This window comes from Manis pentadactyla, chromosome 2 (genome assembly GCF_030020395.1).
Source record: "Manis pentadactyla isolate mManPen7 chromosome 2, mManPen7.hap1, whole genome shotgun sequence".
Classification (NCBI taxonomy): domain Eukaryota; kingdom Metazoa; phylum Chordata; class Mammalia; order Pholidota; family Manidae; genus Manis; species Manis pentadactyla.
The window spans coordinates 197,253,406-197,397,584 of NC_080020.1; the positions used below are offsets into that span (position 1 = coordinate 197,253,406).

Here is a 144,179-nt window from a genome sequence, read left to right on the forward strand (position 1 = left end):
CGGAAGCTAGTCTTTCTTTGCTCTGAGGCCGGGCCTCAGTATCCCTTGGACAATCAATCTCGCTGGCCCCGAGGGAACTTTTGATTTTAGCCTTCTCACCAACTTATCTAATTATTGCCACTAGAGCAGAGAGTGGAGTGAAATCCCATATGTGCAGGCTTTTTGGACTTTGCATTCCCACCCAAACCTTTATGTTAAATGTTCAATAACTCAAGTTCTCCTTGCCCGATCTCCAGTTAAATATTGTCAGCCTCTTACTCTGCCTAGTCCTTCCTTTTCAGATCCGCCAGAAAACCTCAGTCACCCACCTCCCTCAGCTCGCAATCCCCTCCCCCTCTCTCCACCACCATCTTTAAGTTCTTTGTCCTCCCTCGTGTTGCTGCCATCTTAAAGTCCTACATTCTCAATCATGCCGTTGTCCTGCTCTCCTCTTCCGGTGGCTGCACCACCCCCTCCACCTCTCCTTCCGCCTTCACCACCCTCTTCCCCCACAAGAACATGCTCCTCCCACCCTCTGGCTCCAGAAGCCACAAACAAGAAGCTGAAGAGAAACAAAGCAATTAGATGTCAGTAACTCGCCTTTATATCAGTTTGTCTGTGTATATGTTCTTGTGTAAAAAGTGTTGCTGACTGTAGTCGTTGTGTCTCAGTTTGTATGTTTGTGTATTTAGGTGTGTAAATGAAAAATATTTTTCTACCTCCGGATAGTATTAATAAAAATTGATTTAAAAACAAGCCCTTGTGAAAATTAGGCATTCTAAAACTTCCAGAAAATCTGATTTAAAAAATGTTAAGCATTAATGCTAATTTGGGTTTGGCTGAGGCGGGCATGTCCTTATTGTTATCAGCTACCTAAGTTTACCTAATGTCATTTAAGTTGATGTTATCTGCTAAATCTCTTAAGAATAAATGCTTGAAGGCTTGGCTTTGTCTAATATTCAGTAAAGGTCTTGTAAATAACCTAGCATAGTTAAAAATAAGTAAACTAAATAATTGTAGCAAATAAATCTCAGTATCAAGTACACAGCAAAATTAGAATTTTGTTTTCAGTTAAAAAGACAAAGTTTTCTTAACTGTTAATCTGCTCTTAATATTAAAAGATTGCAGTGAGTTCTCTAATTGTTTTATCAAAGCAGTTTCTCATGCTTAAAGTCTCAATGAGTTGTCAGAGTATTTAAGAAAATGAGATCTTAATATTAAAAGGACTAAAAGCTTAAGTTTGCTAACAACTGTGTAACCTTCTTTATTTGCCTTTGAGGTATTTTATTGTCATTCTGGTTAAATAGATAAGTATTGATTCATAGCAACCTATAATCCTATTTAAGCAAGTGCCTTAAAACTTTTAACAGCTTCCCAAAATCAAATTCAAAAAGGTGCTTTTTACTGCTAGTTCACTCTGATATTTTCCAAAGGGCCCCTAGAACATGTCAGAAAAATTTTTTCTCATTGATGAAAATATTTGGCTAATTTGGCTTATTTACCTGCTTAATTACCTAGAAGGCACTGTCACAGGGAATAATGCTAAACTTTGTTACTGAATGTTTTGTGTTACAGAAATATCCAAATTTCCTTATGGCAACTGTCTTATAGTAAGCTCTCATCAGATCTTTAACCATTGTCATTTGTCTTTTATCATCTAAACTCACTGTTTTATTACTCCTAAACTAGTAAAAAAAACTAGATTTCAGCAGAACAGATATTAGTTACATAGAATTAAGTAAACTAAGGAAAATGATTTTGTGACTTCTTGTTTCAAATTTTGTTGATAAAGTATTTTAAGCTTTTTCTCTTAAGCTGACAATAGTTTAGTAAATGACTGCCTTTATAAGCAGAATTGAAACTTTATCTTTCTCTCTACCTGATCCCTCCAGAATTTAAAAACTCTCAGTGACTATTTTTATATTTCATGGCAGTATGTTTATTTGCACAAGTTCAATAAGAATCTGCTTTCCTTGTAAGAGGACCAATTAAAAACACTAGTTATATTACCAAGGCTTTGACTGGAACGTCATACCTGAGAGACACGTGTGTAAACTCAGATATGAACAGACAGCTTTAAGGAACTAAGATTGACTTTATAAAGCCAACAAAGCCCCTTAGAAGAACTGGCCTAGTACCTTGTTTACAGAGTTTCCAGCAGCCTTACCAGGTGAGTAAAGAAGGTCACTTCCTGGCAGGTGCAGGAACCTCAGGAATGTCTTGGGAACCTCGAGAAGAGAAGAATTAACCCAAATCTACAGGTACTGCAGGCACAACCTGATGGCAAGTCTAGCTTGGCTGTCTGGCCTCAAGAGGCCTTTAAAAGTTCAATCTGAAATTCCTTACAAAAAGTTCCAGCAAAGCACATTTAAAAGAGCCTATGTAATCAATTGCTTTTCTTGCTGCACTTATGCAAATAATTAAGCCAAGTGTTAATTATTTTCTTAACCTGGTTACTTCTAATAAAAATAAGGGTAATTTTAGAGAAAAGTATTGTTTCAATAATGCAGTCTTATCTATACTAAATTCTAATACTAGTCATTGAGATGTAAACTCGATCCAGAATTTTAGTTTCCCCATAATACCTGGCTATGATTCTCAATTAGACTCTTCATATTTCTAGTTCTCATATTCAGCCATGCATCCTTAATCTCATCAAGTTTGTCCTTCCAGAATAGAAGCGCCTACCTTCTGAAGCCCTCTCAACTGACCAGTGATAAAAACCTAGCTGCACCCTTTACTGCACCCCTTCTCAGCATGAAGCAGCCAGAGCAGTCATCGCCCCTTTTCCCTGGCAGCAGCTAAAGCCTCTATCTATAGAAGAGAAAATGAGACAGGGACCATGAGCTTAGACAGAGTAGAGTAGGAGCCTCTAGAAAAGGCAAGGCAAGATATTTGCAGTCAGAGCAATGTAACTACATGCTACGAAACCCCCCCCAATGCCCCTTGTCAGCCAGAAGTAGCCAGATCAAGTCGTTGCCCATTATGACCAAAAGGCTGAAATGTAAGGTTGAAGGCACTGGGGGGAGGGGGGAGCACATCAGACACTGATGACATGCCAAAGTCCCCGGCTGCTGCCCCCTCCCAACCTGAAAAATGTGTCTTAGGCTAGCCAATCGTTGCGTCACTGTAAATCTAAGCTCTGCTTCCCCCTACTTTCTTTAAAAACTCACTACCTGTCTACTTTTGCGTGACTTCCCCAGCCTGTGATAGCCAGACCACAGAACCTCGCCCGGGGGCATTCAAATAAATTACCTGGCCCTTTGTTGCTTCTCGTTGCCTGCTTATTTCGGCTAGAATTTATCTTACACTCTTTGTCTATCCCTTTTTATTACCTCTGGTGACAGCTGTTTAACCTTAGGAATGCTTCCATCTATAGCAGTCTCTCCAAAATATACTGTACAGAAGGTTTGTGGGAGGTAAATTCTCTCAGGTTTTGCTTATCTGGAAATTGTTTAATCCCTCCTTCAAATTTACATGATAATCTTATCGGATATAGTATTCTTGGTTCAAGGCCCTTCTGCTTCATTGCATTAAATATATCATGCCACTCCCTTCTGGCCTATAAGGTTTCTGCTTAGAAGTCTGATGATAGCCTGATGGGTTTTCCTTTGTATGTGATCTTTTTTCTCTCTCTGGCTGCTTTTAATTGTCCTTATCCTTAATCTTTGCCATTTTAATTACTATATGTCTTGGTGTTGTCCTCCTTGGTCACTTGTGTTGGGAGATCTGTGTACCTCCATTGCCTGAGAGACTATCTCCTTCCCAAGATTGGGGAATTTTTCAGCAATTACTTCCTCAAAGATACTTTCTATCCCTTTTTCTCTCTTCTTCTTCTTCTGGTACCCCTATAATACAAATAATGTTCCATTTTGACTGGTCACACAGTTCTCTCAGTATTCTTTCATTCCTAGAGATCCTTTTTTCTCTCTGTGTCTCAGCTTATTTGTAATTCTCTTCTCTAACTTCTATTTCATTTATCGTCTCCTCCACTGTATCTAATCTGCTTTTAAAACCCTCCATTGCATTCCCCAAAGGTAGGATACCCATCCTAAATTCGTTCCTGAGTTCTTGAATATTTTTCTGTACCTCCAGGAGCATGTTTATGATTTTTATTTTGAAATCTCTTTCAGGAAGATTGATTAGTTCAGTCTCACTTGATCCTTTTTCTGGTTTTGTTGAGATTTTGCTTTGAACCAGGTTCCTTTGACGTTTCATCTTTTTTTATGTGTTGCCCTCTAGTGCCCAGAAGCTCTACTCTCTGGAGCTCCTCAGCCCCTGGAGCGATGTTGGGCATCACAGGGGAGTGGTATTGGTGCCTGGGGGAGAAAAGAGCTGTTCCTGCTTCCCGGCTGCTATGTCTGTCTCCGCTGCCAGAACCAGTGGGCCGAGCACACAGGTGTAAGCCTTTATGTTTTGTGTTTGTTGCTGCTGTAGGTGGGGCTTCCCTCTGGCTGGCCTGTCACCAGGGCAGGGTTTGTTGGTTTGCGAGCCAGGTGCAGGCTGGCCAGGAGGCAGGCATAGCAGGCTGCATATCACAATGGGGGGCCTTGGAGCTACATAGGTACCCAGGAGGATATAGTACCTGAAGATCGTGAAAGTTCCCAACCTGCTGGGCAGAGTGCACCTGGACAATTTTGTCTACCTGTCCTTTCTTCTGAGCAGTAGGCTCTATGCAATCCTTGCCCCTTTAGCAGCCCCCTTGCTTTTAGGAAGTCTCTCAGACTGCCCACCCAGATCAGCCGGATATGAATCCCCATTTTCCACAAGCAGCTGGAATCTCTGTCTCTCCAGGTATTCCGCCTGTCTTAGCTTTCCGACCCCACTAATCACTAGAGTACCATGCAATGTAGGTTCATGCTCCAAGACCAGATCTCCAGGGCTGGGTGTTCAGCAGTCCCAGGCCTCCACTCCCTCCCCCCTCCATTTCTCTTCCCCCAACTGGTGAGCTTGGGTGGGGAATGGGCTTGGGTCCTGCCAGTTCAAGGCTTTAGTATGTTACCCTGTTCCATGAGGTCTGTTGTTTTCTCCAGATGTATGTAGTCTGGCGCAGCCTTTTTTCCTGTTGCTTTCAGGATTAGTTGTATTAATTCTATTTTCATATTATATGTGGCTTTAGGAGTAGGTGTCTGTCTTACCTCATGCCGCCATCTTTAATCCCCTCCATCCATGTATTTATATAACATCATTTATTGAACACCTTCTATGTACAAGCTACTGCATGTTGTCCACTGAAGTAGATAAACATACAATCTAGATAGAAAAATTAAATATTAAGGTAAGTATATAAATAATTTGGCAAAAACTGAAAAGTGTCATAAGGGAGGTACAGAGAAAGTATTAGAAGATTAAACACTCCCAGGCCTCTCTTCAAGCTCCAGTGGAATGCAATTGCAAAGATTATATTTTATTTGATAAAATAAAATTTCTCTTTCTGTAATGGAGACCAACAGGACCTTTTTCTCCTTTTACACAAGGAAGAAGCTTCAAATTCTCATTATCCTAACCTGGGTAATGGCTTTGTCTCGCCTTTCATTTTACTGTATTCAGCTCTTAGTTGCTCCACTGAGGGCAATGTATGCAGCCTAGATTCCTTCCAAGATTTTAATTGGACTGTCCATGAGGGATTCTGAACCAGCAAAATGAACTAAATGAGGAGATGATGAAACATTTAAGACAGTTGCCTTGGGCCAGACATTCCCCACAAACAGGTGAGCTAGTAAAGTGAGGGCTTTGCAGAGTCAGCAGCCAACCTCTAGCCCCTTAAAGACCTCTCCCACTACCTGAGTCCTGTCCACACTTAAGTCAACCCCAGGAAGAATTAGGGAAAAACTACCTATGAAAGTGCCTGATAAACATTGTCAAGCTGCATTTGCCAGCCCATGAAAGAGAAAAATCTCACAAGTTTTGTTGCTATACTGAAAAACAAGGACCCACTACCATGAGAAAACATGGTGAAATGAAATACTTCATAGTCTCTGCAGGCCACTACTCAGCCCTACAGGAGGAATTTGCGTAATTACTACAAAAATCCTGCCAATACTGCCAGTTGTTTGGTGTGTAGAGGTAGAGACAGAAGATCTAGCTCAGCCACTTACCAGTTGTGTGAGTTTGAGCAAGGCCCTTTGACTCTCTGAATCTCCATTTACTAGTTAGGAAGTGGGGACATCAGCCATGTAGACTACCTTAGCCAGACTGAACTGAGAGTACTCTGTGAGCCACTTCACAGGAGGCAGGAGGCACACAGCATTGTGGGAAGTGAGACCTTCCATCACTCCTTAGTTCAGTGACATCAGGCAAGTAAATTGCCTTTCAGAGCCTCCATTTCCACATGGGTAGATTACAGGTTTGTGTGCAGATTACATGAGATTACATGTGCAGGGAACACACATAAACTAGGTGTTCACTGATTTTTGTGCTCTTCCCCTAGACCTTTGCTGTCCATGTTTAGGAGAGTGCCCCTCTGCCTAGGACAGGAGGCACAGGGTCTCTCTAGATCCCCAGGCAAAAGCCAATCCACTATCATTTGGTGCCCACCTCATTGACTTACAACTCTACTGCCTGAGGCTGATTTCCACTTGGAAACCCAACCAGACTGAGGAGTTGCTGACTCCTAGAAAATGATTTTCCAAAACCCTCATTTCACTACACTACCAGCTACAAATTCATGCTCCAATTCAGCATTCCTTTACAAACTATAGAATCACTTTCCCAACTCTGGCCTTTGTGAGTTCAGGGATTTTAGTTCTTTGCCTCAGCATAAAGAGATCCTCTTTTTAGAGGTCTTCGCTAGCTCACACAGGAAGTAGAACTAGGCATCTTTCTAAGCAAAGCACAGGCTAGGACATGCAGTGGAGGAAGGCTGGAGTGTAGCCCTGGCCACTAGCTGGCTACCCTCATGCAAACCGCAAAACACCCACATTCATGCCCCTGTTCGTTCCACTTTCTCTTCCTCCTCCTCCCCACCACCACCATCACAGCAGCAGACACTTAGGGATTGCTACAGATGCTGTGCTCAGCTTTCACCATGGCATAACCTCCTAGTCCTCACAGTTCTTCTGTAAGGAAGTGTGTGGACATGCAGTTTCCCTCAGCCGGGCACTCTTTCAATTTGGATTGTGGTACTCCCCACTTCCTGCAGAGAGACTCTCCCATGTTCCAAATGCTTCTGGCAGGGCTGCCCGGTGGTCTCTGACTCAGGTCAAGGTGATTGGAATCCTTCCTGGGACTTTATTCATGGACCCTAAAGAGAGAGGCCCTCTTCCCTCTCAACTGAGAGCTGAATGGGTTTGACCCTGTTGCTGTGTCAGTGGCCATGTCCCCCATCACATGAAGGAACCCAAGGACAAACTGGACAACAGGCCACGGTGAGAGAGGGCGAGAGGGAGGGCAAGGCCACACCCCCACTGCTTCAGTTTCTGGACCCAGCTGGGCCTGAGATCAGCAGCCCCTACCCAGAGGGTTCTTCTTGTGTAAGTTAGTATTGGTTGGCTTTCTCTTACCTGAAAGCAAAAAAGTTCAGATTATTAGTCTATAGGTAGGTAAATTAGATAGATTTGATTATTATCCTCATTTTACAGCTGTGGAAAAAGGGGTTAAGTATCTGAGGCCCAGAGGCAGAACAGAGACTGCTGCATGAATGTATTTCATTCTACTTGAGTGCTCAGTGTGGGCATATGCTGGACACTATAAAAATTTAACAGTGTAGAAGAGGCTGTTCTTCTCTTAGAAGTAACAATCTAGGAAGGAGGTGCAGTCACATGTAACTGCATGTAACACCATTTTAGTCAACTCCACGTATGCCAAGTCATATGTATGGTCTGCATGATGTTGAAAAATCACGTCAGAGTTGCCTTAAATAGTGGATGTCCTTAGAGCATTTGGAATCTGAGTAATTCAAGGAAGCATGAATCATCTAGGTACCCGTTGGTCACAAGCACCAAAAATTGCCGAGTAGTTCAGTCAAAGGGAATTGATTGGCTTAGTGACTCAGAAACACCAGGGTCTCCAACAACCTTTCCCCCGTCAACATCCCATAGCTCTCCTCTCTCTGCATGTTGCTCGCTGTGACGGCTGCATGGGGCGAGGAAAGATAAAGCAATCTGAGGGACATCCCCATAGACAGTTCCAGGCAAGAAACATCCCAATTTAACATTCTTTGAAAGAGCTTCTCATTCCTAAAATCTGTGTATAAACTCTGGTGGCAAAGATTGGCTCACTGGCCCACCTCTGTAGCCAGGAAAATGGGCCCTGTGACTGGCAGCTCCTTCAGAACTGCATAGAGGAGCTTCAAAGGGCTTCAACGAGAAAGGTTGGGAGGGGATGGTGAATACACAAAACATCAGGTAACCCCTGTCAAAGCAGATTACAGTTCGCAGGAGGCTTAGTGGAGGTCAGCCAGCGAGCCTCCCCCAGACACCCAGGGATAGGGGCACATAGGCACCTACCATCTCCATTTCTGGCAATTCCACTTACACCACGTGTGTGGCCTTGGTCCTTGGTTTCCTTGTACCTAAATCAAGTGTTTGAACTTGATGGAGCTGTCTGAATACTTTCCCAGCTATGATTATCCAAGGACTGTTGTAACTACATGACATGAAGACCTTTTGGGGAGAGTACTCTGTAGGGAAAATGGAAGTTCCTATGGTCAGGATCCTAACCTGACCCTCAACACTTGATGATGTAATTGGCCTACAGCAAGGCTAATGCTCCCACACCCATTAGCAATGAGCTATTATTGACTGAGTCACTATATAAAGAGCTCTGCCCAGTGATCTGGGTGGAGGGAGAGAGGGAAGTGGATTAGGGACCTGCAGACTGCTGGCTGTGGATGTGATCCTAGCAATTGACCTATTGCCATGAGAATAAAGCCAGGTATAAAACCTTTCACCCCAAGAACATTCTGTTGCAATTTCCCGGTTTCAGCAAATCCATAGTGAACTTGTCCAGGGCTGAAACCCTCAGGCAAGACAGACCCCTGCCACAGCCTGAGCCCTAGCCTGTGAGGAGCTGATGCTAAAAGTGGCTGAAGTGGGGGCTGGCCAAAGACAGGCTGGGGAAAGGGCTAAGCGAGGAGATAGGAGGAGCCAGCCCAAGCTGAGCCAAGATCTGGAAGCACTTAGGCCTGGGCATAATTGGAAGATCAAATTGCTTGTGGGTGATAACTGGCAATCAGACTATTTGAAGTAGTAAGAGTGCTCCAGAAACTCTGTCCTTTCAGCTTCCTGGACTACTAGGAGAATGTGGGGCCAGGAAGCTCCAAGAAGGCAAAAGCTATATGTGGAGTGGAAGCAACTCAGCCCCAGGCCAAGGAGGCTGGGATTGTCATTACTTGGCTATTGGGCTGTAAGGCCCAAGGAAAATGTGCAAGAGAACATTTTAAAACTAGTTAAGAGGCTGAGACCCCAGGACTCCCCAGGGATGGTGCTCTGTCACCTGGGCCCTCTGATGACCACAGAGTCTGGGCAGAAGTCACCATGGGACTGGTTCCAGGGGAGACTGTGATGCCTCCACCAGCTCACAAAGTGCTAGCCATATAGGTGGAATTGCTCACTAACCACAGAGACACTCAGAGGAAGGGCGGCCTTTGAAACCCCTGAGGCCAGCTGAGGACAAGTAGCAGCATTTTATTTCCTTGCTTGCACATAGGAGGCACCAAGAGACAGACATGGATTGATTTCAAGGAGTCTGAGAAATAATGTTATTAAGACAACCACAAATACCTATTGAGAAAAGTCAGAAGAAAACCCTGAGGCCTCTGTAAGCAAGATGCTGGGAAGGCAGGAATTTGGCCAATGACTGTTTAAGTCCTGAACTGGCCATTCTTCCCCTGGAGTTTGCTCTCCAGCCAGGTGTCCTTGAAGCACATTTCTTCCCCAAGGGGAGTACAGTATTTACTTCAGAAATATGCCACAACTCCTAGGAAAAAAACTATTCTTTCTTCCAGCTCATTTTATTTCCTTGCTTGCCAGTTCTCACACCAAGGGAAAAACTCATGGGAGAGTAGTGGAGAGAAAAGGATCATCTTAGGTACTATGGGCTTCCGAAAGTCTATAAACGAGGTACAAGGACAATAATTACCACTTAGGTCTGGTGCTCAAAAAATCAGTTCAGGTTCATTGTTTCTGGCTAAATTAATCCCAAGAGGAGGGGAGGAGAGATAATTTCTGAATACATAAAAATTTATAATCTATTCCTTTTTACTAAATAACCCTGTGTGATAAGGCTCTGCTAGGAAATCAGTGTCTGAGAAGCTCTGTAGTCAGTGGAGGTATCTGATACACCACACACACACACACACACACACACACACACACACACACACACACACACACACACACACACTCTCTCTCTCTCTCTCTCTCTCTCTCTCTCTCTCTCTCTAGTATCAACACTACCAGTCTGTTCTGTGAAATACCAAAATTCAAGTGCACCACTGCCCTTCATGACAGCCCAGATATATAAGTATATACATTGGGGGATATCAGAGTCCCTGCTCAAGGTGCCAACACACACACACACACACACACACACACCCCAGATATATAAGTATATACATTGGGGGATATCAGAGTCCCTGCTCAAGGTGCCAACACACACACACACACACCCCAGATATATAAGTATATACATTGGGGGATATCAGAGTCCCTGCTCACCTTCACACACACACACACACACACCAGATATATAAGTATATACATTGGGGGATATCAGAGTCCCTGCTCACCTTCACACACACACACACACACACACACACACACCAGATATATAAGTATATACATTGGGGGATATCAGAGTCCCTGCTCACCTTCACACACACACACACACACACACACACACACACACACACACCAGAATATATAAGTATATACATTGGGGGATATCAGAGTCCCTGCACACACACACACACACACACACACACACACACACATTCTAGCATCAACACTACCAGTCTGTTCTGTGAAATACCAAAATTCAAGTGCACCACTGCCCTTCATGACAGCCCAGATATATAAGTATATGCATTGGGGGATATCAGAGTCCCTGCTCAAGGTGCCAATAATCCAGGTCCTCCAGAGAACTCACACTGGAGTGCCCAAGTGTTTCCTGAGAACCTATTCCATGCCTACTGTGCTCAACTGTGGGAAAGACAGACAAGGTCCTGAGTATTTTGCTTAGTTAGACTTAGTGGAAAGTGACTACACAACAGTGGAGTCCAAAGAAGTTGTTATGTGGGAAAGTGAAGGAAAGAAGCCAAATAATGTTTTGCAGGGAAATAAATATTAAAGACAAGGTGGTGCTTTGAAGATGGTGGGCAGAAGAGAAAAGTCATCCCAAAGCCTTTACTAAGCCCCAAATTAAAAATCCTTTGGCATTCCCAAAATGCACTTTCAAAATGAGTTTGGGTCAACTGTCCCTTGGAGTAGGGAAGACAGTTAAGCCTCAAATTCCTGGCTCCCTCAGTGTGGACATCTGACTCAATTTTGGCCAAGAAAATGAAAGTGGAAACAATGCGTACAACTTCCATGTTTCCTTAAAGCTAGGAAGAGCATGCTTACACATTCCTCCTTTCTGCTGCCTGACATGTGTGCACACTAGTTCAAGTCCCAGCAGTCATCTGGGCCATGAGGAGCTGTGGACAGTGGAGTAACAAGATCAAAGAAACAAGGGGCCCTGATGCTCATGGAGCCACCTTACCTTGACTTCCTACTTCCAGATTTCTTTTACATGAAAGAAAAATAACCTCTACTCATGTATGATGATCTCAGGCAAGTCACTTTTCTGCTCTACATCCCAGTTTCCTCATTTGTAAAATGGAATTAATAGTATTTACCTAATAGGTTGTTGAAAAAAAACTGAGTGCCAGACACATAGTGCTATGAAAGTGTTGGCGATTATTACATCTTACTTAAACTGCTTTCTAAGTTTTACTGATATACTTTACATACTATATAGTTTGCACAGTTAAAGTGTACAATTCAGTGGTTTCTAGAATATTTAGTTTTGCAATTATCACCATGATCTAATTCTAGGACATGTTTAGAAATGTTTTCCAAAGAAACTTTGTAGCCATCAGCAGTCACTCCCCACTTCCCGAGCCTTTTTTTAAAATAGTAAATTATCTTTAATCACAATTTTAAGGTGTGTGAAGATAGTTTGTGGTAGTAGACACTGCTTGATTTAAGACAGATTTTTCCTGTCAATTTAGATTGTCCTCAAGGGAAGGACCTTACCTTATAAGGCAATTTATTTGGGGTGAGTATAAAGCTGTTTGTTAATTTTTTTCAAGGTGTCCACATGCAAAATGATTATCACTACTGAAATATACTGTTCTTATTATTCACTCTCAATTTAATATTTTCATCAAAACAAAGCTTTCAAAAAATCAAATTATAGTATCATGAGGTTTATAGTAACATTAGCAGTTCCCTTCTCAGCACTGCCCTGCTCACCGCCCAGAGGTAGCCACTTTCAGCTCTTAGAATCTCTAGCATTTACCTCCATATTTTAAATAACATGCTTATATTCCTATCTTGTTTTCCAATTTTAGACTTAATCTTACAGAAAGAGGGCAGATTCACTGTTTCCCCCATCCCCAATATAGCTGTTTTTACAATTTTTTTCTTAAATCACTTGGTTTTATTTAAATTATGGCTAAATGAGTGTAATATTCACAGCTGAGATGGGCAAATATATTATGGTATTTGCTTTTATTCACAACAAAATTTTGATGTTCCTGGAATTAATAATCCCACCCTTTTCCTACCCATTGCTTTTTCTTTGTAGCTGTTATTAATTCAGCACCATCTCCTCTCACTATACCTGCATACAGCAGCTCCACCACACTTCCAAGCATTCCTGTCCTCCCCCTGGTTGCTGTCTAGGTTTGCTTCAAGCTACTATTTTTCAATTGAAAGTTACTTTAGTCATAACCAATCCTGAAGGATATAGCCTGACTCTCCCTAAAACCTAGACTTAAGCTCAAAGAGCTGAAAAATGCTTGGAAATACTGCTTTAATCTAAACACGTTGCCTTTCCATTCGGAGACAACATGAGGTCCTTCGTTCTACCTGCTTGGAATTCACTGGGTCTTTTCTTTCCATGTCTGATTCTAGTGAAGGGGCCACCAAAGGGTTTCAGGAGAAAGCATTATCAGTGAGTATTCCTAAGCCTCAACATACTTGGATGTGAAGATAACAGCTAATAGTGAAAAAATAAAGCAGCAAAGTTTCTGTTCCTGATTAGATAATTTTAAGTTAGATTAGAAACATAGCACTTGAAGGGGGAAGGATGAAGGCCTGGACCACCTTGGAGTGTCTAATAGGATGCTGACACAGGGGGTGGCTAATAGGATGCTGACACAGACTAAATGAAATTCTCTTTTTGCACATATGTTAAAGTTATTTCCATATAATCATGAAATTAGAGACCATTCCAGAGAGTATAAACTGGTCCCCTTGGACAAAAGTACACCTGAGATAAAAATATCTTCTGGCCCAGCACTGTTGTTACACTTACCAATATTTTAGGTTAGGGCATTCACCTTAATACCACTGTTCTCATACCCCACTCCTGCCCAGCCCTGAAGGTACAGCACTTGAGAACTCTTGATAATCTAATCCCCTTACATACAGAAAAGGGAAAATCCAAGAAGGAGCAGTTTCAATCACACAGCTAAGGGCTGAAGCAAGGACAACCCAACTCAAAACAGCCTTCCAGATATATACCACATTGCCGCTCACTTTAATTCAACTGTGTGTCCTGGCCTGTGAAGGCTGTGTCATCAGCTTACTCCCTGAGCACATATTCAGAGCAAAGTGATGGAGAGAACCTCCAGGGTTATTCCCCACATTAACCTCCAAGTCAAAGTAGAGAACATCTGGGTGAAACAGCTGCAGTATCTTGCTCCAAACACTGCTGACATGTAATTCCATCTACCCACTTTCCAAGCTTCTTACCAATCATCTCTCTTCTCATCTAAACATAAATCCTTTCTCCAAACAGGGTACAATGCAATCATTTGATTGGTGACCGGTGAACTTTTGAAAGAATGCAGCCTTTAGCTGCTGAGTTTCCTTTGGGTTAACATGCCTCGGAGAGTGGCTTTATTAACAGCCATGAACCAGGTAGGCAGCAAGGCTCCAGGTGGATGCCTCTTGCTGTGTCCACTGCAGCCAAGAGAGAAGCCTTCCACAGCAGTGCCAGCCTCCACAACAGAATTAGAAACATTTTTTAGTATCTGTACTACACCTCCATTTTCCTTAACTCCTATTGCATTGCCTACACCATTAATTTTGACACTAAATCTCAGATTCCTAACTGTATTTTAAGCCTCTAAATGGAAAGGAAAAAGCAAAAGCACGAATTTCAGATTCAAATCCCAGCTTTGCCACTTACTGATTATGTGAGCTGAGCAAGTTACTGAACCTTTTAGCACTATTTAAGAAGAGCTTTTTGAGGGGCCCAGCAGAGTACCTACCTTTTTCTTCTCAGATACAAAGTATTTAATGTTGCCAAATTGTTCACCCTGTGAACAAACTGAATTAAGGATTCAAGGTGGAAAGTCATTTTCACCGAACCAATTTTTAGCAATAAAACGTCACATTAGCATTGGGTAATACGAAGCCCTGATCATTATGTGAAGAAAACATACATAAAATACATCTTGCTGGATGGACAATGCATATTAAAATTTCACATCAATACATCTTGCTGGATGGACAATGCATATTAAAATTTCACATCAGTGGCTGAACTGAAAATAATTGCATCATCCTAATTAGATTTAACTATACTTAATTTGGTTTTAAGCTTTCTCCTTTTAAGATTATTCATAAAATTAAATTGAATTATAACTAGTGTCAACAAAATTCTAGGAGACAGCAGTAAGTGTGATAATACAGGTTGCTATGGTTGTGTTCACTGGTTGGTTTCTCAACACCAAGGAATTCATTGCCATTGTTCTTTTGTCAGAACTAATAAATTACCCACTGACGAAATTTTCCTTCCCTCTAAATTTAACCATTTAAGGTAGTTTATAGTTTCTCTTTACTTCTTTGAGGTGAAACAATGGCAATAGCAGTGTGGTTTTCTATTCAGCAAGTCTAGAAATAAGATCAAGATGATCCAGTGAGTGCAGCCCAACATCCCATACTTTTCACACCACTGAATTTCCCACATAGCTGGATGAAAGGTGTGTGGGCACTTGTGTTGGGACCAAGCCACATGCCAAAGCGAGAATCTGCTAACACACATTGAATTTGGACCATGTTTTGAATGTTGTCTGACAGCATCAACACTATGCTTCCAGGGAGGTAGGGAAGCTGCTGTGTCAAAGGAAAGAAGAGGGCTCCCCATTTCCCTCCTGGGAAAACAGGAGACACTGTTACCAGCAGTGAGACATTGTCTACAAGGGACTATTTCTAGCAGAAATTATTAAGTTGGGCTCCACTTTCAGATCTAGTCTAAAAATAATGTATCATTCTGGGCATTTTCATCATCTTCCCTGGCCACACCCTATCTTCTTAACCAAAACACAGAGCCTAGGAAGGCAATAAAGGTTTCCTTTGTACATGAAAATACTCTACTCATTTGCTCTTCTCCTCATAAGCTGATTAACCATTGTTTATTTCAGACCAGGAACTGGTTTTTCTTCTGTTCTGCATACCATTTTAATCAACAGAATGTAACTAACAAGCTTAAAGAGTCACTCAATACTGAATCAGCAGCTCATACCATATGCTGTGGGTAAAAACATACTTCCCAAAAAAGCTAAATGCAGAAAGACCAAGGATAGAAGACGCATTTAATACTTAAGAAGTCTAACAGGATGTGCTTAGTATATGGAACATTGAGATTTTAAGAGGAAAAAGTTATTCTTTAAATATAAATCTATCCCAAAACATCTTTCTTCTGTTCTGTTACAATTTTTACCCTGAAGAGTATTTTAGGAAAATAACCAAATTAACTATAAAAACAATTGCATCTTGGATGGAGTCTTGGTGCTAACTTTTAAAAAAGTGCAAAAAAATCATGTATTTCCTCAGAAACATGGTTATGTGGCCAGCAGATTTCATGATAACAGTAGGGTTGAGTTCTAAATCTTGGATATTTATATATGTCCAAGTTCATGTTTGAGTGGAGAAGAAAAACCAAATCGCATTGAAACTAAAATTTTTAAATGTTAACTATCTTTTGTTTTACACCTACCATTACAAATAGAAGACTCTAACCGAAGGCCTGGTTGATTCCTTAGCATATTCATGTAATAAGCACAGCTAAGTCTGAAACATCTTAAACAGATGATATGTTTCTTATTTTCAAAAACATCTTAGAACTAAACACTAAGTCTCTTTTAGAGAAATGAAAGCAGCCTGATTTATAAGAGCTTGATAGACGGTATTTTTTTGGAATCACCCCCTCCCCATTTCTTGTAGCCCTAACTAAAACCATGCTGATTTCCATTTTATACATGCTTTTGTGCAGCAATCTAAAAACACTCTTGCACAGCTAACTAGGGAATAAAATATTTCATTAGAATTTTAGAATTGCTTTTGAATTATTTAATTCTTCCACTATAAGTGACTAAATGATTTTGTGAATAAAAATTGCCATATTTTAATCATTCCTCTTAAGTTTGCCTTCTACCCAAGCTTTTGGTATCCAGAAAAGAAAAACTCATTAACTCACTCTAAATTATCAATGATGATGAAAAAGAGCCTGATAATTTTAAGATGAACATTTGTTTAAAGGGCTCACTGGTCTAAATTCTCATTTGTTCTTATACCAAACTTTAAGTGCTTTAAACAACTGCACAGTTTAACAATAAAGCAAGCACCTGCACCACCAGCACACCAGTCATAAACCAGAATGCTGTGACACTCTACAAGGCCCCCATCAGCACCCCCACACCCCTGTAAAGACACAACCACTCATATATTCACGTTTCTTTGAAATCTCACTCCCTATGAATTACCACTAAACAGTATTTTACCTTTCAACTTGATATAAATGGGAAAAACTGTATTATTCCTTATATTTTGCTTACTGTTTCAAGATCCCATCTATGTTACTTTGTGTAGCTGTAGTTCATTTTCATAGCTGGGTGTTTCCAGTTTAGGTCTATCACAAACATTCTTGTATATGCACCATGTCTACAAGCATCTCTAGAGTATGCACCTAGGAGCAGAATATGCCTATTTTAAACCTTACTAGATAATTATTCCCACCAGCAGTGTTGCCCCACACCCTCACCAACAGCTGGCATTGTCACACATTGTAAGTGATTATCAACCTTGGGGAGGGTAGAGTTGGAGGGGTAACCTGGCATGGTTTCATTTTCATTTTTCTCACTGGTGATTGAAAACCTTTTCAAGTATATGGATGGACCATTTACATTTCCTTTTGGGTAAAGTTTCTCAAAACTGTTTTAAAAACGAGTTTTACTGAGATATAATGCATCCATTTGAGGTAGATCCGATGGTTTTTAGTGTATTCACAGATAAGTGCAATCACCACCAGTCAATTTTAGAACATTTTCATCTCAAAAAGAAACAGCAGCAGACTCACAGAACCCAAGAATGGACTAACAGTTGCCACAGGGAAAGGGACTGGGGGTGGGTGGGTGGGAAGGGAGGAAGAAGGGGAATAAGGGGCATTAGGAATAGCACACATAATGTAGCGGGGAGGCACAGGGAAGGCAGTATAGCACAGAGAAGACTAGTGATTCTATAGCATCTTACTATGCTGATGGACAGTGACTGTAATGGGATATGTGGTGGGGACTTGTTAATGGGGGGAATATAGTAACCACAATGTTGCTCATGTAAGTGTATATTAATGATACCAAAATAAAATAAAATAATAAAATAAACTGAAACCAGGTACCCTTTAGCTATCACCTGCCAAGTCACTCCCTGCCCACCAGCCCTATGCAATTGCCAATCTAGTTAGTTTCTGTAGCTTTCCCTATTCTGGTACACAGGGTGGTGGAGATCACACTAGGACTCTGGATGTACGCTGAGTTCCTAGACTAATGCGTTTGTATACAGCCACTCTGGCTCCTGCAACAAATGGGACATTCTGGGGAATCCCTGGAAATGATTCCATGGTTCCTCCTAGCTTTAAGATACTTTACTTTTACAAAGTCTCTAGTCTACTTGTTTCTTCCATACCATTTGGGAATAAATATGTGTAGAAGCCCCAAAATAAACCAACATAACATATCAAATTCCATGAACTACATGATTTTATTTGTAAAATTCAACATGTTGCCTACTTTTTCCATGTCCATTTAAATATTCATCAGTTACAGTTCTCATTTTTCAAATTAAAGATCTTTGACAATGTATTCAGGTAGAGCAAAATATTACTAAATATTTTATTAAGTTGATATGATATGGGCATCAATAGCTAACACTATGGAAAAGGGATTAATATAAAACAATACAAAAGTGTTACAGTAATAACAATACTATCTTTATTCCATGGGTGGGACTGTCTCATGTAGTAACTTTTATTCGTGAAATGATTTCATTTACAAAACTATTATTCTTTGCTATTACCTCAGCTTTCAGCTGTTTTAACTTTATTATGATGTTTTCTTCTGACATTTCAGTAAAGGGCACTTGCTTCACCTTGGATAAAAAGTCTTCAATAATTTTTTCACCTTGCTGAAAAACATGTGAACATTCCATTAGTCTTTAAAATGTCTTTTCCAAAAGTTAAATAGTATGAATTACTTCATTAAATTCAATCTAAACACACCACCCAATATTTAAAGAATATTCTTTAAAATGTTAAGTGGACAATGTCTAGAATACATAGAAAACCCTTGATTGGCCATACTTCTTGATAGAAAGTCATTAAGAGGATATTTATAAATATGTTTTCAGCTACTAATGACAAAGGGGCTGAATATTTTAGTAGTTCCCAAATCCTTCAGCTTCTTTAACTGATATGTAAATTTAGTCTTGAGAATAAGAGAATTCAAGATTTACAAATACTGAAAGGCATAAACATTCACCAAAAATTAAATAATCACACACATGCAGGATTTCTATTTTGTAGTTTATTTTATTGCCCAGTTATTGTCATTCTAAAGAATGTGGTTATTATTTGCCATGTGACCTGTAGGCAAATTCCCTAACCACAGTCCTCCACCATAAAACAAGGATGATAATATTACCAACCTCACAGGGCTGCTGTGAGAATTAAAGTCACTATGTGTAAATTGCTTAGGACAGTGCCTAACAAAGGGTAAGCATTATGTAAATGTTTATTATTATATATGAAATGGAACTAAGTCTGCTTTTTCACACAGGGAGCTGATTGGTAGTAAGTACCTTAAGGATGAAAAGTAGATAGCCAAATGATAAGATAAAGAAATACTTCTCTATTAAATAACAAGAGCACCTTTTCTAAAGATAAAATCTAGACTGACTAACAATAGTTATATCTTGTCTCCCTTAGCTTAAAGTTGTTTCAAAATACACCATAACCATGTTATCAAAAGTACATGGCTTCTGTTCTAACTGGAAACGAGGGATTACATATAAGAGCCTACCTACTTGTAGATGATAGCTGTGGTGATAATACCAAGAGCATCTTAAATCAGGATGGCAAACCTTCCATACTTAAAACTATAAAGTTATACTTCTCATACTTGTATAGGTACAACAGATAGAACCATGTTTTTTAAGTTCAAAAACCATGCACATCCTCTATTGTTGTAATAAGCATCTGTCCTTCAGAGCAAGAAAAACAAAATTCACTGAGTAAAAGCTAAAAACAGCACAGTATGTTGTCACAATGCATAACCAGAGTAAATGTTGCCAGGGCCCAGCAGCAAATCAAGATTATTTTGCATTATTGCAGAAAACTAATAATCTTTTAATTAAAAAAAAATACATTGGGCCTATGTTGTACCTTTCTGTGTGAACATCTTAATTTCACCCGTCACTCAGAGAAGGTGTAAGTTAAAACACATTTCTCCTGAGAATGGAAACATCCTGCCCACAGAGAGCTTTTCTGAGTAAACATTTGTCATATACCACTTTATTCACTATGACATATTCATCGTTCTTATCTCCCCAAGTAGATGCTAAACAACTGGAGGGCAGGAACTATGTTTACTGCTTTGGTATCATCTTAACGAAGCACTGAGTAAATATGCAATTTAACAGTCTTTGAGCTATTTTTTATGAAGTAATCAAAGATGTGCTTGGACATATGTAACTCCTTTGAATTACTTATTTGACCTAGACTAATATTCCTATCCCCCTACTTTTTAATACATCTGATGCCTGAAATGCTTTTGATCATGTATAGATAGATGTTGTGGAGAAATCTAAATGATAAAGACAAAATATTTGCCATACAAAGAAATGTAAGTGAAAGCCAACAATGAATGATCAGTAAGTAAACATTAGAGTCACATAGAGAAAAACTTATCATGGTGACCTGATATATGTAATACAGAGATTAAATAACTACAGAAACAATCTGACAAACCTCTCTTTCCAGAAAGCACCTTTTTGCTACTGGTTCCATTTCATCATATCTTTGTGATTCTCCAATATTCTGAAACTCCTCTAGTTCCAGGGCTTTTTGTTTAGCACACTCTATGACATGCTTAGGGAAATTAGCAAGCTCTGCAACGTGAATCCCAAAACTCTGATCACAGACACCTATAAGAAATTTGGAAATATGAGGGGCAGGTTAGGAAGAGAAAGCAATTTAAGTAAACAGAACTTATCCTTCTGACCTTGTCATTAGGAAAGTTAATTTTGTATTATTTCAAATACATTAGACAAACGTTTCAGAGTCACTTAGATAAAGGAATTTTAATCAAGCTTTCAATGGGAAGTGATTATGACCTGGCACACAGTGCTATCTTATTCTTGGCAAATGTAGTATGAAAAACCGAGAAAAGGCATAATAGATAAGTCTCAAATAACTGAATCTGAAGAAAAATTAATATATGAGGTTTTATCATTTTATAAGGAACTAAAGTACTAAAAAAAAATGAGATAAATGTAAAACACTCACTAATTAGGAGCATTTAATCCAATATATACTGATTTATTAGTTAATGGTCTATCCTCTGGATCTGCCTACATCATTTTCTAGAGATGGTGGCTCCAGAAACTTAGCTGGTAAAATATATTTAAATATTTACAATACTTTTCTTAGAAAAATTACTTACCATTCTTACATAATCTTATTCTGATTCTCAACTACAGCAAACAAAAGACAATGGAATTATTTTATGTAAATCACTAGTTAAATTATAGACTATGTAGCTTATCTTCATCCCCATTTGCAGAAGATAAACAGACTTAAGACATTCCTTCCAAACACTCAATACAAATTATGGTCAGTACTTCCACAATTATAATATTGTAATGTAATTATATAATGTAATTATATTACAGAACTTCCATTTTTTGCTCCAATAATGCATCAACTGTAAATTTTTTTTGGCTTAGTTATATATCCCATGCATTCTGGAGCTGGACACTTTGCAAAACTAAGAGAAACAAAAACAGAAGCAAATGTTTGATAAACATCCACAGTGAAGGGTGAATTGGTTCCTATCTTCTTGTCCTTAATCCGGTCTTTTTTAACATTCTGAACCCATTTATATATCACATACAACACAAAAAGGAAAATCTTAACTTCACGTTAAATGGGAGGCCCAATTAAAAGTATATTCTATATCAATAATAACAATGCAAATACATAACTCAAGAGGATTCCCACTGAAGAGTAAGTATCAAAGGATAAAAGAACCAAACATAATACCTCATTTATGTGCAACCAACTGCTGCAGCAAAATGTGTTCATGGAAAATGAGAAAGCCACCTACAAGTTATTTTGATGACAGGTGAAACAAAAACTTTACAGTAAATTAATCTCATCAACTCTGCAATGTGATTAGCTCCCAGACCCCAAAATGACAAATTTTTCTGAAAGGATGAAATGATAACAAGTCATTCGTTATATGAGAACTAGAAAAATTGTTAGTATGTTGCAATATGAGTTGCAATGTTTCCAGGATTTCTGGAAACCCCAGCTTTAAATGAACCTGTTTATGTAACATATCCTTAAAAATACAATCAGGGAAATATATTGTTTATTGAATGGTAACAGCTAAAGCCTTGGAACTTGAATGCTTGTTGCTACTACCTGGTACCTAATTTGACAAGAAAAACACTGCCATGGGAGGTAGTACAAAATCCCTCGGTGATGATGTTCATGAGTAAAGATTATTCTTTCTGCAATTGTTTTAGAATGAGAGGTCCTACTGTAAGGCACAGAAATACAGATGATGTACCAGGTCCCAGCTCCCAGGCTGTGAATTACGAGATAAATGTGCTCTGTATACTAACTTAGAATGAGGCAGTTACTGATGACTTTGAGGGTCACACTGTGACTTTACAGCACACCAGAGGTACACACTCACCTTTCTTCACCTGATAGAGCATAGTTAGGGTCTCTTCAGTGGTTAGTGCTGTGACATGTAGATTATTAACAGTAGGTATCTGGTTGGCCAAAGCAGTAAGTTCATGAAAATGGGTTGCAAACAAGCAAAAAGCACCAATCTTTGTTGCAATGTACTCTGATATAGCCCATGCTAACCCAAATCCATCATAGGTAGAGGTTCCTCTTCCCAACTCATCTATGATTACTAAGGAATCTTTGGTTGCAGATCTGAAACACATTAATTACATGAAAAATTTCCATGATACGATACATAGTAATGCAAAATATAAAATTAATACAATGGAAAAGATATGCCACAAACATCTTAATAATTAAAAAATTCAAAAAAATCAATAAAAGGCACTAAAACTTCAGTGGAAAAGTGGGCATGGGCATGAACAAACAATTGATATAAGAGGAAACATGATGAATAAATGTTTTCAAAACTACCAGTCTCACTAGTAGTAATCAAATAATTTCCAAATGAAGCATCATTCATTTCTTGCCAATCAAATCAGCCAAGATTTTCAAAAAATACCACATGAAGATTGGACAAGGACGTGAATGACACCCTTGAGTACATGTTGGCAGTCATGTAAATCTGTGTGCCTACAATAGCCCTACCAATATGAGATATTAGCATTCTTTCTTATCTTTAACCAAACTTGAGAGGGAAAAAATGTTTTAGAGAATATGAAGTGCTTTATGTGCTTATTGGTCATTTATTTATTTTTCTTTGAATTGTCATTGATCTACTATACACAAAGTACTTTAGAAGACACCAAGAAATAGACAGCATAGCCTCTCTCTGCTTTCAAAGAAGCTTCTAAAAAATGAAATAAAAACAGACTTCAGTAACCTCTAAAATAAAAACCTAACAGATTACAGGCATGCCAAACAATTCAGAGAAGAAATACCCATGACCTAGGACTCATGCGACAAGGAGTCTTTGGAGAAGTAGATTTTACCTCTGGCTTTTAAAGACTGGGAAAGACTTGGGTAAAGGGCAAGGAAGGACCACTCCAAGTAGTGTGAACAGTTGTAAGCAGAAGCATAGTAGTAGGGTAGATTCATAAGGTGAGCAACTACCAGAAACCTTAAGAAGCCAGCTTAAAGTATCACCCATCACCCTTTTAAGATAAGATAAAGTGTATAAAGTTCACAGGCAAATTATTAAACTAGATAAAAGTACTCAGATATTTTAAAGATGAATCTGCAAATGTACTTCTCCTAAGACAGGGGCATTCACTCCATTCATTCATTTCCAGGGAAAAAATGCACTCACCTGAGAATAGAAGCAGTTTCTAACATTTCAGCCATGAATGTGGAGATTCCTTTCAATTGACTGTCACCAGCCCCTACTCGGGCCAAGATGCAGTCGACAATGGACACTTCTGCTGACTCACATGGCACAAAACACCCAATTTGGGCCATGAGGACTATAACTCCAGTTTGGCGAATATATGTTGATTTACCTCCCATATTAGGGCCTATAAGACAAGTATCAAAAAGTTTATTTATTCATTTCTGCTACTAATATATTGTTAGTCCCAAACTGCCCACTGGTGACTAATCACGACTAGGTCATATGACATGGCATACAAAAAGCAGAACCACAGGCTGCCAAAAGACATGGACAAATAAAGTTACACCCACATTACTCCCAGAAGTAATGCTGTTTTCTCTCAGACAAACCTACACAGCACCCTTCATCAAGAAAACCCATGAAAAATATACTTTATATACCTTTCCTACTATCATCTGACTACAGTCTAGAAAGTCCATACGGTCTAGAAAGAGTATTTTCCCATAGCTCACAGAGCTACCCATAGGGTAATTTTATGACATCCCAAAAAGTAGCACAGGTCTAATTGGCTAATTAATTAAACACTGTAAGTCACTAATAAAAGGAGACTATTGATGAATAGATCAGTATGGTCAAATCCTTCCTATCATTTGAACTTCACACGGAAGCCCTAAGACATGACACTACACAAACCCTGCACACATTTAGAAAATGTGCAATTTACTTGTCTGGGTTAGATTAGATGGACAAACTGAAAATCACTGCTTCCCAAATATATTTGCCCAAAGACTCCCACCTTCCCCCCTATTTTTGTTTTCTAGAATCTGATTACCCCACCTTCCCCCATTTTTGTTTTCTAGAATCTGATTAAGATCTCTCAAAAACACTCTGATGAGAAAGGGATATAATTTTTAAGTGCACTGAACCCCTGGAACAGAAGTTTCATATAAACACAATATTTTCTCATAAGCCTCCCCCCACTTTCCAAATCTTCCCGATAATCCAAATGTGAATATATTACTAACTAGTATGTTCTTTTTCTAACATCAAGATCTAGGGTTTTCTTCATCAATTTTAAATATTTCCACTCCAACATAAAAAAAAAACATTAACCAGGATATTTTACCAGTAATGATGTGGAACATCTGTTTATCTTTTTCAAAGTGAACATCATTAGGAATAAATGCAACTTCATCTTGAACTTCAACACAAGCATGTCTGGATGCTTTCAATGTAATTCTTCCTTGTCCTTTCTCCAAAATGACAGGTCGTACATATGGAACAGGTGCTCCATTTGACACATGAGCAAAGCTGACAACAGCATCTAGCTGAGCTAACACATCATTGAGTGTCTGCATTGGTTCCACGTAGCCTGTAAAAAAACAGAAAATGTACACACAGGAATATTGAATAATAAACAATACATATAAGCAGCTATTAGAATAAACTTAACTCCCTCATTTGGGAATTCAAACTCCATTTCCTAATATCAATACTTTAAAAAAATTAACAGAAATTTGCAGTAACTAAACTCAAAAGGAACACCTAAAACTCAACATGAGGTTAAGATGTGTTGCTGTATCTTCCCCCACTATGAACAGATTTTCAAAAATAGAGCATTATGGCTTCCTTTACCAAAATCCATTAAAATGTAAAAGCACACAGCTGTTTATAAAGAAATGAGGCAGAGGTTAAAAAAATAAAGATTTCATAATATACGGAGATAAAGTAGGAAACGCAGGTGCAGAGATAATCTGAGGCACACTAGCAATTTTAAGACATACCTTTTTCTAAATTTTGAGAGTCTGAAACCAGGATGGCATTTCACAAAATCATAAGAAACATTTAAACACCAGAGAGTAAGACATAATTTGACTGTCAGAGGCTTGTACATGTATAAAACTGACTGTTAAGACTGTTGTTTGAGCTTTTTTTCCCCATCAGTACCATATGCAGTTGAATTTTAGCATAATTTAGATCCGTAATTGTTACTTAAAATGCTTTCAACAAGATTTTACTCTGCCACAGCATTAAAACTAAAAGCTATTATGCACTTAAAAAGTCTCTGCCATAGACTAGGCAAAGCATGTTTAGGCAATAAAAATAGTCAAAACTCTCAGAATGGATTCTAAAATAGAATATTTTATAGTCTACATAAGAATGCTTAATATTCCAATTAATATTTAATAGGTTGGAGGGTTTAACAGACCCATGCATTATACAGAACTATAACACGGACATCAATGAGTCAAAAGCTTCAAGGAACATTAAGAGAATAGGGTTCAATTTTAGGAAAAGACAAAATTATGAGTTTAATCAAATGGCAGAAAATTTGACTCATCTTTTATTCCCTTGTTCCCCATAAAATTGTTCTGGAAATAAAAATTAACTTATGAATAACGACACACAAATAGTTCTCCTACTGTTTCACCACTGCATTTTTCCTGTTTTACCTAATATTAAAAAAAAAAAAAAAAAGGGTTCACACTACCCTATCATGTAGCAACAGGAACCCTTGAAAATTAAATATTAATAGTTGAGTACTTACCATAATTACTTTAAAACTCATAAAATTTCTACCATATGAACAAGAATTGGTTTTATTATAAAGAAGAAAACAATAAGCCTTTTAATTAAGTCTATACTTGGTATCTCATCATCTGGTTCTGAACAGCATCACCTTTTCTGGTTTAATAGCACAATGAAAAACTACAAAATTGATCCATTATACTTTTAGATAGTTTATAATGTACACATTAGATCAAGATAAGGTTTTGTTTAAATTCAAGATGACTCCAAATGCAAAATCTTCCATTCAAATTTTAAACCTAGCAGCTTTAACAATTAGGTGCTTAATGAATATTAGTTAATATTTTTTTGACTTTGAAATTACAGTATTTATAAGGTCTTTAAAAATGCAATCTAGGCTTAGGAACATAATTCAATTAGAAAATTATCCAAGCTACAGTTACCCAGTAACACCAAGCAAAAATGTGATCTTCACAATTCATCTTAACAGCAATATATAAAGTCTATTAAAACCCTTTTTTATGTTGCTTTCTGATTTCCTATGAAAATTCGTAAATAGTAAAACAATTTACAGATTTAAACATGCAGTTTTTAACTGACCCCTAAACATTTCAGAATGCATATCCTAAGAACAAAGACATTCTCCTGCTTAAACATAAAACAAAAAACATAAAACATAAAACAGTTAAACCAAGAAATGTGACACTGACACTGTATTACCTCATATTAAACCTTGCCAATTTGTCCCAATTAGTGTCCTTTATAGCCATTTCCCAACTCCAATCCCTAGTCCTGGATCCAATCAAGGATCATGTATTGCATTTGACTGTCCTATCTCTTTAAATCTCCTGTAGTCTAGAACAGATCCTGACCATGTCTTTTCTGCTTAACTGACATTTTTAGAGTACAGCCCTTAAAAAGACTGTCCTACCATCTAAATTTATCAGATTCTTTTTCTTCTTCTTAATAATCAGACTAAGCATTTCTGTCAAGAATACTACATTGTGTTCTTCCCTCTGCACCACATCAGCAAGCATACACACACACACACACACACACACACACACACACACACATCCCACTATTTGGTGATGCTAACTTTGATGACTTGGTTAAAGCAGTTCTTTGGTCTATTTTTTTAAAGGTACAACAAAAGTTACAGTCAATAAATACACACACAATGATAGGCAAAGCCTTCCAAGCTTAATACATCACCCCTACCCTGTCTAAATATACATTCATTTCATGTTAAGGGTAATACCATAGTGCCAAGTCATGGTGTTCCTTTTATTATCATACAATCATGTTAAATGGTGCTTTTTAGCATGGACTCTGGAAAATCTGTAACATGACACACAGAGCTCAAAAAGTCTTGCCTCGTGTGATTTCTATCTGCTTTTCAGTGGTATTTATTTCCATAACCTAGAGCCCATAGATAACCTCAGATATTAGTGCCTTATAGGTTGGTGTTTTCCTTTTTACAGCTCCAGCAAGATTTGTGCTTTTCTGCACACCTTTGTTAGGGTACTCTGACTCCTTAGCCTACACTAGCTTATCTTTCCAAGTACACAAGTAATTTCAGCTACTTTTCCTGTGACAATACCACCTGCTTTATTTCATAGGTAGCCTAACATAAAAATAGTCACAGTATGTAACAGATAAAAAAAAAACTCTTCAAACTTCCTGATGTTTTGTTTATTACAAAAACTATTCTTTGGTATCACCAAAATATTACCAAATATTCAGAACATTTAATGTATTGGTTCTGTTAAGTTTACCTGAAGAAATATTAACAATTTCTTTCACAATGGCATCCTGGGCTTCCTCATACTCGGTTTTATTTTTGGTATACTCTTCATTGAGAGAAGTCAATTTACTGCAAATCAAGATAATGATATTATTAAAAACATTAAAACATCTACTGGAGAAAACATGTACTACATAAAGTATATCCAGAGTAACTGTTCTATGAAGCATCAAAAGAATTAAAATGGAAAGAACAGCTCACTGGTACAATTCTTCCATAACAATTATTCCCTCGAGTAAACTTCTGACCTGTGATCTTTTCTAAAATTATTTAAGTGGATAAATCTTCATCTTTACTTAGGATAGGTAGGGGCCATTCCCTCCTCACTTTTAAAATACACACACACACACCCCAACCACACCTTTTATGGCTTTTCTCATTACTGTAGTTTAACAGTCTTTTGATAATACAAGTTGTCAAAGTAAGGAAAATGCTTTGAAAACTAAACCTTATTGAAAATTAGAGGTTGAAATGAAAAATGCTATAGTTGGCAATCTACTGTTTTTGGAATCACTGTGGTCATTCAGTTCTATCTCATACATACATGTTATAACCAATCAATGGATGATCCAAAGATGATTTTAATATCTCAAAAGTTTTTTCACATCTAAACCAAAATACACATACATATCTTGAATCAAGGATATAGTGTGCTAGTAAAACAACTAGTACTAAACCTGGACACAGAAGACATAGGTTTGAGTATCTAACATTACTAGTTATCTAACCCTGAGAAACTAGAGTTTCAGCTTTATCTAAAAAAAATCAAGAGAAATATATCTGTCCAATTTATTTCAGAGAGTTGTTATGGGAAACAAACTAACCAGACTATTTCATTACTGCTGTCTGAACACCTAGAATAATGTCTGCACATAATAGGCACTTGAAATACTTGTTAAATAAATGGATAAAAGGGAACCATATATGCACAAGCTATCTATAAAGTATTGTGAATATTCAGGAGGGGTGGGAGAAAAGCCGGCCTTTTAAATTCTACTACAGTACAGAAGAAGAAAGGATAAATGCTCCCTGCTCCGGGTCACAGAAGAATTTTAAAGTAATTCTTTCACCTATGAATAATCTGCCTTAAGAACTCCCTAACATCAGTGAGAGAAAAGGCAGAAATAACTGGTAAGATTTTTTTCAACATGAAACATGATTTTTTAAAAAGCTGTAATTTAGTGAGTGGCATCATTAAGGCTGACAGACATATCCATAAATTAATTTATACATCCAATTGATATACCAGAAGAATTTTTGTACCTGATAAATGACAGCAAAGTTTTTTAAGGAAAAAATTACTAAAGCAGAGATATGAGGGGGAACTAACTCTAATAAATATGGAAATGTAACATAAACCTAATACAATCTATTTAATATTTACAAAAGAACGGTAAGACAGACATGTAAAAATATGTTCTTAAAAACAAACCCATAATGCCTCATTCATACAATGAGAAAGAGATGATTTACTGAAGAAGTGATGTTAGGACAACTGACTAGCCTTTTGTAAGAAAATACAGCTTTAATCTTATCTATTTTATATCAATAGTAAATAAAACTTCCTTGTCATACAAGATTCACATTTCATCAGAGAATAATTTACCTCCACAGCTTAAATATGTAATACAGGCTTACAAACCTGTTGGTAAATTTAACACCATTCTTCTGGATATCTACTGTATTAAAGTTTTTATTGTTACGAAGGACTTTTTCTTCCTTACATGTTACACGAAAGTAATATCCGAACTGTGCACTAGAATCCAGTTTGATCTGTTTGCCAGGTTCCAAGCCTTCACAAACAGGAAAAAAAAAGAGAAAGTATGTCATAGATATCTACAGCCATTTTTAATGCCAATGTTTAAAATAATTAAATATAAATAGTGAGAAACATACTTTTATTACATAGCAGCATACTGGAAATTATTATTATCTAACTGCCAAAGACTAAAATTCTACTTCACTTACTTCACTCAAAAACTACATGAATTAAGGATATCTATAAAATCCTTAAACCCCTTATTCATGTTAGCACCTAATGTGAAAACACTTTCTGGGTGAACCCAACCAAGGCTACAGAGCACCAGTGGTGAGCAGCACACACTGTTCTAGGTGCTGTGGGCATGAGGATGGGAAAGACATGGCCCCTGCCCTTGAGGAGTTCTGAGGAGGGTTCTTTAACATAGCATTTCTATGGAAGTAATATAGAGAAGTGAACAAATAAACTTTCCACACAAAAACATGAGACTCTTGATGATGAAATTCCAGAAAAACTAGGCCATATATTTTCTGTTAAGTGTAGGAAGTTTCACAAAACAAGCAATGATCAATCAGCTAGACTTTACTCACCTAAGATTTAAGTCTGTCCTCTCCTCAAAATCTCATTCATCCATGTTATCTTTAGACCACAAACTAACAGATACTACCTACAAATTTATTTGCTAAAGCATGGCTATCAAATATCAGAAACAGTAAATAACCAAAGACAGACCTCACTTGACCAAAGAGGAAAGGGCCCACAGAGAACACAGATCTATGAAACAAGGAAGATGAATTTCAGTACCCTTCAAGGCAAATATGCTTAATAGAATCTACATGGATTCTCCACGGGAAGTATTTGCAAAATATTTTGTATATGTAGATATGGTCATATTTCTGAGAAGAGGATCCGTAACTTTCACCAGGTACTCCAAAAGTTTAAGATTACTTCTCTGAAGGGTATTATAATATGCTAACTTAAATTTATCATTCAATACATGTGAGAGATACAACAAACAGGTTTACAAATTCACAACAAAATGGTGTGAACAGTGTAAAACTAATTAGGGAATTGACAATCTAGTATGGAAGGCAGATTTTTTTTAAGTTGATATTAATAAATTGCTCAGGAACAATAATACCTTAATAAAAAAATAAAATAAAGTGCTTCAGGAATCCCAAAGCCAAACCAGTGAACTGTTCCTAGTAAAATCAGGCCTACAGAGGAAGTGATATTTAAAAGATGATGCAATGGCCTATTGGTTGATTTGTTGGCAGGAATGTGGAGTTCCTGGGGCTGAGGTAGCTAGTAAAGATGAGTCTGGAAGCAGAGGCAAGGCTGCAAATGTAAAGTACACTGTAGGTCAACTTTAAATGTTTTTAATTTTACTCTGCAGAGAAAGGGATTGACACTTTCAACCAGAAGTGATATGAGCAACTCTGTCTTCTAGAAAAGCAGTTCCAGCACCAGTGTGGACACTATGTAAACCAAAGAATTATTCTTACTCTTTCAATGACCCATTCTTACCTAGATCTCTAGCAGCACTTACTAATGTTGACTGCATTTTCTTTTCTAAGTCATCCATTATTTCTCTTAATTCACTCAAATTAGGATCAAATGAAGGTTTTACAAGGAATTCATGGTTTTCCACCTATGGACAGAACAAAGAGTAGCTATATTTTAAAAACCATAAAGATGGAAATAATGAAGCAATTATTTCCTTTAATTCAAACTTCACTAATATTTTGAATTAAATATGCACTATATATGTTACTCAGTCACAACTATAGAGTTTCTACTTATTAAAAGATGTAAAGTTTTCTATAATGCTGGATGTCACTAATATTTTCATTATTTTTCTTTATATTTTCCCCTAAACATGCTCAAAACATTTTTCCTAAACATTACTAAAGAATGTTCATTTTCAAAGCCTGTAACAGAATGTGTAATTTTTGCCCAAACCACGGATCCATCTTAGGAATTTCAACAAGTTAGCTCTAATAAAAACTATGTAATTTATTTATTCCAACTGAGAATTTATCAAAACCTCTCTTAGGTACTTTGTTTACCTAAATTCCTACCAGTAATAACCAGCAAAAATCTAATGAATAACAGATTATACTTATAATGGCAAAAATATAAATAAAATATTTCTTTAGAAACAAAGTCTTAATTACATAGGATTTTCATAAAGATAATTGATTACTGGAAGATTTAAAAGAACTGGTAAGTGAAGAGGCCAACTATGAAAAGAGAAAACTAAATCAAATATTAAGATCTACTCATTCCTAGTGACTATCCCATAGGAATCCCTTTTTGAAACAAAATGACTGTAATTTAAACAGACAAAATTATGAAAGAATATATATTTAACACAGAATGAAGTCTATCCTTATAGACATTTAGAACTACTAAAAACACTTATATATAAAAAAGTCATTATTCTAAAATAAGATTTTTTAAAACTCTCTAAATGGAATTGATATAAATTCCTCCCAGTTACTATCCTCTTAATCAAATACCAAAAGTGAACACCACAAAAATAAAGAAAATCAAGTTACAGAAAGCTAGCAAAAAATGAGAACATTAAATAGTTTTATCCATTTAAATCAATAAAAGGAATTTAATATATAATCAAAGTTTAAATTTTGAATAAGCCTAATTTTTAAAGATGAAAAGATTTGTAAAAGTAGATTTGAAAAATGTAAAAATAGAAATGTTAATATTTTCTTTTATGAAGGCACTTGTTTGCATGTCAGAAAAATATCAAGGTCTTTAAATGGGTAAATATAAAAAAACACAACTCACAGATGAGAAAATAAGTAGTGAACTAACCCAGAGGAAAATGATAAAGTGCCATAATGATAAAAGATGAATATTTAAGCAATCTTAAGATATTATTCTACAGTTATTTCTTTTTTAAAGAGAAAGCAACCATCTCCAAATACTAATGAGGCCACAGTGAAATTAGTATACTTATTAATTTTTGGTGAGAATCTAAGCCATTAAAAAGGAAAAAAGCAATATGCAACAATACTCAGATATTTGTTATATCCTTTGACACAGTAATTCTAAGAATTCAATCTAAGGAAATAATACAACAAAAGCAAAATAACACAGGGATGAATAAAATCTCTGCAAGTGCTATGTTATAGCAAAACCAGGAAATAAAATATTTGCCTGATGGTACATCAATAGAACATTATACAACTGTTTAAACAGACAATGAAGATGATCTAGAAATAAGGACCAAAAATTACGATAATTCTGGGGGGAAAACCATGTCTCAACGGTGGACTGACAGGCTGTAGAACTCGCCTCTTCAATGAACTTTAAAGAAGTAAGGCAGAGTCCGGCCAGTTCCTGTCCTCACCCTGACTCCTTCCAGAAACCCATCGGTGAGTCAACAAAACCCTGAGAATTCCCTCTATTTTATCCCAAATATGGAGAGAAGAAAGCTGAATGGGAATCCTTACATTTTCCTTCCTAGATGGAGGAATACTCTTTGATAAGCTCTGCTGGGGAGACCCATGTGAAACATAGGCAAGGGAATGACTGGGTTCTAACTTTCTAAACAAATACTCTACCGGCCACACACCAAATTGGGTATCCTTCAGCACTACATCACTCCTCCCCAGTGATCTGGAGTAATGAAATACACCACCCAACTGAGTATTCCAACCTAGAACTGAGGTACTCAAACAAACACATGACCTTTACAATACTGTCTTTCCAACATTACCCACCAGCACCAGAAACTGTATCAGACTGCACAAAGGAGACAGAACAAACCCATGCTTGAACTCCAAAATGGGATGATGAAATCAAGAAACAAAATAAAAAGAATGAGAAAGGGAAGTTAGGTCCTAATAATACCATTAACACCTGAGTACAACATAGCAAAAGGAGAAAAGCTCAAATTATCTGTATTAACACAGTAAGACTTGATATACTGAGAATTCACATGAAAAATACAGAATAATGTAATTAGAGAGGAAAAAATAAATACAGAAGACACTAGGTATCTTTAAAGAAAAATTCAACTATATCATAAATATTAGATAAAATATTAGAATCATTTTTTCCAAATAAATGTATAACTGAGTTACAGAAAATCAGAAGTCTGAGCTCCTGTAAAGCAAAGAGTCCCCAACATAAAGCCAGGCAGGGCAGAGTAACCATTTCAAAAACCCCACCTCATGATACATGGCAATAGAGAAACCTGCCTCCAACAGCCTGGGCCCTGTGAAAGGGAAGGTGGGGTCAGAATCTCCTCCCTGATAGTGTGTGGCTAAAAAGCTTGCCTTCACAGTACCACACACAGAAGACAAGTAGTGATTCTACAGCATCTTACGACGCTGATGGACAGTGATTACAATGGGGTGTGGTGGGAAAATTGACAATATGGGTGAATGTAGTAACCACAATGCTGCTCATGTAAAACCTTCATAAGATTGTATATCAATGATACCTTAATAAAAAAGCTTGCCTTCACTGGGACTTCAAATGTGTTATTCGTGTTGGAAGTGAAAGAGAATGCTGGTTGTTGACCACTTCTATTATCCCCTCCTTCTACAGTAATTGAACTGACAATTTTTTTCGGGACACATAAGCACTAAAAACAAAGAATACAATACATCTTCCTTTGTAAGGGAAACAATACAGTTTCCCTTGCTGGGTGTGACTAAATTATTAAAATCACCATTATTTATTTGGGGTTTCTTTTTTAGCAGCTATATCTTCACCCTAGGAAACCTAGAAAGCTCCAGGCTGAGAAATTAATTTAAAACTTCCGGGATTAATTATAATTTTCCAGTCTATATCTATCTAATGCACTGCTTATCTTCTTAAAATCCACGCTCTTCCCAACACTTATGAAATCTTTTATAACACTAATCCCATAGCATCATTCAAGAATCAACACGACTATTTCATAATCACAGTAAATTCTGGCTTAACAGTTATGTTTCAAGTAGTTCAGATCAAAGTAAAAATCCTTAACCAAAGTAAGAAAAGGTTAGCGTAACAGAGGAAGCACACCAGCCTAGCCTGTCAACACTGTTCATCTGAAAAGAGGGCATGGGAAATATCAAAGATGGTCACGTTCATCTCTATATGCCTTTGTACCATTTGTTTCACTTGTTCTAATACTATTACATTTGTCAGTAGAAAAATCATCAAATAAAGAAACACACTTTAAAAACTTTTATTCTGGCACTTAAAATATCATTTTGAATAAACCACTCACAGGCCCTCTAAGAGAAAACTACAAACAGAAGGCCATTAAATCACTAATGGTACATCATCCTTTGTGCGGGACTGTTCTGACTTATTTGCTATCAAGAAGATATATATCCCAAGGGCTGATCTATACAGTCAACCCAGGAAGGATGGATGAGAGGCAGAGGGTGGGAAGAAGGAAATCAAAAGGTATAATAACATAAACTAAAAGTATCCAAGACTTTATCATTCTGCTTTCTTGTGTAATTATCATAGTAGTAGCTAATATCCTACATATAATGAAAACAAACTGCCTATTTCAGGAAGACAGCTTTTACTCTTCAAGTGGGGGAGGGGGAGAGGAAGAGGGTGGTCTTGAAAGGCAAAGCCTCTGCACCTGCTGGGCAAGCTGTGAATGTGTGAATGAGATGGCCCAGATAAAAAAAGACAGTTGCAGGGGACTCTTAAAGAGAGAATCTATACATTGATAGAGGAGCTAAAAATTTTAAAGAAACTCTTAAACATTCTCAACTATACAAATCAATCTTTAGCTAGATTATGCCCAGTAATTTGCTCAAGAGTACAACATTTTAGGCAGGCTACAAATTGGAGGGAAGAAATCACATGCTTATCTTACTTTGTGGTATGACTACATTCCTCATTGATTAAGCAAGTAGTTCTCAAAGTGTGGTCCCAGACAAGCAGCATCATTGGGGCACCTATCAGAAACGCAAATTCTCCAGCCCCATCCCAGGACCTAAAGAACCTGATTCTGGGGATGTAGCCCAACAATCTGTTTCAACAAGCCCAAGTGATTGTGTACATGCTTAAGTTTGAGATCCACAATATTAAAAAGTGGAGAGAGCAACGTAGAAGAATAAATGTGGCCACAAAGGGCAAAATCAATTGAAGCATTTCAGCAAAGATTTACCTGGCCTCTGGGTTCCTTCAGGTGTGTACAGCTGTGGTGACACTGCAACACTCAATTCTTGCCTTCCCATCCCCTATTTCAGTCAAGAGTTTTTGTTAACTACCAAGAACTACACCTTTACATGTTTTCATTTAAAGGAACTTTTACATATACCCAACTCTGCTCAATTACAGTTAAAGACTATATCCTCAGTTGCAGGGGGTAGTGGTGGTGTCAGAATCCAAATGTGTATGAACAGTATTTCTGCCTCCTGTTGATCTACACTCAGAAACATGCTCATGGAGCTACAGAAAAATATTCAAGATGTCAGGAAGGACTTTAAGAAGAGACAGAAACTGAAAAATACAGTATCTGAAATGAATCATACAATGGAGGATGTTAAAGCAGATCAGATGAGGCAGAGGAGACAGTAAATGAAACAGAAATTAGAGAACACGAATATAAAGAAGCTGAGGCACAGAGAAAAAATGATCTCTAGGAATGAGAGACTAATGAGACTGTGCTGACCAATCCAAACAGAACAACATTCAGATTATAGGGGTACCAGAACAAGAAAGAAAAAAAGGGAAAGTGTCTTTGAGGAAATAATGCTTCTGCAATCTGGAGAAGGAAATAGTTTCTCAGGCCATGGAAGTGCACAGATCTCCCAACATAAGAGATCCAAGGAAGACAACACCAAGACATATAATAATTAAAATGGCAAAGATCAAGGACAAAGACAGAGTATTAAAAGCAACCAGGAGAAAAAAGATGACATACAAAGGAAAGCCCATCAGGCTATCATCAGACTTCTCAGCAGAAACCTTACAGGCCAGAAGGGAGTGGCATGACATATAATGCAATGAAGCAGAAGGGCCAGGCCTCCAATCAAGAATACTCTACCCAGCAAGATTATCATTTAAATTTGAAGGAGGGATTAAATAATTTCCAGTTAAGGAAAAATTGAGGGAATTTACCTCCCACAAACCATCTCTACAGTGTATTTTAAAGGGACTGCTATAGATGGAACTGCTCCTAAGGCTAAATAGCTGTCACCAGAGAAAATAAAACCACTGTAAAGGAAGAAGAACAATTAATTACTAACCAAATGGAAAATTAAATCAACTAGCTACAAAATCAGTAAACGGAGAAAGAAAGCCTACAGAATATGACACCTAATATATAGAGTGGAGGAGGAAGAAAAAGGGAGAAAAAAAAAGGAACCTTTATTTGGGTTTGAAATAGCATAATAAGGTAGTTAAGTTAGACTGTTAGATAGTAAAGAAGCTGCCCTTGAAACTGTGGTAACCACAAATCTAAAGCCTGAAATGGCAATAAGTACATACCTATCAATAATCACCCTAAATGTAAATGGACTGAAAGCACCAATCAAAAGACAAAGAGTTACAGAATGTATAAAAAACAAGACCCATCTATATGCTGCCTACAAGAGACTAACTTCAAACCCAAAGACATACATATAATAAAAATAAAGGGATGGAAAAAGGTATTTCATGCAAATAAAACGGAGAAAAAATTAGGAGTTGCAGTACTTATATCAGAAAAAATAAATTTCAAAAGAAAAAGTAAGAAGACACAAAGGACATTACATAATGTAAAGGGTCAGTCCAACAAGAGGATATAACCATTATAAATATCGAAGTAACTAATATAGGAGCACCTAAATATCTGAAACAAATAATAACAGAATTAAAGGGGGAAATAGAATGCAATGCATTCATTTTAGCAGAATTCAACATCACTCACTCGAAAGGACAGATCAACAAGACAGAAAATAAGGAGACAGAGGCACTGAACAACACATTAGAATAGATGGACCAAACAGACATCTACACAACACCCCACACAAAAGCAGCAGCATACACATTCTTCTCAAGTGCACATGGAACATTTTCCAGAAAAGATCACATATGAAGTCACAAAAAGAGCCTCAATAAATTTAAAAAGTTGGAGATTGTGCCAACCAGTTTATGAGACCACAAAGGCATGAAATTAGAAATAAATTATACAAAGAAAACAAAAAAGCCCACAAACACATGGAAGCTTAACAACATGCTCCTAAATGATGACAAAATAAAAACAGAGATCAAGCAATATATGGAGACAAATGAAACTAGAAAAAGAAGAACAAATGAGGCCCAAAGTCAGTAGAAATAGGGAAATAATAAAGATCAGAGCAGAAATACATAATATTGAGAAGAATAGAAGGAATCAGTGTAACCATGAGCTTGTTTCTTTGATAAAACAAACAAAACAGATAAACCCCTAGCCAGAATTATCAAGAAAAAAAGAGAGTCTTCACACATAAACAGAATTAGAAATGAGAAAGGAAAAATTACAAGAGGAGAATACTATAAAATATTATATGCTAACAAACTGGATAACCTAGAAAAAATGGACAACTTTCTAGAAAAATACAACCTTCCAAGGCTGACCCAGAAAGAAACAGAAAATCTGAACAAACCAATTACCAGCAACAAAACTGAATTGGTAATCAAAAACTACCTAAGAACAAAATCCCTGGGCCAGATGGCTTCACCATTGAATTTTATCAAACATTTAGTGAAGACCTAATATCCAACCTCAAAGTTTTCCAAAAAGTAGAAAAGAAGGGAATACTTCCAAACTCATTCTATGAGGCCAGCATCACTCTAATACCAAAACCAGGCAAAGACAACCACAGAAAAAGAAAATTACAGACCAATATCCCTGATGAAAATAGATGCAAAAATCCTCAACAAAATATTAGCAAGCCGAATTCAAAAATACAGAAAAAAGATCATCCGTCATGATCAAGTGGGGATGCAAGGATAGTACAATTAGAAAATCCATCAACATCATACACTACACCAACAAAAAGGACAAAAACCACATGACCACCTCAACAGATGCTGAAAAAGCATTTGACAAAATTCAACATTCATTCATGATAAAAATTCTCAACAAAAAGGGTATAGAGGGCAAGTACTTCAGCATAATAAAGGCCATATATGACAAACCCACAGCCAACATTATACTTAATAGTGAGAAGCTTTCAGCTTTTTCCTCTAAGATTGGGAACAAGACAAGGATGCCCACCCTCTTTAATTCAACACAGTACTGGAGGTCCTAGCCACGGCAATCAGACAACACAAAGAAATAAAAGGCATCCAGACTGGCAAGAAGAAGTTAAACTATCACTGTTTGCAGATGATGATATTGTACATGATAAAAAACCCTAAACAATCCACCCAAAAGCTACTAGAACTAATAACTGAACTGAGCAAAGTTGCAGGATACAAAATCAACAAACAAAAATCTGTTGCGTTCCTATACACTAACAATGAACTAGCAGAAAGAGAAATCAGAAAAACAATTCCATTCACAACTGCATCAAAAAGAATAAAATACCTGGGAATAATCCTAACCAAGGAGGTGAAAGTCCGATACCCTGAAAACTACAAGACACTGCTGAGAGAAATTAAGGAAGACACCAATAAATGGAAATACATTCCGTGCTCATGGATAAGAAGAATTAATATTGCCAAAATGGCCATCCTGCCTAAGCAATCTACAGATTCAATGCAATCCCTATCAAAATATCAACAGCATTTTTCAAAGAACTAGAACATAAGTTCTAAAATTCATATGGAACCACAAAGATCCCAAATAGCCAAAGCAATCCTGAAAAGGAAGAACAAAGCTGGGGGAATTACCCCCTACAACTTCAAGCTCTACTACACAGCCACAGTAATCAAGACAATTTGGTACTGGCACAAGAACAGACCCATAAATCAGTGGAACAGAATAGAGAGCCCAGATATAAACCCACACATATACGGCCAATTACTATATGATAAAGGAGTCATGGATATACAATGGGGAAATGACAGCCTCTTTAACAACTTGGTGTCGGCAAAACTGGACAGCTATGTGTAAGAGAATGAAATTATTGTCTAACGACATAAAAAAAGTAAACTCTAAATGGATCAAACACCTGAATGTCAGTCATAAAACCATAAAACTCTTGGAAGAAAACACAAACAAAAATCTCTTGAATATGAACATGAGCAACTTTTTTCAGAACACATCTCCTTGGGCAAGGGAAACAAAAGCAAAAATGAACAAATGGGACACATCAAACTAAAAAGCTTTTGTACAGCAAAGCACACCATTAGTAGAACAAAAAGGCATCCTACAGTATGGGAGAATATATTCATAAATGACATCCGATAAGGGGTTAACATCCAAAATACATCAAGAATTCACATGCCTCAACACCCAAAAAGCAAATAACCTGATTAAAAAATGGGCAGAGGATCTGAAGAGACACTTCAAAGAAGAAATATGAAAAGATGCTCCACATCGCTAATTATCACAGAAATGCAAATTAAAACCACAATGAGGTATCACCTCACACCAGTTAGAATGGCCAACATCCAAAAGACAAGGTACAACAAATGCTGGAGAGGATGCAGAGAAAGGGGAACCCTCCTACACTGCTGGTGGGAATGTAAACTAGTTGAACCATTGTGGAAACTAATATGGAGGTTCCTCAAAAAACTAAAAATAGAAATACTTTTTGACCCAGTCATTCCACTCCTAGGCACTTATCCAAAGAAAACAAGATTCCTGATTCAAAAAGACATATGTACCCCTATGTTTATCACAGCACTATTTACAATAGCCAAGATATAGAAGCAACCTAAATGTCCATCAGTAGATGAACGGAGATATGGTATATAGGCACAATGGAATATTATTCAGTCATAAGAAAACAAATCCTACCATTTGCAACAACATGCATGGATCTTGAGGGTATTTTGCTCAGTGAAATAAGTCAGGTAGAGAAATACAAGTACCAAATGATTTCACTCATTTGTGGAATGTAACAACAAAGCAAAACTGAAGAACAAAACAGCAGCAGACTCACAGACTCCAAGAAAGGGACTAGAGGTAAAAGGGAAGGGGTTGGGGAGGGTGGATGTGGGGAGGGAGGGAGAAGGAGATAAAGGGGTATTATGTTTAGTACACATCATGTAGGGTGGTCACAGGGAAGGCAATGTAGCGCAGAGAAGACAAATAGTGACTCTATAGCATCTTACTATGCTGATGGACAGTGATTTCAATGGGGTATGGAGGGAATTTGATAATATGGGTGAATGTTGTAACCACAATGTTGCTCATATGAAACCTTCCTAAGATTGTATATCAATGATACCTTAATAATAATAATAATAAAGAACTTTTCCCATCAATGAATCTTCTATGTGCTGTCTGAAAGGTGCCTGACCAAGTGCCAAAATCAAATACTAAAAAGAGAAGTCTGAAAAGTTTTCTGATGTGCCTTTGCTTTTCAGAAATATTCTGCTGTTTGAATTAAAGAGTATAGTGCACACCTGATCCATATCTAAAGTTGTTTCTATCATTTCCTGAAACTTGGAGAAATCAGAACGAAGATCAATAAGAGGAGTCACAAAAACTGCCAACAACAATCGCTGGTGTTTTCCTAAAACAAAGCAAAAAGAAAAATAAATAAGCAAAAAGTTCCTATCCTAATAAATACAAGACTATACAGATCACAAAAATTCGACTGAGATAATAAGCATCATTTGATCCAGAAGCACAAACAGTGCAGCAGGTATCCAAAATTACTGGTTACTCAGGTATTTTAATTCAAATGTTTTTCAATATTGAATTTATTTTATAAAAAGGGAGATGACCTGGCACTCAAAACCTTCTTATTAATAAAACATTGCCTCCCCTACCTGTCTGTAATCCTTGGTAAGTACTACTAGGGAATGTAGAAATGTGACATTAATTACAACTAAATGAATTGCAGTTCTTTGTAGATTTAATAATTGAAAGTCAAAGTCATTAAAGTACCTCTAACTTACCTTATATCCCTAATTTCCATTAACAATACAGTGCTCCAATTAACAGAGGTTAAATTAAGTCAAGTATTTACAATGGAACTTTGCCTGATGCTATTTATGAAAACATGATGGGGAATTATGTGAAAAGGATTAAGTTAAGCAAAAAAATCTGTAATACAAAAGACACGAGACCTGGATGCCAATCCCAACTCTGCTACCTACTGGCTTTGTGATCTGGAACATGTTACTATAGACCCCCCTTTCTCTTTTCTATTAAAACATGAGTAACAGTATTAGCTACCCAGACGGTGAGTAAATGAGGTATCTACACATAACACTTAGAATAGTGCTTGACAATTAGGAAAAGCTCAGCCAACAGTTACCAGGTATTATTGGTTATTTTTGGTCTCCAAAAAATTCCCTTAGAATAATTCTGTAAGTGATCTCTAGCACACTGCATTTTACTACTTCCCCAATAGTTATCAACCTTTCCCAGAAATATCAGTAGCTCTGGATTGAGAAAATGATGAAAATTTAATTATGAACTCAGCAAAATTGTTATAAGGATTCATGTTTTATTACTAATCACAGCACCATCTACACATATTTAGAAAATAGTACATATGTGCGAAACATTATTTAGACAGTCTATAAACAACACTTTGCCCACATAATGTCTGTTGTGCTACAATGCCTGGTTCATTTTTCGAATCAGCTCACATGCTATTGGTAAAAAGGGGATGATGGAAGCAAAATGCAGAGGTAGCACTGGCTCGTGAATGATTTTGTTCCCCCAGCCCATTAATGTTTTGGAACAATCAAGGGCAAGCTTTCACTAAGCTTAAAATAGTAATTTCTAAAAATGATTTAAGGACTGTAATGCACTTTGATATATGAAGGTAATATGACTATTCCTAATTCAGTAATTAGTTTTTATAGAAACAAAATTAGCTTTCAGAAAAATATGATGAGTAAATTATTTTTTTAAAGAAACACACAGGTAAAGTTCAGGCAGTTTAATTCATATTGATTCACCCACTCCAGTAAACTCAAAACAAATGCAATTAAAAAATAAAAGACTAAGCTTAGCAATATATGAAGACGTAAGAGTAGAAGGTTTAATGGCCACTATACTTTTCACTATGTTAATTTATGTGGAAAAAGTAAGTGAGTACAACAAAGGGTACAAAAACACTTGCCAGTGTTTAAAATTTTTTTTTTTACTGAATTCTATGCCTGGTTCATATTTTTTACTTAGATAAAAATGACCTCTATTAGAAGCAAATGCCCTTAAAGGGCATCTCAGGGGAGGAAATAAGAGCCCCAGACATTAAAGCTGTAAGGAGCTGCCTGATGCTGGTGCTGGATACAAATGCAACGGAGATTTATGTGGGCTACTATTTCAATTAAAGTGTGGTAATGCTGTTGTTAGATCATTTAAATTTTTTCGTGTATTTTCGAGGTCTACCACACTCTACGTTTTTCCATAAGTTGTTGTTTGTTAGCAAAACACTTTGAAGATAGAAGGCTTTCCAAAAATATGCACATGAAGTTATACAGAAATACCTGTATAAACTTCACAATCTGTCATCTTCAACATGTCCTCCAGCCCTTCAAATACATAGGCCCATCTTCCTACAGCTCTTCTCAGAGTCAATAAGGCCCCCTCTGAGCTCATCTGGTCTCTTAATCTGCAAGCTTTCACTAGCATCTTGAATTCCTTCGCCTATTTGTAATTTGTACTGAGCCCCATTTGTCAATTTCCAACTAGGCTTCCTTTAAGTGGTTATGGTTTTTTGAAATAAAATTTTAAAAAGCCTGAGAGGTAATTCACATACCATACAATTCTCCAATTTAAAGCATACAACTCATTGGTTTTAGTATATTCACAGATTTGTGCAACTATCTCAAAATAATCAATTTTCAATGTCGCTAACCACCATAGAAACAAGGAACCCTGTAACCACTGGCAGTAACTTACTTACCATACCCCTCCCAACACCTGCTCTAAGTCTAGGTAATCACTAATCCACTTTCTGTATCTAGAGATTTACCTATTCTGGACTGCCTCTTTTCACTTAGCATAATGCTTTCAAGGTTCATCCACGTTGTACCATGTAGTAACACTTCATTCCTTTTTACTGATGAATAATATTCATTATATGGATATGCCACATTTATTTATCCATTCACCAATTGACAGGCACCAATTGGGTTTTTAACTCCATTCTCCACCTTCCATAAATTCAGTTATCACAGCCTAGAAAGCCCTCTACCATCTATTCCAGGGTTCTTAACCTAATGACCAAAGAATCTTGAATTTAAGGTACTACATAAACATTAAAGAGAAGTAAATTTCATGTTCATTTTCTCTAACATCTACCTTGAATCTAGCATTTCCTTCCATCATTAAACATAGGCAAAAAACCAAAGTAGTATTATCCAGGACCTATGTCTTTGTCATTAACCAAAATCCCAGGTATATTTTCATCATATTATACAGTTTTTGGAAATAACCTGAAGCATCACCTAAACTTATTATTAGTTCAAAATTAAAGTAGTAGAACTTCACTCAGATCATGTTATTTAATATATTAAGGACATAGTTCTTTAGTAAGAATTTATGTTTTGATAAGTACATTTCAAAATAATTGGTTTTCTTTGTAACTCCGTTGTATTCTGTGCATTTAAAAACCCTCTTCTGACAGAAGGCAAACAATAACTATCTCTTGAATGGATGACTTAATGAAAGAAGGGAGCAAGGGACTGATGAAGTAATCAATCACTGATTCTTAGTTTTAATACATACAACACTCATCCAGCAAGGATACCAAGGATCATGTGAAGAAATAATTGTTAGTTTCTTAAATAATTCAAAATGTGAAATGTCCAAGTAATCAAATCAGTCAATAATTTCAATAAGAACTACAGATACACTGTCAGCCCCTAAAGATTTATTTACAGATCCTTGAAGATTTCATTTTCAAGAACGCTGAATATTCAATGGAGTATTCAGTCTTTTAAATTGACGCTTTACATGTGAAAGAATGAAACCAGACCCTTATCTTATACCACTGACAAAAAATTAACTTGAAATGAAATATTGACAAACATAAGACCTAAAAACATTAAACTCCAAGAAATAAAACAGTTGAATCCTTGACATGGGTGTTGGAAATGATTTTTTGGATATGACACCTAAACACAAGCAACAAAATAAAAAATAAACAAGTAGGACTACATCAAACTAAAAGGCTTCTGCAGAGCAAATGACATCAAAAACTGAAAAGACAACCCATGGAATGAGAGAAAATATTTGTAAATCATTTATCTGATAAGGAATTAATATCCAGAATTTATAAAGGGCTCATACAATTCAGTAGAAAAAAAAAACCACTAAAAAAATAAACAGACATTTCTCCAAAGACGACTCATAAAAGGCCAAGAGGTATGTGAAAAGATGCTGAACATCACTAGTCATTAGAGAAATGCAAATCAAAACCATGAAATATCACCTCATACCTACTACAAAAACTGTATCAAGAAAAAAGACAAGAGATAACAAATGCCGGTCAGGATGTGGAGAAAAGGAACCCTTGTGCACTGACGGTGGAACTGACCTGGTATAGCTACTATAGAAAACAGCATGGAGGAGCCTCAAAGTATTAAAAATAGAACTATCACATGATTTAGCAATTCCACTGCTGGAAATTTATCCAAAGGACACAAAAACACTAACTTGAAATGATATCTGCACCCCATGTTCACAGCAGTCTTATTTACAACCACCAACACATGGAAACAACCTAAATGCTCATCGATGGTTGCTGAACGGATAAAGAAAATGTGGGATAACAAGAGGACTAAAGATAGCGGCACGAGAGGTGAGACAGAGGCTTCCTCCTAAAACCGCATATAATACGAAAATATAATTAATACAACTAGTCCTGAAAGAGCAACAGGAAAGAGGCCTGCAAACTGCATACACCTAGAGAAAAGAATAAACCTCACAGAACAGGGTAACGTACCAAAGCCGTGGCCTGGCAGGACCCAAGCCCTTCCCCCACCCAGGCTCACCGGCAGGAGGAAGAGAAATGGAGCGGTGAGGGAATGGAGGCCTGGGACTGCTGAATACCTAACTCCGGAGACCTGCTCTGGGAGCACAAACCTACATTTCATAGTGCTTGCATGGTACTCTCATGATTAGGGGGTTGGAAAGCTAAGACAGGCAGAATTCCTGGAGAGACTGAGATTCCAGCCGCTTGTGGAAAGCAGGGATCCATATCCAGCTGCTCTGGGACAAAAGAAAGGCGGGCAGTCTGAGAGACTCCCTAACAGCAAGAGGGCTGCTAAAGGGGAAAGGACTGCACAGAGCTTACTATCAGGAGAAAGGACAGGCAGACAAAATTGTCCGCATGCATTCTGCCCAGCAGGTTGGGAGCTTTCACAATCTTCAGGTGCTCCAGCTCCCTGGGCAGCTACAAAGCCCCAAAGACCCCTTTGTGAAAAGCAGCCTATTACGCCCTTCTCCCGGCCATCTCCACCTGGCTCGCAAACCAGCAAACCCTACCCTGGTGTTAGGGTGGCCAGAGGGAAGATATGTCTACAGCAACTACAAACGCAAAGCATAGAGGCTTATACCTGTGTGCTTGGCCCACTGGTTCAGGCAGTGGAGACAGGCACAGCAGCCGGAAAGCAGGAAACAGCTCTTTCCTCCCCCCAGGCACCAATACCACTCCCCTGGGAACCTCGACATTGCGTCAGGGGCTGAGTAGCTCCAGAGAGTAGCGCTTCTGGACACTAGAGGGCACCATATACAAATATGAAACGCCAAAGGAACCTGGTTCAAAGTAAAATTATTAACACAACTCCTAAGAAAGATTTAAATGACATCAACCTCATGAATCTTCCTGAAAGTGATTTCAAAATAAAAATCACTAACATGCTCATGGAGGTACAGAAAGATATTCAAAACTCAGGAGTGAATTCCAGTCAGAGATCCAATTGTTGAAGAGCACAATGGAGGGCATTAAGAGCAGATTAGATACGGTGGAGGAGACAATAAATGAAATAGAAACTAGAGAAGAGGAATACAAAGAAGCTGAGGCACAGACAGAAAAAAGGATCTCTAAGAATGAAAGAATATTGAGAGAACTGTGTGACCAATCCAAACGGAACAATATTAGCATTATAGGGGTACCAGAAGAGGAAGAGGAAAAAAAGGGATAGAAAGTGTTTCTGAGGAGGTAATTGCTGAAAACTTCCCCAATCTGGGGAAGGAGATGGTTTCTCAGGCCATGGAGTGCACAGATCTCCCAACACAAAGAACCCAAGGAAGACAACACCAAGACATATGGTAATTAAAATGGCAAAGATGAAGGATAAGGACACACTATTATAAACAGCCAGAGAGAGAAATAAGATCACATACAAAGGAAAGCCTATCAGGCTATCATCACACTTCTCAGCAGAAACCTTACAGGCCAGAAGGGAGTGGCAAGATGTATTTAATGCAATGAAGCAGAAGGGCCTGGAACCAAGATTACTTTATCCAGCAAGATTATCATTTAAATTTGAAGGAGGGATTATACAATTTCCAGATAAACAAAAGCTGAGAGAATTTACCTGCCACAAACCATCTCTACAGTCTATTTTGGAGGGACTGTTACAGATGGAAGTGTTCCTAAGGTTTAATAGCTGTCACCAGAGGTAATAAAACCACAGCAAAGAAAGTACAATAGCTAATTACTAAGCAAATGTAAAATTAAATTAACTACCCCCAAAGTCAATCAAGGGATAAACAAAGAGTACAAAATATGATACCTAATATATAAAGAATGCAGGAGGAAGAAAAAGGAGGAGAAAAAAAAGAACCTTTAGATTGCGTTTGTAACAGCATATTAAGTGAGTTAAGTTAGACTCTTAGATAGTAAGGAAGTTAACCTTGAACAATTGGTAACCACAAATCTAAAGCCTGAAATGGCAATAAGTACATACCTATCGATAGTCTCCGTAAAGGTAAATGGACTGAATGCACCAATCAAAAGACGTAGAGTCACTGAATGGATAAAAAAACAAGACCCATCTATATGCTGCCTACAAGAGACTCACTTTAAACCCAAAGACATACACAGACTAAAAGCGAAGGGATGGAAAAAAATATTTCATGCAACTAATAAGGAGAAAAAGCAGGAGTTGCAGTACTAGTATCAGACAAAATAGACTTCAAAACAAAGAAAGTAATAAGAGACAAAGAAGGACATTACATAATGATAAAAGGGTCAATCCACCAAGAAGATATAACCATTATGAATATATATGCACCCACCACAGGAGTACCTACATATGTGAGACAAATACTAACAGAATTAAAAAGGGAAATAGAATGCAATGCATTCATTCTAGGAGACTACAACACTCCACTCACTCTGAAGGACAGATCAACCAGACAGAAAATAAGTAAGGAGACAGAGGCACTGAACAACAGATTAGAACAGATAGACCTAACAGACATCTACAGAACTCTACACCCAAAAGCAGAATACACATTCTTCTCAAGTGCACATGGAACACTTTCAAGAATAGATCATACACTAGGCCACAAAAAGAGCTTCAGTAAATACAAAAAGATTGAAATTGTACCAACCAGTTTCTCAGACCACAAACATACAAAACTAGAAATAAATAATGCAAAGAAAATGAAAAATCCCATAAACACATGGAGGCTTCACAACATGCTCCTAAATAACCAATGGATCAATGACAGAATAAAAACAGAGATGAAGCAATATGTGGAGCCAAATGACAATAATTCCACAGTGCAAAATCTGTGGGACGCAGTGAAGACTGTGCTGAAAGTATATTGCAATACAGACCTACCTCAAGAAAGAAGAACAATCCCATATGAGCAGTATAAACTCACAATTAACAAAACTAGAAAAAGAAGAACAAATGAGGACCAAAGTCAGTAGAAAGAGGGACATAATAAAGATTAGAGCAGAAATAAATAAAATGAAGAATAAAACAATAGAATCAATGAAAGAGCTAGCGCATAAAGGAAATAAACAAAATAGATAAACCACTAGCCAGAATTATCAAGAAAAAAAGAGTCAACACATATAAAGAGAATCAGAAATGAGAATGGAAAAATCAGTATGGACACCACAGAAATACGAAGAATTATTAGAGAATACTATGAAAAATTATATGCTAACAAACTGGATAACCTAGAAGAAATGGACAACTTTCTAGAAAAATACAACCTTCCAAGGCTGACCCAGAAAGAAACAGAAAATCTGAACACACCAATTACCAGCAACAAAATTGAACTGGTAATCAAAAAACTACGTGAGAACAAAACCCCTGGATCGGATGGCTTCATTGCTGCATTTTATCAAATATTTTGTGAAGACCTTATACCCATCCTCCTTGAAGTTTTCCAAAGAGTAGAGGAAGAGGGAATATTTCCAAACTCTTTCTATGAGGCCAGCATCGCTCTAATACCAAAACTAGGCAAAGAGACCACAAAAAAAGAAAGTTACAGAACAGTAACCCTGATGAACATAGATGCAAAAATACACAACAAAATATTACCAAACCGAATTCAAAAATATATCAAAAAGATCATCCATCATGATCAAGTAGGATTTATTCCAAGGATGCAAGGATGGTACAACATTCGAAAATCCATCAACATCATCCACCACATCAACAAACAAAAAGAAGGACAAAAACCACATGATCATCTCCATACATGCTGAAAAAGCATTTGACAAAATTCAACATCCATTCATGATAAAAACTCTCAACAAAATGGATACAGAGGGCAAGTACCTCAACATAATAAAGGCCATATATGACAAACACACAGCCAACATTATACTTAACAGCGAGAAGCTGAATGCTTTTCCTTTAAGATCAGGAACAAGACAAGGATGACCACTCTCCCCACTTCTATTCAACATAGTACTGGAGGTCCTAGCCATGGCTATCAGACAACACAAAGAAATAAAAGGCATCCAGATTGGCAAGGAAGAAGTTAAATTGTCCCTGTTTGCAGATGACATGATATTGTACATAAAAAACCTAAAGAATCCACTCCAAACCTACTAGACCTAATATCTGAATTCAGCAAAGTTGCAGGATACAAAATTAATACGCAGAAATCTGTGGCATTCCTATACACTAACAGTGAACTAGCAGAAAGAGAAATCAGGAAAACAATTCCTGAAGGACCCTCACCAGTAAGATGGCAATCTTCCGGCTTCTCTTCCAGGTCCTCAGTTCCCGACAGCGCCACCTAAAGACCTATCACCTCTCTCCCCACTCCCACTCCCCAGCACCTAGCCAATAGCCACCAGCCCCGCAGAAGTAACACCACAATCACCCCATGCCCCTTCCTATATAACCCAGCACCTTTCCCCAATAAAGCGGAATTCTCCGGTGAATTGCTGCTGTGTGTCGCTCCCTTCCTTTCATTGGTGCCGAAACCCGGGAGACGGGACACCCCAACTGGGCCCCGTCTTCCCCCCAACACCAGCAGCAGCTTGCCCTCGTCCTCTTTTTCCGGCGCTGGCTCCTCACACTCACCACTCCTCTTTGGCCTTTAAGTAAGTTTTCCCCCAAAGTGGGCCACTCTTCCCCGAGCTATCACAGTGCCATTGACTGTGATCGTCCGGCAAGACCCTGATGCTTGGGGACGAAGAAGGAACTCTTCCCGCCTCCGGCCTTCATGGCTGCAGCAGACCCTCAGGCCCCCCTCCAACAGCCATAAACCCCGCCTCAGGCCTTCACAGCTGTGACAGACCCTCAGGCCCCTCCTCCAACAGTAATAAACAAGGTGACTCCTTTGTGGATGAGAACGCTCCCTTTTCCACTCCTTCCTTCTGTTTTACCTGCCGAAATCCGTTCCGTCCGCCGAAAACTCCTAGTACTAGGTACCTCGGACTCCGGCACTCTGCCTTCTTAGAGAAGTCCGGGTGACGACCCACACTTCCTAAGAAACTGACTCGTATACGAGTTTCCGCAGACCACCAAGGATCATCGGAGAGGCCCTTTGTCTCCTTGCGGTCTGCTCCCAGTCCGAGGATCTCCGTTCGTCTTCCCCTGTTTGTCTCCTTCTCTGTCCTTTAGCCATGGGAGCCTCCTCATCCCTCCCTGGAAGTTCACCTCTTGAATGCCTGCTCAAGCATCTAGCCACCCTCTCCCTGACGCCTGATATAAAACCAAAACTTCTCCGCAAATACTGCTCCCAAGATTGGCCGACATAGCCCCTAAACAATAACAACCAATAGCCTGCAAGGGAAACTCTTGATCCTAACATCACTCGCAATCTCTTTAACTACTGCCAGCGCCTGAAAAACTGCAAGGAGATTCCCTATACTGAAGCTTTCTGCCTCCTCCCCCGCCTCCCCCCAAGTTCTCCTAGCCAGCAAGCCACCCCCCCCCCCGCAGAAGCCTCCTGTTCACTCCCTTCCCCCTCCTCTCCTACAACAGCCCCTCCCCCTTCCTCCACCACCATCTCCTCCCCCACCTCACCCCCCTGCAGATCAAGCCTGAGCCTTTCAGCCCCCCTCTAACTAAGTTCCAAAAGCCTCCTCTCTTTGCCCCCATCACCTGTTTCTCCCCCACAGACTGAGCCCGAACCCTTCAGTCCTCCTCAGACTCAGTCCCAAGGGCCTCCCAAAATTATCGCCCCTCCTCCGAGAAGTAGCAAGATCCGAAGGCATCGTGCGCGTTCACGTCCCTTTCTCCTTAAGAGATTTAGCCCAACTTGAGAAACGCCTAAGTTCCTTTTCCACTGATCCCACAACATATATCAGAGAGTTTCAATAGACCCTCCAGTCATACAGCCTCACACATCATGACATTTTCATGCTCCTGGCCAATACCCTCCTTCCTGAAGAGCATAGATGAGTTTGAGACTTCGCCCAAACGCACGCCACCTAAACCCACAGGACTGACCCCACCTATCCCTCTGGCCCCACCGCTGTCCCCGAACAAGACCCACACTGAGATTATAACACCACTGTGAGTCTCCGCTCTCGAGATATCTTCGTCTGCTGCTTAATAGCAAGTCTGAAAAAAACAGCTCGTAAATAATCAATTTTCAAAAGCTCCCTCCGAGTTCTTAGACAGACTCACTCAAGCCCTATTACAGTATACCAGCCTGGATCCAGAAACGCCTGACGGGAGACATGTCCTTATGACATACTTCCTAGCTCAAAGCTACCCTGACATTAAAGCTAAACTCAGCAAGTTAGAACAGGGCCCCACTACCCCACAGACTGAGATCTTAACAGTGGCCTTTAAAGTCTTCCATAACCGGGAAGAGAAGAAGGAACGCTGTAAACAAAAGGCTGATCAGGCCAATTTCCAAATGTTAACCCAGCTGATAAAACCACAACCTGGGCACTCTTCTACAAACAAGCCCCCCACAGGAGCTTGTTTCAAGTGCGGACAAGAAAGACACTGGTCAAGTGCATGTCCCTACCCCAATTCTCCTACCACCCCATGCCCCAGATGCCACAAAAAGGGCCACTGGAGGTCTGATTGCCCAGCCACCCGAAGGGGAGGCTGGACGAACAACCCCCATCCTAAGCCCGCCGTAGTGGGGCTGGCAGAAGAAGATTGACGGGGCCTGGGAGCTTCTCGCCCAACCATTTCCATCACCAAACAGGAGCCCAGGGTTACTTCAGTAATAGATGGTCGCCCCATCTCCTTCCTCCTAGATACAGGAGCCACCTTCTCAGTCTTGCAGGAATACCAGGGCCCTACCACGCCTGCCATTACTCCTGTAGTCGGGGTAGGAGGTAAACAGATTTTCCCATTAAACCCCCCCCCTTTTATGCACAATCCAAGACAATCCCATACCTTTCTCCCACTCCTTCCTGGTTATGCCCCAGTGTCCCATCCCTTTACTAGGACGGGACATCCTTTCTCTCCTCCATGTTTCCATAACTATATCCACTCCCACAGCCCCCAGTACTCCCTTTCTGATGGCTCTCATAGCCGACGACCCCCCTCTACCCAATGAAAGCTCCAGTTCCACCCTCATACATCCTCTAAGTCCCAAAGTTTGGGACATTACAAGCCCCTCCGTGGCTCTATGTCCTCTTGCCTCTATCAAACTACGTGACCCCTCTCAGTATATCTGTCACGCCCAATACCCCCTAACCACTTCAGCCCTCATAGGCCTCCAACCCATCATCCAAAATCTCTTAAACAAAAATTACCTCAGACCCACTCACTCCCTGTTTAATACCCCCATATTAGCTGTTAAAAAAACCAACGGATCTTTCCGCCTCATCCAAGACCTTCACCTCATCAACATGGCCGTTGTCCCTATCCATCCCTTAGTTCCAAATCCATACACCCTTTTATCGCAGATCCCTGCCTCAGCCTCCCACTTCTCAGTCCTAGATCTCAAGGACGCATTTTTTTCTATCCCTCTGGACCCCTCCTCCCAAGATTTCTTCGCCTTCACCTGGACGGACCCATACACAAGACATTCTGAACAACTCACTTAGACAGTTTTGCCACAAAGCCCACTTCTCAGTCCTAGATCTCAAGGATGCATTTTTTTCTATCCCTCTGGACCCCTCCTCCCAAGATTTCTTCGCCTTCACCTGGACAGACCCATACACAAGACATTCTGAACAACTCACTTACAGTTTTGCCACAAAGCTTCCGAGTCCACCTTATTACAATACGTGGACGATCTTCTACTCTGCAGTCCCTCGTGGGAACAGTCTCAACTTGACACTGCCTCCCTACTTAACCTTCTAGCTTCCAGAAATTACCGAGTATCCCCTGTCAAAGCTCAAATCTCTTCCCCTTCTGTCACTTACCTCCGATTTCTTCTATCTCAACAAAGAAAGTCCATTACCTTAGACAGAAAACAGCTCCTCTCTGACCTGCCCGTTCCCAAAACCAAGACAGAAATCCTTTCCTTTCTAGGCCTGGCTAAGTATTTTAGAGCGTGGATCCCTAACTTCTCCCTGTTGGCAAGACCCCTATACGACCTCACCAAGGGCCCCCCTGAAGAACCGTTATCCTCCTCACCCCGACACTCCTTCATTAAGCTCCGTTGAGCCCTTGTGGAAGCCCCAGCTCTACATCTTCCTGATTTGTCGAAGCCCTTCTCATTATACATTCATGAGAAGTCCAGTCAAGCTCTAGGAGTCCTAGGCCAATATTATAGCCCATCCTTTGCCCCAGTAGCTTATCTTTCCAAGCAATTAGACCCCACAGTTCGGGGATGAGCCCCCTGCCTACGGGCATTAGCCGCTGGACAGCTCTTGCAGAAGGAAGCTCATAAACTGACATTCGGGGCGCCCCTTAACATTCTGTCCCCACATCACCTAAAAGATCTCTTAACCCACAAAAGTTTACAGACTTTCCCTCCCTCCAGACTCCTGACCTTACTGTCCTCTTTCCTCCAAAATCCTGTTCACCCCCTTTGCCATCCTTACCCAAATCAGGACTTTTTCCTCCTTTACCACTCTCTTGCTTTTTCTCCTCATTCCTATTGTCTTCCCCGCCACCCCAGCCTCCTTTGTATGGCGATTCAAAGTAAGACAGACTTACACACAGCATCAAACAAAAGTTACTGCCCTCATTGCCACATCAGACTGCCCTCTGAAAAGCTGCTCTGAGCCTTTATACCTCCACTTTCCTCCCTCCACTGAAGTGTTCACTAGCAGCTACCTTTATTCTCCCTACCTCTGCTTCCTCTATGACCAAAGACAAGCCTATTGCAGGCGATAGCAAGACACCTACGGGGGATGTCCCTACTGGTCTTGTGCCATTCACTACATGAGTAACTCCCAGTACCCACAGTATTACTCCTCCAACCGTTTCATGGAATACCCCAACGGCTCATTCTCCTTATCAATCCCAGATCCCTGGGACTCTCGATGGGCCGCCGGAGTCACAGCCTCAGTTTACTATGAGGAGTCCTATCAACCCTTTCCCCCCAATCCTCAAGCCCTCACTCCCTTCTCCGCCCCCATTCAGCAGGAAGCAGTCAGAAAGAAAGCAACGTCCACAACCCCATAGAGGAGAAAGGGGGGAATGAAGGGCCCCCACCAGTAAGATGGCAAACTTCCGGCTTCTCTTCCAGGTCCTCAGTTCCCGACAGCGCCACCTAAAGACCTATCACCTCTCTCCCCACTCCCACTCCCAGCACCTAGCCAATAGCCACCAGCCCCGTAGAAGTAACACCACAATCACCCCATGCCCCTTCCTATATAACCCAGCACCTTTCCCCAATAAAGCGGAATTCTCCAGTGAATTGCTGCTGTGTGTCGCTCCCTTCCTTTCAATTCCATTCACAGTTGCACCAAAAAGAATAAAATACCTAGGAATAAACCTAACCAAGGAAGTGAAAGACTATACTCTGAAAACTACAAGACACTCATTGAGAGAAATTAAAGAAGATACCAGTAAATGGAAACACATCCCGTGCTCATGGATAGGAAGAATTAACATTATCAAAATGGCCATCCTGCCTAAATCAATGTACAGATTCAATGCAATTCCCATCAAAATACCAACAGCATTCTTCAAAGAACTAGAGAAAATAGTTCTAAAATTCATATGGAACCACAAAAGACCCCGAATAGCCAAAGCAATCCTGAGAAGGAAGAATAAAGCAGGCAGAGTATGCTCCCCAACTTCAAGCTCTACTACAAAGCCACAGTAATCAAGACCATTTGGTACTGGTACAAGAACAGACCCATAGATCAGTGGAATCAACTAGAGAGTCCTGATATAAACCCAACCATATATGGTCAATTAATATATGATAAAGGAGCCATGGACATACAATGGGGAAATGACAGCCTCTTCAACAGCTGGTGTTGGCAAAACTGGACGGCTACATGCAAGAGAATGAAACTGGATTATTGTTTAACCCCATACACAAAAGTAAACTCAAAATGGATCAAAGACCTGAATGTAAGTCATGAAACCATAAAACTCTTAGAAGACAACATAAGGCAAAAATCTCCTGAATATGAGCATGAGCAACTTCTTCCTGCATGCATCTCCTATAGCAAGGGAAACAAAAGCAAAAATGAACTCCTGGGACTACATCAAACTGAAAAGTTTCTGTACTGCAAATGACACCATCAACAGAACAAAAGGCATCCTACAGTATGGGAGAATATATTTGTAAATGACACATCCGACAAAGGGTTAACATCCAAAATATATAAAGAAACTCACATGCTTCAACACCCAAAAAGCAAATAACCTAATTAAAAAATGGGCAGAGGGTATGAAGAGACAGTTCTCCAAAGAAGAAATTCAGGTGGCCAACAGACACATGAAAAGATGCTCCACATCACTAATCATAAGGGAAATGCAAATTAAAACCACAATGAGATATCACCTCACACCAGTAAGGATGGCCAGCATGGAAAAGACTAAGAACAACAAATGCTGGAGAGGATGTGGAGAAAGGGGAACCCTCCTACACTGCTGGTGGGGATGTAAGCTAGTTCAACCATTGTGGAAAGCAATACAGAGGTTCCTCAAAAAACTAAAATAGAAATACCATTTGACCCAGGAATCCCACTCCTTGGAATTTACCCAAAGAATACAACTTCTCAGATTCAAAAAGACATATGCACCCCTATGTTTATTGCAGCACTATTTACAATAGCCAAGAAATGGAAGCAACCTAAGTGTCCATCAGTAGATGAATGGATAAAGAAGATGTGGTACATATACACAATGGAATACTATTCAGCCATAAGAAAGAAACAAATCCTACCACTTGCAACAACATGGATGGAGCTGGAGGATATTATGCTCAGTGAAATAAGCCAGGTGGAGAAAGACAAGTGCCAAATGATTTCCCTCATTTGTGGAGTATAACAAAGCAAAACTGAAGGAACAAAATAACAGCAGACTCAGAGATTCCAAGAAGGGACTAGTTGTTACCAAGGGAGAGGGGTGTGGGAGTGCGGGTGGGAAGGGAGGGAGAAGGGGATTGAGGGGTATTATGTTTAGAATACATGGTGTGGGGGATTACGGGGAAAACAGTGTAGCACAGAGAAGGCAAATAGTGAATCTATGGCATCTTACTACACTGATGGACAGTGACTGCATTGGGGTATGGGTGAAGACTTGATAATATGGGTAATCATTGTTTTTTCAGATGAAACCTTCATAAAAGTGTGTATCAATAATACCTTAATTAAAAAAAATTTTTTAAAGAAAAAAGAAAATGTGGTATACATATATGTAATCATATAATTCAGCCATTAAAAAAAAAAGGAAATCCTGCTGTTCACAACAACATAAATGGACATTGAGGGCATTATGCTGACTGAAACAGAGAAAGACAAATACTACATGATCTCATTTATATGTGGAATCTTAACAAAAAACTTGGAAAAAGTGGTTGCCAGAATCTGTGATTGCCAGAGACAGGAGTAGGGAAGGGGAACTGGAAAAACACAGTCAAACTCCCACTGACATGATAAATAAGCACTAGGAATGTAATGCACAGCATGATGACTCTAACGCTTGTCATGATATATATGAAAACTGTTGAGAATAAATCATAGAGGTTCTCACAAGGAAAAAAACTGATGCTGTGTGTCTCAAAAACTGCTGCAATGTTTAGGTCAATAAACATGAGTACTTACATTTTTATGACAATCTAAAGCACAATTTAATCACTGCCGAAGTTTCATCATTTACTATTAAAAAAATTTTAACAAATTTCAGGATAAATTTAAAACTTAAGTGGTTCATTAAGATATACTCCTGAAATGATGCCCCAGACCAGCCTCTAAATCTAAACCTTAACTGGTGAATCAGCATGAATTCTGGGTCTTAATTTCTCTATCTCACCTATGTCTGTGCCATTTATTCAGACTGAGAGAAATGCTAGGTGAATTTAGAAAAGTTAGTTTTCAAGTGGCAGAAACACCAATGAAACTATTTTGTCATGTATATTACCAAAAAAATAAAATGTTGCACTTCCATGATATACCACTTTAGAATTTCCTTTTTATGACATGTATCAAAAACTGTATTTTTGTGTGATTACTTATCTAATGTCTGTTTCCCTCACACACTTTAAGGGCAAAGACAAGACTGTTTTTATACCCTTGAAATAGCCTCAGTAGCAAGCAGTGTCAGCCACATGGTGATTACTCCAAGCGTTTGCTGAACCTTGTTGCTATTTCCTCTTCTCTTTCCCTATCTGGATACAAGTCCTTTGTAAAAGCCTCTGGATACAAGTCCGTTGTTATGACATAAGCAATAAATTAATCAATTTCTGCTAATGTATTTTATCAGTACAGAGACTAAAGTAAAATAAAGAACACTGTAAGCTTTCAAGATCTCTTAAATAACAATGACAAAACAAAGCATCTTGAACTACTGGCACAACCATTCATCATTGGTTTCCCATTCTTATACTGCTTAATTTTCAGTTTCCCCTCTAGCATGTTCACTCTCAAGTATTCACTCTCCCTCTTACATTAAGTGGTATCTTCTTTCTTCCAGAAGTTCCTACCACATGTTAGAGACTGGGCTGAAATATTCATTCCCCACACACAAGCTGTACACTCTTGGGGGAGGTGGGCTGGGGAGAGATGACACAGCCATAAAACAACTAATTACAAAGAAGAGTAGTCAACTATAATGATACAGAAATATAGGCTGCTTTGGAAACACAACAAGGGCAGTAGCATACCCAAATATATGGGGACAAGGCAGGCTTTCCCAAATAAATTACTTTTAAGGTGAAATCCAAAGATGAGGAGAACAAAGCCAGGTGAGACAGTGTAAATTTGAGTCTAAAGGAACAGCACATACAAAGGCCTGGAAATACACATACAAATTGCCTTATATGAGATCTGGGGATGTTCAAGTTCACTTGGACCAATGCAAATTTGTTTTTTTCAAATTGCAGACCTTCTGCCATCATGAAATTTAGTAAATCTTAGCATTTCTAATGAAGTAAAACAGAAAATGTCAAAGTACAGAGCAATGTTGAGTTTCACATATTGTTATACCAATTTACTATAAAATTATTTGTTTTTATATAACCAGTGTGTATGTGCTGTAAAAAATGAAACAGGCCCAAAATGGAGTCACTTATGCTAGACCCAGTCACCAAACCTAGATTGATCTTAATTACAGTTTTGGCTCTCTCAGATGTAGAACCTTAAACCAGTCCATCAGGAATATGTGACCAGTACCAGTTAGGTAGTATGCCTATTAGACCACTGCCATCCCCTAAAGGAAAGTAACCTTGCAATAAACAAACAACTGGCTTCTTTTTGCCTAGTATATAACTTCTGTGTTCCTGCTCTCTTCTGCCTAGGAAAGTCTTTCATTTTATACAGCTCCTGGGAGAGCTTTTCTATCTGCTAGACTGGATGCTATATCCATGAATCACTGAATAAAGTAAAAAAGAACTTTAAAATTTACTCAGCTAAATTTTGTTTTTTTAACATGTTTACACACACCCAAGGGTATGCATTGAGTCACAATGAAAATGTTTATCCTACTGTGATTCATGGTCAAAAACGTCCCACACACACTGGTAAATGAGTAGTAGTAGTAGTAGGGAAAGGACAGACAGATAGGCAGAGGCAACAATTTATAAGTAGCTTTTTAAACCAGTTTAAACTTTAACCCTAGTTAGTGAAAAACCCCTGAAGGATAACACATCTACACTTATGTTTGAGAAAGACAGTTGGCTGAAGCAAAGAGAATGGATTAGAATGACTCACAGAGGAAGACAGGTGGAATGCTGAAATTTCCTTTCCAGTCCGAACTTCATAGATGACGTTTTTCCTTCCTCTCACTTCTCATCTTATCTTTTGATAGATAGTAATTCCAATGTCTCTTCCTCTCTTCCCATTTCTACTTAAATCATTACCTTCACTATCTTGAATCTTATATTCAATGATAAAAGCTTTCACTTTATTACTATATTCTTGGGCCAAGAGTCCTATCCCTGCCTCTGTCCCTCCATTCAAATGACCTTGCACTAAACATTTCCGAAGAAACACACAAACTAACTGCTGTAATAAAAAACAATTGGTGTTGGTGAGAATGCAAAGAAATTTTCTTATAAACCTTATGACTGGAACTGTAAATCAGAACCATCCTAGAAAATTTGTCAACAGTTATTTGTCATTAAAATGAAGATTAGGAGAAAAGTCTAGAAGGATTTTAAAAATTAAGTTGTTCCTCTTCTAGAGCTAAACTGGGTCACTGACATATAAAAAATAGTAACATTTATATTATTTTTTTTATTAGTAAATGAAAAAAATGCATAGCCTGGCCCCAAAATTCTAGGAATTCACTAACAGAAAAAAAACAAAATCAAACCACCAGAGAGGTATACAGACCTTTATAGTTTCTGCATAATAATTTCCTGGAACTTGAAAATAACAACAGATGTTAGCTGAAAGATTAATTTTTAAATTATAATGATAAATTTTTACTACTTAAAGTGTCACACAACAGAGGTTATTAACTTACTGCAACTGACAATTAGTACTGTATACATTTTTATCCCACCAATATACTGTTACATTTTTGCATACAGCCACTTCTGTTATAGTGCAACAAATCCATCCCTAAAAATCACAGTACTATGCAAAAATGTACAATAAAAAGTTTATAAAGAAAAATGGGGTTAGGGCACAAAACTCAGAAACCTCATCAGTGATACATTTTAAAATAGGAACCTAATAAAAACTTGCATGTTTACACATTCAATTGTTAAAAAATACATAAATACTATAATGCGACATACTTTACCTTGCAGAAGACCCAAGGTTTGCTTGTGGAGGTTGACTACCAGAAGGCTGCAGCTTGTGAATTACTGTGAAATGGTGAGAGTTGTCTGAAATGGGTACAAAGCAGTAACCCCAGGTGTGAGTAAGTGTGGCTCATAACACACACAAGGAACTGAGATCAGCAGCAGATGTTTGAGGTACATGTGTCTGTTGTGTCTTTGTACATTTTGTGTATTCCTACATTGCTCGGTTCAGCTGGATGTAATTTTCTGCATTCACCCAGTGTTTACCATGGACAAAACTGCACATAAGCAACACAAAATTCACACTCTGCTCAAACTGTTGCCTAGCATATGAACCACACTAGAACAAACCTATGTTGTCAAAGCAAGTGTTACTGCTGAACATAATTTTGTTTTAAAGATTGAAACAATATATACCAAAACATAATAGTGATTATTTCTGGATGGTAGAATAATTACCTACAAAGAATTTGTGCTGTTTTTATAAACTGACAAGGATGAAATTTAAAGAAAATACATTCACAGGCAGAGAAAGACAAATACCATATGATTTCACTTAGTTGTGGACTATAACAACAATGCAAAACAAAAGGAACAAAACATTAACTCATAGACACTGAGAAGTGACTAGCTGTTACCAAGGGCAAGGGAAGGTGGTGGGGGCAGGAGGAAGAGGGGAAGGGGAAGGGGATAAAAGGGCACAGTAATTCTCAGTCACAATATAAGTTATCATGGGGACTGTTGAACCACTGTGATGTACATCTGAAAGCAACATAAGATTGTATATTAATGATACTTTAGTAAAAAAATAAAAAATAAAAAAAGGAAAGACTGGGATAACTGATAAAACTGGACTGGACTAGAAAACTGGGTCAGTATTAAAATGTTCTGATTTTGATCATTTAAAAAATAAGTAAGTAAGTAACTTCAAAATACAAAATCCAACCAATTCTCTAAATAGTAGCTTTATGGGTTAAAGTTTAAAAAGTGTTCAATCAGTAAGCAGACTCATTTCCATAAATGCCAAATAAAATGCTTTTCTATTCTTATCTTCCATTTAGAAGGAAACCAAGCAATGAAGTGATTATGTATTAGATTAATATGCCATGTTATTTAGGGGTTAAAAGCAATGGAGATAAGCACAAGGTGCTACAAAAACCAGAGAAAGAAACCTCTAACTCTGCATGAGAAGGCCAGAGAAGGATGGCTTCACAGAAAGGGTAACATTTCAGCTCATCTTGGAAGTAACAGTAGGGGTTCATCATGTGGACGAGGTAGCAAATAATACTTAAGACAGAAAAAACATGCACAAAAGCATAAACAGGATATAGCATGTCTGAAGACGAACTAGTGCGCGGAGGCCAAGACCTTAAGAGAGGGAGTATGGGGAGGCTGAACAGGGAAGCTGTGGCCAGGCTGTGTGAAGGAATGGGGCTTCTTCCTGTAAGTTACAGGAAGCAATTAATGTGTTCTGAATGAAGGGGAAGAAATTACATCATTAGATGAGCTAACAAAGATTACTATGGTCCATTGAGGACAATGCACAGACCAGGGAAAGGAAAAGAACAAATGGAAGGTTATTAAGAAGTACATTAGAGACACAGATGATTAAACTACACAGGAGGAAAAGGAAGGGTTATGTACCTTATCATGATAGCTGTTACAATAAAATAATATGGACATTTTAGAGTTGTTTCAACCACTGTGAGGAATTTGCCCTAAATGTAGAACACCATTGTTTTAGGTTCTGCCTCAACTTTTTAATTTTAAAAGAAATGAGGAATAAGGGAGGCCAAGCATATTTTTCAAATAGCTGTTTATTACAGGAGAAAGATGATATAGAGGAGAGTGCTTATCCTTCAAGGCACATCTACTTTATACTTCACTGTTGCTGCCCTCTGCTGTCTCTGGATTACTTAATTTTCATTTTTTTCAGGAATAACATTAAAATAAACACTAAATCTAGAGTTAATCAAAAACTGAAAAGATCACAAGATAGCATGAAAACATAATCTCTAGCAATACACTGATGTATTTTTAAGTCATGGTTTTGTTTTGAAAGACTATATTTGGTTTATTTTCTTCATAAGCAGCTTCAGTTTTGGCTTTCTCCATGAAATCAGTAGCTAAAGAGATAGGTTGAACTCTTCAAAGTGCCATTCTGCTGTTTTTTAAAAAATTTAGAAAGGTCAATTAGGTTCCCAATGCTGAGGGTACACCTAGGGTCTCCAATGTTCCATGTTATAGAAAAAAATGAACATATAGCTCTTAGCACAACACCTGGAACAGTACTCCTCCTCTGATATTTTCTAGGATGGTGACTTCAAATACTTTTAACTAGACATCAGTTGCCAAACTGACAATGTGAAGCATTTGATTTAGATAATATTATAATCTCTCACAGGTCTATATAACTTAAGTGCAACAGCAAAGAAAGCACAGAATTATTGACTTGTTGCAAAACTCTCCTCAAGCACATTAGGCCACACATATGTAGGAAGTTGAGAAAGAAAGCCAAGCTACTCTTAAGCTCAATTCCTAACTTTCATGCTTTTCCTAGGGAAGGAGAAAGACTCTCCGGATAATGTGCACGGCAATATTTTTTACCTTTCTGAGGGTCTAAGGAAGGTGGTTTACATGTGCTTTTGAGTATCTGATGAAAGTTATAGATCCTTTCCCCCAAAAAAATACATATACACAAAACTTTGCATAAAATTTCAGGATCATCTCAAGAACTCATTCAAGAATCCCAGCTTTAAAGTTCCTAGTATTGAGTATAAAGCAGGTCAAAAACAGATCTTAGAGAGTGGGAGGGGAAACTTAACAGAAAGGCAAAAAAATAGAAGGATCCACAAATTCCACTTCTGGGTATATATCCAAAAAAATGAAATTATTTCAAAAAGATACCTACACACCATATTCACTGAGGCATTATTTACAATAGCCAAGACATGAAAACAACCTAAGTGTCCACCAACAGATGAATGGATGAAGAATATGCTACATACACACACACACACACACACACACACACGTGCACGTCCTTTTTATTCAACCGTAAAAAAGGAAACCCTGCTATCTGCAACAACATAGTTGGACCTTGAGGGCATTATGCTAAAAGAAGTATCAGAGATAGTCAAATACTGTGTGTTCAACCTATATGTGGAGTCTAACACAATCAAACTCATAAGAACAGAACAGACTGGTGGTTGCCAAAGGTGGGAGGGAGGGGGAAAGGTGAGAAGAAGTCAACAGGTACAAACTTCTAGTTAAAAGATTTAAGTTCTAAGGACATAATATACAGCGTGGTGACTATAGTCAACAATATTGTATCATGTATTTGAAAGCTGCTAAGAGATTAGATCTTAAAAGTTCTCAACACAAAGAAATAAAATATGTAACTGTGTGAGGTGATGGATGTTAGCTATACTCATCGTGGTAATCATTTCATAGTATATACATACATCAAATTGTTATGTTGAATATCTAAACTTATACAATGTTATATGTCAATTACATCTCAATAAAACTAGAAGAAAAAAAGATTGTCAAACTCAAATGTGAAACCTGGTAAGATTAAGGACTGGACCATGTTCAGTGGATTTAGTAATGAGTAAGTTATTTAGTAAATGTCATTTCAGTACTGTGGTCAGGGCTGGAAGCCAGTTGAGTGAATGAAAGATGGAAATGTAGGCTTTCAGAAACTTGGCTGGGAATGGAAAGGAGGAGAAAGATACAGGTATAAGGATAAGGATGCCTTTTTTTATTATGTGAGGGAAGAGATGCATAAGCAAAAAAACGGTTCAAAACAGCTGATCGAAGTAGTAAGAGTGAATTATTTAGAGAGCCTATCACCATGACTAGACCCTGATTATACCCAATACTGGTCAACCCCCTTGTGCTTCCAGTTGAACCTATTGGAATGGAGCCATAGGATACGGAATCAGAAAAGTATACCAATAGAAAAGAGTTTATGTATAGGATGAGAAAATATAGGTACATGGGTAAATGTGGCTGCCTGAGCCACACTAAAGAAATCAGGAAACAAAAAATTTAAAGACCCATTTTCTTTAATTCTGCTTTGGTGAAACTAAACGTAGTCACAGAGCCTGACTAGAATGAGAAAACTTTTCACACTGTGGTACTTCGAGAATATAAGCATTTAGTTGTCTTACACATTGCTAGATAAATAAGGGAAAGGTTACCATAAAACTGAAATTAAATCTATAGTTATTTTGTACCCTGTCATTATAAAGTTGAGTTTTATTAAGTCTATCCGCAAGAGAATAAAGCTTTCTCATACATTGAGAAGTTTGATTTAATACTTAAGAAATGCTGACTTTTAACTTAAAATGCTCTATGTATTAGACATGAAACTTTGTAATTATTAAAATGTTTGCTGTAGAAATGTGTTCACTTAAGGTTAGAAACTATGCTTGTAAGAGCAAGTTAATTTGATCCACCCATACTGTATTAACTAACATGTGACTTTGTGAACTTTATCCTGGTAACTTCACTGTGACTTCAACTGTTAGAAAGCACCAAGATCCTTTGTCTTAACCTTCTTCATAGGCATGCTGGAAAGCGTAATTCCAGCAGGCCTGGAATTAGCCTGCAGTTTTCTTCAGTCCCTGCACAGCAATAACCCTCAGTCAAGGCACAAAACATACTCAATGTATATGTTTTGTAGTCATGGCTCCAATATTCAGGTGGTTTGTTCAGTTTGTCAGCATTGTTTGTGAGTGATATGGTCTCAGGGAGCGCCCAAATTGCCCCCAAGAGTTCTGTTACAGAAGCTAGTTATGGAACAGGAGTATCCCGACACAAGCAAAATATAAAAAAGCCAGCAAGACTCCATTTTAGGCAACCTGATTTTAAGGTGTTCTGCATACACTGGTGGTCCCTGATCTGAGCAAGCACAACTCACCAAGGACCTTTCAAAAGGAGTGAAAACAGGAACCTGTACCTGACCTCCCTGGCCACCTCACTGTGGCAGCCTTTTGGCTAATGCATTATTCTTACTTTAGTACTGCTGCTGGAGTGTATCCTTTCCCTGGAATAAACCATACACTTTTAAGCACTGTCATTTGGGTATGCTGAGTCCTCCCCTTAGCCACTAAATCCTGTCCAAATGCCACTGTTAGTGCAACAGGCCTATTAATAAACCCAGTAGCCCTAACATGCATTTCTAAAAAGCAAAAATGTTAGTTGTCTCATGATTTCAAGCTTCTGCAATACAGGCCTATTATTAGAAAAACTTAAGAGTCAACAGAACCAACTTGGTAAGGAGAGTTCACTTGCCAAGTATACTGAAAGTGAAGAAAACAAAATCAGAATCATTTTTGTTACCTTCATATTTTTCCAAAGCCTGAATAACATTAGGGAGTTGGTTTATACCCTGATAGATTCGGTAACAATCTTGTAGGTTTGCTGCTTGTCTTTGAAATTTCTTGGCAAGTCGGTTAAGATCTGGGAATCGACGAAGTAAATCTTCTTGTAAACTCTGCCTCAATTCTGCATCTTCTACAAAAGCTTCCACTAAATTTAACCTGAAACAAATTACACTGGAATTAATCTGAAATATTTTAGTATAAAATTAAAATTTGTCAAATAAGTACATAAGAATTCTAAATGAATTCAAAAATTCCATATGAGAAGTTTTAACCTTTTCTGAAATAGCTTTATATAGAGGATGGAAAGCTCCACAACACTATGATGTAAGCAGTTTCTGATTGGTTAATAACCAAATTAATGTTTAGCTAAGTACTAACGTAAGATACTGAAATATACCCAATTTTGCTTATCTTTCATTAAATTGGCATTTCCTAAAATTTTTTGTTATTGGGACACTGTTGTTACTGACACATTATTGAACAGTAAACAATGATCTTTAATGAAACAAAATTATAAGAATGCTGCCAAATCCAATACTTATTCTATCGGGTCTTATAAATTTTCAGAATGCATTCTAAAATTACCTCATGACAGTATAAACCAAAATTTCTAATTAAAAAACTAAAATAAGTTTATTACTTCCTAAAATCAATAATTAAAAGCTTATTAGAATCAGTGGCTTTCCATTTTTTCCCCTATAATCCACAGCAAGAAATATGCTTTTACATTATGATCCAGCACATGCATGCATAGATATTATAGGAGGCAGAATATGTCACCTCAAAACATGCTACTTTAGTGTCTGTAAGGACTATTTTGGGCTGAAGACAACTAAGAAGAAGCAAAAAGAAAAGCTCTCTGTCTTTTTCCTATTGCCTAAAAGCAGAATAAATTAACAGAAGTAACCCCTTTTCCTTCTTTACCAAGGACAAAGTTAAGCACAACTTTAGACCCTCACCAGCCTGGAACTGGCAACAGAGGAATCTACACAACAAACTAGGCTTTCTCCACCATCAGTCTCCCATACATTTGCCTTCCCACAATTTTCAGCCCTGGGAATTAAAAATCCTTTTCCTTTGTCTTGTCATTTCTCTGAAAATGTATTGTTCCTTTGCTAAGACCACTATTACATAAGCCTAAATTCTAAGCAACCCTGGAGTTACTTATCTCTGAGTGCTCCCATGTATAAACAAACTTCTTTTGTTTTTCTCTCGTTAATCTGTCTTTTGGACAGATGCACCCCTATGTTTATTGCTGCACTATTTACAATAGCCAAGATATGGAAGCAACCTAAATGTCCATCAGTAGATGAATGGATAAAGAAGATGTGATACATATACACAATGGAATATTACTCAGCCATAAGAAAAAAACTGATCCTACCATTCGCAACAACATGGATGGAGCTAGAGGGTATTATGCTCAGTGAAATAAGCCAGGCAGAGAAAGACAAGTACCAAATGATTTCACTCATATGTGGAGTATAAGAACAAAGGAAAACTGAAGGAACAGAACAGCAGCAGAATCACAGAACCCAAGAATGGACTAACAGTTACCAAAGAGAAAGGGACTGGGGAGGACGGGTGGGAAGGGAGGGAGAAGCGGGGGGAAGAAGAAAGGGGGCCTCACGATTAGCATGTATAGTGCGTGGGGGGCATGGGGAGGGCTGTGCAACACAGAGCAGACAAGTAGTGATTTTACAGCATCTTACTACGCAGATGGACAGTGACTGTGAAGGGGTATGTGGGGGGGACTTGGTGAAGGGGGGAGCCTAGTAAACATAATGTTCTTCATGTAATTGTAGATTAATGATACCAAAATAAAAATAAAAATAAAAATAAAATAAAATAAATAAAAACCTGTCTTTTGTCAGTATAATTAATTTATAGTGCCTCAGCCAAAGAACCCAGGAGGGTAGTAGGAAAAAGAAATTTTTCTCCTCTACAACAGGCTTATATAATTAAAACAGGTTTCACAAAACAAGTTACTCTTATTATATGTGTGGCATTGTATTATTTTTCTATCATATTTAACTTTTCAAAAATCCTAGTTATCACCCACTAGACTAAAATCACAACCCGCCTGGGTCACAACTTGCAGTATGAAAAACTGTGTTGTAGATGTTATTGAAGTAATAGGTACAAAGGAAATTTTAACAATCAAAGGAAGGGAATATGGCCATGGGCACAGCAGATGATCCTAGGTTCAAAGTATCAGGTGATCACCATTTTCTGTGTATTTGTAACGAATGTGAGCAGAAAATTAACCTCAAATTACGTAGGGATAGAGAATGGAAACAAATCAGCTTTCTAAATCTCGTAACTATTTACTGATGTCTTCATCAGCATTTATAATTCCTGCATCATCAAAATGTTCATCTAGCTTATTTCATGATGGGAAAAATATGCTGCCCCCAGAGTAATCACGTAATAACCACATATATTTAAAGCAAGATTTTCCAACCTTGGCAATGTTGACACTCAGGCTAGATCATTCTTTGTTTTAAGGGGCTTTTCTGTTCTGTTTAAACAGCATCCCTGAATTCACCCACTACACTCTCTCCAGAGTGACAACCCAAAAAGTCTACAAACACTGCCAAATGCCCCTGTGGGGGAAAACTGCACCAGCTTGAGAACCACTGGTTTAAAGGAACTTGAATAAAAAAACTCACCTTATAAAAGAAGAAAGTAACAAAAACTCTACAGAATGTCAAGATAATACCTAGGAAGCAGGCAGCAGATACATATGTTCTGGCAAATGCCAAATTAGTGGGGGAATAATCAGCTACCAAACTTGTATAATCAACCAGTACATACAGAGGGGCTATACACAAACTTCAAGAAGAATTCAGGTACTTACTACTCCAGAAAAGATTTGTATGGCCTACACTCTAGATTTGACAAAACTGGGCAACAAATGAACCAAGTCACACCATCCAATAAAGCCCATCTGGGCCTTCCCAGCTAAGCCTCGGGCTCTAATTCGGCTTCTCTAAGTTTGGCCCAAGATCACCAGCATCAAAATTACTTGGAGGCGGGTAAGAGAATCCCAGGGTGTGGGGCCCCAGCTGTGCAACTTCAACAGATTCTCAAGTGATTGTTATGCACACAACAGTCTGAGAAAAGTCTGAGTCTTAACAATCTCAAGAAATCCCTGAGTTATGATAAAGTGGGGGAGAAGTGCAAGGGGATGAGAAAAAGACAAAAGAAACCTGATGCTAGGTGGCCTACGCCCTCATCTTTCTTTTTCTCCTTTTCCTAAAACTCCTGTGTACTTAGGCCACCCTCAGATAAATGTTAAGAATCTATAAAGGAGGTATTTCTGACCAGGGATCCTACTATGCCTTATCCTTGTTCCAAGTACCTTATTACTGTTTCTCTCAAACTGACCAGAGAATGAATCATAGGAATCAGTACTGTTAAGAGCATAAAGTTCCACTAAGAATATCATAAAAAAGCAAGAAAATGAAAAAGTTTCTAAAACACAAAGCAATATACACAGCCCCCTCAGTCTGGTCCAGATATCATCACAAGCCTAAGAAATTGTTAGTTTTTACAAGTCTATTCAGTACACCATGTCAGAAATAACTAGTGTCAGTTTATGTTCTGGCTAACAAAAAGTTTTTTAAAAAAGACTGCTCTGCGGTTTCCATGACAATGCTTCTTTTAAGTCACAATTTTAGAAGTACTAAAGTTCTGTTGGCATAACATAGTATACCTGTCAATCCTACTGAATAAAGTAACTTAGCTATACACAATTTGATACATTAATTTGCAAAATGACTGGAATACTAGATAATTTTTTAGGGTCAGTTACTCACTAAAATGCCAACTGAATAAATCAAGAAATTAGTAATGAAGTTTCTGGTATTTTAAAATCAGCATTCTGTCCTTTCTTTAAAACTAGCATTCTGATCTCTCACTGTTAAGAACAGTTAACTGGAATTCTGTAATAGCCTATATATATATGGCTAAGAACAGCTCTAGTACCTAAAGAACAATTACAATTTTTTGAGTCTCTTTTTCATCTGCTGTTCACATTGTTTAATGCAGTCAGAACCATTCATTTGATACATGAAATAGCAGATATTCTGCTAGGCCTGAGAAAATTAAAAAAGAAAAAATGACTACGGCAAAATACAAAAGAGAAGAACATGCTTTCAAGGAATATCCAATTTAGTGGAAGGAAATGTTCCATCTTAGTGCTGAGATAAAAAATGAAATATGACATGGTTAAGAAAGCAAGGAACTCCTATGGGAGTTGGGAAACTTCATTTTAAGGTATTTCATTTGCCTATATTCTGTATAGGTGGCATTCACAGAGACAAGATTTGGGGGAGAACCCTTGGGAGAGAAGGAGGGGAGACAACAGCAGAGACTTGAAAAAGAAAAGTACAAGATGGAAGAAAACTGAAGCAGAGCAGAAACAGGAAAAAACTATAACCAGACGTAAAACGGAAAGGTAGGCTTGGGGAAGGAAAAAGTGTTATTTCTTCTTCTGATAAAGAACCAAGAAGTTAAAAGACTGAAAATACAGATGTGTATTGAGATTGTAAGGATTAAGGAGGAGATATCTCTTTAGAATCAAGAGGCAGCTAGAGGTTTTCAGGAGAAGTAAAAACTTTTGGACAGGTCATGGTAATGAATCATGTAATAAAAGTAATACCAGGTAGCAATGAATGCTAGATAGCTTGAAAATACAACAGATCTATTCGGCATTGTGTGTCCTTCTCCAACAACTTCTAATTGAGAAAGCAAGCTAAGAAGAGAGAGGCCAGTGTGGCAAAGGACCAGTGGAGCAAGAAATTCTATGGTCCCCAAAAAAGCACTGGAAAAAGTTGCCTTTGTAGTGTAGGCTGGGTAACAAGGCAAATGATATTCAAAGGGGCTAGCAGATCAACCTAGAAACCAGAATAAGGGAGTTTCAACTAGACTTGATTTAGAAGCTGAGAAAACAGTGGGAAAGCAGTGCAGTGGAAGTACTCCTGTTCTTCCTCAGAGGTTAGAGGAATGCTTCACTGTTTTAAACAAACTGCATTTACTCCAGACCTGTTTCCACAGAATATGGACTACTAACTAAAGATATCCTTGCACAAAAGGATAATATCACCTGGAAATAAATCTAGAGACCCTAGGAGTACACTGCCTCAAGAAGCATGATATACTATCTGTCACATAAGCATTACTACTATTTCTAAATATATAGGTACTATACTTTTATTTAGAGACTTATGTTTCTACCAAGACTGCAACATTAACCATATTAAATTATATATAAAAATATTCAATTTTAATACTGCTATATTAGCCATATTAAATTATATATAAAAATATTCAAATTTAATACAAGACAATAAGAATACCAAATTCAACCTATGCAAATTACTCATCAGCAATCTCATAAGAATGAACTATTTAATTCTAACTTTGAAAAAATGTGGAAAAATTACCAAGGCTTCAGATAAATCTATGAAAAGATCTTAAAAAAAAAAACCTGAAAGATTAAAAACAACAGTCCTGGTAACATGGGGACTCTTGGGATCTAATAGAAAATAAGTGAAAAAATAGTAATAAGGACAGTGTTCTAATTATAAATTCTAATCTGACAGTGAGATAAAGTACAAAAAGGAAGAAATACCTAGAAGAAATTCACTCCTAAAAGGTAGTAACATATCATGCTCATTGAAGATAAAAGAATTTAAGTCACTAGCTAAAAAGTATTTGTGGTCTTTAAACAACCAGTTTTTAGCGAATGTAATGGTGAGCATTACAACAGATAAAATGATTCCATGGATATAACTTAAATAAATGCCAAAATAATATGTCTCATTTCTGATGTTAAAATCTGATTTTGATCAAATTAAATACAACTGATAGAAGCAATAAATACAGCACAGAAACTGAGGAAATGGGCTCCTGAGTCAAGCCCGCCTGGCTTTAAATCCAGCCTACATCACATTACAGCTGATGAACATGAGGTACATAGTAAAGTGACAGGCAAAAAACAGAGAGCAGTTTTCTCCTCTTTTTCCTCCTAATAGCTTGACAGGAATTTAAAAGTAATCCCATTTTCATCATTATTCCTGAACCTATCATTGGGTTATGGTCCTTGACAGTATGTATGCACCAAACTCGACTAATCATACCTGTCCCTATATCTGCTCTAATGAAAACAGAAGAGAACTCCTTGCTTTCCTTAACAGAATTCACCCCACAGTCACATACGTTTAACTCCTCACTTACAGTTTTAAGTAGATGGAGTAAAGAGATTTCTAGTACCTTCTCTTCTGGAAAGTACCCCAAAACAATGACAGTAAGAAACAGAAATACTTCATCTGATGTGTAACCCTGAAGATCAATCCTAAATGCTAAGAAAGGGAGATAACATATCTGCGCTGAGAACCCTAAGGAGGTGTAAACTAGGAAACAGGAGGTATCACAGCAGGCAGAGTTGAGAATGGATGATAAAAACAAGGAGACTTTCCACACAAAAGCCTGTATAAGGAATATAACTTTTTCTTCCTACTCTGTGGGATTTCAGCTTTTGACCTTGAAAACCACAGGCCTTCCTACCTGCTGCTAAGCAAAAGTTCTCACCTAGATAAAAAGGAGAAAACATTTCCTCTTTTTATATCTTAAAGGTGCATAAAAACATTGTATTCTGACTCATAACGCCATCCTCAAAAACGGTATTTCTAATCAGCTATTCTTCTAAAACCACCAGATTTTGGAAATTAATGCTACGTTACTATCCTATGAAAGTAACCTTTATTTACTCTCTCTAAAAAAAAAATCTAATTTGGTATCTTGCCATCTAATTTCTTACTCTAGTAATAATATGTAATTGACATCTCAGGTTTCTGAAGGATCTAAATACAAGCATGCTCTAGTTATTACTCCAGAAGGGGTCTGCTGACACTTGTTCTGTTCCCACAAGGCCAAAGTTAGAACCAACGACCTAGCTTGAGTTATTTAAATTACCTAATATTCTTTAAAAATGAAAAACAAAAAACTGAAAGATGAGAGAGAACACATAAATGTTTGCTTGTTTAGGCAAAGACTTTCCATTGAAGGATACTCAAGAAACTGGTGAGGCTGACTGCTCCCAAGACAGTCATGGCAATCACAGAGTATGGTGTGTCCCTGGAGCTACACAGCACAGACCCTGAGGAAAGGGTTCCAGGGAACTGCAGGGCGAGTAGGAGACTGATCACATATATCCTTCTGTTGTGGTTGAATTTCAACACATATAAATGTAATGACTTATTCACAAATAATTAAAATAAAAAATTATAAACTGTTTTAATTACTTGCAAATATCTAAGCCTTCCTATTTCTTAAATTACTAAATCCCACTCTTCTTCTCTAACAAACCTGACTTCAGAAAGTCACGTTAGCATTTCACGTTTAGTACTCTCAATAAAATGTCAGGATACCCACATAATGCTAACCTCATGAGGTACTTTTATTGTAAGGCTCTTTAGAATTCACAGGATTAACACTTAGCTTGAAAATTATTTGCAGGGTATCTTATGATACTGATCAACTATTTTGTTTGCCTTGCCTCTTTGCAAAAGTCAAGAGATCATTATGCTTTTGTATACCATTAGTATTCAGTAGATATTCAACAAATTCTTAAATGACTTAACATCAAAGCTATAAAAATACTAAATTGCTTTTTTCATTCTGACAATGTATCTTAAATTGTCAAATGGAAAACATTAGGTACACAATAAGGTCTTTAGAAATAACCTAATTATTGAGAAAAGCAAGGTAAGGTATATCCAGTCAATAAAATACTACATATTTATTAAAAATGCTGGAAACACTATCCATAGCATCTAATAAAATTTTACTTTACTGTGAAAAAAACATACTTAATAAGTTAATCAATCTAAATCACTACTACTCTATTACCATGCAGCTCTCTGTGCAGTTAGATTCTAAAATATAAGCACAAATTTGCATATTAGGGTAAGTGATATAATCATATGAACTAATTAGAAATTACTCAAAGCTTACAAAGTGTACACTAGTAATATACCTCTCTTCTATTCTGTTCTTATCCATGAGAGGCTGCTTAATCCACTGGTTAACTAGTCTTTGTCCTTGAGGGGTTTTGCATTTATTCAGCAGTGCAGCCAGAGACTGAGAGCCAGTGGTATCTTCAACAGAACCCTAGTAAGCAAAAAAACAAAATAGAATGGCATGCTTACTACTGAAAACCTTACAATGCCATGAAAAATAAATAATTTTGGAACAAGAACATTTAATATTCTTCAAATGTTAAATGAGAAATTCGCACAGAAGTTTGTCTTCCCAAAATTTTACTTTCAACTTGTTAATCTGTATTTTCTGCTGCATGTTTTCCCCCTAACCAAAACCACTTTATAATTACTGAAGTAATTTTTAAAAATTGCTGTTAATAAATAAAATTATTCATTAAGCCAGGACAAATACTATTTATACAGCATGCAACTAGAAAAATATAGTAATTCAAAGTATGAGTACAGTAATATTATAAAATACTTAAGCTCTTTAGTAAGATTCTTCAGTATATCGCAAAGGAAACATTTTTAACCATTGAGTACTTTTCATCCATTTTTTTATTTTTATTTTTTACCTGAAAAAGGTTAAGGGCTCTAACTGCTGCAATATCCAATTTCATGTATTGGCTGAAGTCAAAAGTAGTCAATTCAAACTGTCCAAAGTTTGAATCATCTGATAAGAGTTCTAAAAACTTGATTACTGCAGACAATGAAGAAACTGCAACCTAAGATTCAGAATTTAAATTAAAGATTACTATCAATAAAATTCTAGGGATTTTTTTTAAAAAGGTAAAATGAAAAATAAATTACAAATACTATCATTTTCCTTGATGTTCCTTCCCAATCCAACCCAAGAAAATCGAAGTGTAAATAAATCTCTCAAGATTAGAAAACAATTTTTAGGAAGCAAAAATTTACTATTATAGCAGCAATATTTGTAATAGCCAAAGATGGAAATTATTCAACTGCTTACCAAGAGTAAAATGGATGAAGTATGACATGTTCACACTACAAATACTACATAGCAATGGATTTAAGTAGAATCCACAATGACACACAACAATATGCACAAATCTGACACACAATACTGAACAAAAGAAACAAGACACAAAAGAGTATAAACTATACACTTCAACTTACATAAACTACAAAAATAGGCCAAACTAACCTACACTATCATAAAAATGAACCAGGGTTACCCGTGGTGATAGTAACGACTAGAAGAAAGCATAAAAAGGATCTTTAAAGGTAGTAGTATTTTGTTTCATGGACGTTGGTTATATAGGTATTTGCAGATTTATGAAAATGCAGTTACACATTTATGATATAATCACTTCCTTACATATTTAAATAGTAATTTTAAATAAACTGTCTATGTTATTACTATAACATAAGGAGTTCAGGACATCAAACTGATAGTCCATTGATTAATTCTACTTAATAAAATAGACTGGATTCATATTAGATACTAGATTCTTTGTGAATGTACATTTATTTCCTAGTTGATAACACAGTCATCTATCTGCCAAACTCTAACAAATGTATAAGGTTGTCACAAAAATCTCCTATGTCACCATTAGGCAAAGATAAAAACACTTTTTAGTAGCCCTAAAAGTTTCTTTGTATTTTTCAGAGATCAGTTGCTCTAGTATTGGGATTATTGCTCCTACATATTGGCTTTTGGTTATGTCACACACACACACAAAAATAAAAGAGAAAAACTAAAGTTTATAAGGATTGAACAATTAAGTGATAAGCAGTCACTGTAAAATCATGATAGTCATAATTGTCTCAGTTCATCCCAGTTTGAAATTTACTTTGAAAATAAGGAGTTATAAAGCTTGATCTGTCTTATTAATTATAAAATAGAATTTTTCATTTTACTTATAGGATTCCACAAATACCCTGTCAAGAGTTTCGAAAAACTACAGCATAGGGAATATGGTCAACTGCAGTAACTTTGTATAGTGACAGATGGTAACTACATTATCATGGTGAACACTTGATAATGTGTAGAATTGTCTAATCACTGTTGATACACCTGAAACCATATAACATTGTATATCAACTACACTTCAATTAAAAATAGGTTCCAATAGTTTATCATAAAAATATATCTCAAGCCACTGTCATGCACGATAAATTTCAACCACTGAAAAATCCCACAAAAAGCTACATTGTTTTTATATTCATTTCTACCACAGAACATATATAACTCTGCCAATTTTTGATCCAAATTATTTAAATGTAACATTTATGCAATTAGTATGTGCCACATATACTTTCACCCTTATTATATTCTATTATCCACAGCAATCCTTTAAGACAGTATTTTTAACCTAATTTAACAGATAATGAATCTGCCTCTCAGAACAGTGAAGTAATTTATTAAAGACCTAACAGCTTGTACATTATAAAGCTTCAATAGGTCTTTTTTCCCTTTCAACTGCATCCTTAAGTGACAGTAATAAGGCTCTTTTCACATGAAACCAATAAACTCTTCCTCACCACAGGGAAATATATTGTGTACATATAGTAAAATTGTGTTAAGGTTCTGTTTAAATTTTTCTAGCCATTTCCTTGAATTTTCATCATGAGCTTCATCCTAGTTAAAATATGAAATATATATGAGACTTTTGTAATTTAATAATAAATTCTCAGGTAATCCACATACCTGATTCTCCATTTCTGGCAAGACAGCACTATTCATCTGTTCACCCTTTTTGCCTTTCAACAACCGATTGAGGTCTTGATGAATATCTTTTGTAGAAAAGTCAGCTCTTTTTCTTTCTGTGATCAGAATTCCTCCTCTCTGAATAACCTAATTTGCAAGAAAAATTTAAAATTACTTTGAGAAGAACAATGAGAAAAGGAAAATTATATCAACTAATATAGTGACAACTGCTTAACAAATTATTAACCCACATTAAAACTTTATACAACACGCAAGACATTGGTAACATGTATTAATACACTTTCAAAATCTATAAACTAAATTTTCATAGAAACCTAAATTATTTTCACATAAAGCTTTCAAAAATAGTCCCCATAGTAAAATCTCGTAGCACAATACTGTGGGAAGTTTGTATTATCTATGCTAAAAATGTCCATCAGAGATTTACTATCTCTCAAGCAACTTATGGTATCTGGTAACCACACAAAAAGGATCCTTGAGGGATACACCCCTTAAATAACCTAAATAAACCATAAACAAATAGCACAATCAGAATTTTGCTTAAAAACTGGTGAAATAAGAGGCTCAAGTTCCACTTGAACTATCAAAAAATAATCCCAAAGAACTGTATCTTATTTATTTGATAAATGCATGCTAAATACAGCAATAGTTTTTTTTTTTCTAATAGCCCTAAATCACCTCTTTCCTCCCTGAACTGTGAAAGCATTTGCCTTATCAATTGCAATCCCTATAAGTTTGGCATTCTGTTACTCTTTTGGAGGGAGGAAGATAGGGAAGGAAGAAAGGAAGGAGGAAATAATCTTAGGTAGAGGTCTGAAACAATAGCTTGGTATGAAATCCTATTAAAGACACAAGATTTCTGTCAAAGATAAACATCAAAACATTTCTGGAAATAAAACATTATGATCAGATACAAATAAATTTGACTTTTAAGTAGTTTTTTCTTTAAATAAAACAGTATCATGTTAACCAGGGCCTTTTCTAAGCTTGGATTACCATCTGTCACAAGACTTGATTCCCTTACCTGCCTCAGTTTTCCCATGTCTCCAGAAGTCTCTCCTCCTGGTAAAACACATTCTTTTGGTCCAATCTGTATCAGAAGAGCCTCCAAATTTGAGAACTGATCATTATCAGGGAACTCACACAGCCCTAGTTTCCTCTGTATGGAGTCAACATACCCAACTCCGATCTGTCTTTGGCCATCAACAGTAGACATTCTAATGCCCACAACTCCAATGCAAGCTGACATATCATTGTTACCAAAGAGAATGTCTTCAAACTGAGAAAGATTACCTGGAGAAGCCTAAACAAAAATAAATATTTAAAGAAACCACTGAATATACTTTAAAATTTTTCTAGCAAACAAGAATTACCCCCAAGTTTGATGATTTCAACAAAATGTTTTCTTACAAAAAAATAATCACTTATAACCATATACTCCAATTATTATTATATTTTCTATAGAGTATCTTTCCCTACGTTCCTAATTATATTCAGAATACTTGAACATATCTAAAAATAACTGTATCAAGAGATTTCCAGTTTGAAATTTGGCAGCAAGATTCATACACACATAATCATTAAGGTACCAAAAGTGATAACCCTGTCCATGGCATGATTAAGTTTCTACATTCTACCAAACTACTTACTGGTTGCACATACCTCACTGTGTAGCTATGTCACATAGTTAAGCAGTATTATTAACTTAAATATTGACCTTGGAAAGTTACCTCTCTACAACAGTATATTTATCTGTAAAATGCAGAAACTGCTCTAACTCAGTTATTTCCAAATAAAGGGCCTTGGCCTATTTTTAGTATTTCAGAAAGATTAGAAATCTCTCTTTAAGACCGAACAAGCAACCTAAGTGTTCATCAATAGATGAATGAATAAAGAAAATGTGGCACATATATACAATGGAACATTATTCAGGCATAAAAAGAAAAGAAATCCTACCAGTCGTAATACCATGGATGGAGCTAGCAGGCAGTATGCTCAGTGAAATAAGCCAGGAAGAGAAAGACAAGTATCAAATGACTTCACTCATTTGTGGAGTATAAAAACAAAGCAAAACTGAAGGAACAAAATAGCAGCAGACTCACAGACTCCAAGAAGGGACTAGTGGTTACCAAAGGGAAGGGTTTGGGGAGAGTGGGGGTGGGAGGGAGAGGAGCTTTAAGGGGCACTATAATTAGCACTCACAATATAAGTAGGTCACAGAGAAGGCAGTACAACACCGAGAAGACAAGTAATGACTCTATAGCATCTTACTACACTGACGGACAGTGACTGCAATGAGGTGGTGGGGGTTGAGGGGACTTGATAATATGAGTGAATGTTGAAACCACAATGAGAAACCCTCAGAATATTGTTTATCAACGACACCTTAATTTAAAAAAAAATACTGAATAAGCTAACCAAAAGGTCAAGTTTTCTGCTTTTGGCTGGACCAGTGCCAACTCAGTGGGTGACACTACATATTCAATGTGATCAGAAGCTGATAGGTTGCTGTTAACATGAGACGTTTCTGGGGCAATAGATGGACCATGGTATGAAATGTGAGATAGTCACAAACAGTCCAAAAGAGCAGAGTGAAAAATTTAAGCAACCAGTAGCTATCAGTAGTTCTTGAATATTGTTAGCATCATAATCATGATAATAATTTATCTTTTCATAGTATGGTTCTGCATATCCTATATGGATTGTTGATTGAAAATGAAATGGAAAAATAGCATTATCTGACATTCAGATAAAAAAAAGTACTGACGCAACCAAAATGTAAACATCGTATTTTCACATACATGCTTTGGACTTACACACACAGGTTATACAGCACACCTTTAAAAACTATCAAAAGTGAACCCAGTACCTTATGATTAGCATGTATAATATGGGGGGGTGGGAGGGACCACTGGGAGGGCTGTGCAACAGAGAAGACAAGTAGTGATTTTACAGCGTCTTACTATGCTGATGACAGTGACTAATGGGGTATGTGGGGGGGACTTGGTGAAGGGGGGAGTCTAGTAAACATAATGTTCCTCATGTAATTGTAGATTAATGATAACAAACAAACAAAAAAAAAGTAGCTAATAACTTTAGGTTATTCAGGGCTGTTGAAAATGATGCCTGATAATCTATGAACTAGATGGTATCGTATCCATGGTCCTTTCCTGCTCTGAACATACTATTGAGAACATGGGAAAGAAAGCAATCATAGAGATCAACTACTTCAAATATCACTAATACTTTACAATAGAATCAACAAGCTAAAAATACAAAGATAAATCAGTTTTAGATCTGAACTTCTTATAACGTCACAAGGAAGATAACACATTTTCAACTTTGTAAAGATACATATTTGAAGACTTTTTTACCCGACATAAAAGCTCAAGGATTTAAAAAGAATTCATCTTGACGAATTCTGATAAGACATAAAAAAGTGAGGTGTGATAGGCTGATAATTATGGTAATCAACTGAACTTATGATTCCACATTTTGGTGTCACTAATTTAGCTCTGTGAAGAATGAATGAGACAGAAAACATCACTTTATGATACCTTCAGTTTTCTATTAAAATCTTTTAGACAGGCTAAAACCCAAAGTAAAAGTCCCACTTGTCTCAGTAAAGTAGTAGTGAAAATTCCCAGGAAACCCCATAAGGTAGAATGCTAAATTTTCCCAGATAAAGTCTTCGATAATGTCTATATTTATAAAGGTAGGGGGTAAGGGGGGGTTGCGAGGGACAATAGAGAAAAATTGAAAAATACTGTATTTACAGCAGCACCAACATCAAATGTTTAAATAGTATAAAACCTCACAAGAAAAAAAACTCACAAGACATTCAAGTTGGAAAGTTTCTTAGAAACCTTCTAATTTTACTGTTTATGGAGACAGGGAGCGGGCTGGGAAATTTGCCAAAGTCACCCAGAGGGACAAAGAAAAGAAATGAAATCTGCTGACAAGCTCAGAGCATTGTTCCCCCTTTCCATGCATTTATTCCCTTTCAAGAATGTATCTCACAATACCCACCAACATTTTAGCCATTAATTTATTCCAGTATTTAGGTTCTCACTAATCTGTGCATGTATTCTTTATGAATAAACAAAAACATGACTTTACAGACTAATAATGAAGACAGTCCTTAACTAAAACCAAATAGCACTACTATCTCCTTGAACGCATTAGAAGTATGAACGTCAATAGCCTTTCTAGGCACACAAAAGAATAGGATCACCTTAACTAAAGTTCCAAACTTACAAAAAAACACACAATCTAATAGAAACAGACACATAACAAAGTGTATGAATGAGGTATTTCAGATACTGTAAATTCGTGTTGATACTACTTCAAAAAAAGGAAAATCAAATCCTTGTTTAATGCTGGCATTTAACTTTATGTAAAGGCTATTTACTATGTAGGTTTCAGGGACTAATTAAGCTTAGAGTATTCATACCATAGTAAGGATTTACTAAATTTCTGAATGGCTATTAAGCTGTGATTTTAAAAACTACATGCTAGAGTAGTAAAGTTTCTCAAAGCATTCTATCACAACCTGGTTAAAATAAAGAACACAGAATTCTCTCATTTTTATTTTTTCTACTCTTAAAAAAATTAATTAAAAGGGAAAGGGACTGAGGAGGATGGGTGGGAAGGGATGGATAAGGGTGGGGAAAAAGAAAGGGGGCATTACGATTAGCATGTGTAATGGGGGGGCACAGGGAGGGCTGTGCAACACAGAGAAGACAAGTAGTGATTCTACAGCATCTTACTATGCTGATGGACAGTGACTGTAATGGGGTTTGTGGGGGGGACTTGGTGGAGGGGAGAGCCTAGTAAACATAATGTTCTTCAAGTAATTGTAGATTAATGATACCAAAATAAATAAATAAATAAATAATTAAAAAGGAAGATAATTACCTTAAATGCCAAATACCAATCATTCTCCTTGGAGGCCTTATTTCCAGCTCTATTCTTATAAACTTCAACTCTATACTGACGAACCAAAAGAAGGTCTTTTACAAAAGACTCAAAATTCATTTTACTAAGCACAACGCTCTCCAGAGTCTTTGCTCCTAAAGAAAAATATTTAAAAATATATGTTACAGATAGGAGGATTTGAAGTAATAAGTGTTCAAGTACCTAACACAATGCTTCCCTCAAGCTATGTTTTTCTCTCAGTAATTCATTCATTAAATAAACTATTTATCAAACACCTATTACATTTCTTAGGGACTTCGGGTATAAAAATGATGAAGAGATGTAGCACCCTGCTCTTGTGGAGCCTATGCATCAAAATAAAAAACTGAGAAGATAATATAAATATTTTATTTTAATGAGTAAAATAAAATCATTCTTTTAATGAGTAAATAACATATATAGCTAACCTTGTCTTATAATTTGTTCTCACACATCTGAATTAAAGTCTTATATGGTAACTATATAGTGTTTGTATAGAATTCAGTTTTTTTCAAGAGGTCCATATAAATGAATTCGTCATTATTCACTGCAAAATGTTCTAGGTAACATAGTTAACATAGTTTAAAATTCAATGGTTTGAAAAGGTACAGCAAAAAGGAGACTTCCCTCTCACCATTGTCCCCTACACATCAGTCATCACCCAAGCATTATCCGTTTACAGAATATATTTCCAGACACAGTCTATGCACATTACTTTTTTTCCTCTTTTACATAATATCTATATGAGCTATTTTGTATCTTGTTATTGTTTTTTTCAACATTAAAAATTTTGGAGATTGTGTCCTCAGAAATCAGCCTCTGTTTACAGCTGCAAACCTTCCAATGACTGGAGGATGTTTTACAATTTAAATTTAGTCTTGCTGATGGACATGTGGTTGTTTCCAAGTCTGCTACTGCATCAATGCTGCATGAATAGCCCTGAATGAATGCTTCATTCTCCAAACATGTGAATGTGTCTGTAAAAGTCCTAAAATCACATTTTACCAAAGGATTATGTGTGATTTTGATAAGTATTGCCAGACTATCCCTCTTGGTTGGCTGTGCCAATTACTACTACTATCCATAAAGCATAAGTACATCTACTCCCCCTATCCAGTCAATAGTCTTCAAACTTCCTAGTATTATCTTAGATCACTGGTTCTCAACTGGGTACAATCTTGCTTCTTCAGTGGACATTTGTCAATGTTGGGGGGGCATATCAGTTGTCACAACTGAGGAGAAGTACTAATGGAATCTAGTGGGGATGCTGTTAAATACACAGGATAGTCCCTCACGGCAGCAAATTAATTATTCAGTCCAAAATATAAATAGTGCCAAGGTTGAGAACCTGTCTTAGATGTGAAAGGTCTCACCTTAGTTTTAATTTGCAAATACCAAATTCTTTACAAAATAAAATCACCTGCACCATCAAATGAAATCAAAACTTACTCAATTGTCATAAACATAGACAATATCAATTATTCACTTAAACATAATTCAGAATATACTCTAGATAATTCAGACAATTCTGGAATGGTAGGCCCCCCCACTTAAATTACTTCCTGTTTTTGCCTAGCACATAGGGTAACCAATTCATTCCATTTGTCCAAGACTCCCAGTTTTAGTATTGAAAGTCGTGTCCCAGAAGCCCCCTTAGTACCAAGCAAACCAGAATGAGTGATCACCCTATCAACCCACCTAATTGAATTCCACATAAGTAACATTAAAGGATGAAAACATCATAAAAAAAAAAAACTTGCTCAAAGCACTGAATCGGAGTTAATACAAAATAAAACAGGAATTTCTCCCAGAGACTCTTATCAATGATCACTGTATCATCAGCAACTTCCAGTAAATTCACCAATGAGATTTAAAAACACTATTTTTGTATCATCTTTTCACTGGGAAAGGCAAAATATAAAGTCCAGCTCAACAAAAAATGATTTCAGGGTGAGGAAAAGACCACTGGTCAGGTATAATTCAGAAACAGCTCTATAACCATCAGTCCAGCAGGAAGTGCCAGAATCATCTGGCCAGGCCAGGGTTTTTAAAGCATTTGAATTTGAATGCTATGCTATGCTATCAAAGGATGAACAAGCACGCTCAGATCCACAAGCCCCACCAGCCCCTATTACTTACACTCAACTACTTTGCACATCAGTGTTATCTGCCTGGCCTTGTGTAGAAGGATCCAGAGCAATTATCAGTCTTTTTATTGACACATTTAACAGGAACACGGGGTCAAAATAGTGAGGACTTCTCAAGAGCAGGTGGTGTGAAGAGGCAAATGAGATAATTCTCCTCCCAGTACAGGCTTCCCTATCTCCATTAGTAACCTATAGATAGGTAGCCCAACCAACCAGGAAGGGTATCCTCCAAAGATAACCATTTCTTTCAAAGGTGTTTTGTGATGCACGTGTGTGGTAGTACATTTTAAATCTTACTTACTGATAGGCATCTGAATTACTTTTTGTCCCTGGTGAAGAGCTTGGCTGTATGCTATAAGTCTGACTAGCTGGGAAGTAAGACTAACTCCCTGGTGCGAAATTAAGGGATGGGGAAGAGAAAGCTACCCAGCCCCCACCTGAGGTACAGAAGGAATAACCTCAAATTGGCACAAGATTCTCCTCTTCAAGAATAATTTGGAGCCCCCATCCTCATGCAACTGACAATAACCATGAATCAGCTACATGTGGGTATGGTGACAGGGGTTGGAGGTCAGAGGCAGAGATTGATTGACATAGTTCCTGCCCTCCAGGACCTTTGAGTCTATGGGGCTATACAGACAAAAGAGCAGACTAAATGCTGTGTGTGGGGTAAGGAAAAGATCCTATGGTGGGAAACACATAAGCCTAACATTTAAAATATCCCTAGTTACATTTCACCTTAGACAATGAAAACTGCAAGACACCAGCTTTTGGGATCCAAAATACATTTTTGTTTTTCAGTCCCTCTCTTTTTCAGTTATTTCAGCCAATTTCCAGTAACAAATTACCCATCTTTTTATAGCTCTTATTATCCTACCCAAATACATATTAGGACAGTCTCCTACCTAAAATGTACTTTTGGCATAAATCTCTAATGTAAGAAATAGATCTTTAGGAGTAACTCACATTGACTTGCTAATATCTTCAAAAAGTTAAATTCACCTTTAAGCATTCTCAGTATGATTAAGATGAGGTGACTATCTAGGTTACTCTGTTCTTCAAAATGTCCCTAGTAAACACTCACATTTTAACCTTCAAGGACAAAAAAAGGCAAGAAATTTTTTTTTTAAGTCTACACTCCAATATAAAAAGTTCTTGACTCAAACCCAAAGACATGCACAGACTAAAAGTCAAGGGATGGAAAAAGATATTTCATGCAAACAACAGGGAGAAAAAAGCAGGTGTTGTAGTACTAGTATCAGACAAAATAGACTTCAAAACAAAGAAAGTAACAAGAAATAAAGGACATTAAATAATGATAAAGGGGTCAGTCCAACAAGAGGATATAACATTATAAATATATATGCACCCATTACAGGAGCACCAACATATGTGAAACAAATACTAACAGAATTAAAGGAGGAAATAGAATGCAATGCATTCATTTTAGGAGACTTCAACACACCACTCACTCCAAAGGATAGACTCACCAGATAGAAAATAAGTAAGGACACAGAGGCACTGAACAACACACTAGAACAGATGGACCTAATAGACATCTATAGAACTCTATATCCAAAAGCAACAGGATACAAATTCTTCTCAAGTGCACATGGAACATTCTCCAGAATAGACCACATACTGGGCCACAAAAAGAGCCTCAGTAAATTCAAAAAGATTGAAATTCTACCAACCAACTTTTCAAACCACAAAGGTATAAAACTAGAAATAAATTGTACAAAGAAAACAAAAAGGTTCACAAACACATGGAGGCTTAACAACATGCTCCTAAATAATCAATGGATCAACGAACAAATTAAAATAGAGATCAAGGAATACATGGAAACAAATAACAACAACACAAAGCCCCAACTTCTGGGGGATGCAGCAAAAGCAGTCTTAAGAGGAAAGTATATAGCAATCCAGGCATATTTACAGAAGGAAGAACAATCCTAAATGAATAGTCTAAAGTCAAAATTATCGAAATTGGAAAAAGAAGAACAAATGAGGCCTAAAGTCGGCAGAAGGAGGGACATAATAAAGATCAGGGAAGAAATAAATAAAATTGAAAAGAATAAAACAATAGAAAAAATCAATGCTTTAACTAATCTAAACGGTGTAACACAAAGATAAGAGTGCTAAGTGCACTAGCCTTGAATATCCAGTCATATAATTACTTTAAAACTGGAAAGCAATTTATACCATCATTTACTATGAAGCCATCCATAACTATGTTCTGTCTTAACTGGTCCCCAACACTTCCATTCTTGCCTCCACACTACAGCCAAAATTATCCTACACACCACTCTATCTTTACTTAAGTCTTCACACCTTCCACCACCTATAGTATAAAATTTTAACACCTCAGCACAACATAAAAAAAGCCTTTCATCATCTGACCCCACCCAACTGGGCCACTCTCCTCATTCACTTTCTGCTCCAGGAATACCAATCTTTTCAGGCCCCCTTAGTCCTTCAGGACTCAGGTGGAATGAGGCCTCTCACATAATGCCTCCTCTGATGTCTCCAATCTTTGGCAATCTTGCCTCTTTAACAATTTGTTATGCAACATACCTCCATAGTTCACCTTGAATTGTAACCCTTTCTGCCTTGCTCTCTAGTAGAGTGAGCTCCGTGAAGGCGGGATTTCCTCTTCTCTGGTGTGTATTCCTAGTGTCTATAATCCTGCCTAACACGGCAGCACTCAATAAACTTATAATGAATGAAACACCTGTTCTGACAACACTCATCTGCATGTGGCAGAGATGGGATTAGAACCCAGAGCTCTTTATCCTTCCTGGAATGCTCTTTCCATTATTACAACGGAGGGAGGAAAGAGATCAACAGAACATTCAGCTCACAAAGGCTAAGTTTGTAGCTTTCCAAGGGAAGATGATGCTGGAGAGACAGGACGCCTTACCGAGGGTACTGAATTCCTGAGCTGAAGCACGGTCCAGCCCAAGGTAAAGCAGTTGGTAAGGAAGACCTGAATCCAGGCAATACTGCTTATCAATAGTAGTCCCTCCGCTGAACCAGAGATACAAACAAAGCGTGGGCAAAATCACGGTAGTGACATCAAAAGGTCTCCGAAACACCCTTCTGTTTTAAATATTACTCCTGGACTGGCGTTTGTGATAAGGTCCACAGGGCCAAGGCGGCGCCGCGGAGCAGACACCCACGCGACTGCTGGCAAACCAACTAGAATAATACACTACAGCCCTCGCACGCCTGGCACGTAACGAACGCTCCCTACTTGTTCCTTATTCAGGTGTAGGGCAGGGGGCGGTGGCGCCCCACTCCGCCAGGCAGGGGCCGGGAAAGGGCAACTCCCACGCGGCCCGAAAAATCCCCGCCCCGCGCCTCCCGGCCAGACAGCCCGCTCGTCGCCCACATAGAGAAGGGAGCCCACGCCACAGAGTCCCTCCCCAGCCCGTTCCTCCCGGCCCTCACCTGCCGGCCCCATGTACTTAACCACCCCCTGGGTCTTGAACACCTCCCGGGCGGCCAGCAGCGCGTCCTCACGGTGCGCCGTGTAGAAGTCGCCGCGGTCGAAAAGGCGCACCGTGGTGGCCGGCTTCTCCGGCATGCCCTGGAAGAAGCGCACGAAGCCGACCTCGGCCGCGCTCTCCAGCTGCAGCATCTCCCTCGGCTGCACCGCCATTTCGCAAGCTCCTCAGCGCTCGCCAGAGGGAACTGCGCGACCCCGCGCCCACTAAGCCGCTTCCCGCCTCCCCTCCCTCAGCCCCTTGCGGCGTCCTGCCTGCGGAGAAGCCCAATTAGCACCCAGCGGCTCCGTTTCGGTGGGTGGGAGTCCACCGCGGCAGCCAATCATAAACGGACTCGGCCCAGCTTCCCGCGCACGAGGTAACTACCTACTGCGCATGCTTGAGCTTTTGTCGCGCCCAGACCCTGGCAGACGCCCAATCCTTTAAAGCCAAGATCTCCGGGTTTTCTCGGCTGCTGGGAAATGGAACGCGGTGGGGAGGGGTAGCTGGGGTCGGCTCCCAGGTGGCATGTTCCGGCAGCTTTTGAGTTTATTATGTACCCGGAAGCATGGGAGTGAAATCAAAAGGAACTTGAAAGCAAGGAAAAACTAGCCTTCCTTCCTAACCCAGTCTTTTTTTAAGTCTGCACCGTCTGCCTTACTGACTCCCTTTCCCATTTGAAGCAAACTGCCAACATGAAGATTTTCTTCTCTATAACTTCCGTACTAGCCAAACTTTCTCTCATTTCGTCCCCTCCTTGATAACTGAAAAACGTTTATATGGCCTACTCTGTGCCAGACTCTTGTAGGATGTGAGGATCTCTAATGAAGAGAAAAATGCTGCCTTTGTTCAGCTTACATAATTAATTCAAATAGGAAGTATAGTAACTAAATTAAAAGTAAGTAAATGTTAGAAGGAAAGTGTAGGTAAAAACGATGCAGGGATTGAATTTTTTTTATGTTGAACAAAGACCTGAAGGACGTCAAGATAGGTCCCTGCACAGTTACCTGCCTTAGAAAATGTATTGCACTCCCCTGTTTGGGTCACCCTTCACCCATGGAAGGGGGCCCCAAAACCTGAATTAGTTGCTGAACTATCCCGAGGCTTTTCATAAGTATTCCCTGACCCCACTCACATATAATGGGTTACAATTTCCGAAGGTGGGGTCTTGGGATCTTTTACAGTTTCCTGGGTATTCCTGACTCCCAGCTCAGTCTCGAAACCACTGGCCAGAATGTTAAAATTCAAATACCTTTGGACACAGAAAAAGTTTGAATAACCAGACTGCTGACTGCATCTTCTGCAGCCTCCTCTCCCCTGCTCTGTGATCTGGGTCAATAAACTTCCCTTTCCCTTTCAACACATGTGGCCCCAACACATACTTCTCCCTCTCACTGGAATGGCCCTTCCCCGCCCTCTGTGTAAAAAATTCCTAGTTATCCTTTGGTGCTCAGGCCCAAATGTCTCCTCTGCAAAACCTGCCCAGACTCCCCAGGTGTAGTTAGCTGCATTATCTTCTGGAGTACCACCTTATTCATATATATTATAGTATTTGCTGCATTGTTTTAGAAATATCTGTTCACATGTCTCTTTTAAAAAACACCTGGAAAGGACACAGATGAGTATTTATTTATAATTAATAATAATGGCTAATATTCAGCGTTTATTGATTGTCAGGGTATTTTTTATTTTTACATGTGTTTATTGTTTTAATCTTCACAACTCTGGGTGTTAGGAACCATTGTTATTCTTATTTTACAATGAAGAAACTAAATTTGGAGATGTGGAGTAACTTGCCCAGAGATAATAGTAAGTCCTAGAGCAAGAGTTAACTCGTGCTCCAGATTCTGTGCTCTTAACCATCTATCTGTGTGCCATAGGGTTAGCACATATTAAGAGCACAAGAAATATTTTTAAATGAATGAGCTGTACATCATGATCACCTGGCCTTGAGTGTCATCCCATCCCTCCCTTTTCCTGTTTCCCATTCTAAATAGTGAGTTCAGAGAGAAGCAGCCTGGTAATAATAATAATAGTAATATCTACCTCCACAGTTTATGTGAGGGTCAAATGAGTTAACAGCTTTGAAAATATTTTGTAGTATTTTATAAACATCCCTTATACTGTTGGTGTCTATCATTATAGTTCCCCATACCCAGATTATATCTATCTCCTGTTAACTGAATTATTTATCAGTTGAGTATTAATTATAAAAATAAAGAGAATTCACAAACTTGCCTTGATCTGCCTGGAGAGGTAGGACCTAGACACATACTATAATCTTTATGTTTAACATGCTCTGGTAGGGGCCAAGGGCAGACTGCCCCAAAGTATGCCACTTTGGCATATCAATTATTTTTAATTAAAAGTTATTTAACAAACAGCCAGTGCAAAATTGACACTCTGAACCCCTTTAGAAAGCAGGGAATAAATCTCCCATGTGAAAGTTACCAGGAGGTAAAGAGGCTTATATCCAAAATATATAAAGAAATCTTACAACACAATAGTAGAAAAATTAATAACTCAATTTAAAACTGGGCAAAGGATCTGAAGAAATCTTTGTTTTTTGAGAAAGTTCTTTGGATAGTTGATATGGGGAACAGACGCTCTGTGTAGTGAAGATTTTATTGTGAAAACAAGATGTGCTACTTCTCTTTAAAAATTGGATAAGAATGGAAGGAATAGGAATAGCAGCTTGTTAGGGAGGCAAGGTTAGTGGGAATTTTTAAAGGGATGGGGGGCATGTTTTAGGATGGTGGGAAAGAATTGTGAAATTATGTTGTTTCTACCAAAAGTGTTTGTGTTGAGGAGGAAAAACTTTTCCTCTACCCTCTTAGGTACAGTGACTGGGAGCTTGCAAATTAACTGACAAGATAGCTTAACAGGAGAAAAAGCCCACAATTTTTATTAGTATTTATGTGCTCAGGAGCTCACAAAAAAGTAAATCTCAAAGAAGCAGTTACACTCAGGGACTTATTTACCCTGTTAACAAAAGAAAGAGATGATAAACTGTAGGGAAATGACTAGGAAATATTATGGGAGAATTAATGGAATTGAATGGCTGTTTTAGTAAGGTCTGTTTATCTCAGTGTCCGTTCCATCTCTGTGATGAGTACAGGGGGAAACACCATCACAAAAGGAGATTTATGCCTGGGTTTTAAGTGGATAAGGGGAGGGCAGAAAGCTCTTCCTGCATCTGTTGATTCTCAATTTCCTTTAGTTCAAAATAACCCTTATACCAAAATGGTATATTTGGGGGTTGCTATCCCTATCCCTTTCATGTTGAAAGCAAAATCAGCTGATGCTAAAATGTTAACAAGGGCTTCATGGAAGATCTTCCGCTGGGCCTTGACTAAGTAGAGGGTATTCTAGGCATAAGAAAGAACATGAGCAAAGGCGTGATGAAATGACAGGAGAACATTTGAGGAGCACAAAGGGAAACCTTGAATGCAGCCAAATTTGACCTATTGGAGTATAGTGGGAAATAAAGTAGATTGTAATTAGATTATTTTAGTTGTTCTGGGAATAATATAAAGAAAGGACTAAGACTGAAGAGTTTGGTATTAGGGAAGCTAAAATTACATTACCCCAGACCAGCGGTAAAGTTCTGGTGCGCAGGGTACTGGCAATGGAAAGGAAGGAGCCAAGGGAGGGTAGGCAGAGCAACCCCTGCTTGGGGACACCACAGGGGCCCAGGGGCTGGGATGCCTCTCCCGGACACTCCTGTGGCTGCCGCTGGTCTCACCCCACTGCTGCCCATGAGTGTCTTCTCAATTGTTCTTCCTTCTTTTTATCGCAAGATTCCAAGTCCTAGGTGGGAGTGCCTGTGCCCTGGATGTTTAGAGCAGAGAGAGGATCTCTGCCCTCAAAACTTCTGGAGAGGCAGGTAGAGAACTGGCTCCCATCAAGACCACACACAGAATTCTCCCCAAATTGAAAAGGGGATGGAATGCTGGACAGCACAGAGGAGAAAGAGTACCCACCACAGGGCCAGACTGAAAGGCCTTGTATGCACCTCTGATAGGGGGGAGAGGCTGATTTGCATTGTATAAAATTGCTATGATCAACTTTCGACAAATCATTCTGGGAACAATATGGAGTTTGGGCTAGAGAGAGAATAGATTGATGTCAAAGAGATCAGTGAAAGTGTGTAAGAGACAGCAGATTTGAGGAGCATTTATTCCTGATAACTAAAGGGTGGAGAAGGTAAGAGACAGAAGAAAATTTAGGACTTGGTACACAATGATAATGCCATTAACTGATTCTGAGATTCAAGAAACGAACTAGGTTTGTAGAGAAAGATGAGATAGATCATCAAAGGCTAGTTAAGTGAAACATAGGAAGTTTAGTATAGAACTCTGGATGAAGGACAGAAATGGAGATGGTACTTCTGTTATTTATCTAGGTTTAGATGATAGCTAAGGCAAGGGAAAGATGGAATCCTCCAGGAAGAAAAAGAGAAGAAAAATAGACGGATAAATCCTGGTAACATCAGTATTTCAGAGTTAGAAGAGGAAAACAACCCGAGGAGACTAATGCCAGTGAAGCCAAGGAAGAAAATTTGTAGGCAGCACACTGGGGTAGGAAACGGAGCAGTCATCATGGCGGTGAACTGTGCGATAAAATGAATAAACACTGGGGAACAAAGGCCACTGGCAATTAGTAGTAAGTCATTGTTGACTTTGGCAAAAGTAGCTTCAGAAGAGATAGGACATAAACTAGAAGGCACTGGGTTGAAGAGTGTGCCAGTTACTGATTTATTGCCTCTTAATTCCAAATTCATCCTTTTTGCTTGCTCTGTAAAAATGGATCCCAAGTTTCGTAAGTAGAGGGCGCTGGAGAGACGCTGCAAGAGGAAAGGGTATTGCTTCCCTTGCAGCACCTGCTGCTTCCCCAGGGCTCAGCTCCAGCAGCACCTGGGGCTTCTCCATTGTCGGGCTCTTGCAGCAAGGGCAGCTCCTCCAGCACTGCTGTTCCTGCAGCTGGCAGCAGCCGGCAGCTTCCCTGAGCACCTGAACTATAAAAGGCAGCTTTAGAGAGTGCCTTTGATGTCTGGTAAGACACTTCCCTATGACTAGTGCATCCCAGCACTCTACAGCAGGAACAGCAGATCAGCAAACTTTATGTAAAGAACTAAATATTTTAGGCTTTGGTGGCCATTGGGTCTGTCACTACTCAACTCTTGTAGTACAAAACAGTCATACACAATAATAAATAGATGAGTGTAGCTATGCTCCCATAAAACTTGATTTGTTACACTGAAATTTTTATTTCAGGTAATTTTCACATATCATGAAACATTCTTTGGATTTTTTTTTCAACCATTAAAAAATGCAAAAACCATTCTTAGCTCCCAAACTGTATGAAAACAGGTGGTGGGCCAGGCTGCAGGCTGTAATTTGATGACTTCTGCCCTAGAGAGCTGATTTCCAGCAAGTTCCCAAACGCAGATTTTCAACAAGTTTTGCCAGTGCAGCACCACAGCCAACTTCCCTGCTGTTCCCTGGCCACAGTGCTCTCCCTGACAAGGTCTGATCTCAGTCCAGGGCGTGGAGTTTGAGGGAAGAAAGTAGGAAGGGTCTCTTCTTTGGGTGCTATCTCATCCCTAGGGGTAGTGGCTGTCCCTTCTATCTGCTCTTCCTATTATCTTTAAAGCTCTCATTGCTTTATATTGGCTGTATGAATTTCTATCACTGAGTAACAAATTCCCACGAATTCAGCATCTTAGAGAATAAACCCTATCTCCATTTCCATGGGTCAAGAACCAAGGCGTAGTATAACTGGGTTCTTTTCTTACAATCTCAAGACTGCAGTGAAGATGTTCACCAGCACTGGAGCTGAGGTCCCCTTCCAAGCTCACTGGTTGTTGGAAGAATTCAGTTCCCATGTTTGTTAATGGAAGCCCTCAGCTCCTAGAGATGGCCTGCTGTCCAATAGGCCCATAGGTGACCCTCTACACAACACAACAATTTAAGGCTAACATGAGAGTGCATCCAGTGTTTCTGCTTCTTGTCTCTTACCTTTTAAGCATCTTTTGTAATCTCCCTTTTAATTAAGTCAAATGATTAGGGGTCTTGATTACATGTGCAAAATCCCTTCACCTTTGCCACATAATGTAACTTAATGTTAGGAGTAACTGCACAACATATTCAGAGGTCCTGCCCTAGAGGAGGGGATTATACAGGGCACATACTCAGGCGTAAGAAATCTTGAGGGCCATCCTAGGATTCTGCAGGAGGGATAAAAATTACAGGTACATTTAAATCTAGTTTTTATATTTCTTTAATGTTCTTTTCATATTGTTTTTAAAAATGTCCTATCAAAAGCAAAATACTTCAGGATACTTTAACTTTACATAAAATGTGTTTGTACCATATTATATAAGATGTGAAAAACTGGTGCTTCTAACTCCACTGACAATAGAATTCATGGTCCACAACATTCTCCATCAATTCCGCCTCAAGTTGTCAAAACGCCTATTTGTTTAAAAGAAAATCTTAAGATTCATTCACGATAAAATTGTTTTTCCATCAGTTACATATTATAGGTTATACACATATATTGAATATACGTAACCTTAAGTACTCATGCAACACTCTAATTTGTAGTTAGCATTCAGAGCATTTCTCAGCCTATCACGTGTATACAATGAAATTTGATTCAGTAATTCAAAGTTAGGAAATTCAGTTTTAAAATGTTTTATTTTATAATTAATAAAAAAAGTGAATATGTACAAGACTCAAAGTAAACAGAAAGGCAGCTTTCAATCATAAATGGATGAGACTAGTCATTCCAATTCTACTGTGGAAGTGTAACGCACGCTCTTCAATATTATGCATAAATAATTTTAACAATGCAAGTCCTGAGTTTTATATCAGATCTGCATATATGACTCTTTAGTCAAATTTTAAGATTGGTAAAGTTAAGTTTATGTTGCTTATATTCTGAGGACAGGTTTCATTATTACAAATGTATGAGGTTAACTAACAAAATAGTAGGCCTCAAAGATCTTCTCTTTGTCTCATGCTCATACATTTGTAGAGTCTGTTTGCTAATTTCCCTTCTTGTAGTTACTCTTCAAATTACTGTCATTATGCATTGAGTTCCCTATGCATCTCACCCATCTCCTTTATCTGAAATAGAGGGAAAAAGAGAAAGAAAATTTAAATAATTTTCCAATCTTTGTTCATTCTGAAAATGATTTAAAAAAAAAAAAAGCAAGTTGATTCTTTCCCACATTTATGAAACTTATTTGAACAACAAAAACAAAACTATTTTCCAAGGAAGGACTTAATGAACGCATGGTCCAACCTGCATTTAGAGATAAGATGGCCAATCTGACATGGGGAAGTACCAGGTAAGCTAGATCTTTAGGAATGGTTAAGATTTTATTAAATGTATACCATTTTTGCATCTAGAAGAACCAATTCATTTTCTACAATCAATTGTTTATTTTACAGAGGAGGAAATTGGAAGTTCTGAATTAAGTGACTCATCCCAGATCACACAATTAACTGCAGGCAGAACTGAGACAAGAAGATAAAGTCATTCTAGCTTTCTGTTATGATTTGGTTCAGGGAAAGCCCATCCCTAGAAGACTACCCAAACCAGGTAAACCGACCCAATTATGGATAGAAAATGTTAGAACTGCCTTGCTCTATTGGATTTTCCTCAATGTTCTTTTTACAATTGTGTTATTATGTAAAATATTAGTAATAGAAATATATGCATAAATATATAAAAGTTTGTGGGTATATTGAAAATGTTATCTAGGGTTCTAGGTCAAGGGTGTTCATAGGCAATTCAAGTCACTGAAACACACTAACAATCTCACATTTTGTTTTCACACTAATATATATGCCACTAGTTAGCATTTACCAGCTTTACTAGGACATAAATTAAGTTCATTTTTAATGATTATCATTTCACTGGCATAGAGGAAATAAATCAGTTCATTAGTCACACTCAGTTTCTCTAATGTGAATCCACTAGAGTATGCCTCTGAAAGATTCCACCAAATGGTGGCACTTTGTAAAACAGAAATCACAGACTTCCTATCCCATTGTTCTGAGGCAGAATTCAATATTAAGCTGGTCTGCCATGGAACCATGCAGAGAATTTAGGTAAGGGTACATTCATTATAAGATTGTCTTTAAAACTGTAAGCACTATACAATAAAGGGACTCTGGTGAGATTGAGACCCATCAGTATCTAAGAAGGTATAGTAATTATTAAGAAAAAGAGATTAAACAAGGGTTTTTTAATTAAGTAACCATTTACCTCAGCCTTCTCATACTTTGCCATTCTGTTCTTTCTAGAAATTACCTGAATGGAAGAGAAATGATTACTATTTTAGGAATGCTATCCAAACTACCAGATGGTCTTAACTGACGAATATGTTTTTTTAATGAACACAATTCCTATCTGAACAAATTTAATTTTAGAATCCATCCATAGAAATTGTTTTTTAAATTAAAATTTCTCCACTAAACTATATATAAAAAATAAAATCTACCACAATCAGTGAAACTAACAAAAAAAGCATCAATAAGACAACGAATAATTTTTCATAAAATTTAACAGCTTGGTGTGCATTCTGCCACATCTTGCCCCACCCTAATACAAATATAAACATATGCATTTAAGTTTTGGTGCATGGGGGGGTCTAAATGGGATCATCCAATATCATTTCCCTCTTTGCACAGCCTCTATCAACATCACAGGAACCCTTCCAGATCAAAAGCTATAGACTGAATTCATTATTTTTAATAGCCACTTTACTCCACAGCATAGATATTCCAGTTTACTCATCCATTCTCCTACAGACATACACTCAAGTTGTTTGAAGATTCATCCTTACTAGCAAAGCTGCAATACATAGCCTTGACCATGGTTCCGCATGTTTCTGTGGATTCATTTCTACAGGACCAGTAGATATCTATAACTAACCTTTCATGTGTTCATTTGCCATCTGGAATTATTCTTCTATAAATTGTCTATCCACGCCTGTTGCCATTCTTTAGTTTTCCCTTCAGTTTGTTAAGAACTCTTTATATATTATACATAATAACTTTCATTTTATGCATTATGAATATTTCCCCCTAGCCTATCACTGACATTTTTCACTTAAATGTTTAATTTCAATGAAGTCAACTATCTTTTCCTTCATGGATTCCAGATTCCTTGCCTTCCTTTACCACAAGGTTGCACAAACATTTCCCAAATTATTTTTGAGACTTTTTTACTTTGTAACGTTTTTGGCTATCCTCCATCTAGAATTTGTGTTTGAACATGGATGCATAGCCCAACTCCTATCACAATGCTGTGGCTCCAGGATGTGCCACTCATTCACACATAGATGGGTAATACAGCCAGTCCTGGTGGGGTGAAACCGGGATTTAACTTTTTCTTTCCTCCAGGTGGATAGCGAAGTGTGGTAATTCCACTGAACTGAAAATGCAAATTCCCGTACACCCACAAATCTACTGCTGAAAGCATCCTTACATTTCTGGAATAAACCCTGCACGTTCAGGTATACATTCATCTTCTGATGTACTATTAAGTTCAATTTGCTAATTTTATTTAGAATTATTACTTCATATATATCACTTTCAACTCTTTTCTACACTAATCTTAATTTGCATTCTGTGTTTCATTTCTCTGAACAGTTTGAAAAGTTCAGGTATTTTGCACTCATGCTAGTGAAAGTGTTGAATTCTCTGCAGTGAGGAGACCTGAAGGACATTTGCTGCTTTATGACAACGTAGCTGACCTGTGACAGGCTCGGCTATAAATGTTTGTTAGATTAGTATCCTCTCTTCCTTCATAAAGTGCCTATTTTATAAAAAAGGACCAGAAGTGTAATAGGTTCATCCACTCTAGAGGATTATAAAACATGAAAGTTTCATTACTGTTTCAGAACATGATTGTAGCTTTTTCACACTTTTCACCTTTTCTTGAAAGAATACACCCCTAAATGAAATTTTACTTGTTCTATACTCACCAGCACAACTATTCCAGCAATAATTGCTATTACCACCACCACAATGACAGCAATAATACCAGCTTGTAGACCCTGCATTGAAAATTCTGGTGGTTTTTCATCAACATAGTAAATTAAAGTTCGACCAGGATCCAGATCCAGTTGTTCCCCATTTACTCTCAGGTTCATTTTTTTGGAGTGGAACAAGGATTCATCTTTAACCTACAGGTTGAGGAGAAAGCAATTAAAAATATTTAAGAAAACCTACCATGGCCACATACAATTTACATGCCAATTATATACCGAAAGAACTGCTGCCAAGAATCTATGGTTTCAGCAATAATAATCTCATACATCAAAACTTAAAAAAAAAGTTTATTACAGGATTATTTTCAAACATATACAAAAGTAGGAAGAAAAGTATGATGAAGTCCCATGTACCTATACCCAGATGCAACAATATAAACAAATGGCCAATCTTATATCCATTCTTCCTTCTATCCTTCCCCCACCAGGCCAGATTATTTTGAAGCAAATTTCAAGTTTCATCAGAAAATAGCTCACTATATATTAAAGTTTAAACAAACCATTTTCATTACACCAGTTACACAGCATTCCTTACATAATCTCTTGTGCATGGAAATACACCAGGGGAAAGTTATACATACTAACTACCAAGAAGGTAGTAAAAAGACTTCTAAGAGATATTCTAGGCAGAACAATTTGACTAAGAGGCATAAATATACAAACAAATAAGAAAAGTATATGTGTGCACCTTTTCTTGCAAGGACAAAATTAACTACAGGATAAAAATCATTTGTAGAATACTTAAAGGGTATGGTTGACCTTTATGTAAGTAGAGAAATAGATGTTGAAATATCTTTGATTCATTGTGGCATGATAGACAACATTACATTTCTAAACACAGGAGTTAAAATAAGGAAGATCAGACTCACATCTTTTTCAAAATAATAAGCCACATCAGCAATGTCCACATCATTCTGAGTTTTCTCAGAAGAATTTTGCATCAGATCAATGGTGATAATGTCATTCTCATACTGGAAGAAAAAGTGAAAAATACTAATTAATATAACTGAAATCATATGAAAATATCATTTTCAATCATCAAAATATCCAGTGTTTTATTTTCTGTAGTCTACATGTCAGTGTTCCTTTCTACTAGGGGATAATTGAATTTATTACTAATAATTTTTATATCCTTGGGAGGTTTTTTAGTCTACCCAAGGGAAAGACAGGAATACAACCAAAGATAATTAGAATGCACATTTTCTCTTCAAAAGAGAATTTCCTTCCTCTGATAATATTTTAAAAGAAGGTATTACAGTACCTTATTTGGCTAGTACTACTTTAAAATTAAAATCCTAAAGAAAAGCAATCCAAAATGCAGCATACATTTACCATGTTCTGCTTTTACAGAGCAAAACAGTATATTCCTTCCCAAAAGTCTTTTTAAAAGTAGTATCAATGTTCTGCCTTGAAAGAGCTATACCACACAACTCACAGATGTTTCAACGAGAGCTGAGTTAAGGAAGGGCTAACTGGTTAAGGACTAACTCCTTAAACCAGAGAAGACAGGAGCTAGGTACCATCCTAGAGTAAGTCTGTGTCTAAAGCAATCACAGAGGTTTTCAAGGGTAAGAAGACTGATGAGAGTTAGAGATACTAAGGGAGCCTACACTCTCTTTAGGGTAAACCAAAGTTTTCAAAGGCAACGGAAAGAAAACAACAGGGAACTCGCTTAAGTTCACAGGGCTTGAACTGTTTCAAATGTAGTTTAACCACTACCAAAAATCAATACCCAAACCAAACTGTTCCACCAACTTTCTGCTAAAGCTCATTACTAAAAAAATCTTACCATTATATTTACAATGTATTTTGGATCTAGTAGATAACGGGTTGTGATTGCCTCCTTGAGAGCACTGTAAAAAATTAAAAATCTGTGTTTCAAAAAGTGTTTATACTATACAATTGTAAGAAACACTACTTTTTAATTAAGCAAATAGCTCAAGGTCTGGAACTGTTGTTAACCAAGCTGTTAAAACGTTTATGCCATTTTATAACTATCATATAACTATTCAGGCTAGAATCATCCATTAATCCTCAAACTACTGAGTCCTAGTTTGATTAGAAATAGGATATTTACACAGTACCCAAGTATCTGCCCCAAGATTATATTTAGTAATTCCAAGAAGGAAAAGGGTAACGCTCTGGTGGAAACTGGTGGACACCACCTTAACTACTAGTTAACATCACTAGTAAACAGCCAATCTGACATCACATGCCTCCTGATGTGAAAGACTCAAGATTACTTAGGAAGTTTTTCTGTCAAAAATGTACAACCTGTATTTTGTTGTACAAAAATGTACAACAAAAATGTAATGAATGATCTTAGATTGCATCCTGGGCAAAAAACTTCTACAAAAGACAACATTGGGAAAATTGGCACAATATGGTGTAACATTAAATTTCCTGAATTTGATAACTGTACACTAGTTATCTAAGAGAGTGCCTTTTGTTTCCAGGAAAAGATATGCTAAAGTATTTAGCAGTAAAGGGGCATGACGATGTCCACAACTTGCTCTCAAATGGTTCTGGGAAAAAATATTTATATATGCTTAGATAGATGTAGAAAGTACAAACACATGTAGATATAAAAAGAAAATGTGGCAAAATGTTCATTGGTGATTCTGAGTGAAGGGTACCATAGCAATCTGTACTATTCTTGCAACTCCATTTCAAAATAAGGTTAAAAATACAGTTATCTTATTTTTTAGAAATATGAGAAAACAGAGACTTGTTTTAACTTTTCTAATGGGGTAGGATGAAAGATCTGAGTACCAACTATGCAAATATAATGTATTTAAATAGTACTTACGTCTGCAAACTTTGAACATCGTAAGGTTGTTCTCTTGCTTTGTGTTTTAGTTCAATGATGATCCAGCTGTAAAGTGAAAAAACAGTACTGACTGACTATAACAACTCTGTCTTTTATACTATTCTCCTAATAAGCCAATACTAAAAATTCCCAAGTAGAATTAACAGAAAAAGGATTTATGCAATAGGTATGGCCTTATTTTTTCCTTGGACCTCATAAACATTGTTCATAAAGAACTTATCCAGGAAGGAACACCCTTTCTAACGTTAACACTGACCCCCTGGCCACAGCACTCAAGGTCATATAAAATCAAAGCTTAGCTGTCATGTTGGGCCACTTTCAAGTGAAGAGACAAAAAGGCACTAAGAGAAACAGAGAAAAGTGACCACAGGCTCCAGAAGACAGAAACAGAATGCCTGCATTGGTCTTGGTAACTGTCCAGCTTCTAGTCCCTTCCAATGACCTCCTTTTTGCTTAAGCTAGCTTGAGTATGTTTCCATTTCTTTTCACTATGTAATCCCTAAGACAACCCTAGCTCACTTTACAACATGTTAAATAAGTTATTCATATACATGTAACACTCATCTAACCTTAGAATAGTGAACAGTGTTAAGTAAAAATACAAAAGGAAACTTATGTTTAGAATGCTATCATAAGAACAGAGAAAAAGAATAAGAAAAATCATATTGCTAGTAAATTCATAAAATCTCTGGAAGGTTATGGTGACATCATTTCTAAGGAGCTATCGGGTAGCTCAGGGATGGGGATGGGATGGAGGCTTTTCGCTGTACACTCTTTTCTATCTTTTGAACTCTAAACCATGAAATCATACCATGTGTTCAAAAATAAATGTAACGAATCTAAAAAGCATGAAAATGAATAATACATTCATGTGAAACCTTCATAAGAGTGTATATCAATACCTTAATAATAAAAAAAAAGAAAATGAATAATACAGACAGCCCTACTCACAAGGTCCTCACTCGTTCAGAGCAGGATATTTCAGTGTCTTTATCAGTTCTCCTGACCCCAGCAGTGTTCACACACCAGCACGTCGCGGTGCCATTGCATTGCTTGGCTTTAAAGAGCCCCTTCTCATCACAGTCAGGATTATAGAGCCCGTCATTATTCTGCAGAGCCCCGTCAGGTTTTGCTCTTCTCCCAGACTTTGAGCCAGTCATTTCTGCCTTCATCACCAAACATTTGGTAGCCACTGAAAAGAAAGCTTAATGTCAAATTGAAAAATAACTGCATTTTATGCTTAAGGAAAATATTTTAATTCAAGTGCAAACTCCCAGGGCCAAAGATTATTGTAGACTTACATGTTCCTATATTCACTTTCAAAGATGTAAGAAGCTTCAACTATTCTGACAAAATAACATGGTTAAGATTTGAACCAATAAAATGCTTCCCAAGTCAAGACACATCAATTAAAGAAGTATAAGTCAAAATAAAGTTTAAAGGCAATGAGTACATTCTACTCACGGTTTGAGCAAATGACGGAATGATGTGTGCCAATTGAAATACACTCGCATTGGCCATGTGCATTCAGAGAGCAGTTTGTGGTCAGTTTGTAGTTTTCACAGATACATCCTAGAAAAAAAATTTTTTTTAATTCACTTCAAATGTGAACCCAACTACCAACTCTTGGTGTCCCAGCTAAAACTATGTTGACCATAATGCCAAGGACACAAAAATAATTACAGGGAAACAAAGCTTTAAAAAGTAGTCTTGGATGTTTTATTTTTCATCTATAATTTGAGCGGCTGATACTAGGCTAAATAGTTTGCATATGTTATATAAACACAGTCTAATATGCATGCATTCCCATTCTGATTTTTTAAAACCAAGAACACAGTCGTACAAACACCATATTCCACTTTGCCTTTAGGATACACCCACTCTCAGCTCCTTCCCTCCCCATGTCCAGCTAGAAACGCTTGCCTGTTGGTCAGGACTCTCTTGCCAAAAATCAACAATTCCAATTTAAGGATCTGTAACTCACATTCCTTTTCTTCTCCCACTCCATTTTAATAAAAAATACTTGTTTGGGGGCTTAATGGGAACATATTCAACCCTTGGACAATTTTGTATCTTAGAAAAACTATACTTTTAGTTGTATTTGGGGGCACCTCTTTGTTTCCTAACTAATTGAAATCTTCACACCTGGTTTTTAAAGTGATATTAGCAGCCCATCCTGCTTGATGGGCACTGGTCAGTTTGATAAGTTTTATCTTTGACTCTCAAAAGTTCATTTTAATTTCAAATTGGCAAGCCCATCTAAATCTTTTTGTGTAGCTAAGAGTGCAATCACAAAAACAAAAACTCCTACTATGACAAATCAAAGAATTTTTATATTGATCCTTCATTATCTCAATGTTGGCTTTAATTTTTTTCCTGCTTAAATTATAATCAGACATGAACCACGTATATAATATGTCCAGCAGTAAACTCAGTATTGGGGGTCACAAAAAAAGAGAAAGTATAGTAGCTGCCCTGAAGGATTTAAAATCTTATTCAGCACCATACTGTACCTGTTCAAAGCACATTTCTCATGCCCAATCCATGTGAAATTTAAACAGACCAATCAGATACTTTCTGAACATACACCTACAAAACTCTCATCACTTTAAATAAATTAAAGTATTTAGCTTAAAACTGAAGCTAGAAAAGCGTGAGTTGATTACACGGCATTATTTTTAAAGTAATGAATTAAGCCGTGCTGCGTTGGTGGGGCCAGAAAGCTTTGGCCAATTGCCAGTTTATTTCTAGCCATCTTACAGATAAATCAAGAGATGGCAGGCAAAATGTTCATTCCAGAGTAAGAAAAACTGCTATCATATCACATATCCAACATTTGGATAATGAATAGAGCTTTGCACCATAGATTGTTCCGCCATCATTCAAATAGTGTTTTTCAAGACTAAAAGAAATGGAAAACTCTGGATGTTGAGGTGGGGTGGGAGGGGGAATCAAGACACAGAACTATGTGTTCAGGTTTTAGGGCAACGTTTAGCACAATGTCTAAAAGAAAAATATAATTATACAAAACAGAAATTTAATATATCCCAGTTACTAATTACGGGCTTCTCTTGAAGCAGTGCTATTACGTTTGTTTCTTAAGTGCTTACTGTTAATGATATTTCTGCGTTCTTACAATAAACTTGACAGTACTAAGATCCTTAAAAAAAGCTTAAACACCCACAAGCCTCAAAGTCAAGGCCCAGGACGCCCTGCTCCCGCGCGCAGGTGCGTAGCGGTCCCGACGGCCTCCCGGCAGCCACCTGATTCCGCCCTAGACCCACATCCTGGGCCGCCGCAGGTGCCCCGGGAGGGGAGGGCCGGCAGGTCGGAGTCGCAGACTTCCTACAGGCCCAGGCTGGTCGCCGCCACGCCAGAACCCAAGTGTGTCCTGGCTGGAGGAGGTGGGCGCGCCCAGATGTGAGGCGCGGGTCGAGCTGCCGCCGCGCTGCCTCGACCCAACCCGCACAGAAGCCGAAAAATCCCCCGACGTGGCCACTTGTTACCTTGCCTACCCGTCAGCCCCTGCCCAGGGCCATTTCCCTCGAGTGCAAAGCCAGCAAAGCGAGGCTGGTCCTTCCGACAAGCAGAGGGCCTGGGCTAGGACAGGCCCGCGCCGACGGCCCTTCTCCAGACTCCCGCCTCAGGCGCAGAGGGCGCCACCTCTGGCCCGGCCCGTCCAACCCCACAACACCGCTCCTCACCTTTCTGAGCCGCGGCCACCGCTGCCGTCGCCGCCGCGAGCAGGAGCCCGAACGCGAGGGCCTGCAGGGGCGCCATGCTGCGCGCAAGCCGAGAAGGGGGCGCGAGACGGGCCGGGGGCTCGCAGGAGGGCGCGCGGAGGGACTGGAGCGCCGGGAGCCACTGGCCGGCCGGGCGACAGGAGGCCTGAGACGCCCGGGCTCGCGTCGGGAGGGCTGCAACGATGGAGCTCTGCGGACACGGCGACGGTGCGAGTTCGCAGCGGGACTGCGCGCTCTGGGCGCGCGGCAGGGCGGGGCGGACCTGCCGGACCTGGAGGCCCCGCCCCCGGTCCCCGCCCCGGGCTGCTCACCTCCGGCTCCGGGTTTCTGGCGGTGAGTCACCGCCGGGGCGCGGGAGCAGGCTGTCCTCCCCCACGCCGGGCAAGGCAGTTGGGGTGCCTTCCCCTCCGCAGGTGTGCGCCGCGGGCGTCCCGCCCTGCACCTCCACAGGTGCCTCTTCCCGCGGCGTCAGGTGCGCGCGGCTGTGCCAACCAGCAGGCTTCTTGGGGGCCTCCGAGAAAGTTTGAAAACTACTGAGCGGTAGCACGATTCTGACACCTTGAAGAAACAGGGCCTGGAGGAAAGAGTGAGAGGGCTAGGAGGAGGCTGGTGGAAGTTAAAATGGAGTACAGAGAGAAGCGGGAAGACTGTCCGACCAACAATAAAAAAGACCTTTGAGCTTTACCTGGCAGTTAAATTGTACTGCTTTGAAACTAGTAAAAAAACAAAACCAAACAAAAACATCTCTCTGGCTCTCGGGGGATGACAAATTCATGTGTTCTTTATAGTTATTCTCAATAATTATTTTCCCTTTTTTGTAGAAGTATTCTTTTTTATTTTGGTATCATTGATATACACTTACATGAGCAATATTGTGGTTACTGGATTCCCCCCATTATCAAGTCCCCACCACATACCCCATTACAGTCACTGTCCATCGGCGTAGTAAGATTCTATAGAATCACTACTTGTCTTCTCTGTGCTATACTGCCTTCCCCATCCCCCCACCCCCACATCGTATGTGCTAATCATATGTGCCCCTTTTCCCCCTTATCCCTCCCTTCCCAGCCATCCTCCCCAGTCCCTTTCCCTTTGGTAACTGTTAGTCCATTCTTGGGTTCTGTGATTCTGCTGCTGTTTTGTTCCTTCAGTTTTTTCTTTGTTCTTATACTACATAGAAGAGTAAAATCATTTGATACTTGTCTTTCTCCACCTGGCTTATTTCACTGAGCATAATACCCTCTAGCTCCATCCATGTTGTTGCAAATGGTAGGATTTCTTTTTCTTCTTATGGCTGAATCATATTCCATTGTGTATATGTACCACATCTTCTTTATCCATTCATCTACTGATGGACACTTAGGTAGCTTCCATTTCTTGGCTGTTGTAAATAGTGCTGCGATAAATATAGGAGTGCATCTGTCTTTTTCAAACTGGAGTGCTGCATTCTTAGGGTAAATTCCTAGGAGTGGAATTCCTGTATCAAATGGTATTTCTATTTTTAATTTTTTGAGGAAACTCCATACTGCTTTCCACAATGGTTGAACTAATTTACATTCCCACCAGCAGTGTAGGAGGGTTCCCCTTTCTCTACAAACTGGCCAACATTTGTTGTTGTTTGTCTTTTGGATGGTGGCCATCCTAACTGGTGTGAGGTTATATCTCATTGTGGTTTTAATTTGCATTTCTCTGATGATTAGCGATGTGAAGCATCTTTCATGTGCCTGTTGGCCATCTGAATTTCTTCTTTGGAGAACTGTCTGTTCATCTCCTCTGCCCATTTTTTAATGGGATTGTTTGCTTTTTGTTTGTTGAGGTGTGTGAGCTCTTCATATATTTTGGATGTCAACCCTTTATCAGATCTATCATTTATGAATATATTCTCTCATACTGTAGGATGCCTTTTTGTCTACTGATAGTGTCCTTTGCTGTACAGAAGTTTTTTAGTTTGATATAGTCCCACTTGTTCATTTTTGCTTTTGTTTCCCTTGCCCGTGGAGATATGTTCATGAAGAAGTTGTTCATGTTTATATTCAAGAGAGTTTTTCCTATGTTTTCTTCCAAGAGTTTTATGGTTTCATGACTTACATTCAGGTTTTTTATCCATTTCAAGTTTACTTTTGTATATGGAGTTAGACAGTAATCCAGTGTCATTCTCTTACATGTAGCTGTCCAGTTTTGCCAACACCAATTGTTGAAGAGGCTGTCATTTCTCCATTGAATATCCATGGCTGGCTCCTTTATCATGTATTAATTGACCATATATGCTTGGGTTAATATCTGGACTCTCTATTGTGTTCCACTGGTCTATAGGTCTGTTCTTGTGCCAGTGCCAAATTGTCTTGATTACTGTGGATTTGTAGTAGAGTTTGAAGTTGGAAAGCGAGACCCCCCTGCTTTATTCTTCCTTCTCAGGATTGCTGTATCTATTCAGGGTATTTTGTGGTTCCATATGAATTTTAGAACTATTTGTTCCAGTTTGTTGAAGAATGCTCTTGGTATTTTGATAGGGATTGCATTGAATCTGTAGATTGCTTTAGGCAGGATGGCCATTTTGACAATATTAATTCTTCCTACCCAAGAACATGGGATGAATTTCCATTTGTTAGTGTCCTCTTTAATTTCTCTTAGGAGTGTCTTGCAGTTTTCAGGACATAGGTCTTTCACTTCCGTGGTTAGGTTTATTCTTAGGTATTTTATTCTTTTTGATGCAATTGTGAATGAAATTTTTTCCTGATTTCTCTTTCTGCTAGTTCATCATTAATATATAGGAATACAACAGATTTCTGTGTATTAATTTTGTATCCTGCAACTTTGCTGAATTCAGATATTAGTTCTAGTAATTTTGGAGTGGATTCCTTAGGGTTTTTATGTACAATATCATGTCATCTGCAGACAGTGACAGTTTGACTTCTTCCTTACCAATCTGGATGCTTTTCATTTCTTTGTGTTGTCTGATTGCCTTGGCTAGGACCTCCAGTACTATGTTGAATAAAAACGTGAAGAGTGGGCATCCTTGTCTTGTTCCCGATCTTAAAGGAAAAGCTTTCAGCTTCTCACTGTTAGGTATGATGTTGGCTGTGGGTTTGTCATATATGGCTTTATTATGTTGAGGTACTTGTCCTCTATACCCATTTTGTTGAGAGTTTTTATTATGAATGGATGTTGAAGTATTTCTAAGATGTGAGAAAAAGTGTTCCCATAGCCAAATGCTTGGAACTGAGGTTATTCCAGTTGTAATTATTAGAGAACAATGTTGATGAGTCCTTTGAAAATATAGAGAAGTAGAAATAAAGGCCAACAATTTATTTTAGGGTAAATGCAAATATAACCCACTATTATTTCAGTTTTTAAATAATTTTAATGACTTGAAGCTTTTAATAATGAAGTATTAGTGTTTTTAATGTTTTTGTTAGCTGTGTCATTACAACCTTTTTTTTTAAAAAAAGGCTTTTTTTCTGCCTTAGAAAAAACATTGGAGTAATAGGTGAAAAGTGGAAAGGTGAAAAAGCAATTTTAAGAATAAATCTGATTAATTCATGTATGTATCAAGTAAAAAATTATGCTTCTATTGAGCAATGATTGTGTTGTACTCTCCCATTGCTTCTTGATTAGTGTAAATAGTCAACGTTGTTACAGTTAAGTACTATATAATTTGAATTTTACTTGGACATTAAGTAAACTATTTGATTATTGACATCTTAAGGAAATCCTATCAGTGTTTTCAAACTGTAAATCTGAGTTGCCAGACCTAGTTTTTGAACTTTATGATCTGTTCAGCAATTCATTTAAGTAAAAAGAAATTGTACTATCAAATCAGGAGCAAGTTATCAACCAGATTTTTGTTGTCTTTTGCATTTTGGCTGCCAGCCTCTAAACTACACATACTTCTCTCAAGAATAATCTAACTGGTTATTGTGGCTTTATTTTCAAAATGTCCCATTGCTGGGTCTAAATGTTTTACCAAATCAAGAAACTCATCTTCTTGTAACTTGATAGCTGTTTATTAAATTGTTCATTGCAATAAAATGAATTGAGTAAACATGATTATTAAATAGATGACAAAATGCCATACCAATCTGTGACACATAATCTCTGAGTACAATATCCAAGATATTGTTTATTTTTATAGCTTTTTAACACCTTCTCAATTTGTCACTCACTGCTCAAAATTACTTGCATTTTGTGCTTTGACTGTGAATCTTTTGTACTTCTGGTGCCATATTTAAGAAGACTTCCTATTATTTTTGTAAGATTTCATACCCAGTTATATTTCTACAGTTATTCTCAAATTTTATAGATGTTGTTTTTTGACTTTGAAAGTAGTCAGTTTAATACATAACATTTGACTAAGAAAGAAACATTACAAGATTCAAAACTAAACTTTTCTGACCAAATTCCTGCAGTCATCAGTGAAGAACCCAATTAAAAAACCAGTATCACAGCCAAAGAATGGATGGAAAAGGAAATAAACTAGTTAAGAAAAGATAGAATGTGTAGTGCAGAATATTAATTGACCTAATTTGGGATTTTGGCAATGATGACTCTTTCTCTTGAATGTTAAGGGTTACTTCTAAATCAAAAAGATAACCTATTAAATATAAACAGCATTGGAGAAAAAGTATCATGTTCCTTAAAAAAAAATTAGGGATGTTATTTAAGAAAATTACTTAGTTAATATCATATAGTATAATTTCTGCACATAGATTTTTGTGTATGTGTGTGTTTGCGTGCTTGTAATATATAAAATTTAATGAAACCTTAAATGGGATGAATGTTATTCTTGCTAATGGCTAAAGGAAAGTGTAATATGTAAAGGTTTACTATAACGGGCTACTAGTTCTTAAAATTCTTGTTATTTCATGAGTAATACATTAGTGGAAAACAAAAGTACATTATGTAGAATGAAGAATGAAAGTTCTTCTTGATCATTACCCAGCAAACCCCTTACTCCTAGATAATCATTGTTAATAAGTTGGTATTCTTGCTCTTTGTTCATTAATTCTCACATATCCATAAGAACCTGGTTTCATAGGATGTACTCTCTGCAGAGTGGGTGACATTACTTAGTTTGGTTTAGCTTTATAAAAATAGTTTGCATTTGTGTATTCAGAGTATGTCTTAATATATATATACATATGTATGTGTGTATGAGTTTTAACAAGTGTCATTAAAAAAATTAACTTTGTCTCCAAAGTAAAACTTCTAATCCCTACCCATTAAAAAACCCTCTTTCTCATCTTTCTACCATTGAAATTCTTTTATAAAATATAAAGCACTACATAATAAGTACTTAGCACACTTTTTAGTATATTAACATGTAGATGCTTATTAAGTGGTATCTATAGTAATTTTAAACAATACAGTGAATTTTTACTTATATCAAAGAAATGCACATACATAATATAGAAGTCAAATAGTGCTACAAGTTTTGAAATTAAAAAATAGGCATGCTCTTCCCCATTCTGATTCCTCTTCCTCCAGAGGCAACCAATCACCTTCTTCAGCTATTTTTCCCCTCAGTTTCTCAGGTATCTGCTCATTTCCTGCTGTGGAAGACATTTTTCTCTTACAGTGGTCACTTCTCCACATCTCTCCATTATTGCTTATGTGGAAATCACCCCACTTTTTTTTTTTTCTCAGCATGCAACAAAGGGTCATTTATTTTTGCAAACCAGTCTCTTGTTTCTTTTTTCAGTTTCCATAGTAAAGGTTAATGTTAAAATCGATGATCTTGAGAAACAAGATACAGTGCTCAAATATTTACTTTGACTTATAATATGTTACCAGCCAGATGGAAGAAGAGTATTAGCATTTTTCAGCTGTTCTTTTTTTCAATGTCTTTTTTTTTTTTTTGAGAGGGCATCTCTCATATTTATTGATCAAATGGTTGTTAACAACAATAAAATTCTGTATAGGGGATTCAATGCTCAATGCACAATCATTAATCCACCCCAAGCCTAATTCTCGTCAGTCTCCAATCTTCTGAAGCACTAACGAATAAGTTCTTACATGGTGAACAAATTCTTACATAGTGAATAAGTTCTTACATGGTGAACAGTGCAAGGGCAGTCATCACAGAAACCTTCGGTTTTGATCACGCATTATGAACTATAAACAATCAGGTCAAATATGAATATTCGTTTGATTTTTATACTTGATTTATATGTGAATCCCACATTTCTCCCTTATTATTATTATTATTATTATTTTTAATAAAATGCTGAAGTGGTAGGTAGATGCAAGATAAATGTAGAAAACATAGTTTAGTGTTGTAAGAGAGCAAATGTAGATGATCAGGTAGATGATGCCTGTAGACTAAGTGTTAATCCAAGCTAGACAAGGGCAATAAAACATCCATGGATGCAGAAGAGGAAATCACCCCACTTTTTGTTGGCTTCTTCTTACTGTTTTCTTCTAGACCATTTATAGTTTTAGGTTTTAAGTTTAGGTCTATGATACATTTCAAGTTAATTTTTGTGTATGATATGAATTAAGTTTACTTATTTGTTTTGGGGGTTTTATTTTTTACCTATGTGTCTGGCTAGTTGTTCTAGCACCATATGATGATAAAACTACCCTTTCTCCACTGAATTACCTTGCCACCTATCAAAACTCAATTAACCATGTGTGTGTGAAATCTATTTCTGAACTCCCCTGTTTCATTGATCTATGTCTCAATCCTTGCTTCAGTATTGCACTGTCTTATTTATAGTAGTCTTGAAATCATCTAGAGGTCCTCTGATGTGGGTTTTTTTCAAAGTTGTTTTGGCTATTCTTGGTCCTTTACATTTCCATGTACATTTTAGAATAGACTTGTCAATTTCTACAAAAAGCCTGTTGGGATTTTGATTAGTATAACAATCTATACATCAATTTAGGGAGAACTGACATTTTATTAATACTGAGTTTTCTAATCCAAGTTCACAGTCTCTCTCTCTCCATTTACTTAGCTCTCACTTTAATTTCTCTCAAAAATGTTTTGTTGTTTTCAGTATAAAAATCTTACACATATTTTGTTAAATTTAACCATAAATATTTTATCTTTTGATGTTATTACACCATTTTCATTTTTCAGTTGTATATTACTAGTATATATAAATGCAATTTATTTTTTTGAATTGACTTTGTTTCTTTCAACCTTGCTTAAATTCATTATTAGTTCTGTAGTTTTTCTTTTAAGATTTCTTAGGATCTGATATTTACACAATCATGTCATCTTCAAAGAAAGTTTTACTTCTTTCTTTTAAATCTTATTTATTGTTCGTATCTCCAGTATAATACTGAATAGAAGTGATGAAAGTAGATATCCTTGTTCTATTCCTGATCTGAGAGAGAAAGCATTCAATAGTTTACTATTAAGTCTCATAATAGCTGCAGGTTATATTGTGGGTGCCTTTTATCAGGTTGAAAAACTATTTCTAGTTTCCTGAGAGTATCACACATGCATGTTAAATTTTATCAAATGCTTTTTCTACTTCTTTTGAAATAATCATATGGTTTTTCTTCTTTATTCTATTTATATGGCAAATTACATCGATTTTTGAATATTAAACTAACCTGGCATTTCTGGGATAAACCTCGATTGGTCATTATGTGCTATTTTTGTTATAAAGTGGGATTCTATTTGTTAACATTATGTTAAAGAGTTTTGTGACAGTGCTTATGAGGGATATTCATGTGCAGTTTCTTAATTGCTACCACTTTGGGTAATACTGGTCTCTTAAAATGAATTAGGAAGTGTTTTTTCCTCCTCTCATTTCTGAAAGAGTTTTTGTAGATTCTGTATTACTTCTTGCTTGAACGTTTGTTATCATGCACCAGTCAAACCCTCTGAGCCTGGAGGTTCTTTGTAGGAAGACGTTTTATTACAAATTGAATGTTTTACAGTGTAGCATAGAGAAGGCAAATAGTGAATCTGTGGCATCTTACTACACTGATGGATAGTGACTGCACTGAGGTATGGGTGGGGACTTGATAATATGGGTAAATGTAGTAACCACATTGTTTTTTCATGTGAAACCTTCATAAGAGTGTATAGCAATAATACCTTAATAAAAAATTTTTTTTTAATTCAATGTTTTAATAGATGGAAGGCAATTAGACTTTCTATCTCTTTTTGTGTGTTTTAATATTTGTCTTTTAATTAACTTTTTCTATTTAAATTGTATAATTTATTGACATAAAATTGTTTATAATATCCCCTTATAACTTGTTAATAACTGTAGACTATGTAGAGATGTCTTTTCTTTTATCCCTGTGTGGGTGATTTGTATCTTCCCTCTTTTTTTTAAATTACCAATCTAGCTAGAGATTTATGAATTGTATTGCTTTTTTCAAAGAACCAATTTTTGTTTTTTATTTTCCTCTATTACTTGTCTGTTTTCTATTTCATTGGTTTTTCTTTTTTCTTTTTATTATTTCCTTTCTTCTACTTATTTTGGAGTTGATCTGCTCTCCTTTTTCTTATTTCCTAAGGTGAAAGCGTAGAGCAATGATTTTAGACTTTCTTCTCTTATAAGTATTTAAACCTATAATATGCCCTCTAGGCATAGTTTAACTGCATCCCACACATTCTTATATGTTGTGTTACAATTATCATTCCATTAAAAAATCTTTCTAGTTTCCCTTATGATTTTTCATTGACTTGTTGTTTAGCAGTATGTTGTTTAATTTCCAAATATTTAGAAATTTTTCCAGATATCTTTTTGTTATTGATTTTTAACTTAATTTTAGTGGAGTCAGAGAACAAACTCTGGGTGCTTTCAATCCTAAATTTTTCAAGACTTGTTTTATAACCCAGCATATGGTCTGTCTTGATGAATATTCCATGTGCTCCTGAAAGGAGTATTTTGTTAGGTGGAATGCTCAAATGATGGTGTTGTTCAGGTCTTGTTTATTCCTTTTGATTTTACATCTACTTCGATCAATTATGGAGAGAAGAGTGCTGAAATATCCAACCTTAGATTATACCATTAGTGTTTTACTATACTTGCTCTATCAATATCTATCTGTCTATCTACCCATCTATCTTATTGTTTTTGAGGCATTTCCAAGTCAATTGCACATTTAAGTGCACAATTTTCTCTAATTACTTCAGTTCTTATATCATTAATTAGATATCAGTGTGTGTTCAGAGTTCTGGTTTTTTCTTTTATGGTAAAGCAATAATAAGAAAAAAATTTAAGTGCAACATCAAATGAGTTTAGTAAATGCATATGCCTTTGATACAGCCTCATAAAGTAAATATAACCAGCATTTCTAGAAAGTTCTGTATTTCCCTTTCCAGTCAATCCTTGCACCCTCCAGATGCAATCCCAGTTCTGATCCTGTTTTCATCATAGATTATAGTTTGTCTATTCTAGCACTCAAGGCCAGCTTCAAAGGCATGCAACCTGCACTGTTTTTATATATGACCCCATACTTAGAAGGGGCCCACACTTAGTATAATATTTTGCTGTAACAGTCTTGAAATTCTTAACATTTTAACGAGGGGCCCAACATTTTTATTTTGTACTGGGCCCTGGAAATTATGCAGCTGGTCCCACTAGAACTTTCATATAAATCGAATTAAAGTATATGTGAAGCTTTTTTCCCTCAGCATAATGATTTTGAGATTCATATCACATTGCATGTGTTAAAAATGTGTTCCCTTTTATTGCTGAGCAGTATTCAATTGTAGGAATATGCCACAGTTTGTTTATCCATTCTCCTGCTGAGGGACACTTGAGATGTTTCCAGTTTTTGGCTCTTATGAATAAAGTTGCTATAAACATCCTTATTACAAGTCTTTTTGTAGACAAGAATGCCTTAAACACAGTGCCTCAGCACGGGGCACTACTGGAATTTTGGATAGGATATTCTTCAAAATATTTCAAGTTTAGCCTCCACTCATTCAATCCACTGTCATTTGAACAACCCAAAAAGGCCTCCATCTATTTCCAGCTCTCTGGAGAAGGCAATACAACATCAGATAAGAGCTACTACATTCAGTGGTAGCATGCCTTGATTTCAGCAACGTATTTGACTAATCCAATCTTGCTATAGACAAGATAGAAAAATGTGGACTATATACAAGGTATGCTGAAGAACAGAAATGAGGTCAATGGGCTAGAATTTGGTGAATGAGAGAGGAAGGGCTTAAGGGCTCGAGTCAGCTCTTGCAACCTCATCATTTAGGGGTTGAGTTGAAGAGGAGAAACCAGGGAAGAACATTGAGTTGCTGTGGCCAGTGAAGCAGGGATAAGCTGGGAGGAGTGTCATAGAAGTCAGGAGAAAAGGGTTTTCAAAATACACTAAATGGTCAATTGTGCTGAATGTGGCTGAGAAATCAACTAAGATGACACAGAACAATCCACTGGATTTGGTCATTTCAGAGGAATCATGGCTAGCATGGAGAGCAATTGACAGTAAATGGCAAACAAGAAGAGAGAAAAAATGAAGATAACTCTTGCAAAATGTTTTCCAAGGGAATGAGAGAGATGCATTAGTAAAATGAGAGACATGAGCATTCAAGGAAGGGTTTTATGAAGCTAAGAGATCATAGAACATGTTTACATGGTGATGTCATGATCCAGTAGGAAGAGGGGCTTGAGCAAGTAGGAGAGAAGAAGAATGACTGAAAGAGAGACATCCTTGAAAAGGGGGGCAGAGAGAGAGCATGGGACTCACAGTGGAGTGGTCAGCCCTTGAGAAGAGCAGGGACAGGCTTCCCACTCCAACGGAAGGCTAGCGGCACATGCAAATATACTAGCTAGTGGGTGGGAGGATGAAAGAATTCTGCTCTGACACTTTTATTTTATCAAGGTTGTATGAGATGAGGTCACCAGCTGAAAGAAAAGTATGAGGATGAAGAGATACGAGAGTGATTTTATTTTTTCAGCCTCCCTCTCCATATGAGACTTATTTTTTATTTTTATTTTGAAATAAGGTTAGATTTACAGATGAGTTGAAAATACAGTACAGAGTTAACATATGGCCCTTATGCAGTTTGTTAACATCTTTCATAACCATAAGAGCTTAATATTGGTACAAAATTGTGAAATAAGCTATTGACTTTATTGAGAATTTCTCAGTGTTTCCATCAGTGACCTTTTACTGTTCCATGATCCAGGTCAAGATTCCAGACTGCATTTAGTCATCATATATCATACCTCCTTAGTGTCCTTCAATGTGGACAATTCAATCTGGAAAGTCTTTCCTTTTCTCTTATGACCTGAACACTAAGAGTACTACTGGTCAGTACTCTCCGGTACAGTACAGGTTTGTGGACTGTTCCTCAAGTGGGGTTTGTCTAATGTTTTCTCATGAGTAGACAGAGTTTATGGGCTTGGGGGAAGAATGCCACAGAGGTGTTACACCCTTCTCATTAAGTCACGTCAGGGGTACACATTATCAACACGATTACTGGATACTTTAGTACTTGGATCCCTTGTAAAAGGTGGTGTTTGCCAGATTTTCCCACTGTAAAGTTGCTGTGTTTCCCTTTTCATGTTCTATTTAGTTGAAGTCAGTCACAATATAGAGCCCGCACTCAAGGGGGGTGGGATGGAAGGAAGCCCGCACTCCTGAATGGAAGATAGAGAAGAACTTGAGGGCATATGTTCAAACTGTCAAAGCTGTAATAAGTATTCTAGGCAGATATTTTGAGGCTATGTAAACATTCTATTTTTCCTTAATGCTTTGCAATATGGGAAATTTTAAGGGGAAAAAAGGGAAAAGTGAGAAAGTCATTTTGGTCTGGGGAAAGTGAGCTTTCCTGGGAAACTTGTTAATATCTGCCAGGCACTGTGGAGTGCTCATGTAAGATTTAGGGTCACCAAAGTGAAATCCACGAGCTACATGGTGTGATTTTTCTCCAGCTGTTTGGATGCAGTCTCTGAGAGGGTAGGGAATTAGATTCAACCAGAATGGGATATTCCAGGCCAATATGACAGATAAGAGAAGGAAAAACTGTTGTGGAAGGTGTTTGCAAAAGTGGGACAAAAATGCCGGGCCACGGAAACTTCCCAAAGCAGGGTTTGGAAGTGAAGATAAGAGAGGAGAGAGAACAAGTGGCCATTAGACAAGGTTGAAGAACTGTTAAAATGGGAGCTCTTGAGTAAGTGAGGTGTTAGCAGGGGCTTCAAAGCAGGTGGATGTTTAGAAGGAGGGAAGTGAAGAAATAGTTTGGAAACTATAAGCAGGATGCCAACTACAACCGCTGGCCCAGGGTTCCTGGGATAGGAGGGGAGAAGTACAAAGAGGCTCCACTTGAGAGGACTGCTTAGGAGATGCCAGGTCCACTGGCAGAAGGTTGAGGGGATGTTCAGAGAAGAGAAGGTTACCGGGCTGTTGGATGGTGACAGACCTGGAGTTACAAAGGGCATGGGAAAGCATCTGGGGAGGGAAGGGAGGGTTTGGATCAGACTAGGCAATGAACTCAGGGGTACAGAGATGAGTGTCCAATGCTGATGCTGGGTGACATTGAAAGCTTGTTCTTCTGGAAGTGACTGAGGCAAATGGGATATAAGGCATAGCCTGCCTCTTAGAGGGAGATGGGAAATCAGCCTGAGGTATATGACTTTGAGTAGTACAAAGGTCAAGGAGCTTCTGGATGACTGGCCTCCCCTGCAGTGATGGGGGCCATCTTAGTAGGGAGGGATGGAAGTGCTCCCTCTGGGAGGACTCTGTAAAGTAGAGGCTAAGGGGTGGCCAATCTTAGCTTAATAATTACCTGAATGATTGAATCATGACCATTATTAAGTATTGGGCATTTACTTTGTGTATGAGTTAACCATTCAACACTTTAAGAAAGAACACAGTGTTCTTGGAGGTAGCTAGGAGAGGGACTGGTTCCAGAAATTGTATTCTGGTCTAGACAGAAGGAAATAGCGTGGCAAACACAGGTGGACCTTAACCTTTCCCTTAACAGGATCAGGGAAGGGTGGGGTCTTTATGATGGGTAATTTACAGCATATGCAATAGCCCTGATGAGACCTGAGAGCTTTTTTCAGACATATTCATGTTCATGTTTAATGATATCTCTGAGCAACCACACATAGAAGCACAATTGTCCAGAAGTTCCCTCTTTTGGTAACTCCCAGACAGGGTCAGACAACGTTATTGCACTAGGGTCTCATGTTGCCAACTGACAACTAATGTATTGGCAGCTTGCAAGCCATGATTAGGAAACAGCAAAGGAAACATACATTCTTAAGATTGTTTTCCTTCTGGAATTATCTTCATGTTCCAATAGGGACTCCTGAGATGTCCCTGGAACACAATGTTTGTGATAAGACTGAACTAAATATCACAAACTCGATTTCATTGGTACTCCTGCTCAGGATGAGTGAGTTATCAAGTGTCATAGTCCAGCTAACCATACACAACACACATCAATGTATGCAATAATGACTCAGGAAATATCCCGTCTGATAATGTTCCTGGATGTCAGGCTGTCCCCTCTCCTGGTGCTATCAGCAGTCATAGAAACCTGAGTAGGAGAATGATTGCTGTGAGTTGGTAGAAGGAAGTGAAAGGATAAGAAAATGCATGTGGACAGAGGAGGAGGGAGAGAGGATTTGTCAAGTCTTTGTTGGTTCCCTGATTATTAAAAAAAGGGAGGAGGGAAACTTCCAGGAGTCTGTAGGGAAGTCTTGTGAACTGCTAAAGTAATGGCCACATTTCCGTTGCATGCAGGACTTATCAGGTAAACTAGCAGCAGGTTATAATAGCGGTGGTGGAGATTATGGTGATAATGACATAAAGTCCTACAGGAAGAAAATCTACAGTTAGCATTTTCCCCTGTGGAGCACTGTTAGGGATCAAGTCGTATCTCCTCTTAGGTTAAAAAAAAAAGCCCAGAAAAAATAGCATGTGGCTTGAAATGCTGCAGATAGCTCGAAGAATATCTCACACTGGTGAGGGGTTATAAAGCCATCTTGACATGGAGGACATCAACTTTGCTTCTATACAGAGGTACAAAAGGCTTTGTAGGAGAAGACAGTGCATCTGTTGAATGGAGATCCCTAACCAGTGGAATTATCCAAGTATAGATAAGAACACAGGCATAGCTTGGTTTATAAATCATCCAAGGTGGCTCATTCCTATAGAAATAGTCTATCTGAAAGCAAGGTATATTTATTTGATTCATGTTGTTGGCATAAAATGGGGGCAAAAATGTGAAAACTGGCCTATAAGTAAGCCTTAAAGGGATCAAAATTCCCTAAAGAAACTGGTATTTCAGAAACAGTTGGTGGATGGGAAGATAAAATGATTCAGTTTTAATCAACGATCAAGCTGTGAGACTTCATACTAGTTCTGTGGAGATTCCGGGTCAATAAGACAGGGTTCTTAGGGTTCTCAGTCCTCATACATTCCCTTGAAGAATCTCTTGGCTTCACTGGCAAGACAGATCACTCCAATACATTGAGTTAGTGGAATCAGGATTGGACTGGCTATTCTCTAGTTCTAGATCACTATAAATGTTAATGAAACAAACTGCTTTCTCTTTTGCATCTTATTTTTCAGAATCTTCTTACCCTCAAGGGTTTTCAGAGGCTTCTTTGCCTGCTGGTCATAAATCTTCCTTAGTGGTTGATTCAGCTGACCATTTAAAAGGAAGAGAAGGGAAAATGACCATTTGGTAAGCACTCAAATGTGCTTTCTTCACATTACCTCATTTAATCTTCACAGAGACTGTATCACTTATTTCCATTTTACAAATGAGAGACCTGGTTAAGCAAAGTTAGGTAACGCCCAAGATCCCTTTGGTCAATGGCAGTGCTAAGGCTGACCCTACCTAGGTCTGTACTACTCTAAAACCTGTTTTCCCCACACTGCTAGCTTCTGTGCTATCCACCCTAAAGTTCATGTCTTAGTAGTCGAACCTTAATATTTATCTGTGTATGAGATAAACACTGGCACTTAATCACTTCTGACTGATTCTCAAAGGCACTTGTAGTTGGTGCTCATCTTTACCGGGGGCCCTCATTCTTTGAAATGGGATGTTATACTTTGTATCTGAAAGGCTATAAAATATTTTGTGCTCTGCTTACTTCTTGGAAAAACACCCATAAGAATGGAAGTAATAAAGCAGCCAAGCCCTTGTAACCATAGAAACCTTCCCTGTCTGCTCCTGCTGGGGGTTGGTAGGAGAGAGAGGCCTCTGCCTGGGAGCTAGGACCTCCCTGCTCACTTTGGGATACTGCTAATTTCTGACTCCAGTTCATCATTTTAGCGAACAATTTATGGAAAAAACATCCAGAATTATATACACAGACGCACCTAAGCATAGGTGTATCACACATGGACACAGGTTTGTTTATATACAGATCACTCAAGATCAATATAGAAGCTATACTGGTTGCGGGTCAAGAGCCACACCATGTTGGCCCATCTCCCCATGATTTTTGAGAGCAATTCCAAATGAGAACTTAAGTTAATAAAGCCCTCTCGTTTCCCCAGAAGTTGTTTTTCTACTTCTCTCCCACTTTGTTCTTACTGCAATGAGGTAAGTAGTTATTTCTGAAAGTAGAATAGTCTGCAAGAACACTGACCTTGCTCCTAGTCACCACTCAGACAATGTCTGAGAAGTTATTAAGTGCCCAAACTTCTCTCATACACAGATAAACGTTTCTCTGAGTTTTAACTACTAAGACATAAACTTTAGGGTTGATAGCACTGAAGCTACGCAGTGTGGGTAAAGCAGATAGGTTTTGGAGTCATACAGACCTAGGGTCAAGCCTTAGCAGTGCCGTTGATTAGTGGGATCTTGGGCATTACCTAACTTTACCTAACTCAGACGATGTTGAGTGGAACCTCGATCAATCTTGTGTCCACCTTGGTTAAATGAGAATTCCCTTTAGTGCCCTGTGATGCTGGGCTAGCTGGAGAAGGCTCTAGGCTGCAGACCAGTTCTGGTGGTGTCCTTGGGAAGCACTCTATTCCAGTTAGGCATTCCCTTGCCCCACCTGCAGGGGCCCAGCCCAGTGGACTCCTGCTCTGTGCTCCACCCTCACCTGTCAGAGCTATCCTTAGGGTGTTCCACCTAATCCGCACCCCAAAGTAAGACCCTAGGTTCTCTGGCTCTTTCCCTGGACTCAATTCCAGTCCCCAGCTCTCTGCTAGGAAACAGTTAAAGGCAGTGTGCTTGTGAGTGACACCTCACAAGTTAGATGTTTACATTTTAATAAAGGCCTTGGGAGACATTGTTTTATCCAAAAAAGGCAAGTGATGGTGATAATCTAAGGCACAGTAGCATGTCCTTGAAGGAGGTTTTAAGGCAACAGGGTCTTTGAGAGCCTGTCAAATCACTCCACTGAAGCACAGGGTTGACATGGGATTAATTTGTAACTTGTCTACTTAATACATATTTATAAAAATTAAGTTACTTAATTTTTAAGTCATGCAACTCTGTACTAAGTGTTGATGGTGTCCAGGAAGTAAAAGACATAGGCCCCATTCTCAAGAACCTCCAGCCCCGTTGGGAGAGATCAGACACACTCAGACACACACTGTGAAGTTAAAAAATAAAGAGCTACATATTACTACTAGACAATAATACTAGGGTACAAGACTGAGCTTTTCAGAGAAAGACAAATCATGGTGCACAAATCCATCATGAGATTGTGTGAAGTGTATAAAATAATCTCCATAAGAATCTTTCAGGGGAAGTTAATTGCTTTTTTTAAGGGCTCCAAAGTCCAGTCTGGATAATGATCTTTACCTGAACACTAAAGACAATGATTATTATTTGAACACATTCATGGCAGACCAATGAGTAAGCATTTCAGCTGAGAGCACTTTGGCTAATAATGGCGCATCATTATTATTACATTTTAATTTCTCATGCAAGTCCAGTTTTTACAAACTGTAACAATTAGGACCTTAAGTAACAACATTGCAATAATTTTGTGAACTCATAACTAGCATATATGCATTAATTCATTGAATGCTGTTGTAAACCCTAACGTTTATGACTGAGTCATAAAAATTCAGAAAAGTGTTTATTTGTATATAAAGTCTGGCACTTAATAACTCCTGACTTCCAGAAGGAACTTGTAATCGGGTGCTACAGGGGACCTTTGTTCTTTGAAATGGGTGTGAGACGTTACCATTACTGCCTCCTTTTTATACATCCATACAGGGCAGCTAAGTAGTTTCCAAATAGAGAGAGTAGGTAGGGAATGGCAGAGCCAGGCTGGAACCCAGGATTCTACGCCACTTTCCCGTGCACTAGCTCTGCCTAAAATACATACCTGGTTGGTAGCAGCACAGTCTTCTGACACTGGTAACTTATGAATCTGCAATGGAAGGGAAGCTAGAAGTTAACATGGTATCATCTGCAAATACCTGCTGGGCAGTCAGCTTTACTGGATGGACCTCATCTCCACATGGACTTTAACATTCCATCAAACCTACATGTATCAAAAAAAAATCCAAAACTGACTCATAATTATAAAAACATGTTTGGAGGAATATCTAGAAGCATAAAGAAGAGAACCATAAAAAAAGGCATAGTCACCCATAATTCCATATATATTTGTTTTTCTAGAATATTTACTTATGTTTATATTTAAAATGTTGTAGAACACTTATTTTTAAGAAAATTTGGATCATATGGTATATACTTTTATATACTGATTAGTTAATATTATATCATATTTTCCATGCCATTATCCTTTAAAAGCATGACTTTAAAAAATTATTGCATAGTATTCCACTATGTGAATATGTTGTATATAAGCAACAATTTGCACATTCTTAGACCTTTAGGTTGCTTCTATTTTTCTACTATATGGGATATCAAGATAAATGCCTTTGCTTATAAAAAAAAAAAGCAAATAGTACCTATCAAAAAAGAATAGTACCAAATGTTGTTTTAATTTAGTATCTTTGACCTAATGATGTTAATGTTTTTTTTATTAACCATTACACTTTCTTTTCTTTAAATATGTATAGGTGTCCTTTGCTTATTTTCTATTGAAATCTCAGTGGTTTCTAAAATCAGTTTTTGTAAGTACTTACATGAAAACCCTTTGTCATAGACCAATGTTTTACCCAGTTTTGTTGTTTGACTTGTAATTTTATATTTTTGATTTACACAAGACTTATATTTTCAATAGTCACATTTATTAGCCTTTTTAAAGTTTTTCTTCCATTCTTATTGTGTTTAGAGAAATTTCCCATTCAGAAAGCAAATAATTATTTGATGAATTTTTCTTCTAGGTTTTTAAAATGATTTTGTTATTTGCAGTAATTTTTAATCCATATGGACTTAACCTTGAGGCATGGCATGAGGTCAGGACTTTAGTACATAAAAAAAAATCACTTAATGAACTATCCATCTTTTTCCAAAGACCCATAGTGCTTGCTTGTCTTACCAGTAAGTTCTGGTTTTAGTGGCATTTTATTGGTTTCCATTCACTTGCACAGAGCTCTACACTGCTTTCCCATTTTTATTTATTCATTAGTTTTATTTACCCAACAGTAAATTTCTTAAATAAAAAGGCTTTCTTTTCACTTAATCATCTGTCTTTCCAATTAACATTTACTGGATTAGCCACGTGCAGGGTGCTAGGGATCTTAAGATGGACAAGACAGGGTCAGTCTGCTCAAGTGCCAGGAGCCATGCTACTCAAGCTGTGTAGCAAAGCTCAGGCTGGAGGAAGACCCCCACAAAGCAGGGGCCTTTGCAGCTGGCTCCCCCTATTACCCACCTTGATTTTGTTATTCTCCATTATACTATTGGCTTTGCTTTTGCTTCCATTTTTGCCAAAGACTAAAAAAACCTTTGATAAGCAGCACAGAAAGGAGGAGAACATAAGTTTCCCAGAAGCTTTTCAGGACAGTGCTCCTAAAGAATGGAACACGCAGGGGCCAGATGGCGATCTTGGGATAAAATACCAAAACTTACTGTTAGTTAGTCAAACATTGACCGCCCCATCTCCACTAAATGGGAATGCCCCCTTTTTTTATTACAGTGCTAGTGAAACTAGTGATGGAGAGTTTTATAGAAATAGAGTTATGAGAAAATATTGAATAGAATAACCTTGTCTGACACTTAATCCATCTTCTCATGTTTTCTTCTATTTGTTACTTCTACAACTTTTCTTCTTCCTTCCTAATTACAGCCATTTACTAAAATTTGTGCCTTATATGTGAAATTACCAAATACCATAATTTTTCAAGAAGTAAAGATACCTCAAGACAAGTGCTAGGCCTGGAAGCCACAGGGCATAAATCTACAAAGAAGTAAAAAACTAACCTTTTCAAAGAATATTGCTTCTCTCTCACTTATCAGCTTTACATCTCCCTGTATGGCCCCGGAAGATGGCTGGTTAGCCAGAGAGGGGTAAGATTCCTCAAGGGAGGAACAACATAAGACAGACACAGTCGCAGGGGGGCCATCAGGTGAGAAAATGGGGACCAACAGAGGTGAGGCTTAGAACCTAACCCCCTCAGTGTTGAGAGAAATCATCTACACCTGTGGATGTTTTGTTGCCCTTGTCTAACTTGGATTATTACCTAGTCTATAGGACAAACCTGATCATCTACACTTGCCTTCTTACAGTTCTAAATCATGCTTTCTATCTTTATCTTGCATCTACCTACAATAGAATAAATATTATGAGGGGATAAAATGTACCCATTGCATTAAAAATATAGATGATGATACCTGCCTAGCTAACTGTAGTAGTGAGTGACCTGTATTTCACCCTGAGCTGATAGACTCCATAGTCACTGCTACATGCTGCACGTTTCTGTGGTCACATGCATTACTTAGAAACCACTTTGCATAGAAACAGGAGACACAGTAGAGTATATGTTGCTAGGAAAAGTTTCAGTCAAGGAACAGAAAACGATCACCTGTCTAACACTTGACCAACCATGAATAGATTAGAAAGGAGAAGAAAGAAAAAGCTTGCCTATACCTATTAATCAACTGCCTATACCAATTAATCAACAGAACAATAAAAAATAATCATATCCTTGTGCAAAATGGTATAAATAAAGCTGTCATCGAGACTTCCAATGGTAAAATAAATTAGTAACCGGGATGTAAGGTATAGCATAAGGAATATAGTCAAGATATTGTAACAGCCTGGTAGGGTGATAGCTGGAACCTAGAATTATGTATATAAATGTTCTACCACTGTGTTGTACACTTGAAACTCATGTAATGTAATACTGTGTGTCAACTACCCTTCAATAAAAAATAATTATTAAAAAAAAAAAAAAAAAAAAAAATAAAGCTGTCATCGGTATTTTGTTGAGAGACCACCTCCATCTGACTTTGTGTCCTGTCTCTCCATGCACCGACTCCGTCTCATCCTTTTGGGCTTCACACCCCCCCACTGGAGTTGGACTCCAGCACTCAAGGGATCCACAGTCCAGGACTCAGGCAGGTCAAGATGGCTATACTGGAAGATACGTGGTAAGGTATAGAAATGTCAAGGTGTTATTATAGCACAGAGAAGGCTTTGCAGGGGAGGGGCTGCTCAAGCTTCCTGAAGAAGCTGTCCTGAAAGAACAGGAATTTGTCAGGCCAACAAGTGGAGAAGGGCATTCTGAACAGAGGGAAGAGTTTATACAAAGGGCTAAAGATGGGGAAACTGTATGACATGTCTGGGAAGCTAAAAGTAGTTGAGTATAGCTAGAGTATAAGGTGCATATGGGGAGATGATGGGAGATGAGGCTAAAGGTAAAGGCCAGATCGTAAGGGAGTTTGGATTTTATCTAAGTGATGACTCATCCAGGGAGTGATATGTTCAGATGTGTGGGAAAATTCCTTTGGTAGTGATACAGAGGATTGATTGGAGGGGCATATGACGGAGGCAAGGAGACCATATAACAGGAAAACAGCAAACAAGGGCCTGAACTGATGTTGGCAGGGAGGAGGTCCTGGAGAAGAAGACTCAGAGCTCTGAGTTGCTTGGGAGGATGTAACAGGATGTAAGACATAAGAAAAAGGGAGCAATTTAGGATGACTAGTTTTCTTGACGTGGTGATAGGGTAAATGGTTGTGAAATGACAGAGACAAAGAGTATAGGGGAAGGAGTAGGTTTGGTTGTGGATTCTAAGGAAAGAATGAGCTTGTATTTGAGTCTGAGATGCCTGTTGTACATCTAGGTACAGATATTTAGTACACTGTTGAAAACAACAGACAGCTGGAGCTAAGAAGAAAGATTTCAGATGAATATATGGATAGACATTAGAGTCATCAGTATTTGAAGTCATAATTCAAATTGTGTATGTATTAATCACCCAGGAAGAGATGGAAAGGAAGCTGACACTGGATCTTTGGGAACAGACAGAGGAACTAGAGTCCTTAAAGAATGAGGAGCAGAAACAATCAGAAGATTAAAGTGCTAGAAGAGAGTTAGGTTATGGAAACTAGAGCAGGGAAGTTTTCAAAAAGGAGGGAATAGCTAAAAGAAACTAATGGGGGAAGGAGAGAAGGAAGGAAGGAAGGGAGGGAGGGAGGGAGGGAGGGAGGGAGAGAGGGAGGAAGAAACTAATGGGCAGAGTTTAAGTTAAGGCCAGAAATAAAATCCATGTGTGCCTAACCAGGAGGTTTTGGTGTGATCTTAAAAAGAGAAATTTCAGTGGAGTTTGTGGGGCAAAAATAGTATAGGCTGGAATGAATGGAAGACGAAGAGATGGAGGCAGTGAGCACAACCTTTCTCTGACCTTGGAGTGAAAGCTGAAGGAAGATGCACTGCAGGTCTACAAACATTTATCTGAGAACTTACTCTGCTCCATCATCAGACTAAAAACACTGGGGCTGAGGAAGGAGAGAAGTGAAGGAGACATAGTCATTGCCATTGAGAAGTGCTCACGCTAAGGAAAGAGACAATAATAATACACTAATACATGGGGTAGAGATAGAAACAGTATTTTGAGACCACCAAGGAGGGACAGAGGAAAAGATGAAGATACGTGGGAATGAATGGTGTGAGATGAAGATGTATTTAGTCAGGGCACCCAGCAACACCTGAATCCTGGTCTCAACGAGCTGCCCCTTCCTACATCCACCCTTGTGCCCCTCATAACTCATTCTCTACACACCAACCAGAGGAATCTTCCAAAACCCAAATCTGATTATTCTATCCCCATTCCAGTGATTTCCCATTGTTCTAAGGATAAAACTCTAATTCCAATATCCCCATGGGCCTCAGTGGTGTGGTCCCTACCTCCCGTCCAGCCACGTCAACCCCTGCCACTCCAGACTTCCCTCTGCTCCCTAAGCACGCTGTGCTCTCCCCTAACCCTCCCGCTCCTGAAGGGCTTTGCCCAGGCTCTACCCTCTGTCTGAAATGTCCTGCCCCCTCAGTTTTGCCTAACTAATACTCACTCATCCTTCAGGCATCAGCATGATCATTGCTTCTTCAAAGAAACCTTTACTGACCTTACCAGACAGGTCAGATCCTCCTAGAATCCCAAGCAGCTCTCCTTTGTTGTACTTCTTAGAGATGTAATTTTGTATTTGAGGGATTATTTGAAAATGTCCATCTCTCACACCAGACTATGAGTTCTGTGAAGCAAGGACTAGAGCTTTGTGGTCCACAATGTCTTCACAATTAATGTAATGCGTTGTGTATGCAGACAATAAATACGTGATGTGTGAATAAATGATTGAATGAATGAAGGTCCTCAGAGGAAACACATACAAGGAAATGTATGGCTTGCAAAAGGATACAATGTTGTAAGTGAGGCTTTGGCCTCAAAACCTGGGTTCTCAGAGTATCTAGTGAGCAAAGATAGACATATATGAGGAATATAGAGGAATTACGTCTACCAGGAGTTTGGGTGACCTAAAGTCAAGAACCCAAACAGATCTCCCTTTTCTCCTTCTCTCCTCATTTCTTCCTTGAATCTTGCTCTTCTCATACCAAGAGAGAGGAAAGGCCAGTGATTCAAGAGTGTGATAACCCAGGCAATAAGCATGGTGTTTACCCCAATGCTTCGATGCTCTCAGGTCAAGAGTGATATTTTTTCAAGATAGGTAAAATTTGAGTCTATTTGTCAGCTGAGGGGAAGAAGTCAGGAAAAACGTGAATGTATAGGAAAGAGAGGTAATTGGCAAAGCTGCTTCAGAGCAACCACAATTCGCCTTATCCACATCTGACCTTGCTGGACACAGTTTGAGGAAAACCACTTCACAGAACAGTTTGGTACAAATGGCTGGATGCATACAAGGCTGCTGGTATGTAGAGCTGATGCTCCAAATAGACAAGGAGTGAAGGCGCTGTCAAAGTATGATTTCAAAAAATGTGATTCTGATAACAAATATGAAATAAGCATGTGTCATCATGCTTCATCAATTAAGGAGAGAACCAGTAAGCTGGTAAAACTTATTCCAAGAGCAATGGGAAACTGGGTATTTATAGACAACAAAAAAGGAATGTCAGAATACATTTGCTAAGTTACATATAAACATGGCTGATGTCCTACAGGGCAAAAACCATAGTTTATCTTTCCCACTGGACAGAAATCACTTGCATCTCTAGTGGACAAAAATCTGTAAGTTGACATGTCATTTCATAATGTCTGGGATACAATCAATAGTAAATAGGAGAGTCAAACTTGGATTCTTTTTTCTACATAATTAATAACCTTGGGTGAGCTTGTTAAGCTGTGCTGAACAATGAAAGGACAGGCAGTACCCTCTTGCTTTGTTGCTTTGTTTCCAACTTTGGATAATTCTCCTTAGCACTGAAGCTGGTGGCAAGAAGTCGGTTCAGGAGGTTCTATGAGATGTAGACTGGAGAAGAGATGAAGGGAAGCCAGAGGAGGCTGATGGGTTGAGATGAAAGGGAGCAGTCAAGGGCAGGCAGTCTGGATGAGGCCCGGGAGCAGGTGCAGTGACGGGAAGGGAGTAAGGAGATCAGAAGAGCAAAAATTTAGGCTGGGATAAAGAGGTCAAGCAGTTCCAGGGGTTCTCAGAGTCCAGGGTGCAGCCACAGCAGAGGACTGTTGAAATGGACTGCTGGGCTCTAAACCTAAGGAGCTAGGAGGCTAGGTTTCATGTTGAAGGCATTGCCCACATGGATATTGACTTGTAGTCATTCCTAAATGAGCGAGGATTTGACCAGAGAAGCAGAAACTTTCTGAGAGAATAAAGCACTCATTATAGGGATTCTATAGATTACAGTGGTGGAAGACAGAAAGGTTGTTGCCCCTGTGTCTAGTGTTTAACGTGAAGTCACCATAGGTCACCATATTGGCGGTCAGAGTAACAAGCTGAACTTGAATGACAGCAGGGACAAATGGGAACTTATGAGGACAAACTAAAACCCAGGTCTGCTTTTTACTACTTCCAACCTTGATGGTATGGGTGCCCTGCAGGAGATGTTGGCACCCTTCGCTTAGAGCCATGTGCACTTGATTTAGACCGTAGAGAAGCTAAAGGGGTTCTGGTGGGAGCTAGAAGAGCTGTGGGCCCGGGTGTTGCCTCACCATGAACTAGCAGACGTGTGAGCTGCCTCCGTGCCCGTTGCCCTTCACCTACCTTCAGAGCATTAAAAACACGACCGCTGCTCCACCTGCATCTTCCAGATGTCACATAAATTTCTCTTGTAGCCAACACTGATCTGGAATATGCAGGGAAGGGAAATCTGGGAAACATAGTTCCAGCTCAGCTAAGCTGATACAGAGAAGCCACCACACTCTCTCAGCACCATAGTGCCAAAGATCAGACTCTGTGTAGAGGACAACTAACAAATCATGGTGTTTTGCTATCAAAAGTACCTTTAAAACAAACTACAGATACCTGCAACAACATGGGTGAACCTCAAGGACATTATACTAAGAAATAAAAGCCAAATAAAACAAGTACATATAGCATGATTACATCTATATTACATTTATATGGAATTCTACAACAGGCAAAGCTAATGTATGGTGACAGAAATCAGTACACAGCCGCCTGGGACAGGGTGGGATCAGGGAGGGGAGTGACTGGGAAAGGGCATAAAGACACTTTGGGGGGTTAGACATCCTCTATACTTTGATGGAATGTGAGTTACACAAGTATATATACTTGTCAAAACTCCCTGAATGGTACTCTTAAGATTTGTGCATTTTATTGTACATAAATTATATCTTAACTTAAAAAAATATGACAAAGAAAATGGTGCCCTCAGAGCTAATGACAGACAAATAAGCAACCAAAGGACACACATTACATGCCGCTTCCTTGTAGTTGCCCACTGGGGCCACTTTTTAAAGGGACTGGCCTCATCGCTGCCTGTCCTCACTCTAGGATTGGAAAAGGATCAGCCGAGCTCGCTATGTCAAAATGCCTTTCTTTCAGCCAGGAGAGAAATTAGAGAAGAGAAGCAGGTGAGAGTCTAAGGCAAAACTACTAATAAAAAGACTAGGCAAATAAACTCAACATTAAACTGCAGAACTGGGATTTTTATTCTTTTTCTCCAAAATTTAAATTCATAGTCCTTTCAACAGAGATTTGAATTCTTAAGTGCATCTAGCACTCAGTGTATGTAAGTGTATGTGTGTGTGAGAGACAGAGGAAGAGGAGAAAGGGAAAGATATTCACAAACATTTCAAATAATGTAAATCATCATAAATGTGAAGCTAGAGGAAATTGTTTTACTGTACCCCAAGGAAATGGATTCCAGTCACACACAGACATGCACCTCGGTCTTGCTTCTCTCCACACTCCCCTCTTCTCCTAGACTGGCCTCATTATCGTGATGTTTGCATTTCTATGAATAACATAAGTAATTTAAAAAATTATCTCCTTTCCCAGCATGTGGCTGCTTGATGCCCAGGGAGCACACTTTTCTCTTCTATGAGAGAAGTGCCCACCAGACATAGCAACTTCAGGCATAAATGCAAAGATGGAGGCAGAGAGAGGAGCTTTGTTCTGAGATCCAAGGGTGTGGGAGGGGAGAGCCTGAAAGGAAGGAAAGAGATCTGAAAAGAGCCGGGTGGTTTGGTGGAGAGCAAGGAGCCGGTCGTGCTTGTCTTGAAAACCTTTCCCTCTGATCTCTGGTCTCAGCATGGGGAACAGGCTGGAAGAGCAGGTATCCTTAGAAGTCCTCACAAGTTCCTTTACTCAATTACAGTCCTTTTACAAGCTCGGGTTAATTTTTAACTTTCCTCGGGTGAGATAAACACAAAGGCAGAAATTCAGACCGTAACTGGGCGGTCCTCCCTCCCAGGCTACTTTCCGCAGCTCGCGCTCTTTGTCCCCAAGTCTCCTCCCCTCTCCTTTGTCTCCAGGTCCCAGGGGAGGCCGAGAGAACCGTCACGTGGCTTGAATGGGGCTGTGTTCCTGGCAGTCCCCTGGGCTCCCTGCTGGGGCCAGGCTTCCTAGTATTTCAGACAGAAGCCCCATTTCTTCTTTTCCCTTTTGTTGTTGATGTGGCTTTGTCCACAACCTTGGGGTTCCCCCAACCTCAAACTCCACAGTCCAATTTCTTAGATTTCAATGTTTTTAAGGTCAGTGGAAACTTTTTTAAAAAAGCAACATTAAGCTAATATATCCTCACTACAGAGAGCAAGCTTTGTTCTATCCCTCCCTACAACTGATGCTCACTAGGACTCAGATCTCCAAAGAGTCGCATTCTATTTATATGTAGGAAAAGCACCACATTGAGGTGCTTTTTAAAACACTCAGAATCCTTCCTTTCCCTTTCTCTGATGATACCACCTTTTTAAAAGCCTCCTTGGTATACCCCCCAAATCACTGAAGTATAAGGAATTATTTCCTGGAACATTTCACTCTAGTGAAATTGCATCACAAATATTTCATTAACATTTTTCTCCCTTTGCTGACTGAGAGGTTAAATCTCAGAGTCAGTCTGGTAATACCATACAGGAGTATGGCTCTTCATGACTGCACCCGCCCTGCTGAGGTCCTGGTATCCAGTAGATGCCAGATAAACATTTGTGGAGGAATGAAGGAGCAGTGTGGAAGAAGCTGGAGATTTATAAAATGGGAGAATTCTTCCCAGAATAATCAAGATTGGCTGTGTCAGTAAAAGTATACCTTTTCCTTTCTGCTTAGCTAATTATTGGGGAAATTTTCAGAGACAAACATTGGAAGTTATTGGAAAGCTTTAGGAGCCTGCATAGCCTTTAGACTCCAGAATTGCTGGGATCTCAGGCCTTCTGACGCAGATAAGGAGGTGGACTTGGCCTTGGTCACAGGCTCAGAGTGGACATAGTTACTGGGTATTGTATGTCTAGAAGAATTGATTGACTGCAGTATGCTTAACTTAAGAAGCTGTCATGATCCCGGGGAAGGGGAAGAGGTGGGTTGGTGTTTAGAATGTCCTGAGTACAACTTCCTGTTCTGGCTAGAGAAAATACAGAAACATTTGATAAATGTTGCCCAAATCATCCCTTCCAGATCCCTGGCTGCTCTGGGGAGATGGTACTGGTTGCTCAGTTGACCACACAGATCTAAGTCCAAATTCTGTGTCCTGAGCTGCATGGCACATTAAGAGATAAATAGATCCAATACACATGGTATTAAGCTGCAGAAAAAATTCAATTAATTTAAACACTGGAGATTTAGTTGAATGGAGAGTTGCCCCTGTGAAGACCAAAGACAAGGGGAAGGTGGGGGTGGCAAAGGACAAAGCTGCACAAGGACTGGTTGGTCTTAGTGATGCCGGGGTTCTTATTCATGAAGCCGAAGAATGAGCTTCACAAACACTCAAAAGTAGGAGAGCAAGGTACAGGCTTTTATTTAGAAATAAAGTGAGAGGAAAGATCTCCTGGCTCATGCCAGGAGGGGACAAGAGAGCCTGTGATAGTGTGTGGTCTAGGGGTTTTATAGGCAATTGAGGATTTTGGGGAACATGAAAAAAAGGCTTAGGGGTGTGGACTTGCATCACCTGCCCTGCCCTCAAGGTGGGCTGGGCTATTGTCTATCTGCTAGGGTTCTTTACAGTGAAGTCATAGCTTATGCTGAGATACCCTTGCAGAACACTCAAACATTCCAGGCCAAGTTGCTCCTGGCCTTTTGACCTTTAACTGACCTCATTGAAGATGTGTATATTCTTAGTCTGGTATCTTTCCCTAGAGAATTAGTGTGACCTTGACTTTGCATAATGCTTAACACAGTTACAATGGGGGACTTCTTCGCCCATGGTACATTGTTCTGACTGTAAATATTTTGCCCTGCTTTTCCCTGAGGCCCTCACCCTACTCTGACTACACCCACAGTCCCTGTCTCATTAGGGGAGTTCGGCATGGCCAATGGCTGGGCCTCAAGTCCGTTCATTGAGGCTGGTAGTACAGTCCCAACTTTACCATCAAGTTGTTTTTCTGTTAATACTGACCTATTTCTCTGGAAGCAATCACTCTGAGTCCTACTTTAGGAGCCCTGATGGCTTGTGATCTCACACTTTCTAGATTCAGCATTCTGCAGCAGGCAATCCAAGTGCACATGTGCAAGACACTAAACATGCATTTATGAAACCTGAGCAATACTGATATTTAGGACTGGATCATTGTTTACTGTGGGGGGCTGCCCTGTAGGACAACACTGTAGAATGTTTTACAACATCCATAGGCTCTACCCATTAGATGTCCGTAGCATCCCCCAGTTGTGACAATTCAAAGTTTCTCTAGACATTGCCAGATGTCTCTGGATGGCAAAATCACCCCCAGTTATAAACCACTACCTCAGAAACATTACCCTCCATGAAATTCTTCGCACAGGCCGCTGTGATGATTGGTATTAATTTGTCCAGCTACCAGAACAAAACCAAGAAAGTAAATATGAGTTCACGTTGAATTTAGGAGAGCTCCTGCACAATTCTACCTTAGACTCAGATAAATCTAAGGGTCAGGTAGAACAGGGTCCCAGGCTTTAGAGGGTCCTGCTCTAGGCCTGTTCTAGCCATGTCCCTTCCCATGGGGTAAGGGTCAACAGGGCCAATAGAACATGCCCACTAGAACATTTGCCTCCTTCTAGAGCACATTCTAGGTACCTAGGACACCCAAATTCCTTGCTCAAAAGGTCATGTTTGCTTTCCAAGCTGATATAGTCTCCTCTCTGGGTCCCTTTTCCATGCCATGGGGGAAGCCCAAGTGGGGCAAGAGATGTCACTTTTTGGTGATGTGAATGGAGCTTCAGACATGCTCTTACCTTGGATCCTGTAAATGTTAGACAAGGGGCTCCCCACTCCTTATGCTACCGTGTGGTTGAGAAATATTATTAGCAGTCCCTCTCCACCCCACTGCCCTGTACCTCCTGTACCTTTGTCTTCTCAGCCTCAGAACGTGATGATGAACTGTGGTCCGCATGGAGAACAGGAAGGGAAGAAATTCTGGGAGCCTAGAGAGTAGCTTTATACTTTACCACTGAGCAGAGAGCACTACCTAATTATTGGTAAAACACTCCCTGGAAAAACACCAGCATTCCTGCTAGATTCGTTTTCCTGTGCTCGTCTGCTCAACATGTAAGACTGGCTTGTCCTCTGGGCTGTGGACTCAACGTCAGGCATTATTTGGTGAAGTGTCTCCTCCTCTGTGAAGCGGTTTGTTGATCCTCCTTTAGGTGTAGTAAGTCACTGTCTTGATTTTGAGCCCCTCCAGCTTGTTACTCACACCTTGACTAATCTCTACCTATTCCGCTATACCTTGCACTGAGGCTAGTGTTATTACGAAGAGCTCCTCAAAGACAGAGGGCATTTGACTCATCTGCCCTCCCCAGGGGGCCAGCTCAGGGCCTAGTCAATTAACTTCAACCTGCTTGGGATTAAAGTCAGGGAGTTTTATGAGAAAACGGGTCTAACCAGTTTCCTCCTTGGCTGTCAGATCCTGAGGCTGGTTTATTTTGTCAGCTTAGAGCCTTGCTATCAACACTCACGTCACAACTGGGCCCCCAGAGCATTTTTTACCTTGAAAAGACTGGGGATATCAGGAAAAAGTAAGTTTTAGGGATTGCATTGGTTTCATAGGGCTGCTATAACAAAGTACCACAAACCCGGTGACTTAAAACAATAGAAACTTCTTTCTCAGTTACGGAGGCTGCAAGTCCAAAATGTAAGCGCTGGCAGGGCCGTGCTCCCTCCGAGGACCCTGAGGGAGGATCCTTCCTTGCTTCTTCCAGCTTCTGGTGGTTGTGACAATCCTGGGTGTCCCTGGTTATGGACATACCACTCCAATCTCTGCCTCCATTGTCACGTGGTGTTTTCCTTGTGTATCTGCTCTGGGTGTCCCTGGTTATGGACATACCACTCCAATCTCTGCCTCCATTGTCACGTGGTGTTTTCCTTGTGTATCTGCTCTGGGTGTCCCTGGTTATGGACATACCACTCCAATCTCTGCCTCCATTGTCACGTGGTGTTTTCCTTGTGTATCTGCTCTGTGTCCAAATTTCCTTCTTTTTAAGAGGACACCAATCACTGGGTTAGGGACCACTCTTTTCCAGTATGATCTCATCTTAACCTGGTTGTGCCTGCAAAGATCCTATTTTCAAATAAGGTCACGTTCACAGGCACAGGACATTAGGACTTGACCATATCTTTTTTTTTTAATATATCTTTCAGGAGACACAATTCCAGCCATTACAGGGATGAAAGAGCTTAATTCCCACAGTCCTTGGTAAAACACTGCCTTGGAGCATGTATGACTCTAAGGCTTCTTCTCCCATCTTGTCTCTCATGTGAGCCTTTGCAATCTGGAATACTTGACTGGAACCCCAGCTTCACCATATATGCAACCTTGGATAAACTACGTATCCTGGGATACCTTCAAATGTTATTATATCCCTTTACTATTATGTACCTCTTTTCATAAAATTTAAGAGCCTTAAAACAGTATGTTTCTGGTTCTTCTCTCCTATCTTTGGGACTATTCTGATCACACATTTTATTCTACAAATGTTTTAAACCCCATACCCATTATATATATATATTATGCACCAAATTTGGAACCATTTTTGCTATTATTTCTTCAAATATTTTTTTCTGCCCCCTCCTCATATTTGGGGAGCTTCAATTATGTTAGATCCCTTGATATTGTCCCACAGATCACTGAGGCTCTGTTCATTTTTTAGTCTTTTTTTCCATGTCTCAAGTTCAGTTACTGTTTCTTTTGTAGCATCTAGTCTACTGTTAATTCCATCTCTAGAAACTCCATTTGTTTTTTTTCATATCTTCCATTTCTTTTCTCATTGTGTTCATGTCTTCACGGTGTTTCACCCTATTTATGTATACCTTACTGTCAAAGGTTCCGGGGACTCCCACACTCTTTCTCTTTTGGAATTCCTCTAGAATTTTACCCTGAAAATTCCCACTGTTTTCTACCCTTTAAGCCCAAAATCTGATCTCTTTCCCCTCAACTCAGCGAGTGCCCTGGGCTCTCTCTGTGCCCTGGTCTGCCCCGTGCCTCCAGGTGGGGAAGCACGGTGGTCACAGGTCTCATTTCATTTGTTTCCCTTCTCAGGGATTACAGACTTATGCTGCCTGTCGTCCAGTGTCTAATAGCATTTGTTTTGTATATTTTTGCCTAGTTTTCTGGTTGTTTTATTGTGAGAGGGTAAATCAGTTTCCTGTTACTCTGTCATGACCAAAAGTAAAAACTGTGGGTAAAGCATTTAACCTCTCTGACCCTCAGTTTCTTCATCTATAATTTCTACATCCCAGGGGTAACGGGAGGAGTGAGCGAGGTATGTATACTTTTAGCCGTAGCCTCCACTTGCCAAGTGCTTTCTGTGTGCCAAGCCTCATCCTAAATATTTTATGTTACCTATCTCATTTGTATTTGAACTTCACAACTCTGAATGAAAGGTATTATTAACCCCATTATATAGATGATACGGTTGAAGTAATTTTCTAAGGTCAAATAGCTGATAAAAAAAATATATAAACAAAGGCTCCTTATTCCAAAGCTCATATTAACCTATGGGTTATAAGAGTTTGAAGCAGTGCCTGGCACATAGTAGGAATTTGAGAATTCAAATGGCAGACTCCCCTTTACTCTGTTACTCTTCCTGACACCTGGCAGCGCAAAGGATATAAAACTGATACATGCCAAAGTTTGTATCGGGAAATCCAATTTCTAATATTGGGTCATTTTTCTCCGCATCCTCCTCAGGATTTTCTCTTAAATAACTCTCAAGCCTGTCAACTTTGCCTTTCCTGCCGCCCTTCCAGTCCAGATGACTGTCCCCTACTTGGACTCCTGCCTGCTTTCCCTGCACGTACTCTGCCTCTCTAACTTACTCTCCTCATCGCAGGCCCAGTAATTCTTTCAAAATGTACATCTGATCGGGTCTCTTTCCTGTTTAGAACCATTAGGAGTCTAAAAATCTTTTTAATAGTCCGCAGGATCTGCACAATTTGGTTCTCCAGCTGCTTCTCACATTGCACTTGCGCTCCCCCGCCTGGCCACTCCTTGTCCTGCTGTCATTTTCCCAACTACGCCATCACACATCCGGGCTTTTACCTTTCTTTGTGCGTCTGCATGGTAATGACTAGGCTCTCCTACTTCTGTTTTCACCTGAGACCCTGTGCTAACCCTCTGGGCCTGGTGGGCCATCCAGGCAAGCTCTTAAGCCTTGGTCCTCTCGCTGACCCCCTGCCACAGAACTCACAATGTGTTAATGTGCCTAGTTGACTCAATAGGAGATGATTGGCTCCTGAATGAGGACTGTCATCCTGCAGATGCAAATTTCACAAATGACCCTATAGAAGTATCAACTTAAAATGTGTCTATAAAGCACAGATTGGTGGCCATGAGTAACCTTGGACACATCTTATATCAGACAAGGCCTAGAAGTTTCTTCCAGTCTCTCTGTTCCCAGATAAAGTGATGAATCCCACATCCTTTCCTCTACCTTCAGGGCTCCTGTGGCAGCTCATGAGACAGAGTGCATGAAATGTGGAAGTTTGTAATGGGAGTGTGTAGTAAAGGCTGAGGTCTCACTCTAAGCATGCCGTGTTGCCCGATGGAGTGGGGTTGTTGAAATAATCCAGGAGTCCATAAGAAGAACGTGGAGAGAGAAAGTAGTTCCCGGGAGGGCTTAGGGTGGTGCAGAGCTCCATGAGGGATCATGGGTTCCTTAACTGTTTCCTCTTCAGGCTTTAGCCCAGGATGGAATATAGAGGAGTTGCTCAGGATACGCTGATTATCACCTGCAAATGTTATCAGAGGTGATTCTGTGCTTGGAGCAGGTAACAGAGACTGAAACCTCTATGATGAGATCACCTGGAGTTCTGTGAAAGAACAGTGCTTGGCAGAGATGGTTGCTTACCGAACCTCAGGCTCGGACACTATTGTCTCCACCTGCCTTCAAGGTAGGGTTGATGTCAGGTATGCTCCTGGGAAGGCTCTCTACCTCCTGAGACGTTTTCCCCATCTGCTTACTGATGCTTGACATTCCTTTTAATGGGGAGCAAAACTTTGTGTTACAGAGCTAAAGAGCAAACTTAAAATCACCAAGAAAGGAGGAAAAGAGGGAGGGAGAGAGTGTATCTTATGACATTGAAGGAGGCAAAGAAAGTTCAGTAGGCCTTGGCCTGGGGTGGGGTGGAGTATACCGCTGAAGAACAGTATAATTTTACTCAAGTCCATCCCTATGAGGAAATCTGTTTTTTCCCCCTCACAACAGCAACAGAATCATTTCAGATAGCTTTAAGTTTCCCCAGAATTAGGAAATCAAGGAAAAGAAGGCCTTTCTTCTTGGGAAGTAACTAAGACTACGAAGGAAGTAGGAAGTAACAAGGGGGGTTCAAATTCTTTAGATTTTTTAATAGCTCAAACTGCCGCTCTGAAGTGCAGTACTGCTCCCTGCTGGCCACAGTGTGGTATAGCACATCAGAAACAAGGGTGACTCCCAAGTCCTTTTCCCACATCTGGGAAACATGAGTCTCAGTGTGAGGGGCAAATCAAATATAGAGTAATGTTCCAATCATCATGCCCCCTTATGTCTTTGGCTTTGAATTTAAAGAGGCATATCTAGCTTCTCCAGGCTGTGCCTAGCAATTTGGGTCACACTGGCATAAATGTTCAAAGAGCAACGGCTCAGACCCCACCCAGCTGGTTGCAGGACCTTGGGTCCTTTCCCAAAGCCTCCCTTGGAGCCTCTGCAGTGCTCTGGGGTGGAGGCGCATGGTCTGGGCTTGTGGCACTAGGGAGAGGCTGCCACGCTCTTCTTGCTGGCTCCTGGTCCTACATCATCTCTTGGCCAAAAAGCCCTTTGCAGGAAATGTCCTGCTGCAGCCTTAGCACTGCTGATTCTTGGCTCCACCACAGTTGCCTGTCCAGCCCGTGCCAGTGTCCATGCAGACAAAGGAAACGTGGCCCAGCAGAGATGTGGGGTTTATTCAGATACATTTCTATGACCAAATAACTCAAGCTAAATGCTCTCAGTTGCCTGGTGACATGTTTCGGTATTAAAACAAGCTACATGCCTCAGGCCTTCTCTTCATTCTTATGAACTTTGATCTCTACAAATTGATTCTGAAATCAAAGTTGAAAACTCTACTAGCATTTTCCTCTATTCCTTTATAATGTTTAACTCAAAATCTGCTCTTGTTTTCTTCAGAGGCCTTCGAAACCTTCCATAGTGAAGTGTGGGTGCCTACTTATCAAGCCCCTTACAATGAGAAATGGAGCCTAAAAGAGAGATGTTCTGTGACTCTCCAGTAATCAATGGTATCAAGTATTAGAGTTAAACTTCACCTTGGGGAGAAAAAAAGGACAATGTATATGGGTTTATGAGTCTTTCTCAAAGGCACATGGTGAACTATGAAACATGGGTCTGATCTCAGAGGCTGGCAAATGGAGACATATCCAATTTTTGAAAGCAAACCAAATGCAAGTTACCACGTCTGATGTGGACAAACCAGACCCCCAACACCCTGAAGTGCTTTTTGGCTTCAGGAAGAAGCTGATGAGATGGCAGTGATATGAATCTGAAGATGCTCAACAGTTACCTGTGGGCCTTGGTCAGTGATTTTGTTACTGCAGAGGAGAGCTTCACGCCTCTGAGGACCCAGTTTGGCTCTGATAGGAGCTATGGGAGCAAGACACTTTATAGAGGGTCTAACCCATAAGTCACTGAGGCCAGTTCTATGGGTGGGCAACCAGTACAGTCACACAGGGCCCACGCTCAGAAGTGCGCCATTCTCAGAAGGCTCCTGCACTTGGGGGTTAATGCTCTGTGGCCAACTGTCTTGATACTTTTACCTTTAATCCTTTCAATAATTATTAAACAAGATAGTTTCATGTATAATTTCACCATTCTTAACAATGTTGCCTTTGAATTTCTATTTTGTGTGTGAAGTCTGATGGGACAGTGAAGTGTGCACTGGAGCTGAGGGCTCAGCTCATGCCCAGTGTTCCTCTCCCCACCTCCCACCTCCTTGAGATAGGTTCTTGGTGGTCTGTTCCCTGCTCCCTGGCTCTCCTTACCCCGCCTGGCTTCTCCCTCCCTGCCCTTGCCCCAGCCCTCTCACCTCTGTCCGGGGTCTGGGTGTGGGTAACAGAAGAATTGTCGGGGAGCACATGTGCCCTGCAGCATCTCAGGGAAAACATGCGGCAGCCTGGGCTGGCAGTGCCTCAGGGCATTTGGCCGGCAGCAGCGGTGGGCAGGGGGTGCCTCTCATCCCCCCCTGGTCCAGGACTGAGCAGGTCCTGGCACAGAAGTTTGATCCATGAGGGCTCTTCCCTCCACTGTGGGTTCCTTCTGGAGCATCCATGTCAGTCTGGTGGCTGCCGGAGGAGGAATCCCAGAGCAGAAGGGCTGTGTGCGTGTATGTAGTTGGGGGGCTTGCAAGGGTGTGAGCTCATCCCGCACATAAACTTGTGCTCAAGTGAGCATAACGGTAAGCGGCAAGTAAGAAAATGTGAGAGAGCAACCATGGAGGAAAGGAAAAAGCTTCCCGTTTTAGTGCCCTTCGTGGCACTTTTTGCTTTTGGAACAAGGGACCCTGTATTTTCATTTTGCACTGGGACTCTTAGATTAGGGAGCCGGCCCTGGCTGTGGTGGCAGGGAGGGAACCTCTAGTGGTTCTTTCTAAATGGCTTTTTTCGTTACTGGGCTCTTGTTAAGGATGGTTTATCAGGTTTTTGCTGAGTACAGATCAACTTCTCTAGGGGCTGTAGGCTGGCAGACACGCAGGTAGCCACCACTGTCAGAATAATGAATGAGTTAGAGATTTGCTGAATGAATTGAATAAATGAGTGAATGAATAAAACAACAACAAGGCATAAATGTGTGATGGACTCAAAATAGGATTCCCATAGGGCTATTCACCTTAGAACATGAGACAAAGGCTAAGCAGAACAGATTTGAGGCATAGAGAGGCCTTGGGGGTTGTGGAGGGAGGGCAGCTCCTGAGTCCCGCTGTAGAGGCTGCTCTGGGCAGTCCAGCCTTCTCTCCTGGCCTGTCTGTCCTGCCTACTGTGACTCCTCACTCACGGCTTTAGTGCTTATGTCTAGAAGGCTTCATACTGTACAGCAATAGGACCTTTGTGATGAAGAAAGAGCCTTGATACGGAATTTCTCCTTTTGGGAGGGAATACCTGTACATTATGAACCTCTGTTGATTTGTCTCCAAAATCCCCAAGCTGCTGTTCTTCCAAGCTGCCAAGGTCACAGAGAACATGGCTGATAACTAATCAGAATGCCCCACAGCATGTTGCATGTCTACACTCCCTCCGTAGCTGTCCACTGCCACTCCAGTTGGTCTCCCCTTTCTCCTTGAAGTCCTCTCTCCCTGATCCAGCACCCTGAGGTTTCTCTTCTGAATTTGAACAGAATGGACTGGGACTCCATCTTTTCCAGGTGTTATTAATTTAGCATTTTCTACTTGGGGTTTTGAGGCCCATTTCCTCTTTGAGGCCAAGGACTATGTTGTTCCCTTCTCTTGACTTGCTCTGACGGCTGAGCCCAGGCTTGGGCACCAAGTACTTTGCTCCAGCCACTCAGCCTTTTCCACTGCTCCTGTATCACCCTGGATCTGCCTCACCACAGGGCCTTGTTTACATGGTCTCTCCCCCTGCCTGGAAAGCATCTTCCTCCCCGCTATCTGCAGGACTCGATCCCTCCTCTTTCAGTTCATTTTCAAATGTCATCAGTCAACCACTCTCTGATGTCCCTGTTGACTCCCTTCATCCTCTATCCCATCCCCCAACTTAATTTTCCTCTAAAGTACTGTCACCATTCGGTTATTGTCTGCCTTCCCCCCTGGAATGGGCATTCCATGAGTATGGGATTTCGCCTGTCTGTTCTTGGACACACACTTACTATCTAGAATGATTTCTGGCACATAAGAGATGCTCAGACAAGGTGTGCTGAGTTAAACAAAGAACACTTCAACAGGTTTTTTAATTTCAGCTGAAGCTCCGCTGTGTGGTCTGTGGGTCTTGAAGGCTGCTTCTGCTGTCAGGGTCAGAGAGAATCGGTAGGTAGTAACTTGGGGGACAGGCATCAAGTTCTACCTAACAATGAATTCAATTTGCTACATATCTGAATTCCTGGATAGTAATAAAGATGCATAGTTAGTATAACTACACTGCACTTTCATGCTCCAGGTCCCATTAGCTCAGCTATTTAGGGCCTGTACTGGGGAGGCCAGAGTCACATGCCCCCCCCCTGTGCAGGTCATGGCACAGAGGGCAGGGAAATAGAGTGAGAAAATGTGGACAAAATGAGAAGGATGGAGTCATGCAAATGCAAAATGCAGTTCATTTGCTTCCTCCTTAATAACTGTGTGCCAATCTCCCGTTGGAACTGAGAAGGAACTGGGAGCAGGAAGGCCTGTCTCTGTTGCTGATCACTCACGGGTGATCCTTCTGTTCAGGAAGCCAGTTGGCAACCAGAGCACAGTATCGGGCATGAGCCACAAGGGAAGGAGTTACATATTTCCACAGGCCGGGGCTCTGTGCACACCTGCAGGTGGGATCAGCTTTAAGGGCAGCACTTGGTTATGAGGAGACTGCAGGAAGAACATTCCAGATGGGAAGAGCTCCAGGCACCCAGGCTTCCTGCAGGAAACCACAAGGACCAGCAGCTCTTGGGAGTGAGGGATGGGGAGCTAAGGTGGAGAGGGAAAGTGGCACCAGGTGGAGGGGATGTGGGCTGCCACAGCCAGGGGAATTCAGATAAAGAGAGGGGACTAGGGTAGGGCTCTGAGTAGGACGGGGAATAAAGGCGTGAGCTCTTCCTCAGCAGCATGTAGCAGCTGCTGAATTAAACAGTAGAGTGCAGGGTGCTTGACACCCAGAGATAGACTTCAGGAGTCCAAAAACCCTCCAAATTTGCAGGTGCAATTGTGCGGCGTTTGTACGTGTTCATTTTTTGAGGGACAGTGTTTTGCCAATGGGTTTCAGCCCCAGGCAAGTTCGCTATGGATTCAGTGTGACCAAACAAATTGACAGCAAAACATTCTTTGGGGTGAAAGGGTTTATTACCCGCCTTGTTCTCCGGTGGTAGGTCGAGCACTAGCATCTCTGCCTCTGCCCGGAGCACAGGGCCGAGCTCTCTACACAGCGCAATAATAGCTTATTGCCTACAGGTGTGGAAGCGGCAGCCCAGCAACAGGCCAGTTACATCATCAGGTGGTTTAAGTTCAGTGAGGATCCTGGCCATAGGAACCCCAACTTCCCCACAGACAGCATTACTTGTAACCAGTTTCTTAAGCTTCTATAGCTATGTAGTGGACATTGTTGGTGGCCTCCCCTGGCTCTGCATCTACCCCTTCTTCACACAGCCCACATCTTTCAGGTGAAGGGGACCCCACAACCAGCTCCTGGAGTCCCCAGTCAGCTCCTTCCAGTCTGGTGAGCACTGTCTCTGCTTTCATGGGAGCATCTGTGGCCGTAGCTGTGTCAAGGTGACTCTGGGGAGTCTGCTTGTAATGCTGGGCTAGACCTGATTCCTCTTTTGTCTAGGAACATTGATGGCCTGCTTGCATGAGCCATCTGGTCACCAGGCTGGGGGTACAGACAACAAAGGGAGGAGGGTAGAACCTGGGGAACCACAGATGACAGGAGCCAGATCTGGATTAAAGCAACTCTGTAAGGTAAAATCGTCTGCATGCTTTTTATGGGTTTTAGAGATGAAAACAGTGAAGAAACTGTCTTGCCAATGGGTTTCAGCCCCAGGCAAGTTCGCTATGGATTCAATGTGACCAAAGAAATTGAGAGCAAAATGTTCTTGGGGTGAAAGGGTTATTATACTCAACTTTATTTCTAGGAGGCAGGTCAGTCACTAAAATCCCTTTCACTCAGAGTGAGTCTGCAGGCAGCAAGCTGGTCTCTGCCTCTGGGTCCCTCTGTCCTCACAGTCGTCCCGCACAGCCATCCTCCGGGCCTCTGTCCTTGGTGCTGCCACCACTCCGGCCTCTGCTCTGCTCTCTTGCAGCCTTGCAGCCATGCCACCATGTCGCGCCCACAGCACTGGGCAGAGCTCTTTATATAGAGTCAACATCCATGTATTGCCCACAGGTGTGCAGTGAGCTAATCAGCCAGAGCCAGGTGAGAATACTGGCCACAGGAACTCACATTTTATCCACAGAAACTAACCAAAAAAACCTACTGTATCCATTACTTATATCATCCGAAGTATAAAGAAGTGTGGAAACTCCTTTGCTTGCAAACTTCCAACTTCCAATTATGCAGAAACCAGAAACTATAAGCAGAGCAAAAGCTCTTACCTCTGCCCATATCTACAGATGGTGTTAGTTGCAGACTCCCAGGGGCATGGAGTTGAGAACAAGCTGGCATTTTCAGTGTCCTCGAGAAGTCCAGAACTATGCATCTTCTTATGGTAAAACCTTAAGTTTTTGGATCCAACCCAGGTGCCAGCTGTGAGTTCTCTCTGATTGAAACAGAAGCTGAGGCAAGTGCACATCCCAGCTCTCTGCACTTACAATCACAAGAGAGACAAATGCTGTAACATTTTCTTAGCAAACGACCAAGAGCATGAATATCTGACACTAGTGGAAGGAATTTCATGTCTATGTCCTGTAGAAGGAATATTGAAGTAGAAAGTTTCCCTTAAACAAACAAATAAAACCTGGTCTCTGCCTAACAGGCACTTCTCCCAAGTTCTTAGCTTCCATGTTGGCTTCCTGGCTTTAGCTGTGGCAAATGATTGCTGAGAACCTAGAAGCAATTCCTCATTTACAAGTCAATGGAAGATTTTTAGATGAAAAA

General features: G+C 38.9%; 2 protein-coding genes across 3 annotated transcripts; both read right to left on the reverse strand.

Annotated features, from left to right (window-relative positions):
* Positions 1 to 18,211: 18,211 nt before the first annotated feature.
* MSH2 (mutS homolog 2) lies at positions 18,212 to 87,696 on the reverse strand. Of its 2 annotated transcripts, none has more exons than XM_057497234.1 (16): positions 87,676 to 87,696; positions 81,730 to 81,884; positions 77,837 to 78,115; positions 76,792 to 76,938; positions 74,693 to 74,842; positions 74,114 to 74,247; positions 66,026 to 66,225; positions 41,398 to 41,507; positions 31,396 to 31,519; positions 29,752 to 29,902; positions 28,081 to 28,178; positions 24,900 to 25,145; positions 23,753 to 23,957; positions 22,448 to 22,695; positions 20,494 to 20,669; positions 18,212 to 18,653 (listed from the first exon to the last, which is right to left on the reverse strand). In XM_057497234.1, the coding sequence occupies exons 2-16, from the start codon at positions 81,847 to 81,849 to the stop codon at positions 18,483 to 18,485; spliced, it is 2,559 nt and encodes an 852-aa protein (XP_057353217.1). In that variant the 5' UTR covers positions 81,850 to 81,884; positions 87,676 to 87,696; the 3' UTR covers positions 18,212 to 18,482. The 2 variants fall into 2 exon arrangements, with proteins under 2 accessions (XP_057353217.1, XP_036781942.2); XM_036926047.2 differs by lacking the exon at positions 87,676 to 87,696 and adding an exon at positions 87,366 to 87,669.
* Positions 87,697 to 94,082: 6,386 nt separating this feature from the next.
* EPCAM (epithelial cell adhesion molecule) lies at positions 94,083 to 104,305 on the reverse strand. Its single transcript, XM_036926061.2, has 9 exons — positions 104,004 to 104,305; positions 101,764 to 101,871; positions 101,251 to 101,491; positions 100,279 to 100,344; positions 99,259 to 99,322; positions 98,339 to 98,440; positions 97,404 to 97,604; positions 95,681 to 95,725; positions 94,083 to 94,533 (listed from the first exon to the last, which is right to left on the reverse strand). The coding sequence occupies exons 1-9, from the start codon at positions 104,077 to 104,079 to the stop codon at positions 94,492 to 94,494; spliced, it is 945 nt and encodes a 314-aa protein (XP_036781956.2). The 5' UTR covers positions 104,080 to 104,305; the 3' UTR covers positions 94,083 to 94,491.
* Between the last annotated feature and the right edge of the window lie 39,874 nt (positions 104,306 to 144,179).

What these genes read in the sequence shown, in the direction of transcription:
- MSH2 (XM_036926047.2), bottom strand. Translation starts at nt 87,576, where the DNA reads ATGGCGGTGCAGCCGAGGGAGATGCTGCAGCTGGAGAGCGCGGCCGAG. An exon ending in TGCCAGAAATGGAGAATCAG is followed by an intron (nt 74,843 to 76,791) that starts GTATGTGGATTA and finishes TCTGAATCTTAG; the next exon opens with GTTGCAGTTTCTTCATTGTC. An exon ending in GCTCTATCAGGTGAAGAAAG is followed by an intron (nt 20,670 to 22,447) that starts GTGAGTGTGTAC and finishes AATTTCTTATAG; the next exon opens with GTGTCTGTGATCAGAGTTTT.
- EPCAM (XM_036926061.2), bottom strand. Translation starts at nt 104,079, where the DNA reads ATGGCGCCCCTGCAGGCCCTCGCGTTCGGGCTCCTGCTCGCGGCGGCG. An exon ending in CTTATTATTTTGAAAAAGAT is followed by an intron (nt 97,605 to 98,338) that starts GTGAGTCTGATC and finishes CTCAACCTGTAG; the next exon opens with GTTAAAGATGAATCCTTGTT. An exon ending in TTGCTGGAATAGTTGTGCTG is followed by an intron (nt 95,726 to 97,403) that starts GTGAGTATAGAA and finishes TCTTCCATTCAG; the next exon opens with GTAATTTCTAGAAAGAACAG.